Here is a 144179-nt window from a genome sequence, read left to right as displayed (position 1 = left end):
AGCTATACTAGCTATACTCACCTATGTAAGGAGACATCTTATAATAAGAAATTACACAGCAGCTTGTAACCAGATTTGCTCTGATATCAATCTATTTTTATTAATAACACATTTGACTGACAAGTAGAGCTATTTTTACAGGCAAGAATAATACATTAAATAAATATTAATTCCAATTCCCTTTCTATTCTCTGACATTTGCATTATTAGTCTTTTTTTTTTTTTTTTTTTTTTTTTTTTTTAAATTACTAATCACAAAACCATTATTTTTTTTAAGTTTCCTGATTTCAGGTTTATAATCGAAACCCAAAGCTGTATATTTGAGCCTGATGTAACCGTGAGCTATCGTTTTGCTCTGTAGTATATGGAGAAGATCTCCATGCTGGCTTTCCACCCGGTGAAAATGCAGTGCTGCTATGAGAAGGTCGAGCAGCTGAGTCTGGAGGGCCTGCAGCAGCGCTTCGACGTCACCAGTCCGTCCGTGTTCGTCCAGAGAGCCCAGATCCTCATGAGAGAGGTGAGTCTCGTCCTGTTTCACTGTGATCCTGTAGTTACAGCTCCATGGGAAAAATTCACTCATGCATCCAGAGCAGCATGGAAAAAAAGTGCTGTTATAATTAATAATTAATCAGCAATGAATTCAAGCTATTCTGGATATGTGATCATTTTATTTCTCTGAAAGACTGAATAGTCCGAAGAACATCTTTAACGCGTCTCATGAATCGTACGTAGATGGTTGTAAATTGTCCGGTGATTTATGATATGCCGTGTCTTATTTACTTTTTATTATGGTTTTGTTAATGTGAAGAGAAATGGAAGAATGTGATGTTTAAGTGTCTTTCTCTGCCATCACTGAACCATTTTGCAGTCATAGACCACTTTAACTGGAAAACAACTCCAACTGAACCCAATTTATTTATTTCATTATTTCATGAACATTATATAAATGTGTTCATTAAGCTAAAATAAATGCACAAAGGTTGGTGTACTTATTCCTTACATCATAACGCCCGAGTCTGTCTTTTTTAAAAAAAATTGAGATTTGGATTAAAGTCTTTTGGGCAAATGACTTTTTCTTCTTTTTTCTTTTTTTAAGACAGTATTTTCTTTTGGGTTGAACTGGTGTAGTAAACAATAAACAGCTATGCAAATATCCACTTTTTAGTTCTAACATCTCTAATTTCAACTTTTATAGATAAATTAAATAATATTTTTGCTTATGCAAAAAAAAAAATTGCAAAATGCGTACCTTTTTAAGAAATATTTTACCTCAGCGTTGCTGTTTTCTCAAACCTGATTGGTCAGTAGGTGTTGATTAATCGTCTACAACAGAATCTCCGCCAATAATCGATGAACCCTTTACACAAGAACTTGATTGGAAAAACATGATTTCTTTATCAAAATAAAATTTTACATTTTATGAAAGGATTCAACAGTTTCAGCACTTTTTTTTTTTTTCCTCACAGTTTTCATGAAGTTTTTCTTATATAATCTTCAACATGTACTTGGTAACAGTAGCTAACTTGTTTTGTGGACGTTACACATCTATTATACTATAACTATAAAAAGATTCAAAAAAGTACAATGTGCTGTTCATTAATAATATTTATTATGAAACACAAATGATAAATTGCTGCTTTGGTGTAACAAGACTGAAGCACTATTATGGGGAAAATGGTCAACCTTGTTTTGGGCGACTTCACACCCTACTGTGGATTATTTCTTTCTTCTAATATAGTGTCTTATTCTCTGAGGTATCATCGTAGCACTGACGTCTGACTTCGTTGCTAGCGTATTTCAGTTGTATTTATGTTGAGAGAGTTGAATTCTAAATATCCTGCACATTTCTACTCTAGTGGATTGATAATAGATTAGTATTATACACGAGCAGCCGTAATAACAGCAGATTCTTGATTCGTATCTGACTTATTTACATGGTGTTCGAGAGGAAAATGTAACAGGGAGAAGATTTTTGAGAGCTTGGTGTTAAAGCATGGGAGCGGTGACACAAGACTGAACATGCAGAGTGTATTTTTATCAGCACTGGATCACAAGTTTCTCACAAGAATCCCAACTGTTGCAGCCTTTGTGTGAGGGCGCCCCCTGTTGGCTAACGTGGGAAATCCTTTGTGTTGCTTTAAAGGCGAAATAAATAAATCTCGTGTTTTCTCAGGGTTCAATAAATGATCTATCCATTTGTCCGTCCGTCAGTCTGTCTGTCGATATATCTTCCCGTAAACTCTGATTAATGCAGATTATAGTGGATCATCAGCCAGATTTCAGGTTTACACTTTGAATTTACAAAATAGCAATAAATTCTAAAGGTAAACTGCAGAAATTGAATGTCGTCTGAAAGAAATAATGTGTGTGAGTTAATGGAGTTGCAGTAAATCATGGACTGCATCATAATGCAGCAATGAATTGATTTTTAATTTTTAATTCATTTAATTAATCATTTTTAAACAAGGGGGGCACGGTGGCTTAGTGGTTAGCACGTTCGCCTCACACCTCCAGGGTCGGGGTTCGATTCCCGCCTCCACCTTGTGTGTGTGGAGTTTGCATGTTCTCCCCGTGCCTCGGGGGTTTCCTCCGGGTACTCCGGTTTCCTCCCCCGGTCCAAAGACATGCATGGTAGGTTGATTGGCATCTCTGGAAAATTGTCCATAGTGTGTGATTGTGTGAGTGAATGAGAGTGTGTGTGTGTGCCCTGCGATGGGTTGGCACTCCGTCCAGGGTGTATCCTGCCTTGATGCCCGATGACGCCAGGCACAGGCTCCCCGTGACCTGAGGTAGTTCGGATAAGCGGTAGAAGATGAATGAATGAATGAATTTTTAAACAAACTGATCCATTAAAGCTCAAATAAAAATAAAATGCAAATAATTATTTAGGCCCTAAACACTTAATGCAGCTTTCACTTGGATGATGATGATGATGATAATAATAATAATAATAATAACAACTCTTCCAGACATGTCATCTCATGTGTGTCACTGTTCATCTTTTTTTTGCAGCAAATGGATGATGCCGTGTACACGTTCGAGCAGCTGCTCCATCAGAGTCTGGAGGGTCATGAGGAGGAAGATCTCTGTAAAACAATCCAGCGGTGCCAGGACCGAGTCATCAAGGTGCCGCAAATGAGGATATCTGTCTGTCAGAGTTTAGCTGTTCAAGAATTATTGGCACCTTTTATCCAAAATGAATCATATGTTGATGTTTAGAGTTTAAACACATGATTTGAATAAGATTGAAAACTACACTCCTAAAAGTAAGTTCAGTGGAGGATCTCAGACTCTGAGATCTGTTTTTTTTTTTTTTTTTCTTAGGATGCCAGTTTTTAAAAGTTACTTTAAATATATTTTGAGTACAAATAAATATCTTTCTCCTCATGGGAAAAAAAAAAGACTAAAAGAGACAAAAAGATGCTTTGTGATTCTGAAACTGTTCACCTGATTTGGAAGTAAATATCCTAAAATTCAATCATGCTCATTATTGAATTTCAGCTCTGATTTACTGTAAAAATAACAACAACTTAATCAACTTACCCCAATATCCATCAACCAGAATGTATTTATTTTTTGGTCTCCTAATGTCCACGTCGTCTAGTGAAAATGTAGTTTTTTGATTTATAGTTATTTGATTTAGTTATTTGAGGGTTTAATCTTTCAATTTTTTAGTAGTAGAAATAAAACGGAGACCATTTAAGGATAAGAAGATAAAAATATATATATTTATATATCGTTATTGCATCATACTTTTTATCCGTTTATACTTGCATTTAAAACGACCTCGTTTCTGTCATCACTTATGTTATATCTTATATATAAGTGATGGGCGCTGACACTGGAGTCTCCTTCCATACATATTTAATTTGTCTTATTATATAAATTGTTTTATTCATATTTAATCATATTAATTTGTTTATCATGTTCTTTTTTTTATTCTGGAGTCGGAATATAGGCGCCAGTAAAGGTGCCAATAATTCTGCACACATCATTGTATTTCATTTCAATGTTTCTTTTTTTCCTTTTTTCATATTCCACAGAAATATGACTATGACAGCAGCACTGTACGTAAGAGGTTCTTCAGAGAGGCTCTACTACAGATCTTTATCCCCTACATGCTGAAACAGCTCTCTCCGTCCTGCTCTGCAGTAAGAACACACACACACACACACACACACTTAATACTTTCTCTACACATACATTTTATTGCATTAGCCTAAGGATGAATCTAATATCTGCCTGTAGGAATTGCCTCGTTTCCAGGAACTGATCTTTGAAGATTTCTCCCGTTTCATTTTGGTCGAGAACATATTTGAGGAGGTGGTGCTTCAGACAGTCATGAAGGACATCATGATGGGTGAGACATGACTCCGGTCGCACAATTCGACAGCGCTGTGGTATAAGAGAAAATATATGTGTACTGTAAACTTTTTTTTTACAATACTTGATCTAGGTTTGCGAACATTGGCATGTTATTAAACATCTGAATAGATGAAGTAATGATAATAAAGAACAGTTGATACAAAGAAATAAAAAATAAAAAAGGTTGATACTGACTTCATTTATTCTGGTGTTGCATCATATTATATTGACGTATTAACCAGTCCTAGAATCGATGTTACTCTGCAGTAAAATCTACAAGAAACAGACGTAATACACTGCGTACACTGTTATCAGTGCAAAACCAAGTATCGAGGCTTAGTAAGGTTTCTTTCTGGAATCTACATCCAGTTAGAAAACGCATCTTTTTGTAAAAGTAGTTTTTAGGACAACTTATTACCAGACATCGGCAAGAGTTTTCAAACTTTCTAACTCTTACTTTTTATTTGCAGCTGTAAAGGAGGCTGCCGTTCAGAGAAAACACAACCTGTACAGGGACAGCATCGTTCTGACCAACAGCGACCCCAACCTCCACCTGCTGGGCGAGAACCCGTCCATCGACTGGGCAGGAGAGTACGGAGACAAACTGGAAGTGGACGGAGAGCATGATGGAGATACAGCGGCCCAGAAGAGACGCAGGATGAAACAAGTGGTGTCCATGATCCAGGTGGATGGACATAACACAACGCTTCTCAACGAGTCCTGCTTGGAGGTCCCCAGCGTTCATGACATCCCTGAAGAACAGGGTGAGGGAGATTCTGATGCTCAGCCCTCTTGTGCATCTGAAAAGGCAGCACCTGTCAAAGAGGAGGTTAGTGGGTCATCACCTAAGGAAACGGCACCCGATTTACCCAATGGGACTGCGGCAAAGCTTGATAAAATGGAAGCTGCACCAAAGTCTCCACAGGACTCTGAGAGCAAGCTGGCCATAGAGAGCGCCATCCAGCAGATCGAGGACGCAGTCCAAGGAGAAGATGGCGAGCAAAGTCCAGATAGAATCGCTCTGGAGAAAACAGAAGAAACTTTAAGCGCTAAAGCGGAAACAAATAGCGCACTTAAAAAAGACGACCAGTTGGCAGCGCCAGCGAACCAGGAGGTTCAATCTACACCATTAAACACAGAGAAACCTGCAAAAGATCAAGAAACCATTACAAAGCCCAAGAAAGAAGAGCAAACAGATGCTGCAGAGAACTTCTCAGATTCGCACACAGAACCTCAGCAGCTCAGCACCGACACAGACAGCGGCTTCCAGTCGCCAGCCAATGAGACAGCCGAGGAGGAAGAGCTGAAAGCTGGCACGGCAACCATGGAGGCGGGACAAGAGAAACACAATGACTCTGAAAAGGAAGGCGAGGATGCTAGGAAAGGAGCTGACACACTGACAACGCAGACATAGACATCATTAATTATACAATTGTGTTTATTTTTTATGGAAAACGCTAGAAACACCAGCCCACTGATCACAGAAGTGATGGTTTTACAGAGGGTTTTTACGGTGGTTGGTTTGTTTACACAGAAATCACCTCTCACATTTCCTTTACAGTTAAGCGTCTGTTTTTGATTCTTAAAATAAAAATCAGATCTTATCTTTTAAACATTTCACCTTTTCTTTTTGCACATATTTGAATTGCTGTCACTCAGATGGGCTTCAATATTAAAACAAAACCAAACATCATGTCATAAATATCATTTGCTGATTATTGTGCTGTTACAGAGTGCTGAGAAATGGGAAGCTTTTGCCAATAAGACTGCTTAACACTATATAATTGACTTCATGCCTTATACAGTAATTGTCTCCTATTGTATCTTCTGCAATTTTATTTTTTATTTTTTTTTTATTTTTTATTATTTTTTTTTTACAAGTCTATAAAAGTCCAAACTGAAAACACTGAATTTTATTTTTGCTATTCCTTTTTATATAGTTTTATTTCTGTTGGACCTAACAGATTTGTGAATATCCAGAGATTTCCTGTACTCTAAATAGTTAAATATTAAACATAAATCCTTATTTAGTATTAAGTGAAACGGTTTCCTTCCTTTATACTCAAACTAAACTCTATTACTGTCTGTTGTCATATGTAGCACGCGTCTGGTCCAGTACGACTTTCAGACTGGCTGCATTCATGCTGTGAGATCGGTATGATTCAACCAGAACATTATACACTATAAGCATGAACTATAGTAATAGGAAACCTGCAAGTGTTACCTGGGGGGTTGGTTTTAAAACTGAAATGACAATCAAAATTGTTAAAAGGCGAATATGTAATTATTGCATCAATCTATCGTTCAAAATGTTTATTTATTATCTGATGCAGTTCATTGCCTTCTTTGTTTCATTGAAAATGATCAACAATAAATCAATTAGATATGACATTGTAATTGTGCTTGTATTTTCTAGTCATTATTATCGTCACAGTCTGTGCTTTATATCCAATATATCCAACACTTAAGTACTGCTACTGACCTAATATCCACTGGGACTTCTGTTCTATATATTTGTGTCCTCCAATGTTACTTTCTTCATTTTATATTTAAATAAATGTTTCTACCCTTAAATGCAAACAGAAATGTGGAGGTACAAGTACAAACTTTGGATCCCAAAGTGATTTTGTGAAAATGATCCGAATGCAGTTTGAATTCTTTATTGAGTTTATTGTCGTAGGCTAGAACATTAAAGGTGGGGTGCACGATGTTTGAAAACTGCTTCAGAAAACTAAGTCGGGCCGACAAACAAAACAAACGTGTAGCCAATGAGCAGAAAGGGGCGTGTCTTGTCAGTATGCGGCGGAGAGAGTGTTCAGTGCGCATGTGTGACATTAGCAGAAAGTGAGTGATACAGTACATTGACATGGCGGATACCTGCCGTTACCTCTGCCTCGGGTTCTATGGTGTTGAACATAGTCTTCCGTGTGAAACGGAGCTAAACCTTTCACGGTACAACAATGTACTACAAAAACACATTTGTATTACCATAATATTACTCATTGAGTTCATTTATTTATTTATTTATTTATGCTGCGATCCCTCCACTGGCTTCCGGTAGCTGCACGCATCAGATTCAAAACACTAATGCTGGCCTACAAAGCCAATAATGGACCAGCTCCCTCTTACCTCAAAGCCCTCATCACTCCACGCACTGCACCCCGCACCCTCCTATTTATCAGCACTGCGCGACTGGTTCCACCATCTCTCACGGTAAGAGGCAAGTATACTACAAGACTCTTCTCTGTACTGGCACCAAGGTGGTGGAACGAACTTCCCCTAGAGGTCCGGACAGCTGAGTCACTGGCTATTTTCAAGCGGCGGTTGAAGACCTACTTATTCAGGAAACACTTCAACTAGCACTTCTTTCATTATCTTTTGCATTTTGAAAAAAAAAAAAAAACAAAACACACCTTTTGACACTTTCATTGTAACTTTGAACAAATGTTTTAAATTCATGGTATCTTAAGTATGTAACTTAGTGAGCCAGCATTAATGTATTCAATGTTAGAGATTTAAGCACTTATGTACGTCGCTCTGGATAAGGGCGTCTGCCAAATGCTGTAAATGTAAATGTAAATGTAAATTTATTGATAAAAAATCTCCCCTCGGCCAGCTGCCCCAGCAGGTTCCGCCATAATAGTTGCCTAGGTTGTGTATGTACTGCATGTGTGGGGCGGAGCTATCAAAACAGGGGTGACATCCTTTTTAGGTTAGGGGCGTGTTTGTTTTGGTGATTTCAAATGTCAACATTGGCTTTCAAACATCGTGCACCCCACCTTTAAATCATAGAATTTGTGACAAACACCAGACAATGTTTGGATGAACCTGTTGGCACTGTAGCCTCAGATTCCTGTTGCCAAAGTGGAACCTGATGCAGTCTTGTGTCTCTTGTAGCCCTCAAGATCTGAGATGCTTTTCTACTCAGCATTGTACGTAAATTAGTTATTCAAGTAACCCTAGCCTTCCTGACCTTACTAGTCTTTTTTTTTTTCTGAAAACTCTCATCCGAAAGGTGTTTCCACCTACAGAACTCCTGCTCACTGGATGAATCCATATAAACTTTTTTTTTTTCTTCAAGAAGCTGCTCATCTCCACAGCTACATGACTTTATATACTTCATGCCGCCACATGATTGGCTGACTTTTGATCATCTTACGAATGAGGAATGGTATTAGAAAGAAAGTGGGAGCATAGAAGCCTTTATTATCGCCACATATACATTACAGCACAGTGGAATTCTTTTCTTCACATATCCCAACTGAGGAGGTTGGGGTCGGAGCGCAGGGGCAGCTATGATACATCACCCCTGAAGCAGGTAGGGTTGAGGGCCTTGCTCAAGGGCCCAACAGAGGCATCTTGGCAGTGCTGGGGCTTGAACCCTGATCCTCCAATCCACAACCCAGAGCCTTAGCCACCACTGCCCTTTAGCATTATTAAATGAAACAATGAGTAAGTAGACTTGTTTTTCTTTAAAAACTGCATTAATTATGCATCCTTATTAGGGCTAAATCCTAAACAGCCTGTTTATTATACAACAGTCTGGTACCTAGACCACATCCAGCGCACGTGCATTCGAACCCATCGTTTATTCCTTAATAGTGCACTTAAACTTAGGGCTGTTGGTGTTTAGGACGCGGCCCTTGTGTGATGTGACGTGGCCCGGGTTGTGACGTAGGAGCAGGAGGTTTTTCCCCGCAGAGGGATGCAGCAGGAGGAGGAGGCTGAAGAACAACACGAGCTGAGCATCATTTTTCGGAGATGCTGAACTGATCGCGCATGTTTGTGGACGTCAAAAGAGCCTGTGCGTGTCTCCGTTATTATTCCTCCTCCTCGGTACGGAGGGGGGATGCTAAAGCCGTTAATACCCCTAAAGCCTTTAGAGCTCTCTGTGCTACTTCTAGAGGGATGCCTTCATCCAGGACAGGAGAGGAAAGAAGAGTGTGGGCCGCGCTTTTTCTTCTAGCCAACATCAGCATCAGCATCAGCACCACCATGGCAGGTAAAACATCATGGACAGTTTAGCGCATCAAACATACCATGATCTGAGTTCTTATTTGTGCCAAACACTATACGAGCAATGCATGTATGTGCTGCATAGACTACTGCAAGTCTTATGTATGATATAAATACTACTGGAAATCCTATTGTGGTGTACAGTTACTTTGAATCCTGTAGGTTAGATACATAGCCTACTGATAAATGTATCTATAATATATGTATTGTGATATATATAGACTACTGGAGATCTGATATTGTAGATACATGTTGTGATACTGCGAGTCTTAACTGTTGTTGTGTTACACAGTTTACTGCACACACTATCTGTAAGAGACATACTGATTTACATGTAAATCCTGGCTTTGAGATATGTGTTGTGTTACAAAGACTACTGCAAGTTCTGTCTGTTGTGGCACAGTTTAGTAGAAAAAAATATCTGATATACACATTATATACTGTAAATATATATATATATATATATATATATATATATATATATATATATATAGACTACTATGAATCTTACCATATGGATACATGTTGTGATACATAGGCTAGTCCAACTCCTGGATGTTGTTGATCTACACAGTTTACTGCATATATCGTACACATCTGTAAGACAGCTGTTGTGTTACACAGGCTACTGTGAATCCTATCTGTTGTGTTACATACTGTAGCTTACCGCAAAAACTATCTATAAGATACATGTGTTACATAGACAACTGTCCAGTCTTGTCTCTTTGATACATCTTGTGTTTCATAAATATAGCAAATCCTGTCTGTAAGTTACACGCTGTTATACGAACTGCTAGAGCTCTCTGTGAGATACATGATATCTTACATAGACTAGTTTTAGTCTGATCTATAAGATGGGTGTCATGTACATGATGTGTTACATGGACAAGTCCTATCTTTTAAAATCTGCAATCTCTTCTCTCTGCTTTTCTGGAGCATTAGTTTAAATTAGATTGTATGGACATGTTAGGACAAGTGTATGCAGGCCAGATCCATCTGGCCATGGGGAAAACTGATTATCAAGTCATGTGTGACGCAAGTGTGGGAGATATGGACCCTCTGATCTGTCATCACTAAAAACCCATAGCAACCATTATTGCTAACACACACACACACACACACACACACACTATATTGCTTTCAGTACATCACTTTAACAATTCCTACAGTTTCTCAGAACTCAAAGCAATATTGTTATAATGTGCACTTCCTGGTATCCGTTTAGTGATACCGAATTAAATTGCTTCCTGAGAACATGATAACACAACCCTATAAACATCCAGCACCCAGCAAACACCCTGCAGTGTTGCTCTTTTAATCTTTGCCAGATGAAAGTCAGCCACCCTTTAGCACCACATTTTCGCTGTCACTCAGGCATGCTCGGGAGATAGCACCAGAAAGCACATTACATGTAGTCACCCATCAGCTATGCACCACTAAAGCACACACACGTCTACGTTCCACAGAGGAATGACTTTTACTGACATTTATTCTACATCTGTTGTTACCATAGTTTGTGTAATCAGCTAATTCGGTTTTATCGTCTCTTACGCTGCCGCTGATAATCAGGTGTAAGCAGTGTTTGAGTTTCCATGGCGCAGGTCCTGAGAGGGTGTTCCCACAACCACCATGTTGACTTGCCTATCAGGAGATATTTACTCAACTCAAGAATTGTATATATTCTTCTGTGGTTTGCTCTGCATCTGTTAATTCATTGATAAAACTGGGACCATTAGAGGAAGTAATATCAGTACAGATGTTCTGACCAGTGTTCTCCAATATACACATACAGTTAGACTTGGTAAATCATTAACATATAAGTCTTAGTGATTAAAAGTGTGTTGAAAACCTTCACATCAAATTGCAACACTTAAAATCCTGAAGCTTGTGGCCAGAAAAGTGTAAACAATATTTTACCCATTGCCTGTAAAGCATGAGACTTTAAGCTTACTAAATCCTCATGCCAATTTGTGATGGTAATTTTTTGGGTCCATATTAATATATCCCAAAAACAGGAAACTGGAAATCCTGCTGGTTTTCATTTTTATACTGTAAGACCCAAGACCTGACAGACCGAAAAGCTATCAGTGCTTATCTTAGATGCTCAAACATTGTGTCTGTCCTGGTTTTAGTTCATGACTGCTGCGTATTAAACCCAGCAGCATGGAAAGCAGGTCACGATCAAAGCAGGAGCTCTGTAATTTGGATGTTGCAGAATGAAATGCGTGGAATAATGGTAAATAGACTGATCCACTTTGATCAGCTGCCAGTTTGGAACTCAACCATTGTGCGGAGGGCTGGCAGATGACTCTTCTGCCGCTGTAAGAAAACTGTGAAGTTAGTGATTAAGCCAGGTTTGGATAACCACTTTACACCCATTTTATGTCAGAGGATGTTATATGCAACCACAAGAAGATATCGATTTGATATCATTTGGTTGGATTCAGGGGGTGGAGGGTCGCGGTATTGATTTTGCAGAGGAAGATGAAACCTAACTGGTATAATAGGACTGTTTTGGATATCTCCTGTAGCTTAGAGGCTAAAATATCTTTAGAAGATGAACATAGTGTACTTATTTGGAAAAAAGCAGTGAGTGAGTCAGGACTTTAAATATGTACTAGGTAGCATTTGCCCTTCAGTGGTTAGAAGGTGAATTACAGAAACATACACTGTACAGAAGCTCATGTAAACGTAGCCGAACCTTCCTCAATCATCCGATTACATGATTTCATTCTACTTGGCCAGATAACCTGAGATCCAGACACAGTACAATCTGGAAGGGTTCAGCATGCCTAGAAATTTGGATTTTACCCAATTCATTGTTCATATTCCAGTCTTGCTAACTAGCTAATAATAGCACTGTTCAATCCCCATTCAGTTTTTAACAATCACAAAGCAGCTGTACGTCAATACACAACTTCAGGATATAAATGAAACATTTTAAATGGAAATATATTCTTAATGACCACAGTTTATCTCGTTCTATCTGACTGACTTCCTAACTTTGAAACTCTGAAAGCTACCTAACTTTAATGGTAACACACACTGTATTCTGTCACGTTGCTGTACTCTTCATTAAACACGGAAGGATGTGAAAGGGCACTTGACAAATAGAGGTGAAACAGTATTTTTTTTTCCTATGTGACAAACAAAATATATATATTTGACCTACAAAATAAATATTTTTCAAACAAAATATATGAAATTATAATGTTCAAAGGCTGAAGTTGGTGTCACTGTTACTGTTTTATAGAATTTCCCCTTCTTTATGCTATTTTCTAAGCCTTTTTCACAGCAACAGATGTAAAATGTCCTGCGGTGTGACACCACCCTACAGTAAAGAGAAAATATACAGATATTACTGATTTCAACTGCAAATCACATATGTTAAAGTTTAAGAAGCCTTTTCTAAAAATCATCATTGAAATTCAACATACAGTTGTTGTTTATTTTTTTTTCAAAAAAACTGTACAGTATGTTGTTTTCACAACTGTTTTTCAGTTCCACTCCTTACTTGCACCTTCTTTTCTCACTCACTCGAATAGAAATATTTCATAAAATGAGAAAAAGTCTTACTGCACTGTTTATTTTTTGTGATAGTTAAATTATGCAGTGCTACATGATGATAAAAATCGAATTAACTTAATTAAGGCATTTAGTTGGATTTAAAGTGACGTCACACCACATGACTTCCATGTCACGCCACAGGACGGCATTTATGTTACAAAATTTTGCTTGTTGTAAATATTCCTGTATATTGTTTTTTTATGTAAAAACCTTTTTTTTTATTAAGTTAATATTTGTAAAATAATGCCAAAGCTCTTATGAATTATTCCAAATGTTGCTGGTTTATTTTATAGCTGTTTATATTTCATGTCTCATTTATGTTACAGTCACACCGCAGGACATTTGGCATAAAAGCCTTTAAATAAATAGGAACAAAAAATATTTTTTTTATCCAAAAATAAAACTACAACATAAAATACAGTAATTTGCTTCATTTACATATGATTTTTGTAAGAAATAACACATTTTAGTGAGTATTTACACTATGTTACAGTAAAATCACATGTCACGTCAACCACCCGAAAACAAACAAGCAACCAATGTATAGACCTTTTTATCCCTTTAATTACACCATCTGGTGAACCCCCTTATGTAGTGAGACTTACATACACTGTATTTTTACACAACTGAGCAGTTGAGGGTTAAGGGCCTTGTTTAAGTTGTGAGATTTGAACACACAACCTTCTGAACACTCATCAATTGTTTTTTATCATATCTTTTAAAGTAAAGTATACGGATGAGTTAGCCTTAAGGCCTTAAGGTTGGATTCACACCTCCGCCCTGTGTGGGTGAAATTGCAAGTTCTTCAGGGGTTTCCTTTGGGTACTCTGGTTTCCTCTCCTGTCCAAAACACAGGTTGCATCTCTATATTCTGTTAGTGTGTGTGTGTGTGATTGTGTCCTGTGATGTGTTGGCACCCCATCCAATGTGTATCCAGCCATGTGCCCTGAGTTCCCTGTGATAGTCTCCAGGCTCTCTGTGGCCCTGTGAAGGACAAGTGTTACAGAAAATGGATGGATAAAGGGGTATTCCAAGATGTTTGGAACAGTAAGAATAATTAACATATTAACTAATTTTACCTGATTAAAAAATGATAACATTAACAATAATAAAACATTTCAGTCACAATTGCTATATGAATATTCGATTCTTTTTTTCTGTATATGAGGATATGTATATAAAGAAGTCATAATTATTCACCATAACAGCTACGATACAATCAATCTGTACGGTCTGCACTCCGTCACGAGCAGCTCAAATTTCAAAATACTCGACTGAACAAGAGTGATGAAGGCAAGCGTATAAGGTCTCATTCAGGAAGCACTTAGGCTTAAGGATTAATTAAACCCTGAAGGAAAGCCTGACTAAAAATATGAAGGCACGTCATTCACAACCCGCAAAGCTCACATGCCATGTGGAATGAGGCTATTTTTTGCAACAGCACCCAAAGAAGATAAAAAAAAAAAAAAACAATATCCGTCACACTGCACTTATGTGATGAACCTTGTATACGTCTCCTCTGTACTCGGGTGCTGTGTACTGTGTGTGTTAATACACCTGTAAGCTTCTTTAAAAAGAGATGCTGGCATTTAGTCTGTGCCAAGCCGAGGTGTCAAGGTTAGACGGTAAGCTGCGTACATGCATGCGATTATCTTTCTTTTTTTCTTTCTGTCAGGAAACTTTTTTCTTTCTTTCTTTCTTTTTTCTTTCTGTTTTCTTTTGGTAACTCTGAATCTGTTTCTAGAGTTTCGGCTAATCCGTAATGACTCGTATGCTGCTGCACGTAATCAGACCGGTTGTTATTTATGAAAGAAGAAGGAACCGTTTATTTAACAATTATGGAAGGAGTCCTCAGTGTCAGCACTTTGTAATAGTCAGTAAGTTACCAGTACAACCACAGGAAAGTCTTTTTGTGTTATTAATTTGAGGCAGGAAACAGAGATGGGGGACTCGAGTCATATGACTTGATTCGAGTCAGACTTAAGTCGCAAATTTGAGACTTGAGACTTGCTTGACAAAGTTTAAAAAAAGACTCGACTTGACTTTGAATTGACATTCATGACTTGAGACTTGTCTCGGACTTGAGTTAGATGACTCAGAGATGGTGGACTCGACTTGACTCGAGTCAGACTTAAGTCGCAAAGTTGAGACTTGATACTTGCTTGACAAATATTAAAAAAAGCCTCGACTTGACTGACTTGACATTCATGACTTGAGACTTGACTCGGACTTGAGTTAAATGACTCAGAGATGGGGGACTCGACTTGACTCGAGTCAGACTTAAGTCGCAAAGTTGAGACGTGATACTTTCTTGACAAATATTAAAAAAGCCTCGACTTGACTGACTTGACATTCATGACTTGAGACTTGACTCGGACTTGAGTTAAATGACTCAGAGATGGGGGACTCGACTTGACTCGAGTCAGACTTAAGTCGCAAAGTTGAGACATGATACTTTCTTGACAAATATTAAAAAAGACTCGACTTGACTTTGACTTGACATTAATGACTTGAGACTTACTTGTGACTTGCACATGTGTGACTTACTCCCACCTCTGGCAGGACATAAAGAGACGCTGGTGACTGACTGTTTATAGCTGCTCTATAAATGTGACTAGAAACAGATAACTATCTGAACTGCCATTGTGTCGGTCAGCTTTGTGGTCAGATCTTCATCAGTGAACAGTTGAAAACTTCGTCAGGAAGGAATTATTGTTAAATCTGGAAAGAGCTCATAAATTGTGCTCTCAATTCTTCTCGAATATAAACTGTTGTAGAAAGGACATTATCTACATTTACATTATTTCCTGTCCAGTGTCATCCAAATGAGGATGAGGTTCTGGTTTCTTCTGAGGGAGTTTTTCGTCACCATCCGTCACCTCAGGCTTGCTCATTAGGGATAGATTATAGAGATAAATAGTAACTTAATTATAAACTGTACAATTTTTATTCTGTTTGTATTCTTCAGTGGTTAAAACGTCAGTGGTTAAAATCGCTAAACAAATAAACTGAATTTAAATTGAACGACAAGCAGGATGTTCATTAATAAATTAAATATCATAGGATAGCTCTTGTGGTGTAAGACGAAGAGGAAGAACTCTGTAGGACCTTGAAAATAAGGATGCTGCACATCGCGCTATTGGTTATTTTTAATTAACAGTCAATCCCATTACGATCTAATCCCTTACACGGTGTACATGTGACGTGCAGATCATTTCACCTATACAGTATATAAAGAGAACTGTTTACTCAGAGAGAAAATGTTTGTCGTTTCATTTCCACTTTAGTCACAAGGCTGTTAGTTCTCTATTAAAACAAGACAAAAGTGCGACGCTGACTGAGATGCAGCATTTCTGTGAAAAGGTTACAGCTGCCACTCATATGATGCTTGATGCAAATGAATCATCTCAAACACTCTCAAGTTCTCTCTCTCTCTCTCTCTCTCTCTTTCTGTTTTCCGCTCGTCCTCTTTTTTCTTCCACACGTTATGCAAGTCATTATGATGCTGGCTACAAATTAGCACCATTATTTTTCTGTCAGTCTTTGTTCAAGTAAGTCCAAGTAAAATACTTCTTTTTTTTGTTGTTGTTGTTTTTATTAATTTCTTTCTTAGAAGTGAGACTTATTTGTGCAGTAGTTTGCCAGCTTTTGCATCGCATCACAAACTGCACTAAGAAACACAGAACAGTAAGAAAATCTACTTAAAAATTGGGGTGCCAATACTTCTGCACTGTATATCACAACATATTTAAAAAAGTTCAGGGAAAATCTATTTACATTAACATGGAAAAGTAATTACATTGCACAGTATTTTCTGTTTCTGTTGCTTTTTATATGAATATATTATTATTAGGGCCTGAGCACCGAATGTTGCGAAGCCCTATTGTTTTTCCTCGGGAGTATTATTATTATTATTATATTTTATTTTATTTTATTTATTTATTTTATTTATTTATTTTTTCCCACACATTGCCCAATTGGGGTCCCTTAATATGCTCTTGAAATTTGGCACACACGTCAGAGTCGTGCGACGCCAGGCTCGGGCAAAGGCTGGAATACGGGCGTGGCGGGGGGCTCTGTAGCGCCCCCTGTAACGCAAAAACAAACATTGGTGCACAGATCGGGCAATTATGTACGCACATGTACGAGAGTTGGTACACATATAGATCTCATCGACCCGAACAACTTTCGCGCTATAAACTATGAGCTCCGCCCAACAGGAAGTCGCCCATTTTGGATTGTTTTTTAAGTGCATGCGGTGAACTTTTAAATACTCCTCCTAGGGAATTAATGCGATTGACATCAAACGTGGTGAACATGATGCCGAGACATTGCACTTGCTAAATTGCTAATTTGACACATACATCACATTTGTCGGCTGTTAAGTGTGGACATAAAGGTCAGACAAAGGTGTGTCTCTTAAGTGGCTCACTAGCGCCCCCGTTTGTCTAAAATGTGGGGTTTCATTTACCTACAGTCCCCAAATGGGTCAGTAACAACATAAAATAGTCCACTGATATTTACCCACTTGATGCACTTGCCCACCGTGCATTGTTTTCTGGGAGGCACCGTATAGCGATAAAAAAGGTGCGAAGGCCCGCCATCGCTGCTTGTAGCTATATTTTTACTATGAAATTCTGCAGAACAAAGCCTCTGTTGTTTAATGGTTAAGATTTTTGGATCTAACGTTATTGCATCTATGTTTATATGTAGAGGGATTAAGTAATAGTGCTGTGCCTTCAGAATTCAATGATTCATTCATGTATTGCACTTTCTCCCTACGAATTTTAGGAGGATTAAAGTTTCTGCCCAGTGATAATGGGTTGTCATGACTCATCTTAAGTCCTCAGAATTCTTCATGAGGAGGCGACTCCTTTCTATAAATAATATTATATGATAGTGTGTTATATCACTGTATTGTGCACATGGCAGCTGGATGAACACACTATGTGTTGTGATTACATGCGTGTGATTGATTTTTACAAAAGATTCTTCCTCATATCGTCTCCGGGAGATTTTCCTTGCCACCGTCGCCTCCGGCTTGCTCATTAGGGATAAATTTTAAAGACAAATAGTAACTTTATTTAAAACTCACTCTCTCACACACTCATTTTCTACCGCTTATCCGAACTACCTCGGGTCACGGGGAGCCTGTGCCTATCTCAGGCGTCATCGGGCATCAAGGCAGGATACACCCTGGACGGAGTGCCAACCCATCACGGGGCACACACACAATCACACACTACGGACAATTTTTCCAGAGATGCCAATCAACCTACCATGCATGTCTTTGGACCGGGGGAGGAAACCAGAGTACCCGGAGGAAACCACTGAGGCACGGGGAGAACATGCAAACTCCACACACACAAGGTGGAGACGGGAATCGAACCCCCAACCCTGGAGGTGTGAGGCAAACGTGCTAACCACTAACCCCCCCTTATTTAAAACTTTTATTCTGGTCCTATGCTTCTGTAAAGCTGCTTCAAGACAATGCTAACGGTAAAAAGTGCTATACAGATCAATTGAATTGAAAAAATTGAATTGATTCCAAAAAGTTGGTTTTATCTTTTCCCAGTAATTGTAGATTTGTAGTCTTCTATGCGTTACGTATCCTAAAATAGTCCAACAATTTGCAGCGCTGCAGTTTAGTTGATCACAAAAGCTCTCACAAACAATGATCTATGCTGACTGATTGGAAAAGAGTTAAAACATATATGTGTTTAAAAACAAGACTCAACTGAACACTATATAATATATGCCAATACTTCTGCACGCTATTATATATTATGCTAGTACAATATTTACTCTCATATAGGATTTGAATAAGGAACAGTGCCTTTCTGGATGTTTTTTGTGTCCCTGTACATGTACTACTCAGTGCTAGACCAATACACCTTCTGAGACATTCAAAAAAATCATAATAATTACGGTGGCAAACGTTAGGTCAAATCAGAAGCCCTGATTCCCTGATTTTAAGATCCGTTTCTTTATAAGAAAGCACTTGACGGAGTCAGCTCCTGGCTAAATTGGAAACCTGACAGACTATTCACTCCTATAGTGATTAACAAGATAAATGGGTTCGTGCATCGCAAAATACCGAGCAGATCAGGAAGCAGACACAAATACGAGCGGATGACGAGACTGAAATAGTCTTCAATTTTTCACGTTGATCGATATTCCTGGTGACAGCCCCTGCTCTGGGCTCGCTATTTTAGGCTTGTGAATTTTTATTAGACGTTTTTTTTATCTTCTATGGGAGGAATATAGTGGATGAATGTGTACACTCATCCTAAAGGAATTTGTAGACTTTGTTTGTAAAGCAAATACTGACTCGACTGACTCGATGATTAGTGGCTTTATTAGAACAGACTAAAGATAATTAGGTAGCTGACAGGTATTCTTCACCAAGGGGATGAGCTTTTATACACTGACCCACATTATGATTCATAGCTCCTTTCCCATTACTGAAAAAGCGGTGATTTATATTGAGCTATGACCTGATGCACTCATTTATTTTTCAGACATAATTTCTTTTAGCATAATTAAGATATTGATTGTATCACATGGATTCTATTTCATATTAAACCACGTCATTTTTAGCAATCAGTGAATCAGCAAAAAAAAAGAATCACTTCTTTTACCACATTTCCCTTTTTTTTTTTTTTTTAACTTTTTCTCTGTTTATTAAGCACATAAACCATTTGTGTTCAGTCATATGCAGGAAGACTGAACAGAGAAACAAACATTCATCTCTATTACATAGAATTTATTTTGATAAAATTACACATCTTTAGAAAGTGACTCAAAAGATAATAATAAATGGGACTGTTTCTTCTTTATTCATGCTTTATTTATTTCACCTCTTTTGCTATGTAGACATGCTGATCTTCCACTCCTTCACAAAACCTAATGCAGAAAATAAGCTACGTAAATATAAGGCTTTGGATGGAGTCAGCTGTAGAGGAGATGATTCCTTTTCCTTTGATCACAGATAATCCAAGGTTTTATGAGGTCACTTGTCTCTTGTGGAAAATAAGTGCAGGCCTTATGTGAGTAGATCAGAGTGAATGGGTGGACAAAGTGAAGTAATAATGACTCATGGGAACAGAAAGTCCATTGTTTGTCCTCCTTCTGCTCCTTTAAAGAGAGGTTTATACTTGCTTTGAACTACACAAGATGGTAGCCATGTTTATTCTGCGTTTGTTAGCCATGCTAAAAAATGTAGCATTCGAACCCACCAGAGAACCTGTTTTGTCTATGAACCTTCAGACCAGTTTCTTTTGATTTTGTGATAACAATCACAGTGACAGCAGAAGATTTGAAAATGGAAGCTAACGGACCTCATTGATGCGTTTATCATCGCCATTTTGCGAAATAACTATGGCATGAAATTGCTACCCTGTCAGACAGAGATGTTTTGGCTCTGGTGTGCCATCTAGAGAACATCACTTTTAACTCAGATGTACATAAGGTACACATCATGGCTAAAAGTTTGTGGATGCCTGACTATCACACCCCTGTGGGTCTTCCTTAAACTGTTGTCACAAATAATTGTATCGGTTGTGTTCAAGTACAACAATGTTCGTGTGGAAGAACCCGACTCTGGCTCAACCCCACTGAACACCTTTGGGATGAACTGGAACACTGACTGAAAACATGTTTCTCCCTAACATCAGTGTCTGATCTCACTAATGCTCTTGTGGCTGAATAAATACCAACCCCCATAGCCATGCTCCAATACTGTATCTACTGAAACGCCTTCTCATAAGAGGAGAGTTTATTATTTTTATTATATATAACAGCAAAGAGGGACTAAATCTGGAATGGGTAAGCACATGAGTGTTATGTATGTAAGCAATTGTATGAATAATAGAGCTAGTGTTGCTACATATGGACACATAGGATATAACAGAATTAATAAATCGAGTGGTCAGATCTGAACAGATGGTAATTGCTAGTCAAGCAGCTTGACCCAATGTAGGGGTTTAATTATGTGACTTTATTCACTAACAGATAATAAAATATATGTTTGGACACATACACATACTGAACCTTCCTGTATTTTCCAGCCTTATTTTCAGGCACATCGCTAAATTGTTTTATTTTCTCAAAACAACTTGTCAGCAGTGTTTTATTAGCACTCAATCTACCGACACTAACTGTGAAATAGGCTAAAAATATCTACCAAATGAACCAACTCAACCTGAGATCTGGTATCTGATCAGACCAAGTGGAAAGTTCATACTTTCTATTAGTGTGTTTCAGTGAATACCTGAGAAAATCTCACAAATGGTCCTTGGCTCTGACTCAGATAATGTGCATGCTGTGACCACCATTGTTAGGTCACCTTGAGTTTCGACTGAACCTTGGCCAGGCAGAGACCGTTTCTGGCTCATCTGTCCTTTTCTGGAGCTAATGTGTGTGTAGGTGGCTAGCTGCATGTGTGGAACAGAGTGTTAGGCTTAGGAACTGTCGCCTTCAATCGTCCGACCTGTTCTGTCAACAGGAAGTTACATTAGAGCCATTATTTAGCATTACAGTTTGGTTTGGCATGGATCTTTGTAGTTATATAAACATCTATAAACTTCCTTTGTTTAACTGAAAGAATTTCTGCATTCTTGTGTAAAGTGAAAACACTCATCATTCTCAATACGAGCGTTAAGTTTGAAGTATTATTTAAACTACAGATTTTACCTCAGCTTATCTAATGTCAGTTAAATGATGCTAATTATGGAAGGCCATATTTTCACTGCCTCAACAGTTAATGGAAATGATGGAATATGAAAAATCACACATGAACTCATTGCACAGTTACATAGCTACTAACCTAATTACTTAGAGTTGTAAAGGAATTCTATGAGGAATTTATATCACTTAATTAGCTTGAATTCTCATGTTGCTAAGTCTCTGTCAACAGCATTGGTCATTTACTTCAACTTCACTTAGCAATGATGAGAAAAATTGCTCACAAGCTGATGTGATGATGTCAGTGTTCCTTGAGGAACATTACTGACCCGTGGGTATTGTGGAAACTATTTTAATCCTTTAAAAAATAGGAAACTACAACTAGGTGTCAGCAGACCATTAAATAAGCTAGCTAGCATTGAAACATATTAGCTATTTATAGGATTTGAAATAAAGTGAAATAAACAGCTAAATAGCTAACTAGTTAGCTTGGTTGCTTGTAACGCTCTAACTAATTTAGCATTAACAGAAATAAATTATTCATTACGATGACATTATTTTCAGAAGCTGTAACAATACCTGCATAGTCAATAGATAATAAGGAAGTAATTCATTGGTTTTCTTTTCTCCACAGCTCATTTTACAGTCTGAATTTATTTATTTAGTTTTGGCCAGGCTAAATTTGCTAAGTTTTTGTGAAAAGAGAACTTTTGTAATTTTGTAATGTTTTTTTATGTTAAGCCATCAGTGCCTGTACCTCTGTTTAGCTTGTACATCCTGAATATTTTATTGTGTGCACGGTCACATAATTCATTTTGCTCAGCACGGGCCTTTGTATTAATTCACATATTGAATATAGTATTTAATATAAACATTAATATATACATTATCTGTGTATTATCATCCATAATAATTATAACTGATTGACTAAACTGTCATATGTAATAAATGCTAAAAAATAAAATAATAATAAATTAAAACAGTTTTTCTTCTCCATTACAAACTAAAAAAAGGGAAGATTTTGTCTTTTGTCCTTGTTTAATGCCAATCTGTCCCAAAAAACATCTGCACCCTTAGCACCCTGGTGACTCACACCTGATGATGTCACATGCTCTCAGTTGCCATGGCAGTTGTTATGGCAACTGCAGCCAAGGCACTGGAGGTGAAAGCCATTCACAGGTGCAAGTCAAGGGTTAATATCGACAGATCGGGGTAATGCTAATTATGTGCTTCGCTCTGCACGCAAGCAGCAGTGTTTACTGCATGTTCAACTTTCACACACTCCTCCACACTGCGTGCACCGTCTTGGTTAGATGTTTGCTCGGTAAAAAAGTGTAAGAAAAACACTGAGCTCGTGGCTCGGAGATCGCACGCCAGCTGGTTGTTGGCAGATCTCTCCCTCCCACTTGCCCAGCGTGGAGACTCTAGCCCTGTTTCTGTCCCTGAGACATGATATTTCATCAGAGGGTGTTTATTCGCACTGGCCTGCTGTGTTATCTGCACTCCCACCTGTTCACACACGGTGCATGGTGGCGAAGTGACATCACCGTGACCGCTGTTACAGATCGCTGCTTTGATGCTAAGATGACTCAGGGCCTTGGTGTGTCCTTCAGAAAGATGTTAGGATTTGTCAGGAAAATTAGCCATGACTGGAGGACGACCTTGACTTTATAATAACAAAATATGAACATTTAAATAAAATATATTTTTATCTTACCTTTGGGGTTGGGTCTTCTTCCCATGTGATCAGTCATGAAGTCACCTAGAAGTGAATCAGTGATGATGGATAAACGAAAGTCTGGTTTTTGAAACCTTTAGTAGATGTGAGCCAATAAAAGAATAATGTTAGCTTACTGTAGCTGGATAAATACTGGGTTGAAACCCTGCATTTGGACCTCAACCTCCAAAATTGGGATATGTGAAGAAATAATTTGCACCGTGCTTTAATGTATATAACACAAATAAAGTATATATATTTTTCTGTTTTCTTTTTACCATTTTATGCACCATAAGGACTGACACTTAATTTTGTTGTACCCCGTGCAATGCCAATATCTATCTATCTATCTATCTATCTATCTATCTATCTATCTATCTATCTATCTATCTATCTATCTATCTTTCTAACTAACTATCCATCCATCCATCCATCCACCAACCTAAATTGGAGCCACTGTAGCTTTAAATGCTCTTGAAAGCCAGTCTAAATGAAACCTTTACACAATTCATAGAACATGTTCTAGACAGTTAGTGCAAACAAATTTAATTATTGATGCACTGCACAGCAGTGAAGCACAGCTGGCTTGTTTTCATGTTTCCATCTGCTCCTGAATTGTACTGAATTGAAAATAAGGCCTTTCTTTACCAAAACAGCTGCTCTGCATTGTACCAGCTCAGTCTGATCTAAATGTACTTGTAATATTTTTTATTTTCCTACTGTACACTACTAGTGAGCAATCTTGCTGCATCATGCATTTGTTCCCTTGGGACTTTTGTATTTATTCATCTTAATGACGTAAAATGTTCGGTCATTTACAGTCGATGTTTATTTTATTCAGACTTACGGGAACGATGTTGTAGAAGCTTTAAAAATGTTTTACATCACAGAACAGATGTAGTAAGCTTACATCTACTCAATAAAGTCGATTGATTTTTTTGTCTCTTTTTATTGCGTAATAAATAGGCTGTATACTCTTACGTGCTTAAGGATACTATGCAGTTTGTCTTGTTGTTTTGCTACATTGACTGACAGCTAAAAACTTTACTTATATGGATCTGTGTCTGTGTGTGTCTGTGTGTGTATTAGCAATGGGTCAGTGCCCCCGCAGCCTGGACTGTGCCCGTGAAAGACGTCATTTTTGCCAGCCTGGCTCGTCCCACTGCGGCCCATGTCTGTCTCCGTTCATAGAGAACAAGAGAGGGAGGTGTGTGGTCAGGAGACGGAACCACATCAGTAAGTAACCGTGAAAGTCCACATCAGTGTGTTTTCATTCATCCGGGTCAATTTAAGGCCTTGTGGTTTAACCATGAAGATATTTCCCATCTCGGGAACTGATGAAGCCACTGGGAGAAGTTTATCTATTTGCATTAACGTGCTACAACTGTTACCACAAGTAGACATGTCTGAGAGATCAGTGACCAGGAGATTATCTTACAGGAGCAGTTTGTCCAGATTGGATATAACCATAACCTGCTTAGAGTTTAAATGCCTTCAGAACACAGATGTAAAGAAAAATACTTGTGCGTGCATTCAGACAGGAAATGTAGTTACTGTAAGTGGTTATTTTTAAAAAAATCACTTCTCAAAGTGTTTTATTCCTCTATAGTGCATCTATTTGTCAAATTTATTTGTTATATACATAACCATGCACAGTACGACGTGTACCGAAATGCTTTCTGACTGTCCGTGACATAAAAAATAGAAGAAAAAATGTAATAGAATAAAAATAGAACAAAACGGATCGCAATCGAATAAAACTAAAAAAAAAAAAATAATAATTACAATAAAAGTAAAATAAACTTATTTCAGTAATAAAAAATAGTTTGGAAATGGAAATTAAAATAGAATTATCTGTACAAGATATATGCAATATTAACATATTACAATGAGTATGTTGATGGAAACCTTGTAGCTGTATTTACACTTAAAAATTAAAGGTTCTTTAATGGTTCCTTTTCAGGGAGTCTGGTTCTATAAAGAACCTGTAACAGCCATGTAACATTTCTATAGTATAGAAGGTTCTGCGTAGTTTAAAAAGGATCTTTAGGCTATAAAAATGTCACTGTCAAAAGCCCCTTTTTAGTTCTTCCTGGCACCTTTATTTGTAGCGTCAAAGACGCAAAATGAATCAAACCTTCTAACCAATCAGAATCGAGAATTTAAAGCGTCATGGTGTTAAAAGGATGATGAAGACTAATATGTTTTTACAGTTAATTAATTTTTTAGAAAAAATCCCAACTTTTAGAGAAATTTCCTGTAACAAGAGTGAGTTTGTCATTACCAGCATCATCATCATCTTTATTACCGTCATCCTCCTGATGATCCGTGTCTCAGTCATGTCCAATAGTCGTTGTCATTATTGTAACCGCATGCTTTTAGATCTGACTCATTTTTCTGTGGCTTAAACAGCGTATCGAGCTGAGCAGCTGCGCAGACATCCGAGCCTCCACTTTAGGTAAAATTGGGATGTCTCACTAACACCGATTTCATTTCTCGTCCAGTCCGCGTGATTGCGTGTCTGAAGTACACTCTGGTATTAGGGGCAATCTAGCTGCGATTTTGGAGAGAATGCAATGACGAACATTTGACTCAGAGTAGAGATGATGATTGCGGGTGGGGGCAATAGTTCTGGGGTCAGTAATTTGCTCTCTATATTTCAAGTGGAACATCAGCATTGCATCCCACTCTAGTCATGATCCTCGTCATTAACGTTCAAACATAGCAGCGTATTCTCCATATTTCTCTTTCCTTCCCTATTCCTCCCTTTTTTTTTTAAGTCTTCCTCGCTTTTGCCTCGTCTCGCATCTTTACCTCCCCCTTGCCTTCTTCTTCCTCCTCCTCCTCCTCCTTCTCCTCTCTCACCCACGCAGCGTTCACGATGCAACAGGAGATGTGAGAGAGAGGAGGAATAAATCAAACACAGCTCTCTGTGCTCGGCGCTGCAGTGCCGAGCGATTCAGAAGGAAAACGCTTTCATCAAACGCGCCTGGTTGTAAACCCTTGCTCTCTTTCATCATCATAAAAAAAAATTTATAATAATAATAATACAATTTACTGATGTGTGGGGTAAATAAATAAAAAACAGATCTTTGCTCTAATCGAGCTCGGATAGAGGAGAAGTTCAGGCTGTCCATAACGCCGTGAGTTAGAGCACGAGAGATCGTGACGATCAATACGAAGCAGCAGGTGGAGCTAATAAACACTGCAGTAGTAAAGATCCGGTGATCCGTCCGTCTCCTCTTCTCAGTCCGTCTCACACGTTCAGTTAAGGTTCTCACACGTCGAGGATTGACGGACAGATCCTCGGACACGTTCTCTGATTGTTCTGTAAGGTAACCAGCTGGAGTTCAAGGCTTTCAGTTACGAGCTTGAGATAAAAATGTTGATGGTGCAGTTTGGTGTGAAAGAGCACGTGCTCAGGAGGATGCTGAGGAAAAGTTTTTTTAATTCTTTGAATGGTGCAATTTAATGTTAACTTCTCGCTTCTAACAGCTGAAAAAGATGATCAAATTCTGAGAATCAGTGAGGATCAACCAGTTGTCAGTTCAGTGTGCTTCACTGTGACTGTGACTGACTCAAAGCTTTCTCATTCTGAAAAATGTCATTTGGAAATAAGAAAAGTCATTTGGGGAAAAACAGCATTCAGGAACTCATCTTTAAAATAAAGAGTAAATTAAACCGGGGGGGCACGGTGGCTTAGTGGTTAGCACGTTCGCCTCACACCTCCAGGGTTGGGGGTTCGATTCCCGCCTCCGCCTTGTGTGTGTGTGGAGTTTGCATGTTCTCCCCGTGCCTCGGGGGTTTCCTCCGGGTACTCCGGTTTCCTCCCCCGGTCCAAAGACATGCATGGTAGGTTGATTGGCATCTCTGGAAAAATTGTCCGTAGTGTGTGATTGCGTGAGTGAATGAGAGTGTGTGTGTGCCCTGCGATGGGTTGGCACTCCGTCCAGGGTGTATCCTGCCTTGATGCCCGATGACGCCTGAGATAGGCACAGGCTCCCCGTGACCCGAGGTAGTTCGGATAAGCTGTAGAAGATGAATGAGAGAGAGAGAGAGTATTACAAACACAAACAATCATATAATTGCATACAGGATCAATAGGCCAGTCAGTATCTTTCTTGAGCATGCAGAATTTCTTGTCTGATTGTTGAGCAAGAAAAAGATGATGTCCACTGGGGTGTCGTCTGAAGTCTTGAAATTATTTCCAATATCAAGCGTCATCGCTGGTAGTCCTGGTCCTTCTTCTTGTGCATAAGCAGAGGTGTGTAAGTGCACATCTTCTTGCTGGAACGTTCAGTGTGAACACACATCACTCACACTGTGTAAACTACACAGCCGTGTAGAATAGTGTATAGGTATATGATTTGGGACGCACCTTAAGACCTTGGGTTTCTCATAGCCTGGAATTGATTTACATCTTTCAGTCTGCCTGCTGCGTCACTGCTGAGTATTTATTCCCCTGTCCGTCAGTTGCCATGGCGATGGTTTTCATTCATGACTTTGATGAGGCTCCTCCCACAGTACCAAACTCTCACGTAGACAGAGTAGCACTGCGGGGCTGGCATGCTGCTTTATCCACCCACACACACAGTGCATACATCGGGTCAGAAAACACCCAGATACACACATAGTGCATACATCAGCACACAACAACACACACAGACACACATAGTGCATACATCAGCACACGACAACACACACAGACACACATAGTGCATACATCAGCACACGACAACACACACAGACACACACAGTGCATACATCAGCACACGGCAACACACACACAGTGCATACATCAGCACACGACAACACACACACAGTGCATACATCAGCACACGACAACACACACAGTGCATACATCAGCACACGACAACACACAGACACACAGTGCAAACATCAGCACACGACAACACACACAGACACACACAGTGCATACATCAGCACACGACAACACACACAGTGCATACATCAGCACACGACGACACACACAGTGCATACATCAGGTCACAGCAACACACACAGACACACACACACACAGTGCATACATCAGCACACGACAACACACACACAGTGCATACATCAGCACACGACAACACACACAGACACAGACACACTGCATATATCAGCACACGACAACACACACAGTGCATACATCAGCACACAACAACACACACAGACACACAGTGCATACATCAGCACACGACAACACACACAGTGCATACATCAGCACACAACAACACACACAGTGCACACATCAGCACACGACAACATGCACAGACACATATACACACAGACACACAGTGCATACATCAGTACACAACACACACACACACCATTTTATTTATTCCCTCTCTTAAGCTCTAAGCTCTCGACACATTACATGCTGTGTAGCTGGGTTTATTCCATGGCAGTGAAGCACTTCAGCTAATCATTCTTCCTTATAGTGGTGTTTATGGAGGTGTAACTTAAACTGAGGGCACGTCACGTCCTCACCACATAAAGATATACCCAGTTTAGTCTCAGTACATTTTGAAAGTTTGCTCAGTTAGAAATTTACACTGTATATAAAACGGTTTACACACCCCTCTTAAAATGGCAGGCTTTTGTGACGTATATATATATGGTATATATATATACCACTCACTCACTCATTTTCTACCACTTATACGAACTACCTCGGGTCACAGCATCTCAGGCGTCATCGGGCATCAAGGCAGGATACACCCTGGACGGAGTGCCAACCCATCGCAGGGCGCACACACACACACTCTCATTCACTCACATAATCACACACTACGGACAATTTTTCCAGAGATGCCAATCAGCCAACCTACCTACCTCCCTACCTACCTGTCTTTGGACATGGGGAGGAAACCGGAGTACCAGGAGGAAACCCCCAAAGCACGGGGAGAACATGTGAACTCCACACACACAAGGCAGAGGCCAGAATCGAACCCCGACCCTGGAGGTGTGAGGCGAACGTGCTAACCACTAAGCCACCATGCCCCCGTAAAATCAACACTTCTTTTCTATGTTTCTGCGCTTAAAATATTTCAGATTGTTTTTCACTTAATGTTTCACTCAATGTATGTATTAAGCTTGCAGTATTTTGTATCAATAATCTGTGATTTCAAAATGCTTGAGAGAAAAATAACAAGAAATAAAAAGACAACAAAAGACTTTTGGACCCTCGGTAACTCCATGCGGATGCAGCTAACTTTATACAGAACTAAAATAAGCAATATTGTGTTGTTTAGAAATCCTCTGATATACTCAATAGCATTCAAATAACCTATTTCGAACATATTAGCGTATTTATATCTTATATAAATAATCCCAGTCTGCATATAATCCTGGCACTCATCATGAATAAAATGGCAGCGAGTAGAGAAGGTTGTGAAAGCACTACAACATTTTATACACAAGGCATCACCTTTTTGTTCAAGAAAAAGAAAAACAAAACAACTTTTCTCTCATATGTACAGAAGAAGTGGAGGTGCGTCCCGAGCTAGACGAAGAGATCGACTTCCTCTCTTCAATCATAACCAAAAACAGAGAGACTGAGATGAAACACACAGGTAACACATTCATCATTTCTATTTATTTACCTGATCTAATAAATCCTCGATCCTACATAAGCCCGTTCCCAAACGTGTATAAGTGTATATAAGTTTTATTGTCTTGAAGGTTGACATCCACACGTCCAGGCACCTTTTTAACGGGAGAACAGAAATAAACTTTGTGAAATAATAATCCTTTAAGATAAAGTTGCTGTACCCCGTGTCTTAAAACGTCACGAACGAGGCTTGCTTGATTCGGTGAATGAGAGAATGTTTGAATGAGTGAATGACGTTTTCCTGTTTGTTAGTCAGTAATAAGATTGCGTCTTTCTGCCAAATGACATGATTCTTGACTACATTTAGTCCATAGACTATTTCAGTAGAGACACCACTTTTTAAATCAGGAACTGTTTTAATACAGATCAGAGTGGCGTAAAGAGAAATCACACACAATTACACTTGCTTCAGTAATATATTTTAGCTATGGTATAACAGATATGCAATAGAATTAATAAATACTTTATATCATTTAAGGCAGTCAGTGTAACTGTTGAATTCATTCCACAAATCCCTTTCGAACAGGTTTATTTATGGATTATTATTATTTTATAATCCAAATGCGTCATTTTTAAAATTTGAAATGCTAAGAAGTAAATATAATAACTTTAAAATGATTACGTAACAAAATTACACAATCATGAGTTTGTCAGTAGAGTTTGTCATAACACCTTTGCTTTGCTCTTCAGCGCCCTCTCAGGTTGCCCCTCACCTCAAAGATGACTCTGCAAGGCCAAGGAGTCACAACAGAGTGGAATTCTCACCCAGTTATGATGCAGCTCTACAGCCTGTAACACACACACTCACCACATCGTCCACTACCACCAGCTCCAGCCCCAACACCATCAATCCTCTGATATCAGCCATGCAGAGCGCCCCGATTATTGTACCCTTCCCGTCTGAGGACCACTCTTATATCGGTATGAATTCTGTGCACACTTTATTGTACGTTGGTGTGAGGATAGTCGAACATTCTAATAAAAGTTTACAGATTTAGTTTATATAGTAGCTGTTAGCTCTACTATTTGATGTTAGTAATATTTGTTCTCCACGAGTTTGGATTTGCGTCATTTTTATAAGTCACTGATAATGCAGAAGGGGGCACGGTGGCTTAGTGGTTAGCACGTTCGCCTCACACCTCCAGGGTCGGGGTTCGATTCCCGCCTCCACCTTGTGTGTGTGGAGTTTGCGTGTTCTCCCCGTGCCTTGGGGGTTTCCTCCGGGTACTCCGGTTTCCTCCCCCGGTCCAAAGACATGCATGGTAGGTTGATTGGCATCTCTGGAAAATTGTCCGTAGTGTGTGATTGCGTGAGTGAATGAGTGTGTGTGTGCCCTGTGATGGGTTGGCACTCCGTCCAGGGTGTATCCTGCCTTGATGCCCGATGACGCCTGAGATAGGCACAGGCTCCCCGTGACCCGAGGTAGTTCGGATAAGCGGTAGAAGATGAATGAATGAATGAATGATAATGCAGATCATGTGACGGCTAAACACCTTACTCAAGTAAAGGCAACTTTTGGTAACAGAAGTGGATTGCAAAAGATATATATCTTGGTCTGTCTTTTCCTCAGCTGAAACGCCATCTGATTTTATTTGTAAGCCTTCTGAAAAGAATCATTTTATACATACTTATATGCTTGTCTTGGTTAAGTGTAGCCTCCTAAATGCTTTCTTGTCTTTATCACAGCATAACAGCATAAATTAGGGCATGTTGCAAATGTTGTAAATGAGATGTTTATAAGGCTAACATAATGGTAGCATAATGTGTATTAGTGGGCAAGATCTAGAGGGCAGGATATGCAGATTTCTACTGGTTTTGATATGCGGCGGTGTAATGAGTTAGACGCAGATTTGTTCCTACATTGTGACTTGCGCTCAATTCTGTCCTCATTTCTACGCATGTTGAACTAAAATCAGTGCTTATGTCACTAATCATGCATTAAGGTTTGTATTATAAGGATGCTTTCGCATGTAATTAACCAGTGGACGATTTCTGTCTCTCTTGTGCTTTTTCTCTCCCTCAGTTACAGCAGGAGTTTGTCTTATGGTGGCTTCGGTGGCACTGGTTTTGGTTGGAGTGTGCTGGGTGAGGTAAGAACTTAATCCTCATGATAATCTCATGTGCAGTGATCACAAACAAACTGATCATCACAAATTGCGTCGCTTGTTTGTCGGGGCCAAGCGTGACTGATTAGATCAGTCGGAACTGTAATTAAACACATCCGACTGAACGGGCGGCTTATGTTGTGTTTCCTGTGACAGGATGCAGAGAGGAACTCGTTTGGCACAGAAAGTGGACTACCCGGCCTTCGGGGTGATGAACCCCCACTCTTACGACAGCGCAGCTGTGAGTGAAACACACACACACATATACATGACACATCTGAACATATTTATTGTTTTCTTATTGTCATTTTTTGTTTTAGTCTGGAGATAAAAACTTGGCCCAGAGTGCTCAGATGTACCATTATCAGCACCAGAAACAGCAGATGTTGTCACTTAAGTGAGTAGCTCTACATCACCAGACCAGCTGCACTACCTCATACAGACATTGTCATATCTAATCATAACCTTAATGATATTTATGGCTGCTACCGTTGATTAATCCTCCATTGTAGATAAGCATATGAGGAATAAAACTCTGTAGGTCATGCTGCTATACGGTAATAATACATGTAGAGGTGGTTTGATGCCAAGTGTCTGTCCTTTCCGCCTCAGTGTGTGTTATTTTTGTATTACAGCATGGTCAAAAGTGTGATATTCCACTTATTCATTATTTTATTCATGAACAAAATGATGTTCTTTTTAATGATTTATAGTTAATGAATTATGGAATTGTGAGACAAGTTAGTTCCTGTCCTCACTCGGCAGATACAGAAGAAATAATACGTTATTGCGGGAACTACTGTCCAGTAACGAACAACTTCTGTCCGGTCGGATTTGTGAATTCAAACGCTCTGTGGTATAAACAGAAAATTGTTGATTCATCATAGAAGACACACATTAAACAAAACGCTTTGTGTGAAAGGGTTTCCATTACCTTAATACACAAATTGTAACAGTACTACTACTACTACTACTACTAATAATAATAATAATAATAATAATAATAATAATAATAATAATAATAATTAAAAATAAATAAATACATAATAATAATAACCTGTTGTTCCTTGTATTTAGACAAAGAGATGAACCCAAGATCCCTGAATCAGCAGCTACCTCGGATGAGGAGAATGAGGATGGAGACTTCACTGTGTACGAATGCCCTGGACTCGCCCCAGTAAGCAGCAGTTCTCTGTGTCTGTGTGTGTGTGTGTGTGTGTGTGTGTGTGTGTGTGTGAGCTCTCAGAGAGATCTCTCAGGGTGGTCTAAGATAGGTCAATTCCCTGTAGGTCAGAATCAAGGGTATTATCTGCCACATACAGAGTTATATCCAGTGTGTATTAGTGTTGTTTTGTCATGTCTGGTGTTTGAATCACACTCTCTCTCTCGCTCTCTCTCTCTCTCTCTGTCTCTCTCTGTCTCTCTCTCTCTTGCTCTCTCTCTCTCTCTCTCTCTCTCTCTCTAGACTGGTGAGATGGAGGTGAAGAACCCTTTGTTTGACGACTCCACCCTTCATCTTCATCTTGACCTGCAAAAAAGCTACAACTGAACCCGGACTGTAAATGCGCAATCACGTTCAATACACATCCACAGTCTTACACCGAGGTCGAATCCCATCTGTGATCCATCACGAAGACGGCATAAAGTAGAGGAAGGCAGCTGGGAAATTGAAAAAGGTGAAGAGGATACGGACTGCATGGAATCGAATTCACAAGGGTCAACAAGGGCAGCTCTGGTGTTCCTAGTCATTTTCCGTTTTCCACATTCGGCTCCCTCCGTTCATCAGTTATTGACTGTTACATTGTGTGTAGAAACTGGAAAGTTAACATATCTGCCTAAACAAATGATTTGCCTTCAAACTTACATGTGTGTACACTCTCCTGCATGGATTGAGCATTTCCTCTAATACTCACAACCCTTCCTTTGGAGGAACAATACATTGGCAACCATGAGCAAAAAGAGTTTGTTTTTATTTATTTATTTATATTTATTTATTTATTTATTTATTCAATCATTATGATGTATCTCATGTTTAAATCTTTTGCACATGAGTTCCTGCTCTCCCTAGTCTTGCTGAAATTGTCCACTTTCAGAAGTAGGCAGTGTACCATGGCCTTTACAGTATATGCACGCATCAGTATAAAACATGTCCGCGCATGTCAGTTCCTGTTTTCCACACTGCTTTCTTTCACGGCAAAACGAAGCTTCTAGTATCCGATCTGACCCGGGATTTTTAACTTTAGCAGGAAGGCTTTATATTTTGCATGTTCATGATTTGTTAGTGCCCTCCAGGCGCTAGATGGGGTTTATTGGCACCAGCTCTGGGCTCATAAGTTTCTTATATTCAGTTATGCAACAGAAAAGAAAAGCATAAGCACAGCACAATGAAGAAGCTGATAGTGTTGCTGCGGGGGGGGGTCACGGTGGCTTAGTGGTTAGCACGTTCGCCTCACACCTCCAGGGTCGGGGTTCGATTCCCGCCTCCACCTTGTGTGTGTGGAGTTTGCATGTTCTCCCCGTGCCTCGGGGGTTTCCTCCCCCGGTCCAAAGACATGCATGGTAGGTTAATTGGCATCTCTGGAAAATTGTCCCTGGTGTGTGATTGCGTGAGTGAATGAGAGTGTGTGTGTTTGTGCCCTGCGATGGGTTGGCACTCCGTCCAGGGTGTATCCTGCCTTGATGCCCAATGACGCCTGAGATAGGCACAGGCTCCCCGTGACCCGATGTAGTTCGGATAATCGGTAGAAGATGAATGAATGAATGAATAGTGTTGCTGCTTGATGGTCCCCGGTTCAATCCTGAGCTTTTGTTACTGTGTAGAGTTTCAAATATTCTTCTTGTACCTTTCTGACTGTTTCCACCTGCCTCCCGAAAACATTCCATTGGGTGGATTGGATACACTAAATTATCCTTACTGTAGGTGTGAATGTATGTCATTTTCAGGAAATATTTCCAGTTTGCACCTAGTGTTCATGGGAAAGGCTCCGGATCCATCACTACCCTAGCCAAGCTGAGTACATTAATTGGTTAAACTGGTTAAAAACTATGGTGGCTCAATGGTCAGGGCTCTGGACTGCTGTGGTTAGATGGCATATTCTCTCTCCCCGTCACTCAGAGCAACACTAGGAAATCAATGGGTATCTTTGATGGGGGGAGCAGGTCAGGACCGGTGGTTCTTCATGCATATGATCCCAGAGCTCAGGTCCAATATCGGGTCACTACTCAGCCATCGGATCTTAACTTTTCATTTGTACAATATTGTGAATACTGTGCACTGGGAAATGAGCTCGAGCATAAAATTACTTGATGCTTAAACATATCAAACCTGTCATTGGATTTCAACAGCTAGATTGTAAAATACAACCTACTGTCCGCTCACACCACCTGTGAATTTACTGTACGTACCGACAAGCCACACTATATGATTTATAGACGTCATGATGTTCCTTTCTACCAAAGTAGAGTCAGTGATGGTATTTTCTAAAACTAGTTGTGGTTTTAATATTTTCATAATTGTGCACATATGAATAAGCCTAAATGATATAATGTAGCCTTTGTATAGTCTGTATTGGTCTTACTATGCATGAGCCGAAGCTATGGAATGATAAAAGGGAGTCTGTATGCATTTTCAACACTGCTTCATGACCCTAAACGTACTTACCCTGCTGAAACGTCCCGTTTTATGTTTTGGTCTAAACAAACCTGAGAAAACTGACACAGCAACTGTGAAAACTGGCAATTACGTATTGAATGTGAGCTGACCGCTGCTCGTCCTGACGATCTGTGATGTGCCCTGTTCAATATAACTGCAACTCTGTATAAAAAAAAAGACTTGAGGCCTGCCTGCTCAGTTTGCTGTATTTGTACAAACCCCTGTCATCTCTGCAGTAGACCTCGCATTGCCCCTGGCGATTTGATGGCATGCTCGGTTGAAGTATTTTATTTTTTTATTTATTTATTTTTGCTGCTGGTTCTCAGGAAAACTGCCAACAGTAGCAAGATCTTCATTAACCCTCATCTCCTTTCAACTCGTAAATATTCCCCAGGACGGTCTTGGAGCGACTGTCTATTAAAATGGCTTCATCCTGAAGTATGTTGTCTTATTTTTATTCTTGCAGATACAGAAACTTGATCTGGCCCTTCTTTTAAAGAAGCTTCTTAAACGTGTCACCTGGAAATCACAATAGAAGCTATTACACAGCTTTCAGTAAATGATATTCGATGATAAATAGCTCTGAATATAAAAAGCAAATAAATAAATAAATAAATAAATAAATAAACACTCCCCAACAACTACTGCCTACTCTCTGTAATCGAATGAGTAGGCTGATATACGTTAAGAAAAGCTGCGTAAAACAATGTCCTTCCCGTACACGTCTCGCTGTGTATGTTGGTCTTGAATATACTGAACACTTTTTCACCTAATTAAATTGTTTATCATGCATGTAAAGATAGGATATTATATAAAGAGGAATAAAATAAATATTTCTATTATATCAAACTCTTGTGACGTGTATTTCTAAGCTAAATCTTGGTGCCTGAAACACTCACCTATGTACTGTAGGTGTATTAATAATGAGATATGTGATGGTTGCACCTCTGAGAGATTGTGACCTGCAATTCAAGGCATCCTCTCCTCGTGCCCCAAGTCTTCTGGGAAAGCTTTCAGGTTCCTTGTGTAGGTGTAGGATAAGCAGAACAGAAAACAGAAGGATGGAGAGATTTACATTTTTATACATTTATGAAATATATGTAAAGACCTTCACTAATGAAGTTTAATAAAGAGCAAGGAACAACTGCAGCTTTACATAATACACAACTAACAGCTAATATACAGTGGCTTGCAAAAATATTCATACCCACTGAACTTTTTCACATTTTGACACGTTACAACCACAAAAAATGTAACAAAAATGTATTTTATTATGATTTTATGAAATAGACCGAAAGAAAGTGGCACATCATTGTGAAATGGAATGAAAATTATAAATGGTGTCCAAATTTTTTTATTTTTTTTTCTTACAAATAAATATCTGAAAGGTGTGGTGTGCATTTTTATTCAGCCCCCTTTACTCTGATACCCCTAACTTTGGTTGTAACATGTCAAAATGTGGAAAAGTTCAGTGGGTATGAATACTTTTGCAAGGCACTGTAATTATTATAATTTATTTGTTTGTTTGTTTGTTTGTTTGTTTTTAATGTAAACTCACTGCCATCTGCTGGCAAAAAAAGGACAAGCCACAAACATAAATGACTTAGGACCAAAAATTTTAAACCCGTTTCTGTTCTGATTTACTAAACCAACAAAAACCTTTAAAACCTATAAAACCTTTGGGTTTAATAAACTGAACATGTGTGGATTTACTACAAGTTAGGGATTTATTTTTAAGTACTTAATTTTCTAAAATAACTTTAATCCCCTGTGAACAGGATATTTCCTGAACAGACAGCACAATCTTCCTCAACAATTTGTTGTTATTTAAACAACAATGCATGGAGATATTTCATTTTCATTATAAAAAGCTTTTTGTAAAAGGTTTCTGTCCCTTTTTTGAGCTGGACATGCACAATATACACAACTAAAGCTATATTCCATAGCAAATAAGTAACCATGCAGAAAACTACTGTGTAAATAAGCAATATTTATAAATTGGTGGCATTTGAGGTGAGGCCTAACCAAAATATGTTAGCTACTGCATGCTAGCCTAACCATGCATTAGCAAACAAACATAGCTGGCTAAGTATGTTTTAAAGACAGTGCTTTTTTTTTTTTAACACCGATGATTTCAGTTGGATAAATTGCACTTTAAAAGCAACCACTACTTTGAAGGTAGAAATAAATGTGTTAAAGATAATAAAATTCAGTTAAGGTTCCCGTTGTTTTCTCTGACGCCACTTCAACCTCCAACCGTCGCGATTATCTACGACACCTTTTTATTCCTTTGCAGCCATTTTGATTGACTAGCTACAAATACCTTAATATTACTAATAGATTGTGCTGTGTGCTAATGAATTATGTAACTAATTATGTAAATACGTGGATATCACATACAGTATTAATGTTGTTATGAAATATTTTAGTAATCTAATGAAAAAATAAATTTGTTTCAGTTCATTTCTTGGGGTCACGGTGGCTTAGTGGTTAGCACGTTCGCCTCACACCTCCAGGGTTGGGGGTTCGATTCCCGGCTCCGCCTTGTGTGTGTGGAGTTTGCATGTTCTCCCCGTGCCTCGGGGGTTTCCTCCGGGTACTCCGGTTTCCTCCCCCGGTCCAAAGACATGCATGGTAGGTTGATTGGCATCTCTGGAAAATTATCCGTAGTGTGTGATTGCGTGAGTGAATGAGAGTGTGTGTGTGCCCTGCGATGGGTTGGCACTCCGTCTAGGGTGTATCCTGCCTTGATGCCCCGATGACGCCTGAGATAGGCACAGGCTCCCCGTGACCCGAGGTAGTTCGGATAAGCGGTAGAAGATGAGAGAGAGAGAGTTCATTTCTTTATTTCTTTATTTAGTTTTGCAGTCAGACTCCCATCCCAAAACACACCAGCCCGTACCATCACATCTCTACCCTCCATCACTTCAGTCCTGTATGCGACATAAGACAAGACACATTTATCTTTTTGTTTATTACTGATGGACATCAGAATTTGCAGGATTTACAATTTTCCCCATAAAGAGGATGTTGTTTGTTTTTTGGTCAACTATGAAGGTCATAAATGGCCTATCAAATTTAATTGTTTTAAAGAAGCGCCCAGAAAGAGGCATGAAGCCAATTCCAGTCACTGCTGTTGCTGTGGCTCCAGCTTCATCCACATCTAGAGTGGCTTTATGTACAGCCTGTGGACAAAAAAGGACAAATTACCAATTAATTGCATATAATGTATAATTCAATCATCTTTTTTCCATGCAGGGTAGTGGGCCTAATCTTCATATTAACTGCCTGTAGTTTCAAAACAATTTTGTACACAAACTTTTCTTACCTCAGAAACTAACAGGTTTTCATCAGAAATCCTAGAGAAGTTAGCTTTAGCTGTAAACATATCCATAAATCCCATTTCAGACAGAATGCTGTTCAGAGAATATGAGGTTTTTAGGGACAGTTTAGGGAGGAAGATGCCATACCCACTGGAGAAAGAGAAATGCAGATGTAATTAACAAACTAATCCTGTAGGTTTATAAGATTATCATAAATTATCTGATCCAGTTGTATTTGATTAGAATTAGATAGATGCAAATATTTTTTCACTCCTTGCACTGCACCACACTCCTCTACAAGAGCTGCTCGACTGATCTAACCATCTCTCAGGGTTAGAGGAAGGTAGTATACTGTACATCAAGACTCTTCTCTGCTCTGGAATAAAGTTCCCCTAGATGTTCAGCTGCGTCACTGCTTATCTTCAAAGGACGGGTGAAGACCTACCGCTTCCTGAAACACTAAAACTAGCACTTAATTTTCCCTGTTTGTTATATATGTTATTTTTGTTTTGTTTTTTTCACAATTCCAGATTCATATTATCATATTCATAAAACAAGAAATATCATAAATAAAATCCCCTTAGGGTTTGCTTCAAGATACATAGAAAAGAAGTTACAAATAATTCATCTGTATTTGGTGAAGTGCTATAAATTCATTCAATAATTACCGTTTTGACATCCACTTTTGCCATCTGGTTATGTGGTGTGGACGTAAAACCTCTTCCAAAATTGTAATATTATTGACAGGCAGAGCCAGTATCATGGAGAAGGAATCTTTGTAGTTCAAGTGAAGGACTGTGACAGACAGTTGTTGATCATAGTAGCTGTAAAAGTCATCCCTCACATACATCATTTGAATTGGAACGGTTATTCCTTCATCCACATGGAATTGATCTGCTCGAGTGTGTTTAGGTTCAAATGGGATTGTCCATTTACCTTGAGGAAAAAAAAGCTCTGTGGTTATGGAAAGCATAAGCTGTGCCAATGGAGAAACCATGACTCATCACTGAATGAGGTTACCTTTAAAATATATATAGCTGAGCAGATACATGATGGTACGTGCATCCAAGTTTTCAATAAACTTCCTGATTTTACCATGTGTCTTTTCACTCACATAGTTATTGATTTGATCTGAGGTCTCTGAAGTCTTCTTAAAATCGACGGAGAAGCCTTCGGAAAGATAGAAACGCTTAAGATCCTCCAGAAATTCCGTACGTGGTTTAAAGGTGTTGTTAAAGTAGACGGCACTGCCGACGTTCAGATCTACCCCTGTTCTCTGATTGAGGTTTTGGAGGAGATCGAGGAAGGCTTGGTGCATTTCTTCACTGGTGAATAGAGAGCTGTTGAATCCAAGGCCAGTGAGAAGCTGTTGATGAGTCTCACCACCTGCTCCTAAAGACACTGCAGCCAGAGCCGTGGACACGCTCAGTGGAGAGAAGAACACGTTCTGGGACTGAGCACCAGACACAATGCTTTTGTACAGACGGAAAGCAAAATCATTGTTCATCTCGCTCAGTGCTTTCATGTGGTTTTCAAGATCATCAGAGTCGGAATGTTGTTGTGGATCTCCGTGTACGCTGGTGTAAATCAATACAAAGGAAAAGCAACACCACAACACACGCAGGACACATCGCGCCATGACACTTCTTCCTAGTAGAGCAAATAAATAAATATATAAATGTTATGACATATTATGGTATAATAAATGTTATTATATTTCAAAACAAATCTTTTTTCATAGCAGGCACCCAAACAACAGCTGAGGGATTTAAAATTGTACAGCAAATTTCATAAGATGTAATGTTTTTGTTTCTTTGCTTCCAGTCTTTAACACATTTATTCACTTCTCACTTCCGTAGATCTATTCAGCTATCAGAACTATTAAACTTTAGCAAACACAACTTAACCAAATCTAGCAGTCTTCCCCAAACTGTTGTATCGTCCTGCTTCGTTAATCGTGTATAGCTGCAATCCTCAACCCTATTTGTCTTTAGCCCTAGTTAAAATTAAGGCTATAATCATTAACAGACCTGTAACAGACATGAAAGTAAATATATTGATTATGAGAATGTTTAGCAGTTCTGGGCCAGGTGTTCTTGACACACTCAATGGAAAAAAGAACACGTTCTGGGACTGAGCACCAAACCCAATGCTTTCGTACAGACGGAAAGCAAAAATATTGTTCATCTTGCTCAGGGCTTGTATTTCATTTGATCAGTTTCTGTGTACGCTGGTGAAAAGTAACAACAAGGAAAGGCAACACCACAAACTCTGGACACTCCATGCCATGACACTTCTAAGAAGATGACAAGTAACAGATCATATGGCATTAGCAAACTTATGGACAATGTAATTAAGGATTGATTAGCAAGCATTACTTAAGCAGTTAAGATTCTTACTATTTAACTACAGAATTATAAACTACAGCTCTTTCAGTTGGGGTTTTTATGGCAGGAATCTGCACAAACTTCATTCGTGCTGTTAGTTATTTCATTCAACATCAACAAATTCTCCCAACTGGTCAACAGTTTTGAGTTACGTGTCCTCAACCTGGATGGATGGTACGCAAGTAGTTTCTGGTTAATAGTCAATTATTTAATTAGTCAAGTATATTAGAATTATTTCAGAAATTTTGCACACACATGCACAAGAAATTGCTCACTTTTGCATTTGAATCTGATAAAGTCTCATACCCTCATTCTCATTTTGCAAAGACACTAAATGCAGGCAAAAATAAATAAATAAATACTCACCCAATCGTAACCACCTTCAGCAAAGTCTCTGTTGAAGATGTGCAAGTGTTGTTCTTTGTTAAATGTGCATAGACACCAACCTTTACCCTGTTTATTTTATGATTAGCCTAAATATCTTAATCATTAACTACTTACAAACAGACACTCAGGAGTGGACATTGTAGGCATATCGATTATTTGAATGATCTGCGTTTTGCAATTCAAAAGCTAGTTTGCTAACAGACTTCTCAAGCTTTAAAAGCACATGATTATGATATCTTAATCACTGTTGTCCTATTATTAAGAGAAAGAAACGGTTAAATGTGTATTTTATCTTTCACCTTCTGACCAGGACTTAAGATTAAGTGTCATCAAATCAACTCTATGGCTGAATCCACCCAGTTGGTGTTTCCTCATAAGACCTCATATCCTGTACTGTACAAAGGATGAAAGTTAAGGCTGTTGCTAATGGCTTCCTGAGCCCCAGCCTCCCTGTCAACTAGTCATGTTTTTTAATGTAAGTAATGAATTCTGAACTTTTCAGGCGTTTCTTGGACATACATGCTGCACGCCAAATAATTATAATGGATTTAGGATTAAAGTAGTTCCTGGCAATTAAAGCATGCAGTGCAGGGTTTGCACTGCCTTTGCTGCTGGCCTTCTACAGGGTATATGTTCAGACCCTGCAACAGATGAGATCCCACCTTTCCTACTCTTGTGGATTGTTCTTCAGAAGCCGCACATGACAATAATGTGAAGAAAACATTTAAACATTTAGACTGTGGTTTGTAGCTTTAATGCGGAGCTGCTGATTGGTCAGCTGTGAAGTGCACTGTGACATCATAGGAAGCTGGTGGATTTCAAACTTACAGATTCCATCAATGTATTTCAATTGAAAATCTAAGATTTCAAACTAAAATCTTCTAAAGCAAGTTTCAGGCTTGATCAAGTCTCAAAAATTGTTTGGAGTGTGAATATGGAGATGTGTGTTGAATAACAAGCACCATAAAACTCTACAAAAGCTAAAAAGCAAAAAAAGATAATTCTTCTAAGTCTCATTTTATAGATTTAAAAACATTTGATTATTTTTCAGTTATGCATTTGTTCACTGGTGAAGACATTTTATTCCTTTGCAGCCATTTTGATTTGACTAGCTATAAATACCTTAATATTACTAATAGATTGTGCTGTGTGCTAATGAATTATACAGGGCTCTCAAGTATCACACATTGAGCGTGACAGTCACGCATTTGGGTCTTTTGTCACACAGAAAAACTTACTATTTATCATATATTTAATACGCCGCAGGGATCAAAATGTATCTGTCCGCACCTGTTTCTATGGAACTGGGCAGGAATCAAGCGCGTCTCCCCTGGTGTTCTTAGTCGAGCCTGACACTTATCAGCCAATCAAAAAAAAGGAGGCTACACAATAGCCAATCAGAAAATAGCACTATTGTATCTGGGTAAGATTTAACGCAACAACCAATGAAAAAAAGCATATCCTGTAATGGTTTATTTAAAATATCTTGTCACTCTTGCCTGTCTTCAAAACTTGAGAGCACTGATTATGTAACTAATTATGTAAATACGTGGATATGACATACAGTATTAATGTATGTTGTAATGAAATATTTTATTTATCTAATGAAAAAATAGATGTGTTTCGGTTTATGTGGGGTTTATTTTGTGACGGTCGTCAATGATTTGTGCTTTTCCTATTCCGTACTGGGGGTGGCGCTGTTAAGCGTATATACGGGGAACGTGGTAGGAAGTTATGTAAAGAAGTGTGATTGCGTCTCTCTCTCTCTCTCTCTGAGTATTGCCCGCGTTGCGTTAATGTGTTAATGCTATGTTTAATGCTGCGTCTTTTTCTGCTTTTAATGCTTACGATTCATATTTTGAGGAATATGTTTCCCTCATTGAATTTCGTAAAGCATTGGAAAGTTTGGAGCGTTTGAGAGAGTTTTTTCCAGTCCGGTTATGTTGTAGTTTAGACGCTAATTCAGGGCATCATTATATCGTCGCTGTCGGGCGGAATCCTCGTATCTCCAAAACCATTATTTTTCAGGAAATTAAAAAAACGCCGTATTTTTTGAGTTATTAAACATTGTATCGTTAAAGTTGTTATTATACCTTATATTGCTATCATATACTGTTGTGTACCAACATTAACACAACATTTTCCCAAAGTCACGTTTTATCGGAGATACAAGCTTTATGACTTGTGAGCAGGGAGATGCGAGATTATGATGTCATTGATAAGAACGGACACAGACGTCGCTGCTGCCAGCTGTGTTTAATAAAGTCTGCGGTCACGTTGAGCCTTTTGACAAGAGACAAGGCTTCAATAGTTAACCAAAGCTAATGACTGTAGTTACATACATCTTCCTAAACTCTATTTTAAAGGTTTAAGAGCTATAAGTGATGCAATACAAAACACGATAAGCTGATTAGGCTGTCTAATAGGTGGAAATTAGTCTAATCTGCTCACAAACTTACCTTCGTGGCTCACGGGTTTCTTTCTGCACAGAAGCATTACAGCTATGGATTTTTAACAAAACAGACCTACTCAAATGTATCTAACATAACTGTTTTCACTTGTTAGTGTCCAAAAAACAGTGTTTCACATGCACAGTGCCAAGAGAGGCATTGTCTATAAGTAGGCTGACTTAAAGTCAGTACAATTATAATAAAAACAATAATTTAATGGTGGTACCCAAAACATTCCATTTAATTCAAATACTATATTATAAAAAAAACATTTTAAAACATCAATGAACATGTATAATAAGCAATAATAAATAGATATTTAAAATACATCAATAACACAGATAAACATGATAAAATCATAGTTAAAGGGATAGTTCACCCAAAAAATAAAATTAATAAAGTTCAAATTATCGTTTCACTACGTTATATGGCATGTATACGTATAATAACGAGGCAAAAAGCCAGCCAGCTTGCTTAAAGCGATGAGCATGACGGATGAACATAACGGTTTGCCTTGACATTGTAAGATACAATCCTATCTTATCTGCAGTGCACAGGGTTTAGTCCGCGTTGCAGTGGATTGTCTCGCGCTAAATTCCTGTCGTCAGACGAGCACCAGAACTAGCGGGGGTCAAGATTTTTTTTTTCTTTGAGCCCCACGAAAATCACTTTAGATATCACTTTAAGACGTGTTGATTCGTTGGGACTCTTAATCTTGTGGAGAAATATGCCGCGCAGCTCTCCCATGGAGTGAAGAAGAGGTGGAGTTACGAGATTTCTCAGAAAGTTGAAGTGTCCAATGGAGTTAAGAGATTTGCGTTCAAGCTATTTTCAAGACTTTAGATTGGTTAATAACTTGTAAAAATAACAGACCCACGTGGGGACTGACCAATAGCATCGATATGTGAAAAAATATGAAATTGACCAAATTTGGACATACGAGGTTTCCGCCCGACAGCGACGAAATGTAACATTAGTATGTTTTGAGGAGGGTTTTCTCTGTAGGGTTTTTTTTTTTCCTAGTGGTGTTTATTTTGGCGCTCGAGTTGCCAGATTATGTTGTAAATATTGTGTGTGTGATGTTACGAATTATGTTTCAGGCCCAGTAGTTTAATAAGTGACATGATAAGCAAATTTATTTAATTTTTTTTCTTCTTTTGTTGAACTTTGGATCCAGATGATTTTTTTTTTCTTATGCCTGTTTTTCTCTTACAGTATGTGGCTGCCCTGTTGCATTCTGATTCATTTTTGTTCCTACATAAGATTTATTTCATTGCATTTAATTATCTGTGTTATTTAAATATTTGTTGATTTATTTGTCACTCATTTATTGTTTTTTTTTATTGATGTTTATTTGACAGGGACAAATGCATAAAACATTGCTTTATAAAATACAAAGTAGATGCCATGCATACAGGTTTATAGCCATGACTAATTTGCAACCCCTGTCCCTGGTTAGGCTTGTAAAGTTAAAACAGAAATTACAGAATATTAAATCAAGAATTTATAGCTATTAAAATACATGCAATAAATACATTCCATCCATAAGCTAAAATGGGCTTAAATAAATATAGCAATCACTATAAAACAGAGTCTAGACATATTTAACAATACAAAACACAAAAAAGTATGCATATGTCTGTGCATGCTGACATATGCAACCTTGTGTTTGCATACATTGCGTTGTATCCTATACAGTCAATGTTCACAGAGTTGTTTCAGTTTCAGCCACTGCTTTAAATGTGTATTAAAAACCTTGAGTCTTGTTAATGTTTTAATTTCTGGTAGAAATCGTTCAATAAATTTATGCCTCTTACTAAAAATGACGTCTGACCAAATGTTGTTCCACGTTTTGCGGCTATACAGTTTCCACTAGTTGTGCCTCTATTTCTTATTCCGCTCTTTTGTTTTACTACTAATTGACAGAGTATTTCTGGTGCAAGGTTGTCCATACACTTAGAAATTAGTTTTAAAAATGAATAATTTACAAAACTATCAAAACTCAATATATTATGCTTCCTTAGAATGATGCAATGGTGCCATCTTATAGGTTTTTGGTCCATTACTTTTAATGCCTGTTTATATAATGACCTAATAGGTGTAATTGTTGTTTGATTGGCCTGACCCCAAACAGTGATGCAATATGATGGATGAGAAAATATCATAGAATTCATAAATTGCTGTGCTGCCTTAATGGGTATATATTGTCTTATCAATCGAAAGCAGTTTAAATTAGTCTTGGCAGTTCTACACAGCCTCTTTACATGACTATCAAACTTAAGATGAGAATCTAATGTAACCCCTAGAAATTTAAATTCATGTACCTCAACTATCTCCTTATCATCAATCTTTATTCTAAAATTTGTATTAATCTTTCTTTTTATTGAAAAGCACATAGAGACTGTCTTATCATAGTTCAGGGTCAGATGATTGTTTCAGAGCCACTGTGATACACCATACAATTCTTTTGAAAGCATTTCAGCTGCAATCTGAGGGGTTTTTGCTGAAACATATATAATTGTGTCATCTGCATACATTTGGCTTTCTTGCAACTGTATGGAAGATCATTTATATATAAACTAAAAAGCAAAGGGCCTAAAACTGAGCCTTGTGGAATTCCGATTCGACAAGTTTGAAAAGATGACTGGGTGGAATCTGTTCTAACACACTGCTGTCTATGTTCAAGATATGATCTAAACCAAGTTATTGCATCATGTGACAAGTTACAATTTTCTAATTTATTTAAAAGAATTTTGTGGTTCACAGTATCAAAGGCATCATTTCATGTCCAGAAATACTGCTCCCTCTACATTACAGTACCTTCATCTAATGACTGTTTTATTGTTTCACTGATGTAACAGTTTGCCAGCTCTGTTGAGTACCGTGGTCTAAACCCAAATTGTTTGGTGTATAGAAGATGGTTACTTTCAATATAATCAACAAGTTGTTTGGCTACTGTTTTTTCAACCTTTGAGAGTACAGGTAAAATTGAGATCGGTCTATAATTCGAGACCTGATCAGGTGCTCCAGACTTAAAGATTACTACATGTGTAACTGGTAGTAAAAGGAGAGAACTATGTTTTTTTTATAAAAGCAGTATCCAAGCCAAAGTTGTCCTTGGCCTTAGATTGCCGTAACTGTCTAAAAACTTCAGCAATTTCACTCTGGTCTACATCTTTTATACAAAAATATCTTGTTTGGTCTCTCAGTATGTGTTTTAATTGGACTGGTTATCCAAAATAATTGTTAGCCAAATCCTCAGATGATTGGATAAAGAATCTATTAAATTGATTTGCAATTTCAGTCCTTTCATTAGTAACGATTCCATTTATATTTAATTCCGCTATTAATTTTTGTTGTTTAGGCACTCGATTAGTTAAAATATTTAGATGTTTCCAAAGTTCTGAACTGTTCCCTCCTGAGTCAGCCATCAATTTCATAAAGTAGTTTGTTTTTGCTTTGCATAACTCCCTAACTACTTTATTTCTTAATCCCTTAAAAACAAGTATATCTGTGTTTGTTTTTGTAAATAATGAATGTTTGAGCGCAAGGTCTCTTTTTTATCATCAGCTGGAGAATATCCTTATTCAGCCATGGTAAAGCCCTTCTACGTTTTGGATACTTCAATAACTGAGTATGTTTCTGAATCACATCTGTTAGTGTTTTCATCATTGTAGTACAGCAGGTATCTAAATCATGAGTTTGCTTAACATTATTCCAATTTATGTTCTGCAATTCATCTTCAAGTTGAGTTCTTTTATTCTTGGGAATACCTATAAATTCTAATTTACGCCGAATATTACAAAAGGAATATAGACGATTTTTGGAAAGCTTTCTAACAATTAAAATCATATTGTGATCAGAAAGACCTGTGATTAAGTTGTACGTTTTACTCACTCGCTCAGTTCTATTTGTGAAAATCAAATCAATAAGTTTTACAGCTTTTTGTTAATCTTGTCGGTTCTTTGATTATTTGGTTGAAATTATGTTTTAAGTAAAAAAAAAAAAAAAAAAGTTTTAGCTTTTGCCTATTACCATTACTTAACCAATTTATCTTAAAATCTTCTTGGAAGATAGTCTCACAGCGACAATTTAACTGTTTAAGTGAGTCATGTAGATCATTATATAATGATACACCATGTGAGGGGGGATTATATAAAGTAACAATATTAAACTTCATTTTTCTCGACAACACTACAGTGACACATTCTAAAAGTGTGTTCAAATTAATTTGGACACATTTAAATGTTTCTTTAATATAAATCAACACACCGCCACCCCTGCCAGTTAGTCTATCTTTTCTAAAACAAATATAACCAGGTACATCAATCATATGTGTTGGAGTATTGTTATTTAGCCAGGTTTCACTTAAACATAGATAATCCAAATTAGAATCTATCAGTAAATGTTGAATCTGATCTATTTTTGATGTAATACTTCGAATGTTCAAATGCCCTCCAACAATGCCACTTGGTTATATGGGACCCTTAGTCTTCGGGTCCCATATAACCTTTGCATGATTCACAATCTGAAAGAATCTAAATTGTCTTTGTTTACATACCGCATGACCGGTAGCCCTGGTGGTAACTACACTGCAGCAGTTACAAGGCCCGGAATTGTGCCCGTAGTCTGGTCTGGTGGTAACTGGACTGCTGCTGCTGAGGCCTAGTAGTTGCTGGGCTATTGCTACTACTGCCGCTGCTGAGGCCTGAGCCTATCCTGCTGGTAGCTTTGCTGCCGCTGCTGAGGTGCCGAGCCTGGCCCGGTTCAATGGCAGTTGGGCTGCTGCCACTGAGGCCTGAGGCTGGCCTGGTGGTTGTAGATCTTCCGCTGCTGAGGCCTAGGCCTGGCCTGGTAGTTACAGACAGTTTGCTTCTTACATCCACTGGTTCATGTTCATATTGGTGAAGAGTAAGACCATTAATACACATTTGCTGTTTAGTAGCCATCAGTCCCAGAGGAAATGTATCTGTTGGTTCTTTCCTTCCAGTTGAATCGCTCCAAACCAACACTGCATTCTGTAAACAGTGTTTGGACAAGTCACTGTTTTGGTCTGGGTTAAAATTTACCGATGGGCCAGGATTTAATTGTATATCCCCGCTTAGTAGCAGCAAAACCAGTAGAATCTTGTAATCATGCCATTTACTTCTCTTTGTATATTGTGTTCTGTCTTTAGTAGCAATTCCAGTATAAGGAGCTTTCTGACAAAAAAAATAGTATAAGCAATATAATGTCCATATCCAAAAACATTTTTGTCTTGATATATCATTTAAAGGTACAGAATGTGCAGGAGCAACTAAGTGATTTCTAGCCGAAAAAAGGCCTTGAGCTGGTGAAACAAGCAGGAACCACATACAAAGCAGCATTGTCCAAATACATCCATTTTCTCTGTACCTTTTGGTTAGTTCTCGTCTTTGATGCATGCATTTCTTTGAGTTGAGGTATCTTTGTTGAAAAGCATCGGCTAAAACTGTTACGATCTGATGTAAAATGCTGAATTAAAGGATAGGTGGGGAGCCTAAAAACCCACACCTGTCCTCGGCGGCCATCTTGTTGTGAGTTAACTAAAATACCCAGTAAATGTTTCTGGGCTTGAAATTAATAGTTGTGATTTATTTATTTATTTTTTCGCTCTGTTTTTCTTTTTCTTTCATTTTTTTTGAGTTGAATATGATGTACTGAATTGTAATGTAATATGATTGGAATTGAACTTGACTAGAAAACTTTTGAATCAACTTTCTTGTGGTTTCTTGTGGTTTCTAATTTGATTAATATAATAGAATTGATAAGGCCATTCCTATGTATAGTGTCTCTGATGAATTTAATTATGTTGGCTTTGTAGAAGCCAACATTCTGATTTCCTTTATAAGCTTATTATTATTATTATTATTATTATTATTATTATTCTTAGCCACAAATTTATCAAGAGTAACTCGTCCTAGGGCTTTCGAGCCACATGCACCAAATTCGGATATGTTGTAGACCCTGGTCTGAAGTTTGTTGCTACTACTTTTCTAAGCGATCGGAATTCCGGCATTCCCGGTACGGAAGCTCAAAGTGGCCTTTTTTCGTATCCACTTCCATTATAAATTTTGGAGGTTTATAACTCGGCAAGTTTTCGAGCGATTTACACCAAACTCGGACAGGTTCTTTAGGACGTTACTCCGGACAAAGTTCCGGACTCGGCGTTCCGACGGAACTTTCGGTTTTCCCGTAGTCGACGATGGAACGTCCCATAGACTTGAATGGGGAATTCCTAAAATTCCTCTAAGCTTTCACACACGCAGCGTGCGCAGAGCTCAGGCACGGCTTCTCTCCTGTGTTCTATGCAGTATAATAATAAGTAGAATCCCATAATGACTGCAGTATTGACATGAAATGTCCAAACCCTCAGTAGCCACTTTTTGCCAAAAGTATTGGCACCCCACCGGGTATACTGGTGACATCACGTGACGTCACGTGTAGCCCCGCCCCCAGAATAAGCGAAATCAAAAATGAGCACAATATGGACATGTCATATATCAAAACACTCAGCCCAATGAGGGGAACTGCCCCACATGTATTTTGGTCACGTCACGTGACGTCACGTGTATAGCCCCGCCCCCAAAATAAGCGAAATCAAAAATTTGCACAACATGGACATGTGACATATCAAAACACTCAGCCCAATGAGGGGAAGTGCCTCACGTGTGTTATGGTCACGTCACGTCACGTGTCGTCACGTGTCATCACGTGAAAATAAAAAATTTGCACAACATGGACATGTGACATATCAAAACACTCAACACAATGAGGGGAACTGCCCCACGTGTATTTTGGTAACGTCACGTGACGTCACGTGTAGCCCCGCCCCCAAAATAAGCGAAATCAAAAATTTGCACAACATGGACATGTGACATATCAAAACACTCAGCACAATGAGGGGAACTGCCCCACGTGTATTTTGGTCACGTGACGTCACGTGTAGCCCCGCCCCCAAAATAAGCGAAATCAAAAATTAGCACAACATGGACATGTCATATATCAAAACACTCAGCCCAATGAAGGGAAGTGCCTCACGTGTGTTATGGTCACGTCACGTCACGTGTCGTCACGTGTCATCACGTGAAAATAAAAAATTTGCACAACACGGACATGTGACATATCAAAACACTCAGCCCAATGAGGGGAAGTGCCTCACGTGTGTTATGGTCACGTCACGTCACGTGTCGTCACGTGTCATCACGTGAAAATAAAAAATTTGCACAACATGGACATGTGACATATCAAGACACTCAGCACAATGAGGGGAACTGCCTCATGGGTATTCGGATCATGTCACATGCTCATGTCCGCTCGCCTCCAAAAGTATTGGCACCCTAGCGGTCCAGTAGCTTTCACAATCTTTCTGTCCACTTGCCTCCAAAAGTAACACTAACCCTTATGTCCACTCGCCTCCAAAAAGCACTGGCCTTTGCGAATACTTGCACCGTCAAAGCCAACATCAAAGTTTGTCTCGACGAACTTTACAAATCTAGTTATTATTATTATTATTATTCTTAGCCACAAATTTATCAAGAGTAACTCGTCCTAGGGCTTTCGAGCCACATGCACCAAATTCGGATATGTTGTAGACCCTGGTCTGAAGTTTGTTGCTACTACTTTTCTAAGCGATCGGAATTCCGGCATTCCCGGTACGGAAGCTCAAAGTGGCCTTTTTTCGTATCCACTTCCATTATAAATTTTGGAGGTTTATAACTCGGCAAGTTTTCGAGCGATTTACACCAAACTCGGACAGGTTCTTTAGGACGTTACTCCGGACAAAGTTCCGGACTCGGCGTTCCGACGGAACTTTCGGTTTTCCCGTAGTCGACGATGGAACGTCCCATAGACTTGAATGGGGAATTCCTAAAATTCCTCTAAGCTTTCACACACGCAGCGTGCGCAGAGCTCAGGCACGGCTTCTCTCCTGTGTTCTATGCAGTATAATAATAAGTAGAATCCCATAATGACTGCAGTATTGACATGAAATGTCCAAACCCTCAGTAGCCACTTTTTGCCAAAAGTATTGGCACCCCACCGGGTATACTGGTGACATCACGTGACGTCACGTGTAGCCCCGCCCCCAGAATAAGCGAAATCAAAAATGAGCACAATATGGACATGTCATATATCAAAACACTCAGCCCAATGAGGGGAACTGCCCCACATGTATTTTGGTCACGTCACGTGACGTCACGTGTATAGCCCCGCCCCCAAAATAAGCGAAATCAAAAATTTGCACAACATGGACATGTGACATATCAAAACACTCAGCCCAATGAGGGGAAGTGCCTCACGTGTGTTATGGTCACGTCACGTCACGTGTCGTCACGTGTCATCACGTGAAAATAAAAAATTTGCACAACATGGACATGTGACATATCAAAACACTCAACACAATGAGGGGAACTGCCCCACGTGTATTTTGGTAACGTCACGTGACGTCACGTGTAGCCCCGCCCCCAAAATAAGCGAAATCAAAAATTTGCACAACATGGACATGTGACATATCAAAACACTCAGCACAATGAGGGGAACTGCCCCACGTGTATTTTGGTCACGTGACGTCACGTGTAGCCCCGCCCCCAAAATAAGCGAAATCAAAAATTAGCACAACATGGACATGTCATATATCAAAACACTCAGCCCAATGAAGGGAAGTGCCTCACTTGTGTTATGGTCACGTCACGTCACGTGTCGTCACGTGTCATCACGTGAAAATAAAAAATTTGCACAACACGGACATGTGACATATCAAAACACTCAGCCCAATGAGGGGAAGTGCCTCACGTGTGTTATGGTCACGTCACGTCACGTGTCGTCACGTGTCTTCACGTGAAAATAAAAAATTTGCACAACATGGACATGTGACATATCAAGACACTCAGCACAATGAGGGGAACTGCCTCATGGGTATTCGGATCATGTCACATGCTCATGTCCGCTCGCCTCCAAAAGTATTGGCACCCTAGCGGTCCAGTAGCTTTCACAATCTTTCTGTCCACTTGCCTCCAAAAGTAACACTAACCCTTATGTCCACTCGCCTCCAAAAAGCACTGGCCTTTGCGAATACTTGCACCGTCAAAGCCAACATCAAAGTTTGTCTCGACGAACTTTACAAATCTAGTTATTATTATTATTATTATTCTTAGCCACAAATTTATCAAGAGTAACTCGTCCTAGGGCTTTCGAGCCACATGCACCAAATTCGGATATGTTGTAGACCCTGGTCTGAAGTTTGTTGCTACTACTTTTCTAAGCGATCGGAATTCCGGCATTCCCGGTACGGAAGCTCAAAGTGGCCTTTTTTCGTATCCACTTCCATTATAAATTTTGGAGGTTTATAACTCGGCAAGTTTTCGAGCGATTTACACCAAACTCGGACAGGTTCTTTAGGACGTTACTCCGGACAAAGTTCCGGACTCGGCGTTCCGACGGAACTTTCGGTTTTCCCGTAGTCGACGATGGAACGTCCCATAGACTTGAATGGGGAATTCCTAAAATTCCTCTAAGCTTTCACACACGCAGCGTGCGCAGAGCTCAGGCACGGCTTCTCTCCTGTGTTCTATGCAGTATAATAATAAGTAGAATCCCATAATGACTGCAGTATTGACATGAAATGTCCAAACCCTCAGTAGCCACTTTTTGCCAAATGTATTGGCACCCCACCGGGTATACTGGTGACATCACGTGACGTCACGTGTAGCCCCGCCCCCAGAATAAGCGAAATCAAAAATGAGCACAATATGGACATGTCATATATCAAAACACTCAGCCCAATGAGGGGAACTGCCCCACATGTATTTTGGTCACGTCACGTGACGTCACGTGTATAGCCCCGCCCCCAAAATAAGCGAAATCAAAAATTTGCACAACATGGACATGTGACATATCAAAACACTCAGCCCAATGAGGGGAAGTGCCTCACGTGTGTTATGGTCACGTCACGTCACGTGTCGTCACGTGTCATCACGTGAAAATAAAAAATTTGCACAACATGGACATGTGACATATCAAAACACTCAACACAATGAGGGGAACTGCCCCACGTGTATTTTGGTAACGTCACGTGACGTCACGTGTAGCCCCGCCCCCAAAATAAGCGAAATCAAAAATTTGCACAACATGGACATGTGACATATCAAAACACTCAGCACAATGAGGGGAACTGCCCCACGTGTATTTTGGTCACGTGACGTCACGTGTAGCCCCGCCCCCAAAATAAGCGAAATCAAAAATTAGCACAACATGGACATGTCATATATCAAAACACTCAGCCCAATGAAGGGAAGTGCCTCACGTGTGTTATGGTCACGTCACGTCACGTGTCGTCACGTGTCATCACGTGAAAATAAAAAATTTGCACAACACGGACATGTGACATATCAAAACACTCAGCCCAATGAGGGGAAGTGCCTCACGTGTGTTATGGTCACGTCACGTCACGTGTCGTCACGTGTCATCACGTGAAAATAAAAAATTTGCACAACATGGACATGTGACATATCAAGACACTCAGCACAATGAGGGGAACTGCCTCATGGGTATTCGGATCATGTCACATGCTCATGTCCGCTCGCCTCCAAAAGTATTGGCACCCTAGCGGTCCAGTAGCTTTCACAATCTTTCTGTCCACTTGCCTCCAAAAGTAACACTAACCCTTATGTCCACTCGCCTCCAAAAAGCACTGGCCTTTGCGAATACTTGCACCGTCAAAGCCAACATCAAAGTTTGTCTCGACGAACTTTACAAATCTAGTTATTATTATTATTATTATTCTTAGCCACAAATTTATCAAGAGTAACTCGTCCTAGGGCTTTCGAGCCACATGCACCAAATTCGGATATGTTGTAGACCCTGGTCTGAAGTTTGTTGCTACTACTTTTCTAAGCGATCGGAATTCCGGCATTCCCGGTACGGAAGCTCAAAGTGGCCTTTTTTCGTATCCACTTCCATTATAAATTTTGGAGGTTTATAACTCGGCAAGTTTTCGAGCGATTTACACCAAACTCGGACAGGTTCTTTAGGACGTTACTCCGGACAAAGTTCCGGACTCGGCGTTCCGACGGAACTTTCGGTTTTCCCGTAGTCGACGATGGAACGTCCCATAGACTTGAATGGGGAATTCCTAAAATTCCTCTAAGCTTTCACACACGCAGCGTGCGCAGAGCTCAGGCACGGCTTCTCTCCTGTGTTCTATGCAGTATAATAATAAGTAGAATCCCATAATGACTGCAGTATTGACATGAAATGTCCAAACCCTCAGTAGCCACTTTTTGCCAAAAGTATTGGCACCCCACCGGGTATACTGGTGACATCACGTGACGTCACGTGTAGCCCCGCCCCCAGAATAAGCGAAATCAAAAATGAGCACAATATGGACATGTCATATATCAAAACACTCAGCCCAATGAGGGGAACTGCCCCACCGTGTATTTTGGTCACGTCACGTGACGTCACGTGTATAGCCCCGCCCCCAAAATAAGCGAAATCAAAAATTTGCACAACATGGACATGTGACATATCAAAACACTCAGCCCAATGAGGGGAAGTGCCTCACGTGTGTTATGGTCACGTCACGTCACGTGTCGTCACGTGTCATCACGTGAAAATAAAAAATTTGCACAACATGGACATGTGACATATCAAAACACTCAACACAATGAGGGGAACTGCCCCACGTGTATTTTGGTAACGTCACGTGACGTCACGTGTAGCCCCGCCCCCAAAATAAGCGAAATCAAAAATTTGCACAACATGGACATGTGACATATCAAAACACTCAGCACAATGAGGGGAACTGCCCCACGTGTATTTTGGTCACGTGACGTCACGTGTAGCCCCGCCCCCAAAATAAGCGAAATCAAAAATTAGCACAACATGGACATGTCATATATCAAAACACTCAGCCCAATGAAGGGAAGTGCCTCACTTGTGTTATGGTCACGTCACGTCACGTGTCGTCACGTGTCATCACGTGAAAATAAAAAATTTGCACAACACGGACATGTGACATATCAAAACACTCAGCCCAATGAGGGGAAGTGCCTCACGTGTGTTATGGTCACGTCACGTCACGTGTCGTCACGTGTCTTCACGTGAAAATAAAAAATTTGCACAACATGGACATGTGACATATCAAGACACTCAGCACAATGAGGGGAACTGCCTCATGGGTATTCGGATCATGTCACATGCTCATGTCCGCTCGCCTCCAAAAGTATTGGCACCCTAGCGGTCCAGTAGCTTTCACAATCTTTCTGTCCACTTGCCTCCAAAAGTAACACTAACCCTTATGTCCACTCGCCTCCAAAAAGCACTGGCCTTTGCGAATACTTGCACCGTCAAAGCCAACATCAAAGTTTGTCTCGACGAACTTTACAAATCTAGTTATTATTATTATTATTATTCTTAGCCACAAATTTATCAAGAGTAACTCGTCCTAGGGCTTTCGAGCCACATGCACCAAATTCGGATATGTTGTAGACCCTGGTCTGAAGTTTGTTGCTACTACTTTTCTAAGCGATCGGAATTCCGGCATTCCCGGTACGGAAGCTCAAAGTGGCCTTTTTTCGTATCCACTTCCATTATAAATTTTGGAGGTTTATAACTCGGCAAGTTTTCGAGCGATTTACACCAAACTCGGACAGGTTCTTTAGGACGTTACTCCGGACAAAGTTCCGGACTCGGCGTTCCGACGGAACTTTCGGTTTTCCCGTAGTCGACGATGGAACGTCCCATAGACTTGAATGGGGAATTCCTAAAATTCCTCTAAGCTTTCACACACGCAGCGTGCGCAGAGCTCAGGCACGGCTTCTCTCCTGTGTTCTATGCAGTATAATAATAAGTAGAATCCCATAATGACTGCAGTATTGACATGAAATGTCCAAACCCTCAGTAGCCACTTTTTGCCAAATGTATTGGCACCCCACCGGGTATACTGGTGACATCACGTGACGTCACGTGTAGCCCCGCCCCCAGAATAAGCGAAATCAAAAATGAGCACAATATGGACATGTCATATATCAAAACACTCAGCCCAATGAGGGGAACTGCCCCACATGTATTTTGGTCACGTCACGTGACGTCACGTGTATAGCCCCGCCCCCAAAATAAGCGAAATCAAAAATTTGCACAACATGGACATGTGACATATCAAAACACTCAGCCCAATGAGGGGAAGTGCCTCACGTGTGTTATGGTCACGTCACGTCACGTGTCGTCACGTGTCATCACGTGAAAATAAAAAATTTGCACAACATGGACATGTGACATATCAAAACACTCAACACAATGAGGGGAACTGCCCCACGTGTATTTTGGTAACGTCACGTGACGTCACGTGTAGCCCCGCCCCCAAAATAAGCGAAATCAAAAATTTGCACAACATGGACATGTGACATATCAAAACACTCAGCACAATGAGGGGAACTGCCCCACGTGTATTTTGGTCACGTGACGTCACGTGTAGCCCCGCCCCCAAAATAAGCGAAATCAAAAATTAGCACAACATGGACATGTCATATATCAAAACACTCAGCCCAATGAAGGGAAGTGCCTCACGTGTGTTATGGTCACGTCACGTCACGTGTCGTCACGTGTCATCACGTGAAAATAAAAAATTTGCACAACACGGACATGTGACATATCAAAACACTCAGCCCAATGAGGGGAAGTGCCTCACGTGTGTTATGGTCACGTCACGTCACGTGTCGTCACGTGTCATCACGTGAAAATAAAAAATTTGCACAACATGGACATGTGACATATCAAGACACTCAGCACAATGAGGGGAACTGCCTCATGGGTATTCGGATCATGTCACATGCTCATGTCCGCTCGCCTCCAAAAGTATTGGCACCCTAGCGGTCCAGTAGCTTTCACAATCTTTCTGTCCACTTGCCTCCAAAAGTAACACTAACCCTTATGTCCACTCGCCTCCAAAAAGCACTGGCCTTTGCGAATACTTGCACCGTCAAAGCCAACATCAAAGTTTGTCTCGACGAACTTTACAAATCTAGTTATTATTATTATTATTATTCTTAGCCACAAATTTATCAAGAGTAACTCGTCCTAGGGCTTTCGAGCCACATGCACCAAATTCGGATATGTTGTAGACCCTGGTCTGAGGTTTGTTGCTACTACTTTTCTAAGCGATCGGAATTCCGGCATTCCCGGTACGGAAGCTCAAAGTGGCCTTTTTTCGTATCCACTTCCATTATAAATTTTGGAGGTTTATAACTCGGCAAGTTTTCGAGCGATTTACACCAAACTCGGACAGGTTCTTTAGGACGTTACTCCGGACAAAGTTCCGGACTCGGCGTTCCGACGGAACTTTCGGTTTTCCCGTAGTCGACGATGGAACGTCCCATAGACTTGAATGGGGAATTCCTAAAATTCCTCTAAGCTTTCACACACGCAGCGTGCGCAGAGCTCAGGCACGGCTTCTCTCCTGTGTTCTATGCAGTATAATAATAAGTAGAATCCCATAATGACTGCAGTATTGACATGAAATGTCCAAACCCTCAGTAGCCACTTTTTGCCAAAAGTATTGGCACCCCACCGGGTATACTGGTGACGTCACGTGTAGCCCCGCCCCCAGAATAAGCGAAATCAAAAATGAGCACAATATGGACATGTTATATATCAAAACACTCAGCCCAATGAGGGGAACTGCCCCACGTGTATTTTGGTCACGTCACGTGTATAGCCCCGCCCCCAAAATAAGCGAAATCAAAAATTTGCACAACATGGACATGTGACATATCAAAACACTCAGCCCAATGAGGGGAAGTGCCTCACGTGTGTTATGGTCACGTCACGTCACGTGTCGTCACGTGTCATCACGTGAAAATAAAAAATTTGCACAACATGGACATGTGACATATCAAAACACTCAACACAATGAGGGGAACTGCCCCACGTGTATTTTGGTAACGTCACGTGACGTCACGTGTAGCCCCGCCCCCAAAATAAGCGAAATCAAAAATTTGCACAACATGGACATGTGACATATCAAAACACTCAGCACAATGAGGGGAACTGCCCCACGTGTATTTTGGTCACGTCACGTGACGTCACGTGTAGCCCCGCCCCCAAAATAAGCGAAATCAAAAATTTGCACAACATGGACATGTGACATATCAAAACACTCAGCACAATGAGGGGAACTGCCCCACGTGTATTTTGGTCACGTCACGTGACGTCACGTGTAGCCCCGCCCCCAAAATAAGCGAAATCAAAAATTAGCACAACATGGACATGTCATATATCAAAACACTCAGCCCAATGAAGGGAAGTGCCTCACGTGTGTTATGGTCACGTCACGTCACGTGTCGTCACGTGTCATCACGTGAAAATAAAAAATTTGCACAACACGGACATGTGACATATCAAAACACTCAGCCCAATGAGGGGAAGTGCCTCACGTGTGTTATGGTCACGTCACGTCACGTGTCGTCACGTGTCATCACGTGAAAATAAAAAATTTGCACAACATGGACATGTGACATATCAAGACACTCAGCACAATGAGGGGAACTGCCTCATGGGTATTCGGATCATGTCACATGCTCATGTCTGCTCGCCTCCAAAAGTATTGGCACCCTAGCGGTCCAGTAGCTTTCACAATCTTTCTGTCCACTTGCCTCCAAAAGTAACACTAACCCTTATGTCCACTCGCCTCCAAAAAGCACCGGCCTTTGCGAATACTTGCACCGTCAAAGCCAACATCAAAGTTTGTCTCGACGAACTTTACAAATCTAGTTTAATAATTGTGGTGGTTTTTGCCCCTGGTGCCCGAACCCAAACTTTTAAGGCCAAATACCATCACAATTTCTTTATTTCTTTAGTTTTGCAGTCAGACTCCCATCCCATCACACACCAACCCATCTCATCACATCTCTACCCTCCATCACTTCAGTCCTGTATGCGACATAGGACAAGACACATTTATCTGTTTGTTTATTACTGATGGACATCAGAATTTGCAGGATTTACAATTTTCCCCATAAAGAGGATGTTGTTTGTTTTTTGGTCAACTATGAAGATCATAAATGGCCGATCAAATTTAATCGTTGAATAATAGGTCCTAGAATAGCGCATGAAGCCAGTCACTGCTGTTCCTGTGTGTACAGCTTCATCCACATCTATATCTAGTGTGGCTTTATGTACAGCCTGTGGACAAAAAAGGACGAATCACCAATTAATTGCATATAATGTATAATTCAGTCATCTTTTTTCTATGCAGGGTAGAGGGCCTAATCTTCATATTAACTGCCTGTAGTTCCAAAACAATCTACATCACCATTTTGTACACAAACTTTTCTTACCTCAGAAACTAACAAGTTTTCATCAGAAATCCCAGAGAAGTTAGCTTTAGCTGTAAACATATCCATAAATCCCATTTCAGACAGAATGCTGTTCAGAGAATAGGAGGTTTTTAGGGACAGTTTAGGGACGAAGATGTTAATATCACTGGAGAAAGAGAAATGCAGGTGTAATTAATAATCCTGTAGGTTTATAAGATTAGCATAAAATATCTGAGCCAGTTGTATTAGATTAGATTTAGATAATGGTCAGATGCAAATATTTTTTCACTCCTTGCACTGCACCACACTCCTCTACAAGAGCTGCTCGACTGATCTAACCATCTCTCATGGTTAGAGGAAGGTAGTACAGTATATTGTACATCAAGACTCTTCTCGGCTCTGCAATAAAGTTCCCTTAGATGTTTAGCTGCATCACTGCTTATCTTCAAACGATGGGTGAAGACCTACCTCTTCCTGAAACTAGCACTTCATTTTCCCTGTTTGCTTTATGTATTTGTTTTTTTTGTTTGTTTTTTTTAAAGTGTGCAGTAATTCCAATCAGAGTTTTTAGGCTGATGCTATGCTAAGTCTGTAACCGAGGGTATCAGTGTTGATGTATGCATTGATACAGACTTCAAAGCACTTTTGTACATAGATCTGGATAAAGGCCGTCTGCCAAATGCAGTGAATGTACATTTTTTCTGTGGATTTCTAAATTAATTAATTCATTTGTTTCTCTACATTTACAATAAAAAAGTAGCACACTGAGTACTTTTTCATAACAGTTTGTCTTCAATACAGAACCGCAAAGAATATTAGTTCCCAACACATTCCCAAAGAAGAAATATAGCACTCTGCATAATATGATGAATGTCACAAGTCCGGATTCGTATTATCATATTCATAAAATAAATATGTAATAAAATCCCCTTAGGTTTTGAATAAATAATATCCCCTTAGGTTTTGCTTCAAGATAAATAGAAAAGAAGTTTCAAGTAATTCATCTGTATTTGGTGAAGTGCTATAAATTAATTCAATAATTACCGTTCTGACATCCATTTTTGCCACTTGGTTATGTGGTGTGGACGTAAACCCTCTTCCAAAATTGTAATATTTGTGTAAGGCAGAGCCAGTATCATGGAGAAGGAATCTATGTAGTTCAAACGAAGGACTCTGACAGACAGTTGTTGATCATAGTAAACGCGTCCATAGATCATATACATCATTTGAACTGGAACAGTTGTTTTTTCATCCACATGGAATTGATCCGCTCGAGTGTTGGGGTGAAATGATAACCCTTTACCTTAAGGAAAAAAAGCCCTGTAGTTATGAAAAGCATAAGCTGTGCCAATGGAGAAACCATGACTCATCACTGAATGAGGTTACCTTTAAAATATATATAGCTGAGGAGATACATGATGGTACGTGCATCCAAGTTTTCAATAACATTGCTGATTTTACCATGTGTCTTTTCACTCACATAGTTGTTTATTTGATCTGAGGTATCTGAAGTATTCTTAAAATCGACGGAGAAGCCTTTGGAAAGATAGAAATGCTTAAGATTCTCCAGAAATTCCGGACGTGGTTTAAAGCTGTTGTTAAAGTAGACGGCACTGCCCATGTTCAGATCTACCCCTGTTCTCTGATTGAGGTTTTGGAGGACATTGAGGAAGGCCTGGTGCATTTCTTCACTGGTGAAGAGAGAGCTGTTGAATCCGAGGCCACTGAGAAGCTGTTGATGAGTCTCACCACCTGCTCCTAAAGACAATGCAGCCAGAGCCGTGGACACGCTCAGTGGAGAGAAGAACACGTTCTGGGACTGAGCACCAGACATGATGCTTTTGTACAGACGGAAAGCAAAATCATTGTTCATCTCGCTCAGTGCTTTTATGAGGTTTTCACAATAATCAGAGTACGGATGTTTTTGTGGAGCTCTGTGTACGCTGGTGTAAATCAATACAAAGGAAAAGCAACACCACAACACACACAGGACACATCGCGCCATGACACTTCTTCCTAGTAGAGCAAATAAATAAATATATAAATGTTATGGCATCTTATATTATGTTATAATAAATGTTATTACATTTCAAAACAAATCTTTTTTTATAGCAGGGACCCAAACAATAGCTGAGGGATTTAAAATTGTACAGTAAATTTCATAAGATGTAATGTTTTTGTTTCTTTGCTTCCAGTCTTTAACACATTTACTCACTTCTCACTTCCCTAGATCTATTCAGCTATCAGCACTATAAAGTTCAAGTTCACTTTATTTATATAGCACCTTTAAAACAGCCATAGGACTGACCAAAGTGCTGTACAATAAAAGAGAGTTAGTAAAATACACAGAAAAAATGATACTAAGACAAGAGATAATGAAGCAAAATAGAATTAAACAATATAATAATACACACTAAAACAGTAAAACAAGAATAAGAAGAACAATTAAAGAACAATAAGAAGAATTCAAATGAAAGGGAAAACTATAGATATGCCAAGGAAAACAGATACGTTTTTAAAAGGGACTTAAAAATGGACAGAGAGGGTGCTAATCTTAACTCTATGGGCAAATTATTCCAAAACTGTGGCCCAATCGCTGAAAAAGCTCGATCCCCTCTACGCTTAAGTCTTGAAAAGGGAACAGTGACGAGGTTCTGGTTGCCTGATCTTAGGCTTCTGGAAGGAGAGCAAGGATTTCAGATAAATAAATAGGAGCTTGATTATGCAAGGACTTAAAAACAAATAAAAGTATTTTAGAACGAATTCTGTATTCAATAGGCAACCAGAGAAGAGTCCTCAGAAGTGGGGTAATGTGATCGCTTTTATTTATTTATTTATTTATTTTTTAAAATAAATCTGGCAGCAGCATTTTGAACTATTTGTAAACGGTTAATTTGAGTTTTGGCGACACCACAGTATAGAGAGTTACAATAGTCTAGACGAGAGGTGATTAGAGCATGTACTGCCATCTCTAAGGTTTTGTCAGTTAAAAAGTGCTTAATTTTTGATAAAATGCGTAGCTGATAAAAACTCAATCCAATGACAGCGGAAACTTGTTTATCAAGTTTTAAGGACTCGTCTAAGAGGACACCCAGATTATGTACCTGCGGAGACCTAAAGACAGATAGACATCCTAAGTCAAGTTTGGTGGCCTTTGTATTTTCTGTGGGTCTGAACACAATCACCTCAGTTTTATCTTCACTTAAAAACAGAAAGTTTTGGGCTAGCCAAGCTTTAACTTCATCTAAACACAATAAAAGGGATGTGATATATTAGGGGTCATTTTTCTAAAAAGGTCAATAGATTTGGGTATCGTCCGCTTAAAAGTTAAACAACACTCCGTATTTCCTCAGAATGGAGCCCAGTGGTAAAGCTTTTGCAAACACAACTTACCCAAATAGCAGTTTTCCCCAACCTGTTGTATAGTCCTGCTTCGTTAATCGTGTATAGCTGCAATCCTCGACCCTATTTGTTTGTTAAATGAGCATAGACACCAACCTTTACCCTGTTTATTTTTATGTTTATTAGCCAAAATACTTCCTAATCATTAACTACTTACAAACAGACACTCAGGAGTGGACATTGCGAGCATATCGATTATTTGAATGATCTGCGTTTTGCATTTCAAAAGCTAGTTTCCTAACAGACGTCTCAAGCTTTATAAGAACATGATGATGTTATCTAAGTCACTGTTGTCCTATTATTAAGAGAAAGAAACGGTTAAATGTGTATTTTATCTTTATGATTTAAATAATGCACCTTCTGACCAGGACTTCAGATTAAGTGTCACCAAATCAACTCTATGGCTGAATCCACCCAGTTGGTGCAAGACCTTATATCCTGTACTGTACAAAGTTAAGGCTGTTGCTAATGGCTTCCTGAGCCCCAGCCTCCCTGCCAACTAGTCATGTTTTTTAATGTAGGTAATGAATTCTGAACTTTTCAGGCATTTCTTGGACATGCATGCTGCATGCCAAATAATTATAATGGATTTAGGATTAAAGTAGTTCCTGGCAATTAAAGCATGCAGTGCAGGGTTTGCAACAGATGAGATCCCACCTTTTCTACTCTTGTGAATTGTTCTTCAGAAGCCTCACATGACAATAATGTGAAGAAAACATTTAAACAGGTTGCATTCATTGACGGGAGAGATGTGAAAGCCGGGACAGCTTAAATAATGGCATGTCCTACTTTTTTAATTAATTTATAATCCTACAGACCGTTGCCAGAAGCGTGTGTAGCATGAAAAGTCATTGCTACGGTGGCCGAGAAGTGCAAAACACATTAACAAATCCGAGAACACATTAACAAATCTGAAAACACATTAACAAATCCGAAAACAAAACAACAAATGCAAAAACAAAACAACAAATCCGAATACACATTAACAAATCCGAAAACAAAACAACAAATGCAAAAACAAAACAACAAATCCGAATAAATCATTAACAAATCCGAATACACATATAGTTTGTGATTGGAAACTTACCGATCATTAGACAAGACATCTGTCATTCAAGATATACAGGTGAATGACAGGTGTCTCGTCCGATGATTGATAAATTTCCATTCGCAAACGATACCTACCTTTTCTGGGTTGTCTGACTTGTCGTTGTGTTTTCGGATTTGTTAATGTGTATTCGGATTTGTTATTGTGTATTCAGATTTGTTATTGTGTATTCAGATTTGTTATTGTGTATTCGGATTTGTTAATGTGTATTCGGATTTGTTAATGATTATTCGGATTTGTTATTGTATATTCAGATTTGTTAATGTGTATTCGGATTTGTTATTGTGTATTCGGATTTGTTAATGTGTATTCGGATTTGTTAATGATTATTCGGATTTGTTGATGTGTATTCGGATTTGTTATTGTGTATTCAGATTTGTTATTGTGTATTCGAATTTGTTAATGATCATTCGGATTTGTTGTTTTGCTTTTGCATTTGTTGTTTTGTTTTCGGATTTGTTAACGTCTTTTGCACTTCTCGGCCACCGTACATTGCACATGACTCATCTCAGCTACACTGCAGGTGTATCTTTAATGCGGAGCTGCTGATTGGTCAGCTGTGAAGTGCACTGTGACATCACAGGAAGCTGGCGGATTTCAAATTTACAGATTCCATCAATGTATTTCAATTGAAAATCTAAGATATCAAACTAAAACATTAAAAATTAGATCTTCTAAACCAAGTTTCAGGCTTAATCAAGTCTCAAAAAAGTGTTTGGAGTACGAGTATGGAGATGTGTGTTGAATAACAAGCACTATAAAACTCTACAAAAGCTACAAAAGCAAAAAAAAAAATAATTAATTCTTCTGAGTCTCATTTTATAGATTTAAAAACATTACATTATTTTTCAATTATCTCAGAATTTTCTGGATTGACAATTTTTCCCATAAACAAGATGTTCTTTGTTTTCTGGTCAATGATAAAGATCATAAACGGTTGATTAAATTCCAGAGATGATGGTCGTGAACGTGCTCCAAAATTGATTCTAGTCACAGCTGTTGCAGTAGTTCCGGTTTCGTCCACATCTAACGTAGCTTTATGCACAGCCTGGGGACAACAACACACATGACTTTAAAAACTGGAATTTCCATTCATCTTTAATAAAAGTGACATAAGTGGCATGACATAGATGGCAGTTAGCTTCCTTACCTCAGAAACGTACACTTGTTCGTCAGTAATCCCAGTAAAGTTAGCCTTCTCTGTGAACAAATCCTTCATGCCAATTTGAGCCAGAATGTTATTCAGGAAATATGAAGTTTTCAGGGACAGTTTAGGAAGGAAGAGCGCATATTTTCTGCAAAAAAAGTATAGTGATTAAATTTTATGAAAAATTTAATTTATTACCTTTCCCTCTATGGTAAACTTGTATTCAGATTTCAAGACAGAACTCACTCTTCAGTAAATATGCATAGTACAGGTAAAAAAAAATGCGTAATCTAAATGACTGCATCTGAAGGTAGCAGTTCTAACACGGACTAATTCCTAAAGTGAAGCATGGTGGCGGTAGCGTCATGCTGTGAGGAAGTTTTTCAGAAGCAGGGACTGTCAGAATACTGCTCAAGCACACTCAGGACTTTGGATTAATAGTACGTTGGGGTTCCCCATGTTCTTCAGAGTAAAACAGGAGAAGATCCCTGAGAAAAATGGGCTCAACAGAATTGTAGCCTCTTATAAATTGTGCGATTACGTCTAACAGGCTGTCTCAGCGAGGTGGAGTTATGGGTCATTTGACAGAATTATAAAATGAAACAAATAAATGACTATTTTTACATTCACTAATTATTCATTAAACAAAGACAAGTTCTGAACTGGGGGGGGCACGGTGGCTTAGTGGTTAGCATGTTCGCCTCACACCTCCAGGGTTGGGGGTTTGATTCCCGCCTCCACCTTGAGAGTGTGGAGTTTGCATGTTCTACTCGTGCCTCGGGGGTTTCCTCAGGGTACTCCGGTTTCCTCCCCCGGTCCAAAGACATGCATGGTAGGTTGATTGGCATCTCTGGAAAATTGTCCGTAGTGTGTGTGTGTGTGAGTGAATGAGTGTGTGTGTGTGTACCCTGCGATGGGTTGGCACTCCGTCCAGGGTGTATCCTGCCTTGATGCCCGATGACGCCTGAGATAGGCACAGGCTCCCCGTGACCCGAGGTAGTTTGGATAAGCGGTAGAAAATGAATGAATGAATGAATGAAAAAGTTCTGAACTAACCTTTTACTCATTTGTCTGTTCCAGTTGGCTATATGGTGTGGATGTAAAGCCTCTTGCAGAACATTGAGATCATCAGGTAGAGCCAGTATCATGGAGAACGAGTCATTATAATCCAGACGAACAGCAATGGTGGAGAGTTCAGGATCAAAGTAGCTGTTAAAATGATTCCTCTCGTACATCATTTCAACTTGAACAGTCGTTTCTTTATCCACATAAAATGCTTCCTTTCTAGTATTTTGGGGACGAAATGGGATGGACCATTTGCCTTGAGGAAAAAGCGAAGGTGTTGTTATAGAAAACAAAATTATGCCTTATGGAGAGACCATGAAACAAATAAAATCAACCATATTTTATGAGATTACCTTTAAAATATATATAGCTGATCAGACACATGAGGGTACGTGTATCCAAGACTTTGATGAACTTCCTAATTTTCCCGTGTGTCTTTTCAATGACGTATTTGTTTATCTGTTTAGAGGTTTCTTTTTGCTTGGTGAAATCGACGGAGAAGCCTTCGGAAAGATAGAAATGCTTAAGATTCTCCAGAAATTCCGGACGTGGTTTAAAGGTGTTGTTAACGTAGACGGCACTGCCGACGTTCAGATCTACCCCTGTTCTTTGATTGAGGTTTTGGAGGAGATCGAGGAAGGCTTGGTGCATTTCTTCACTGGTGAAGAGAGAACTGTTGAATCCGAGGCCAGTGAGAAGCTGTTGATGAGTCTCACCACCTGCTCCTAAAGACAGTGCAGCCAGAGCCATGGACACGCTCAGTGGAGAGAAGAACACGTTCTGGGACTGAGCACCAGACACGATGCTTTTGTACAGACGGAAAGCAAAATCATTGTTCATCTCGCTCAGCGCTTTCATGTGGTTTTCACGATCATCAGAGTCGGAATGTTGTTGTGGATCTCCGTGTACGCTTGTGTAAATCAATACAAAGGAAAAGCAACACCACAACACACGCAGGACACATCGCGCCATGACACTTCTTCCTAGTAGAGCAAATAAATAAATAAATAAACAAATGTTAAGACATCTTAGCACATCTATCCTGTAAAAAGTAACAAGTTTCAATACAAATCTTTTTTCATAGCAGGGACCCAAACAACAGCTGAGGGATTTAAAATTGTACAGCAAATTTCATAAGATGTAATGTTTTTGTTTCTTTGCTTCCAGTCTTTAACACATTTACTCACTTCCCTAGATCTATTCAGCTATCAGAACTATTAAACATTAGCAAACACAACTTACCCAAATCTAGCAAGTCTTCCCCAAACTGTTGTATCGTCCTGTTCTTTTATTGTGTATACTGTAGATGCAATCCTCGACCCTATTCGTTTTTTAGCCCTAGTCTGAATCAAGGGTATAATCATTAACAGACCTGTAACAGTGCAAGCAGACGACACGAGAGTAAATATATCGATTATGTGAATGTTAATAGTTCACAGTGTTTAGCAGTTCTGGGCCTGGAGTTCTGGACCCATTGAACCACTCAGGCTACTTTTTTTGGCTTGCACATGCTTGACGCATAAACAAGCTGAATGACGTCTTCGTCTCTCCAGCGAACACTGATTCACAGTCCGGTCCACCAATTTTATGAATCACTTAGAACAGTAGTGTAATGCTATAGTTGTGCTATAGTTGTGCAAGGACATATGTGACCTTTTACACCATGTTGATCAGTGTGCACTAGCATACTTTTTTGTTGGCTGGAATGTAAAGTGGGAAGTATTTGTGCTTTTTAAAATATAATTACCTGCTTAGATTTAGCTAAGTGTTACATGCTAAAAAGGCAAAAAAAAAACCTTGTTTCTTTATTATAAAATAACTCTTAAATCTGTTTTATTTTAGTTATATAGCACTTTTAACACCGGACATGATCACAAGCAGTTTTACCAGAAATCAAACTTTTTTGTATTCTATGCTATTCTGTTCTATTCTATTTTAGCCAGTCAGGAACAACAGTGCTGAGGAAAAACTCCCTGGGACAACATAAGTAGGCCCACCATCATCATTTGGACAACATCACTGTAGCGCTATTAGAAATCACTGTTTTCTTTAACTATATACTATAGAGTTAAATGTACACACTACAGATAAACATGCCAAGACTGTAGATGGCCTAGATTAGCATGCTAACTAAGGGAATTAAAGCATAAGATGTACAATCAATCAATGCAAACTGATCAAATGTGTTTTTTATATACATAGAACACACGCAGTAAGACCGAAACCAAAGCCACGACTCACTCGCTATCTCCGGATCGAATTTGAGTTTTAACAGCATGAAGTCCAGCTGTTAGCCCACCTATATTAGCATGCAAGCAAAAATGATTCAGATGATATACATGATGTACAGAGATGGCGGAAAATTAAACCCACAGAACGCAAACAGACCTACATGTACCAGGAAACTTACTCTTGTCCGATATGTAGAAATTTTTCTCTACGCTGTTTTTTTTTATCTCAATTTACACAATATCGCACAACTGGGACTTTAGTTTCTATTAACCACATCAGGGTTCCCACTCTTTTTCAGAGATCCTTTTCCAGGACTTTTCCAGGACATTTCAAATTTAGCAAAAAAAGAGACAAGGCTCAGATTCACGGCCTAAAGTAATATGTTCTTCTCTCCAGAAGTCTCAAAAACAACGTACACTTTATGGCTATTACTTAACTATACTTTTAAAGACAATTTGTCATGTGAATGAAATTTCAACATTTATAAAATAAAAAGGGGGGCACGGTGGCTTAGTGGTTAGCACATTCTCCTCACACCTCCAGGGTCGGGGTTCGATTCCCACCTCCACCTTGTGTGTGTGGAGTTTGCATGTTCTCCCCGTGCCTTGGGGGTTTCCTCCAGGTACTCCGGTTTCCTCCCCCGGTCCAAAGACATGCATGGTAGGTTGATTGGCATCTCTGGAAAAATTGTCCGTAGTGTGTGATTGCGTGAGTGAATGAGAGTGTGTGTGTGCCCTGCGATGGGTTGGCACTCCGTCCAGGGTGTATCCTGCCTTGATGCCCGATGACGCCTGAGATAGGCACAGGCTCCCTGTGACCCGAGGTAGTTCGGATAAGCGGTAGAAGATGAGTGAATGAATGAATAAAATAAAAAGACCCTTATTAATACCCTTTCCTTTCTCAGGCCAATGCCGTCATGCATGCTTTAGTTTGCTGTGCATTCCCCTTGCACATGATATTCAGATTAACAAGGTTAATATAACCTGGTTACCCGTCACCATTTGCTGAAAACATTCGAGCACTTAAACCATTCCTAGCACCTGAAACCGCCAACACAAGACAGCATCATCCGTCACAGCGAGATTAAACAGCATAACAAAAAAACCCGTCAAAACTCAGCGTCCCTGAACAGAGCGCTTTCTGTTACTAACATTAATTGTTTCGACCAGTTGGAAACTGTTCTTTAAATGATCAAGAACATTTAAAAATAATAATTTTCCAGGACAACAAGATTTTTTCAGGACAGTTTATGTTTTCTCTCATTTTCCATGTGTTTTCCAGGACTGGAACATTGGTCATTAATTTTCCAGGATTTCCAGGTTTTCCAGGACGCGTGGGAACCCTGCACATGTTAGTATGTCACAATTACCACTTCTAATTATTTAATTACTGAATATAGTGACTACGTGCAACACTTTTAATATATTAATACGTGCATATGCAGCCGTGTCTAAACAGGGACTATAAACCACCTAAAGTATACGTTTCAAAATCTGCTCAATAATTTCTCACATGTAGAGAAAACCAGCTTTCATGTCAACCTTAACAACAAAGTTATCAGAAAGACAAAAACTCATCACACACACACACACACACCCTGTTCATATGCTGCCACGAGCGAAAACACATTATTGGCTCATTTCGGGCATATTAGGGGCACATATTAGGGGCCTAATGGTTAGAGAGTTTGTCTCCTAACCCTAAGGTTGTGGGTTCGAGTCTCGGGCCGGCAATACCACGACTGAGGTGCCCTTGAGCAAGGCACCGAACCCACCCCAACTGCTCCCCGGGCGCCGCAGCATAAATGGCTGCCCACTGCTCCGGGTGTGTGTTCACAGTGTGTGTGTGTTCACTGCTGTGTGTGTGCACTTTCGATGGGTTAAATTCAGAGAACAAATTCTGAGCATGGGTCACCGTACTTAGCTGTATGTCACGTCACTTCCCTTCCCTTCACATTAAGGGCATAATAAGGGCCCATTTGGAGCATATTATGGGGCATATTAGGAGCACATTAAGGGCAGTATTGGCTTAAGCGGTTAATGCTCTGGGTTGTTAATCAGGGTTCAAACCCCTGCACTGCCAAGCTGCCACTGTTAACTCTAAACCCTCACTGCTCCAGGGTCGCTGTATCATAACTGACCCTGTGCTATGACCACACCCTCCATAGCTGGGATATGTAAAGAAAGAATTTCACTGTGCTGTAACGTAACAAAGTCTTCTATTCTATTCTCGTGTATCTGATCTTGTTTCAGGTGGATCGTGACACTGTTGGATCAAACCGAGTTTAATTTCTAGACAAATCTGACCACATTTCTTTGAGATGAGACTAAGAATGATTGTTACAGGTTTTGTAGTTCAGATCACCTCAAGACAATGAATTGCCCTGAACTCTTAACTCTTACACTGTCACTGTACTGGACAGTAACGTGCAACGTCGACTAATAGCATAGACTGTGTATATATCACACAGCTTATAACCTTCTGCATCACTTGGAAACAACAACAACAAAAAAAAAGTATCAGTGTCATTCATTCATTCATTCATTTTCTACCGCTTATCTGAAGTACCTCGGGTCATGGGGAGCCTGTGCCTATCTCAGGCGTCATCGGGCATCAAGGCAGGATACACCCTGGACGGAGTGCCAACCCATCGCAGAGCACACACACACTCTCATTCACTCACGCAATCACACACTACGGACAATTTTCCAGAGATGCCAATTAACCTACCATGCATGTCTTTGGACCAGGGGAGGAAACCGGAGTACCCGGAGGAAACCCCCGAGGCACGGGGAGAACATGCAAACTCCACACACACAAGGTGGAGGCGGGAATCGAACCCCGACCCTGGAGGTGTGAGGCGAACGTGCTAACCATTAAGCCACCGTGCCCCCACTATCAGTGTCAGTGAATAAAAAAAGATATAAGACCAAATATATTTTTTAAAAAAAAAACAGGCTCGGTTTATCCAAACTCGTACAGTTACACAAGAACATGACAAACTAGGATGGAGGCTTTTTTTTATTATATGCCTATACAGCATTTTTCAAAAGAATATGAAAACTTTACATAAGTCGATTGCCTCAGCTTGGATTGATCCTGGACGTTGTATAATGGAACGTATTGTTATACATAAAATGCAAAATAAAGAACAGAATTTAGCATAATGTGAATGTATTGTCACAGATATTTTAAGAAAATATAAAAAGCTATAACCTCCTTCAAGTCCTGATGGACTTTAAAATATTAAAGGAGCTAAAAGATATAGAAAAATACTGAAAGAACATACAGTACATACAGGGACGTGGAAGAGAAAAACAAATCCCAAAGGACACTTTAAATGTAGTGCAACAAAAGCAAGTAGTTTAGAAGAAGATACTAGAAAACATTTTTGGACACAGACAACAAAAACATACAGTACACACAGGTATGCACACACACACACACGATCACACAGCATCTCAACAAGAGTTAATCGAAGCCATCTCTTTTTCCTCCTACTCTTCCTCCTTTTCTTTTTCTGTGTTCTGCTTCTTAGACACCTGGATGTGGAATCAGGCATTTTATTCATTATAGAGTATCAACAATATGGAGTAAAAGATCAAATAATTCATTTTTAAAGCTAAAAGCCACCTTGAATTAACTTGGGCATTGGCACTTAAAATCAATACACAACAATTTACAGGAATTTTTATATAAAGGAATTTTCTAATAGAAAAAAAAAAACGTATATTAAACATATTTAAAATATTTCTTTCATTTCGCTAAAAAGGTTTCTTTACAAAAATTTGCAAATTTTTTGCAAAACGAGCACATGACATACATTACTATAAACATTTCTGTTAATAATTTCTTTATTCTGGCTTAGTTTAAAACAGTACCTTTGACATCGCTGTGTTCTTTTGGCAGCGGCGACCCTCTGCTTGGTCTCGGGATTGAGTCCTGTCAAGGGAAAATATCGGAAAATATTTTGATAGAAGCAAACATTGGAAAAATGTGAAGATTTAAATATGTACAGGTGTTTTTGTACATTTGGGTTGTTCCGTTGAACCAGACCAATTAAACGGAGGTCCCAATAAACACTAGCGATAAACTTTCTTTTAAACAAACTGCTTTAAAACCACAGACTGTTTTAGAAGGAACTGATTGTTTGAGGTTTTGTTTCTACACCTTTCTAATTCTATGAATATGCAGAAACATCAATCGTGTATAAAGTAACTGCTCCAGGATTTATGATGCAATAATTATATGTGATTTGAGCAAAATGCATTAATACAGCTGCTGTGACATTTTTCCTGTTTTTCCCACTCTGTAGTTTTCCTCTGAAATGATTAACCATAAAAACAATGAAACTCTAAGGCCCAACATTTGTCCTCATCTCGATTATGTGTACTTACCCAGAAGACCCTGCAATGCTGGAACTGTAGCTTCTGCTGAAAGGATCTAAGTGAGATGAGTGGGTCTCTGTGTCTTTTCCGCTCGGACCCCTGCTCTTTCCTTGCAGCTCTGCATTGGTGTTCTTGCCGGAGTTGGAAAGACTTCTGAAGGCGGACGGCTTCCGCGGGTCCGTAGGAAACTTGCAGCTCTGCCAGCCGTGAAGATCTGGCATGACGGCAACAGGATCTGCTGCATGGAACAAAACAAAAACAAAAGAGGTACAAACTAGTCAGTCTGTGTGTGTGATCGCTTTCCCAATAGACCAGGTGTTTCCATACAGGAGCATTAGATTAATTATACGATTCTATACACAACTTCTCCAATGTATATAGTTGTTCTTGCAGGATTCCATTATACACTTTCTAGCAAAGTATAATTCATGTTATTCTTTTAAATTTATTCATGATTTGTTTTCTAACAGTTTTAGCACTTTTAGTTGAAGCGGCTCACTTGTAAAATTGATTCCATTTATGTCATGAAGGAGTTTTTCCTTTTTTTCATGCTCGTGTGATTTATAAACACGAAAAAGGCATGCATGGTGACGGGAACGTTTAAACAAACACATTGGTTAAAGCTTGTATCATGTGTACTGTAAATGTGAGTCATGGCTGTTCTGTAAACGCTCTGAGCAAATGTCCTCAGGGGCAAAAACGAAACGCACGAGTAGTGCCTCACCCTGGTGTTTCACTCTCCTGTGTCTCTCCAGAGAACTCCTCTCACACCTCTCATTGGTTGATTGGATGGGTTTCCAAGGAGATGGCGACGCTCCGTCAGGTCGATAAGCCGTGGCAGGACGGAGGTCACACTTATCCTAAACGTCGTTAAACAAACAGCATGGACACAGAACGAGACTGAAAAGCCATCCAGCGATCTGTACACGCTTTTTATAGCGACAAAATATACAAAATAAACATTATCTAGATAATGCTCAAGGAACACTTTGGAAATACCTGGTGGTGAAATACGACATTTTCCTCCAGAGTAACTCCACAGAACTCACAGGGAATGAGCACATCACCAGCTATTGGGCTTGACGGAGGGCTGTAGGAAAGAGGGGAGACTGAATGGGGGAGGTTGGGTGGACTCGGGGTGCGAGGAGGGATGATGTCGTTGTCAGGAAAAGGCTCTTCGGGGTACAGAGACGAAGGCTGCTTGCTAAACGAGGCGATGGCAGAGGCAGGGCTGCAACCGGTCTAGGGAACAATAACAAACAAGAAACTAAACGTCACTGGATTTTTTGTGTAGGGGAAACTGGATTATTTAACAAGCTGAACAACTCCAAATGCTGTATTATTGTCAGACCAACAATAACAGTTTTATACCAGAGCGAGTGAGAAACATGAAGAAAATGTGCGTGATAGTATTTTTTAGCGCTAATATTTACATGCACAACTTTATAATTATAAACTAGGGCAACAACAAAGTTCCCAGAAACTGACGGCAAAAGAAATCTAAATATTTCTAAGCAGTGTCAATAATTCTGGCACGTATATATTTAAAAGGAAAACAATATCATTTTAAAATGTAGCTCGTGAGAATGATTTTTATTAGAATGACGATAAACAGCTTCTGTTGTTTGTGCTGATTGTTTGAGCTATTGTGTGTTTATATAAATACGTGTTTTAAAAAAAGAACAGACTCTGGTTTATATTTATCATACAGACTGAAAATAAAAAAAAAATACGTTCAACTTTTCAGCATTCTTCCCTCACCCAAAAGTCTGAACTCTCGTCAGTCTTAAGGCATGATTCGATAAAATGAACAAATTCTTTTCAAAACATTAGAGAACCTTGTTTATGTCTTGTAGCTGATGTTTAATGCCCCTTTTCCACCGAGGCAGTTTGAGTGCTGGTTCGGAGCCTAATTTAGAACCAGTTCTTTCTTTTTCGACAGCCAAAGCACCGGATCTGAACCAGGAAAAGTGGTTCTTAAGTAGCACCAAAATGTTGCTGGTCTAGACTTAAGAACCGCTTGTGTCCGGGGCTGTGGGCGGGGCTACTGTTAGCGCATTTGATAATGTACCTTAAGTATACTAATGTTTAATACACTTTTACTTTACCGCAATATGATACATTATCAGCACACATGATAGTAGGTAGCTACATGCTAAGGCTAACTTTTTTCTGTGTTAATGATAAAATAACGTTATGTACTTTTTCGATAACAACCTCCGTTTATACAGATTACATGGAGCTGCACGTACATGTTTTATTCGCCACGTTTGGATGCCAATGTAGGTTCACAAAGCCATGAGCATTAACAGTAAAGCAACATGCTTTACTTTGTAGATGTGTTTGTGTTCGCCGCTGCTGCACTAACGTTGCCGGGACACGTGACACGTATACAGTGACGTCAGACTCGGCTCTGTGACGGCTCTCTAACCGGTGGAAAGGCAAACTAGTTCTTAGAAGGTTCACCAGTGGAACCAACTTTGAACCAGCACCAGTGCTAGCTCTGAACCAGCACCCGGTTCTTTTTGGTGGAAAAGGGACATAAGACCACTGATGTTTAACTGGCAGATGGAAATGGGTTTTTTTTTTTTTTTTTTACACTAATTTCCCTTGTGGATTAATCCTGCAGCTATCTGCCACAGCGTATCGTTAAAGGCTCGAGTCTGACCTGGTGTAAAATGAGGTCTTCTTCTGGAAAGAGTTCTTCGCAGAACTCACAAGGGAGCATGATCTCAGAGGACGTGTTAGTGCTAACTGGAGTGTTGTTATTATTGCCAGAAGAGATCTGGGAGCTGAAGGTGCCTGGAGCAGGCGCTCTGCCATAACGTCGATCCCAGACGTCGGTCCACAAACCCTGCTGAACGTCTGGCTCCTCTGTATCTCCGTCGCTCTGCAGACTCAGAGCGAGCAGGTAGTCCAGGCCGGAGGAGTCCGAATCTGGCAGCTGGTTCAGAGGCCACAGCAGGCTGTTGTTGTTGTTCTCCAGCTCTGTGTCCTGATCTAACACTAAGGAAACAATCACATTCAAATAAATATTAGAACATTCATTTATTTAATTTATTTATTTTTTTTTAGTGTTAACTACATTTTTAATGTCTAAAAGAAAATGTAGTTAACACTTAAAAAATATAATTAATTAACTAATTAAATAAATAAATAAAAATAAGTCAGTATAATGGTGATAAAAACAAAAAAAATACAATGAAAGGTAACGATTTCCGTAAAGCACGTATTTATTTAACATTTATGGAAGGAGTCTCCAGAATCAGTTTCACATTTCTCTCCGAGTCTGTTGATAGGACATGTTTTAACTTGTTCCCTAGATGTTGCATAACATTAGATGTAATGGCACATAAAAATGTATGAGGCTGAAAAGTGTGACATGGTGATTAATAGATTCTGAGATAGAAACACTTCAGGATGTGCTGTTATCGGAGAGTAACTGACATCAGGCAACATCTGTTGAGAGGAAATTCAGGGCTATCCAAACAGATCCAAGGCTACAGCACATACGTAGAAAATTAGAAAACTTCAAATATCTTTACTGTGAACAATTTTGTGTGCTTTAAATGAACACAATCTAACTTTTCTTGTGCTTACAGTGAGAAAATTCGTTGTTTCTCTGTGCCACGTTTCTTCCTGCCCCACTTCCAACTGCTCCTCTGGTGCTGTTGTGCAGTCTGCTCTCTAGTGGCCGTGGCAGGCCCCTGCGCTCTGTTAACCCAGCACTGCTGTTATAATTGTTGCTCCTTTCTTGTCCTCTCAATAAGTTGTGGATGGACTGTGTCTCAAACCATGCTCCAGGAGACTGGGAGGTCATCCTCCTGTCCTGGGGAGGTGTGAGGCTTCCACACAGGGCCGGATGGATGGCTTTCTCCCTCAGCATGATGTTGCACTTGCACACGGGGCAGGGCTCGGTGCGCGTCCCGCAGTACTCCTCATGCTCTACGGCTTGGCTAAAGACCAGCTCCAGCTCACAGTACTGACACGGGACCAGACGCTGACTGCACTCCAAACTCTGCAAATACAACACTATGTGAACGTCAACGCCAATGACACGGGTGACAAGGCAGTCAACGGGAAGCCAGTCTACATGAGACTGTAGACGTCACTGTCTAAATTAGGGAATTTCAAGATACTACTACTACTGGAGATTCCAAGATGACTAGTATAATATATATGCACAGACGAATCAGGAGTGCAATACCTGATGAGTCTCCAGAAGCCTCTTTTCAATCTTCAGGCCACATTTACAAAGTTCCTAAAATAAAAAATAAAAAAATCAATATGCAAACTAATTACCACATTCTTTTATAAATGAGCTTGTTGTAGTGTTTAGCTCTGCCACTACAAAATTGGCACTACAACAAAAACAATGTGCCTCAAAAATTTGGGTGGAGCAAATTTCTGAGCTGGAAAAATTTTGAACCTAACCAGATCCAGTACAGTGCCAAATTGTGAAACCTCATACGGTAAATAAAAAAAAAAAACATTGAGTAAATGATTATTCCAGGTCTAGATAAAGGTTTAAACATGAATAAATACACCTTTATAGCATTCTTTGTAGCCTTATTTGTGAGGATTGTGGAATATTGTGACAACATATGAAGCCATACTACTTTAACCTATTTACGGTTATTATAAACCATCTGGTGCTTTAACTTCCCCTACCCAAAGCATGATTTGAAACCTATATTAAATTGCATAAAAAAGGACAAACCTTACAGTCCGGTTTTGTAATTCCTATAGCAGATGTGATATGTTACGCTGACATCACGCATATAATATGATTTTAAATCTCCTGCTTTCATGGCCACAGTGGTGTATTAATCATACCTGTGAATGCTCCTGCTCTTTATGTTGCAGCAGCTGAGCTCGGGGAACGGGCTCCTGGCACACGTCACACAGGGCGATATTACGGCGACAGTGGATCTCATGCGTGGTGAAGTTGGCTTCAGGAATGTCATGTTTGCTGCAAAGGTAAAAAGAAGAAAACCATAAACCGAGGACGGGCGAACTTTAGAGAATGTACACAAGACCGTACGGGAAGAACAGGGATACGGAAAATCCGTACCAGTTAGAGCAAAGGTGAGTGTTTTCATCAGCCATAACCGTCTTCCCTAATGAAAAAAGAGACAAGATAAGCTGTTAGTAAGCACAGTCGATCCATGACAACACAATTTTATACATGTGCTCAGCCTTATAATTGTGAAACCCCATGAAAATAAAATATAAAAGCCACACACCAAGTAACAAGCTTAAGCGTATGTGCACCAAGATTTTGGTTGCAGTGCAGGTTTTTCCTCAAAAACACCGGTTTCAAAAGTAATGGCACCCCATTCTCAGACTGCTTGATGGGACTCCTATATAAAGGTTTGTTAAAGAGAAAATACAACAATTTGAAAGGAAAGAAAAGTTTGCTTGTTTGTGTGTGTGTTGGGGGGTTTGTTTGTTGGGGGGTAATTTGTCCAAGGAAACGAAAGTAGTTAAGTAGTTTGCAGTTTGGACATTCTGAAAGTATATTTCATTCCTGTGGCCGGTTCTTTTAATGGGTGCGACAATCAGATCCTACACAATGTCTACTGTTCTGAGTAAGGATCAGATACGACTTGTAGCCCATTTCCACCCATAATAAACTTACCTTGTTTTTATAGAAGCTCACTGGAGAAACTGTTTCCTTAACCTTTCCAAAGAAACGAAACAAAAACGATTAATAGCTTTCACACAATCCGTCGTTTCCCGTGAAGTGGCTAGCTCGCTAATCAGACTCGGCTGACATCGGCCGCGTCCCAAATGGCTGCCCAAGAGACAACGAGTGCACTAGATAGTCTGTACAAACCACTATTTTATACCCCATAAAGTGCGCTGTTTAAGGGAGTGAGACGCTACATAGAATAAGGCCTTAGCTAACGAGCTAAGATACACAAATACCGATTCAGTTGTCAAGTCTTTGTTTATTTAAATGTTGTTTAAGAACATTTACGACACCGGTGTGACTGTTCAAGTGGAATATTAATAAAGATAAATACGTAAACAAAATTTTAAACAGGTGTCAGATTTACCAAAAAGAAAATGAGTAATAATACTACTACTAATGATAATTATAATAATAATCATAACAATAAAATACAAAATATCCAACTTTTTACATACGAGTCCTGGTTGTTTTCCTCTCGGAACAGGAACCATTCATAGCTGGGTCCAGAAAAACGGCTAATTTGGCTAAGAAACATTCATTAACAAGCTACTTTAATAGTCTGTATGTTTGCGTCAGCGCAAAAATATATGAATTTAAAAAATGTTTGCTTATATTTTAGTTTTATTCGCAGTTCTGAACAACTAAGTGAGCGTATTAAGTTTTTGGAACGGTGATAGATAGCAGTATCGACTTCCGGTCTGATGGGACTATATTTCAAAATAAAAGAAAAGAAGATACGACGGGAATGAAATAATTTAAAAATATGATATACGACATATGTAAAAATTGTATTTAATAATTTAGTAAATCGATACGTAAAAAGTATTGAACAACATAAAGGATCAATGTTATTAATAAATATGTACTCATTCATAGGCTTTTATATTATTAAAAAAGTTAAACAAACAACTCCGAGCGCTCCTGTTCTGAGTCTAATTCCGGGTATTGGGAATCGAGAACAATGAATCGATTCCAAGAGTCAATTCGAAACAATAATTTCGATTCTCGATTATAAAACTAAACGCACACAAAACAAAATAATGCAATGTTAATTAAGTAAATTATACCCTTTTGTAACTTAATGATGATAAGGGTTTTTTAAACATTTATTAACGGCTATGGTACCATCTGAATCACTTTTATGCTCTAATTCACTCTTTTAGGCATTTTTTTTTTTTTTTGCCATATTCTAGTTAATCCGAGAATATAATGCTGATGTCTTGTTATCAATCCCTTGTGTCTCGAAAGATTCACATTGCACTCGTTTCCTGTAGCTTTGTGGTCGACTCTGAATTCCCAATTCTTTGGAATAGGAGAACCGATTCTTTTTTTTTCGGAACCGACTCCTAGCTCAAGCGACAGCACAACGCGTACTTTTTTATTTACGAAGCTGCCCGTTACCGTTAAAAAATAAATAAATAAATAAATAAACGAACAACAACAACAAAAAAACATCACTTTGAGAAATAGTGATGTAGCGATGGTGGTTTTGGGATGCTCAGGCTTAATCGATAAATTATCAGAACGTATTATGGTAGGTTTATTTTTCCTTCAAAACGTTTCTAAAATGATAACCAACATGATCAGGAATACAAAACCTTAGCGAGAAAAATCTATGTAAAATAATGCTTGGGTTCGTATTTTGCACATTCGTCAATCTGGGAATGGAATGATCTGTAAGTAACCTTGGTAACAAAAAAAAGCCAAGCACGTGAGCAGGATGCAATGCGATCCGTAATAGGTTATAATGCAATAATGACTAAGCATTAGGGCTGTTTAAATAACGGATGTTCGATATAGCTCATGCTTTCTTTCATCCCAATGCACTGAGCTCGGTTTCATTTCCCGGCTCAGGTCACATGCTCGCTCGGGAATAATAATGGCTGCACAGGAACCGTCCCCTCCGTCTTCACTGGAAGGCAACAAGCCGGGCTTCCCGAGGAAAATCCTTGCCAACAAGCTGGAAGAAAAGCATCTGTGTAACATCTGTCAGAAAATCCTACGGAGGCCTTTTCAGGCGCAGTGCGGACACCGATTCTGTTCCTACTGCTTTAACAAAACAGTGAGGTAAGCGCTCAGTGCCATGGAGCAACATGCTAATGCTAAGCTAATGCTAAGCTACAATAAGCTCACACCTACCAAAAGTCTGCTAATATCTCATTATTATCACATGACACGCCTAATAAAACATTCATGGTCACTGCTGGGACGTTTAGCTCACGGTTTTTCTTCATGACGTTGTGAGTAAAAGGTGAGTTTTTGAGGCAAACCGAACAAAAGAAAGGGCTTGAGGTTAGCATAGTTAGTTAGTTAGCTCCTGTTCCGTTACATTCATTGTGTCCTGTTGTTGCCAGGCACATTATGACTCGATCGTTTATTCGGGCAGAAATGTGAAATAACACCACATCGCACGACATTTTTTTTCTCTCTAACACGTTTCTCTCTCTCTCTGTCTCTCTTTTTTTTGTTTTCAGTTCTGGTCCCCAAAAATGCAGTGCTTGTATAAAAGAAGATATATTTGAGGAGCCAACATCGATTCTGAAACAGGGCTGTGTAAGTGAAGCCTCATATACATACACACACACACACACACACACACACACAGAGGGAAAGATTTATAATATTTGTCATTTTTTTTTATATTTATTATAGTAAGCACTTACAGTCAATGTCTGATATGCTGAAATATAGTCTTTAAGAGAAAATAGTGTTGCTGGATGTGAATGGATTTATCCCCCAAATTAAATAAATAAATGAGAAAACAAACAAACAAATAAATAAATAAAGTTCCCTAACTATCAGAGGATGGAGGTAGTTAAAAGAAATGCATGCTTGTTTACTCTGGCTCTGTATTATTATTATTATTATTGTTGTTTTGTTGATGTTGTTGTTGATATTAGTAGTAGTAAAACATTAATTATAATAGTAATAATAATAATAATAATTACTAATAGTTATAAATCAAAAATTTCAAATTAGTAATAAAAATTACAAATTATATTATTATAAATAAAAAATAAAAAAAAGTACAAAGGCATCCCGTCCTGCGATGGGTTGGCACTCCGTCCAGAGTGTATCCTGCCTTGATGCCCGATGACGCCTGAGATAGGCACAGGCTGACCTGTGGTAGTTCGGATAAGCGGTAGAAAATGAGTGAGGGAGAGTGAGTACAATGGCATCCCAAGAAAAAATATTTTTAAGCGTAAATGTATGTTGAATGTCAGAAATAAGCGCTTTAGAAAGTGAAACTATTTACAAAACAAAATTATAAAAAAAAAAAAAAAACAAAACGAAACTGAAAGTTTTCTTCAAAATCAAGAATCATCTTCATTTTATATTGTTTGTAGTTATTCACATAATAGAGCTCATTCTTCTTTTTCTTCTTTAGAACAACAAGAACAATAATAGCATTATTCATAATTTACAACCTATTAAACAAGATCTTTTTTTAATGGTTAGTTCCTATATTTTTGTTTTTGTCATTAATAGTGAATTTTATGTTTTAATGACTTCATTTAAGTTCAATTTTATTTACAAAAAAAAATTTAAGATAAATGCATGCATTTGTAAAAATTTTTACTTTTTAATTCTTAAAATATTGTTGTTGTTGTTGTTGTGGTTGTTGTAATATTCAGAAATCAGGAACATCATCCAACGAGTTCTCAGCATGTGTGGGAAGAGCATCTTGAAAAATCCTTGCAGGCAGCTCCCTCATCATGCTGCTTGATATAATGCCAAGACTGTTAAAACACGACTTCTTTCAAGAGTTGAAACTATGAGAGTATTGGATTGATTAAAAGGAGTGTTTTCATTTCCTTCTTCTTCTTCTTCTTCTTCTTCTTCTTCTTCTTCTTCTTCTTCTTCTTCTTCTTCTCTTATCTGCCATGTTAGTAGTATATGTGTGATTAGCACACACTGGAAATCTGATACTTGTTAATGTACTGATGAGAGAGCAGAAAATCCTGTTAACCCCACCCTCATTGCTGTGGAAGTCTAGCTGCTGGTGAGGCAGTTAATAAAAGTTTTTCCAGAAAAGAGAAAGCAACATACACACACACACACATGCAGATACTCAGGAGATCCTGGATATTACCTATAAAAGATATCCATTTAAAAATATTGTCAAAGAACAAACAGTAAACGAGCAAATCTTTGAATTTTCCGTGATGAAATATCACAGATACAGCGGTTTAAGATTGTTTATATCTGGTGTTTGTGTCAGAACATTGGTTTGGAAGTCCAGTCTGCTCCTGATGCAGAAATTCAGGCAGGGTTTATCACACATACCAATATCTCAGTGACTCAGTATCAGCTTGGTCCATCTGTAATTTGTAGAACACGTTAATGAATTCATCAGTCACAGCTTATTGGAAATGAAAGTCTAAATCTGTATAATTAATTCCTATTCAGACTGAAAACGTAAAAGAAACATGTATGAAAGTTGAATAAAACACAACTTTAGAGCTTTGGGAAGATTTTCTCTTATCTGTCTGATCCTAAGAGTGTTTTTTTTTTTTTATCTGGGTGTAGTTTAGTAATTTATTTGAACACTTCTTGTATTTGAAATAGTTATTGTGTTCCTCCACTAAGCTTGGACCTATTAGATTTTTCAATGACACGTCATCTGTAAACTTCCCACAGGCTTTTCCTGACAACGCTGCTAAGAGAGAAGTCGAAGCCCTCGAAGCAGTTTGTATCAACGAAGGCTGCAGCTGGACAGGAACCATCAAGGAATATGAGGTGCGGTGGTGAGATTTTCATGCATCCCTTACATATATTTGAACCAGACAAATTGGAAGTATTATATATTTGAAAACAGCAAAAGATATTTGCGATCATCACAAACAGCATCACAAACAAGCAGTGACGGCTGAGTCACTATTGGTCTCCTTTTGTCCCATCCGCCAGAGTCAACACTTGTCTCACAAGTCAAAAATGTTTAAACCTCGTAGGTTTTACCACAGTGTTTGTTAAATCTGCACCAAAAAAATCCTGTTTTGTTTGTTTCATGTACAACGTTGAATGCCTTTGTCATGTCGCACTCCAGTGGTGGTTATCATGAAGGTCATATTAAAGTAGACACTCCGAGCATTCATACGTAAATGATGACATCAGACTGATTTTTTTTTTTCTCTCTCTCAGATGCCTCAAGTGCTTCTTCATAAGTACCTGAAATTTTTGACGGTGTTCTCTTCAACCTGTAATATTCTGTGTAAAACATCTCACGCCAAAAGCCAACAATTCAGTTTTCAATTCAGTTCATTTCTATAGCGCTTTTTAACAAGTGACTTTGTCTCAAAGCAGCTTTATAGAAGCATTGAAGCACAATAATTACAGAAAATTGTCAAATTTAAAATTAAGTTACTGTTTATCTCAAACATCTATCTCCAATAAGTAAGTCCGAGGTGATGGTGGCAAGGAAAGACTCCCTGAGATGACATTATTATGAACCTCATAATAATGTCCTTTCTACAACTGTTTATAGTCAAGTGGAACTGTGCAACCAAGAGCTCCTGAGAAACTAATAGGTCAGGGTCATTTCTGAGTTCATTACAGACTAAAACTAAGGGCCTTTTTACACCTGGTCACTTCATGTGTTTTCTCTGATCTGATAGCTATCTGATTTGTTAAAACTGGTCCATTTACATTAGGCCACATAAATGCGTCTCGGCGAATCGGGTATATCGAACCGATCTTTCTACTCCCGCCCAAAATGCAAATATATTTGACCTCATTTCCGGGGTAAATGAAATGGAACACACTTTGGTGTATGCGGCTTTCAGAACGCAATCAAAAAGAAGATGGAAAAACTTGTTACGAGGGTTATGCTACAAAAAACAGCATTTACTGTTTGCTGTGTTTTCGCTGGCGGCAGCAGCGCATTTTAAGACCCAACGAGACACCTGGGTGAAAGATCACCTGCGAGTGACGTACTTCCGTTTGGGAGGAGTATAGCGCTGACTAGAGGTCTTCTCGGGTCTAAAGAAATGTACTCGACCCGAAGTGACCCGAATTTGCAAGCGGTCTTGGCAAACAGAGGAGAGGTTGGAAAAGGACTCGAGTCGATACACACACACGAGATACAGTAGTTTGGGTCTTTAGACCCGAACTCGCTTGGGTCTCGGGTCGGACCTCGGGTTTTCGGATCTAAGTGGACCCGTGAAGACCTCTAGGGCTGACGTACGTGGTTTGAACAACCACATTCATTTACACCTGTCCAGTTTCATCTGAAATGCGTCCCAGACCACCTCCTGAAGTGGTTTGAACGATCGGATTTATATCCGTCTCGAAAACGTTTCGTAGGGCATTTAGACCTGGTCTTTTTACCATCGGATAGCTATCGGATCACAGAAAACGCATGAAGTGACCAGGTGTAAAAAGCCTCTAACACTTAACACTAATTTATTCCTGCCTAAGTCTTCAAATGTTCACTGAGAGAATCCTGATTCATTTACCTTTATGGCATTCGGCAGATGTCCTTATTCAGAGAGACTCATTTTGTACAACTGAGCAATTGAGGGTTAAGGGCATTGCTACCACTCGTTTGTGTCTAATGATTAAAAAGGGCTGATAAGATGATTTCCATTCTGCTGGTAAAAAGGGTTAAACTTGGGTCAGAGAATGTTCTAACCAGGATACAATTTGATGCCACACATGTACACTTCCAATTTTCAAACTAGAACATTTATTGTGAATTATACTGCTGAACAATTATCAGTGATCAATGCTGTGTTGTTCTGTCGCTCTTTTGCCCATCACGTTGTTCTTTCTTCACAATATTTCCATAATGATGCAACACGTCACGTCACGCGCTCTCCTGCTGACATTGTGGAAACATTCGGGTGAAAGGTTCAGATCATCCTCACATGTTTTTGTACACTTCTGTTTATTACCCCTCCAGGCTACCCACGAGGGACAGTGTGATTTTATGATCATCCCGTGTCCGTCCTGCAAAGAGCTCCTGAGAGCCAACGAACTTGAACGTCACAACGAGCGCGAATGCCCAGAGAGGACTCTGAACTGCAAATACTGCAAAGAACCTTTTCATTTTAAAAACATTAAGGTGAACACTTTAGTTTTTTTTTCTTACGGGATGAGTGTTTAGTGTGAGCACGATTGTGGAACAAAGCCAAGAGTGATTTTTCTTGATTTTTAGGCCCACGATGAGATTTGTCCAAAATACCCAATGATTTGTGAAGGCTGTGCGAAGAAGAAAATTCCCAGAGAAAAGGTGAATACACATCATATTATTATTATTATTATTATTATTATTATTATTATTACCTGCTGAACTGATTTGTTGTTCATGCTTGATGCTTTTTCTCTCTTTTTCTGTTTATGTAAGTACGTGGATCACATTAAGCTGTGTACCAAATTCCGCACCCCATGCAGATTTCACGTTGTTGGCTGCGACATGTCTGTGAGTACCCCGTTCTTACAGCATTACACTCTTTTATTTATTTTATTTATTTCTGTTTTTTTACTTTTAAGACACCATCCATGGTCAAGAGCAAATCTGCCAGTGCTTTCTGGTTCACCGTGTTTGGTTACGGTTGGTGGAGAAGCAAATTTGTGTGTGTGTGTGTGTGTGTGTGTGTGTGTGTGTACAAGAATAGAAGGGTTGAGTTCTGGAATTAAAAGCCCCAAGGCACTTTTTCTGTGTGTTATTCCAAAAGAATCTATAAGAATCTCACTTGCAGGTGGAGAAGGAGAAGATCCATGAGCACGAGCGGGCGTGCTCGTACGAGCACCTGAATCTGCTGCTGCACTTTATCATGGGCATCAAGGTGAGCGTGGAGAGCCTGCAGCCGCAGGGCCTGGAACTGGCCAGCCACAAGCTCAAGGAGCTGCAGCAGTCTCTGTGCGAGCTGGAAGTCAAGCTGGGTCAGCTGAGCGCTGGGGCTCCCGTGCAGGGGCCCTGCGTGCCGTGCGCGCCTGCGCCTAATCCTCCACCTCCTGCGCCACCCGCACCCACCCTGACCACCTCATTCACCCCATTGCCCAGCGCTGTCGGCGCCGCCCTCGAGCTGCAGCTGCACAGCGAGAAGACCAAGGTGGCCGAGCTGAGCCGTCGCTGCCAGGAGCTCGAGCTGAAGGCCAGCACCTTCGAGAACATTGTGTGCGTGCTGAATCGCGAGATGGAGCGCTCAGCCACCACCATGGAGGCTTACAACCGCCAGCACCGGCTCGACCAGGACAAGATCGAGATCCTCAACAACAAGGTGATGAAGTGCTTCGAGAAAAAAAAAGAACTTAAAATCGAGGAAACTTCTGAAAAGTTGAGTGCTTAATAAATATGGGTCAAAGACAAGTAACGTGCATTTGCCCAAAGCCTTTTTAATGTTTCTAAAATTATGGATCTATAAATGAACATATAATGTAATATTTAAATATTCTTTGGTTGTGTCTGTTGGCTGCCTGCCTTCATCAGCAAAATGATGACCAAACAGCACTCCAAAATAGTTGGCCAAAATTTGAGGATATGGTCTGACCCATTTGCCATTCAAACTACCGTTCTGTGTCCCAATTTAATTCTCCTGTATGCTTTATACAATACCAGCTTAGTGCGAAAGCCTGGAAGGCATTAAGTTATAGAATCAAATAGGGCTGGGTGATACGGCTGAAAACTGTATCACGATATCAGTGTTTCATATCGGTCGATATTCGATAATTATTGATATTTTTTATGACCCATTTAAAATAAGGACATTACATTAAACATGAAAAATATATTACATTTAAACATTATTATTTTAAACTTAACCTTCCTCTGATCATCATCCCCTCAGTTATTAAGACAGAAATGTCAACAAGCAGGAAAACTCAAATAAATAAAATGTAAACACAAGTCTAAAGTCACAATGAACACTTAATAATTATCTCTTAACATTTAAGGTGCAAAATGAAAGAAAATGTTAAGAAATGCTTAATAAAGTGTAATAAAATAGTGCAAAGTGTTAAATATAAACAGAGAAACCTGAGAATTTAGTGCAAGTTTAGTGCTAGGAAGTTCACTAGCTGTTCACCTTCTGGTGAATAAAGTGTTTTAAAATATCTACAGTGTTTTGTAAACATAAATAAAACTGAGGTAGGCTGAGATACATCTGTAATATAAAAAACAAACCTGATACAGTACAGTAACATTGTTTGAAATATAAAACCTGCAGAAATATAAAAAAGTAGCTGACATTTCCTCTTTTATTTACAATTTCCTCACTCGCTGCGGCTCATTTTCTGCTCATCAGTTGCCGGTTACTGAAGAGGAATCCAGCAGACCAGCACGAGACAACGATATGGCGCAACCAAACTCGATACTGTTACATGATTGGCTGTGTCACTCCCTACGTGGCTAGGTTACCAGAGAGTGAGTGCCTTTGTTAATGCAACCAAACTTGCTTCGCAACTTCTGTTTCCTTCCGACGAAGAATAAAGAATATCGAACGTTTTATCGAACACATTTTTTTATTGATATCGATCGCGTGTCTATCGCGATAGATATCGTTATCGTTTTATCGCCCAGCCCTAGAATCAAATCATTCAGCTTGATAAGTTTCACAGGCAACAAACCTTTACTGTAGTGTGTGAGCGTCTGTAGTACTTGACTGTACACCACTTACCTCTGCTTCCGCGATCCATCTTCAGGTACGTCAGCTGGAGAGGACGGTGGGGCTAAGGGATCTTTCCATCGTGGAGATGGAGAGCAAGATGAGAGAAATGTCAGCCGCCACCTATGACGGCGTGTTTGTGTGGAAGATCACAGACTTTGCCAAGAAGAGGCAAGACGCTGTAGCTGGAAGAGCCCCAGCCATGTTCTCACCTGGTACAGATGGGAGACTTCAGTTAAATCGTACTAGTATTGTTGTTAGTCTAAATGTTGTAATACATTCCTCTGTTTTGCAGCATTTTATACAAGCAAGTATGGCTACAAGATGTGTTTGCGCATCTACCTGAACGGGGATGGAACAGGGCGCGGCACTCACTTGTCTCTGTTCTTCGTGGTGATGAGGGGACACAGTGATGCCTTGCTTAAGTGGCCTTTTAACCAGAAGGTATTTCTCATCACACCTTCATTTTACTTAAAATGTCTCAAATGTGAAGATTAGGCACAGTTAACATTTCTGCTTTGTTCATGTAAAAACAGTATTTATTAGATAACACTGTGTGATGACGGGTCACATTCCACCCGCTGTCCCTGGTTAACGTCCTGCAACAGCACACCTTGGTGAGGAGTAAACCAGGATAAGGTGTGCTGTTTCAGGACCTTAAGGAACATCCAATGAACTTTAACACACTTTTTTTATTACTTTTTATTCACTTATAGTTTGTGTTATTATTTGTAATAGCAATAGCAAGATAATAGTTGTACCTTGGTGGAAGACTTTTTCTCAAAAAAGAATTATCAGCTTTGTGTGGCCAATTTAAAGATTGAAGTAAGCCTTATTGAGGCCATGCGACCCTGGTTGCGATCCGTTGAAGACGCCTGGTTGAAGACGCCTGGTTGACGACGCCCTGGTTGACGACGCCCTGGTTGACGACGCCCTGGTTGACGACGCCCTGGTTGACGACGCCCTGGTTGACGACGCCTGGTTGACGACGCCCTGGTTGACGAAGCCCTGGTTGACGAAGCCCTGGTTGATGACGCCTAGTTGAAGAAGCTCGGTTGAAGAATCCTGGCTGACGAATCCTGGTTAAACAAGATCAATTGAAGAATTGTGGCTGACAAAGCCTGGTTGAAGAAACCTGGTTGAAGAAGATCAGTGAAAGAACCCTGGTTGAAGAAGCCCTCATCAGGACACATGCATAGTGGTTTCGACTTAAATCATTGTCGGTGTAATAAAGCACATTACTGCATTTTGGGCATAAAACTATAACAAGTAAAACTTGTCCAATTCCACACTTGCAGGTCACCCTGATGCTGCTTGACCAGAATAACAGAGAGCACATCATTGACGCCTTCCGGCCCGACATCTCGTCCTCGTCGTTCCAGAGACCTGTCAGCGACATGAACATCGCCAGCGGATGCCCTCTCTTCTGCCCCCTCCCTAAGCTCGACTCCAAGAACTCCTACATCCGTGATGACACCATCTTCATCAAGGCCATTGTTGACCTCACTGGCCTTTAAGGCTGTTAGGCAGCTCTTTTCACTCCTCCAGCCTGCTGCGCTCGGTTTTCAGTGCCGTTCTTTCGGAGGCCTGAGACCTCTAGCAGATCTCTGATAGGGGCCCTACGCACCCCTGAATGACTCCCATTCCCAGGGCCGTGTTACTTTACATCGCTCTACATTAATGTTGCCAACCCAAATTGTGCCTGGAGTTTGTGCAGTTTTGCTGTAATATAGTTGGAAAGTTCTCTCCTTATTCCCCTTAGCGGGAATAGCGGTCAGCAGTGATTGTAATGTAACTATCGGTGCCCGTTTTGGCACTTCTGCCTTTTCTAGAGATCGAGAGAGGACTTTTCCTCACAGGATAGGGGTCATTTCACCTTCAGGAGCTTTGCTTGTGCTGTAGCCAATGTTTGAGGCTTGGCGTTTACTTTTCGGTGTTTGAACTACTTCCGTGTTTCTTTTGCATAGACAGACGTGGAGTTTCAATAACAATGAATGACGCTAACGAATTCTTTTGCTCCTATATAGTTCCTTAATCTTGCTTAATCTAATATCTAACCGCTCTGAGTGTATCACATCTTCTCGCCTCTCCTCTATGTACGTGGTGGTGAACATTGCTCGAATTCCATGAAATTCCGAAAGCGCAATTTGGGTTTTTTTTTTTTTTTCCCGAGCCTGCTTGTGTTTGAGGTATGTGTACGTGCAGGTCTCCGTTTCCTTCCTTACCATTTTTTGGTGTTCTTTGCTGTATTAGTTTGCATGTTGGATCTGTGGAAGATACATTCAAGTTAGCAAAAGTGCAGGTTTGCACCTTGAACCTGAGAAGCGAAGGCAGTTTCATTGTAACTCCCTGGCAGCGAAAAATAACGACACACCGCTGTTAGTTTAAACGCTCCGATTCTTTGCCTCTCATGCCTAAGTGTAGCCCATCATTTCACTAGGAGCAGATAGGATCATCCTGAGCACAAGGCAGCAAGGCATCTGGGATTTACACGAAACACACTAACTGGCAGCTTTTAGCCTAATCTGAGTGGAGACGTAGACTAGGACAGAAACTCGTGCTTTCTTGTGGCGTGAAAGGGCTGGTGTTGAATTGTACTTTGGTGTTTTCTCGTTCTGAGTGTTATCTTGATGTTGTGCTGCTTTGGGCAAAAGTGATTATTGGCCCTCCAACTATAACTTACTCTTTTAAACTAGAATTAGCCGAAAGGGACTATTCTTTAGTCACTCCTGTTTTGTCGCTATACTATAAAGGTTCTCTATGGGTTTAACACTTTGTGAACATACTAGAAACATGTGGTTGTTAACGGAGCTATGTGTCGTGTAAGTGGTAATCATAAACCGTTTAAAAGATTACAAGCATTAAACAAAAGTCACGGATTTACATTCGTTACCACAGCTCCTGTTGTCCCAGGCGACTTTGTGAGGGAGGGAAAAGAAAAAAAATTGCTCTCAGCATCGACGTTTGTCATTAAACGCCACGGCGCACGATCAGGCAGAAGAAGTCGGCTGAAATATTCGCACATTTGTACGGCGGACAACGGGGCTAACTCTGGAAGCAAAGGACTACTAATTATTAATTAGTAATTACACAACTGCTAATCCTACCTGTAGCACCTGTAAGCCATCATAAGATCAGATAGGTTCCATAAAATACACGCGATCACCTCAAGAGAAGCGGTAGTGTAGGTTTTCCTTTTGTTTCCTTTTGTTTTGTTTTTCTTTCTTTTTTTTTTTAGGAACCACAGTGAGCATCGCTACACCTATACAGTGTATGACTCTTCCATCCTAAGGGCTTACAGCATACAGTACGTCTTCCATACGAGGTTTCCGCTCCGACCCTTTTTCCTAGATGGAGTCTGAGATGCTTTTTATTTATCTATTTATTTATTTGTTTGTTTGTTTGTTTATTTTGTAAAACAAAACAAAAAAAAATCAGACAAAAAAAAAAGATGCCTTCATGCTACCCAAGCACCTAGACCCAGCCTATTTTCAAACCAGTTCCGACAGACGTTGAAACCTCTCTGTGCATGAGATGTTTCAATAAAGCAAAAAACAAAAAAAAACACAAAAAAAAAAACAAAACAACCAAACACACATATTGTAAAGTATCGGTTTACTTCGTAGACCAACATTTTATTTGTATTGCTTTTACTTTATTATCTGTTGAAATGCGGTATACGACGGTTATAAATGTGAATGTGTTATATTGCTTATTTAAGTATAAATAGATATACTATTATACAGTACACACAGTTGTCTGACTGTACGCTGTGCATATAATGAATATTTAATTATATATCTAATATAGATTCTATTGAGTAATAATATATGTACTATTTCCTGTTGGGATGGTTTAAAAATGTGTTCGGGCGCTTTTTTAATTTATTTATTTATTTCTATTTTGGGCTTTAGCAAGTTCTCCACTCATCACTAGTCATCATACGAGGAAACAAGTCTTTTCGAAAAGATCTGCTGGTTTTTTCACCATGATGTTAAATTGGCGCTTGCTCGTTTCGGCCCAGTGACATTTCAGCGCGTTTTATTTGACTTTTTTTGTAAATAGGTGACGTGCCTCTGTAGTATAGCTCATATGACGCATCCTATCTCTTTCTACACGCCAGCTTAAGCAACCACCGCATGCTGCAGGTGTGCCGTGTTCGTGAGCCATCCGTACGAGGTTCTAGCATATATTCCATTAAACACTTTGCCTTTTTTCAATCGACCTTGCATTATTTGTCGTAATGCGTACATTACAGTTCAGCTTGTGCAATTATACAAGTGACCTTCCTATAGTTTGAGTGGAATCTAGCGCGTTCATCCAGACAGTGGGTTGGATTTTTTTCTTTTCAATCCGAAAGCTAGGCTTTTGCTAGACACACTACATTTGCAGGAGTTTCGCCTGCAGCCGTTTAAATGTATATTAACTCTCATGTGCTATACTGAATTGACCGTATTTTCTTATGTTTTTACATTTGAAGCAAAAGCTCTAAAAGTCCTTTCTTAGATTACCAGTCTACTACTTGTACTTGTTATTTGTGTACATTTAATAAATTGTGTTGCCGGTTTATATCCTTGTAAGACATCCGTCTTGCAGCGCCATTAACATTTCCAGTGCAGTTTACTTTGGAAAACTTGTGATGACCTGCGACTATCGTGATTCTTTTCTCCCTTTACAATGATTTAACCCTCTGACATCTTCAATAAATGCTTTTCTGACCTCACCGTGATGAAAGTGTGCTGAATTATTTTTGCAGTCACCACATGATGGCACTAGTGTGACTCGGGAGTTCACATTGTATCCATTTTCCTCTCCAGCACTGATGCTGCACACACACACACACACACACACACACACACACACACACTGCTCTAAAAGAAAAGGCAAAGGAAGTTCAGTAAAATGGCCTCCTCTGTGCTGATGGGTTTCACAGAGTCCACTGAAGCACGCTCGATGTACTTCCTCCAGTTCAGCACTTTTTTTTTTCTTTCTTTCTCTTTCTGCTTCTCCGAGGTTTTGCTTCCGTTCAAACCATTTCATATTTTAAGCAAAAATCAAACCTTTTAATATTTCTCGATGAAATTTCTGCCAAAAAAAAAAGTGTGATTTTATTTACATTTTTTTTTTTTTTTTTTAATATAAATTCCCATTTTGTAGTGAGACCGTTATATCATAATAAAACAAATATTTTATTCAAACTTTTTTTCAGAAAATGTGCATCCTTTGCCTTCTGGAAATTTCAACTCCAATCTCCGTTCACATCTTTTAAGAGCTCGGTCTGTTATATTTCCATGATTTCCATCACCCAATCTTTATACAGTACATTCATTCATTTTCTACCGCTTATCCGAACTACCTCGGGGAGTTACTATTACCTCCACGGGGAGCCTGTGCCTATCTCAGGCATCATTGGGCATCAAGGCAGGATACACCCTGGATGGAGTGCCAACCCATCGCAGGGCACACACACACTCTCATTCACTCACGCACTCACACACTACGGACAATTTTCCAGAGATGCCAATCAACCTACCATGCATGTCTTTGGACCGGGGGAGGAACCCGGAGGAAACCCCCGAGGCACGGGGAGAACATGCAAACTACACCCACACACACAAGGTGGAGGCGGGAATTGAACTTCGACCCTGGAGGTGTGAGGCGAACGTGCTAACCACTAAGCCACTTATACAGTACAGTGAAGATGTTTTCTAAATGATTCCCTGGACTGAGAAAAGTAGAGAATGTTGTGAGGCAGATGCTGATTGGTTCAAATGCCTTTACACTTCCTGATAAACATCATTATAATGCTGCGGGCAGTTTGGCCGAACCTCTTCATTATTAAAAGCCATAGATTAACAATAGAGCCTTATTATTAATACTAGTATGTGACATTCATTTCGTACAAAGGAACAAATCAGTTAATCTGTGAGATCTTTATTAAGATTTTCATCTTGTTAAAAAAAGGCCAGTGGGAAGATAAACAGCAGGCTTTAAAATAGGAAATTTCACATCAATTACTGCTTACTTTAGTTCCAAAGAAATCAGTAGCCTGTGTCTGACATCACCTAAGAGAAAACCGAGACAAAATGTCAGCCAAAGTGTAACAATGATGTCATTTCCCTAAGTACATTCAAAAACATTTAAGCACTCATTAATTATACTGTCTAGTTAATTGAAAACTAAATGCCACACACGGTTATAATAAAGCAGGTCTTTTTGTCTCTCTTTGGAAACGTAGTGTTTATCCCATGGGAATATTGCTGAAAGTTTTCAGGAAGTGTCAGTAGACAAGTTTTGACAAGCTTAGGTAGCAGTTTTAAAAGGTGAGGTGATTATTACCTCATGGTTTTAGGAAGGCAGACTCGGGCTCTTTAATCTCTGCTCTTTATTTGAATGTTTACTTCATTAGTCATCTGTAAAAAAAGTCCTTTGTAATGTCATTCAGCTTGAATGAGGTTGATTTTAGTTACATATAATCGGTTTCCGACTAGAAAGATTCCAGATTCCATCGGATTTCACCGCAGGCGCTAATATAATAAGTGTTGTTTGGAAAGATGCTATTTATTCCCAAATTTGGCTTCAGACACAAGCTGTGAGACTGAGTCATATGGTAGATAACCTCCACAGCAGGAGGGTTTTAGTATTCATATTAAGATGGCTTATGGTGCCTGGCTTTTTTTTGTTTCTCCTGAGGGCAAATCTGCAGCTCTGTATCAGAGTGCACAGACAGTGTCTAATCTATGGATTAACATCGTGACAATGCTTCTATCGCAGTTTCTCTGTGTACCAGAAAGTGTGTCTTTACATAGGAGGAGCCTTTTGAAGAGACACACGAGTAGTGGTTGGCTTTTTAAGTGAGTAGTATACTGTATGTGGGATGTGTTTAACCTTCTGTACTGAAGAAGTGATTACTTCAAGGCTTAAAGTAAAGGTTAGTTTCCATTTTTAAAATATTTACAAGTCTACAGCAGATACGTTTATCCACAGTGACTTACAGATGTGCTTCGGTTTTGATCTCCGTCAAAAACACATCCTCATGTTAGTCAGGGTATGAGAATACCATTAAGGTACAAATGGTTAGTACAACAAGGAATTAGTACAGCAATGGAAAAAGTGAATATCATGTGAAGAGGTGGACCACCTGGGTGCCAGTACAGAGAAGAGTCTTGATCCCTGTATTTCTTGCAGATGGTACAGAGAATGCCATTTTTAAGTGCCTTCAGGTAGTAAGGTCTGTTTTGTGGCTTTGTACATAAGCATTGGTGTTTGACGTGGGTAGCTCCAGTGGAGAGATCAAGGCAATGGGCAAAGTGGGATAACTTTGGATGAAAGAAAACAAGTCATACAGCTGCATTCTTTATCAGTTTCATGGGTGGAATGTCAGGAAAGACTCGCATTAGCACAGTGATGAGTCGATAAGGGACTCGAGAGGGCTACATGGAAAGAAATGGCCAGATCCTTATAAAGGAGAAACCTACATGACAGAGTCATCTAGAAATATTAGCAGTGAAGTATAGTGGGTTCTCCAGATCTAAACCAAAGTTGCATGCATCGGTAGATGATTCTCATGGGGGATCACAAGAGCTTGAAACAGGGATACATGAGAAGCTAAACTCTGAATGTCTGAGGGAGGAAGAGCTTGCTTATAGATTGAGAATGGAAGAATACCAAGTGCTGAGCCTTGTGGGATATTAGTGGAGTCAGCATGGAGCAGATATGGATCTCTTCCATGTCACTTGATATAACCGTCACCCCAGTAAAAGGCAAACCACTGCTGGGATACTAATTCCTGGATTTGTGAGGATAGACAGCCATGTATTTTGATTGACCATGTTGTAGGCTGCTGAGAGGTCAAGATGGATCAAAATCAGTGATAGATTGGCTGCTATAGGGGTATGAACTTCTCTATAACAGCAACAAGGGCTGTGGAGACGTGAGCGGCTTTAAATACAGACTGGTTAGGTTCATGGCGAGGAGGTAGGATTGTTAGCCAAGAATCTTAGAAGCTGTGAAGAAATGTGATGAAGAGATAGAAAGGGGAGAGGGATATTGATGCATAGGTACTCAGGAAGTGGTAGCTTAATGGTTAAGACTTTGGACTAATGGAAGGTCATGTGTTCAAATCCCACCTCTGCCAAGCTGTTACTGTTGGGTCACAGAGCTTGGCCTTTGACCCACAACTGTTTGGTTGTATAAATGTAAGTAGTTCTGGTTAAAGTTGTCTGCCAAATGCCGTAAATGAAAGGAGATTGTTAGAACCTTGCATAGTTCAGATGCAGATACATCATATTTCCCTTACAGAGTGATATCATGGCCTCAGAGAAGAACTTCTCTATAAGAAAGCCTTATGAGCTGAGATCACCATCAAGTTTTCATTTTCTTCACTTTTGCTGTGCTGCCCTTACATCTCAACAGTTGCTCCTTGGAATATCTTGGAACGGCAGGGGGTGAATTGGGGGGCACGGTGGCTTAGTGGTTAGCATGTTCGCCTCACACCTCCAGGGTTGGGGGTTCGATTTCCACCTCCGCCTTGTGTGTGTGGAGTTTGCATGTTCTCCCCGTGCCTCGGGGGTTTCCTCCGGGTACTCCGGTTTCCTCCCCCGGTCCAAAGACATGCATGGTAGGTTGATTGACATCTCTGGAAAATTGTCCGTAGTGTGTGATTGTGTGAGTGAATGAGAGTGTGTGTGTGTGCCCTGCGATGGGTTGGCACTCCGTCCAGGGTGTATACTGCCTTGATGCCTGATGACGCCTGAGGCACAGGCTCCCCGTGACCCGAGGTAGTTCAGATAAGCGGTAGAAAATGAGTGAGAGTGAGTGAGGCAGGGGGTGCGGGTGAGGACACTTTCTTGGTCTGGAGGATAGAGGGCAGAGTAGGTCAGTAGATGAAGAAAGTGAGGAAGGTGTGTAGGGTGGTTGTAAAGAGAAAAAATTGTCAGGCTAAAGTAGAGTTATAAGGATGCTAGAAGTTAGGGGGGGAGGAGAGATGGAGAGGAGGTTACAGCAAGTGGGAGAGGGTTATAAATTGTTGAAAAGCCAGGCAGAAAAGATCAGAGTTTCCTCTCTTCTCTGTCACAGGAGGGTAATTGTTGCAGGTCAGGACAAAAGATTGCAAGAGAAGGAGGTGGCAGGAAGAGTGGGAATCAGGTGTAGTCAAAAGGCCAGAAACTTGACAGGATGCGTTGCACATTTATGCATTTTATTATGGGTCATGTAGGAGATAAATAACAAAAATATGAAGATTAATGGGATACATAAGAGCAACATCACAACAGAGAGGAAATGAGACATGGTAAGGGGCAAGAGGTGTGAAGCTCCATTTCTGGGGCAGAAGCAAGCGAGTGTGAGAGACAGCATGGATGGAGCAGCCTGTATCTCTGGAGTAAATCCGGGTCCTACAGTCAGTGTTTAACTGTAAATCATTTTGAAAGGGGACATTTTAAATAACGGTTACCCTCCAGAAATACCTGATGGATGCCAAAATCTAGTTCTGCTGAACCAGGTACTCACACAATAGATCAATTATTGTCACATAGTCATATACACACATATCTGATGACACTGCATTACAAACGGCACTATAAAAAGTCTGCTTTGTCTGTTCCAACTTGTCGAAACTTGTTATTGTGTATTATAACGGCTAATAGAAAAGGCATAGAAATTGGGCGTTTACAAAGAATATACCTTTTAGGAAAGTTAAGGTCAGACAATACAAGGAAACGTAGTGTGATAACTTTCAGAGAGCAACGAAAACATTGAATCATAACACTCAAAGAAATATAAGTTTATGCTCTAATTAAACATAAAAATATGTACAAGCTTGCACATACTGTACATGTAATGCCTTCTCACTCACTCATCTTCTACCGCTTATCCGAACTACCTCGGGTCACGGGGAGCCTGTGCCTATCCCAGGCGTCATCGGGCATCAAGGCAGGATACACCCAGGACGGAGTGCCAACCCATCGCAGGGCACACACACACACTCTCATTCACTCACGCAATCACACACTACGGACAATTTTCCAGAGATGCCAATCAACCTACCATGCATGTCTTTGGACCGGGGAGGAAACCGGAGTACCCGGAGGAAACCCCCGAGGCACGGGGAGAACATGCAAACTCCACACACACAAGGGGGAGGCGGGAATCAAACCCCCAACCCTGGAGGTGTGAGGCGAACGTGCTAACCACTAAGCCACCGTGTCCCCCCATGTAATGCCTTGATCAATGTAAATGTATATTGAGGTGTATATATTGCATATAGTGCAAAATTTTAGCTTTCCCTTATTCTCAAATTGAGCCTTAAATGAAAAGCATTTTTTGCCATAGCTTTATAAAAGCAATTCTCAATTTACTTAATATAAAAAGTGATACTAAAACAGCACATCTCCTACTACAAATGGACACCCTTTCTTCATCTGTACCTCAACTCTCTTGAGAGAAACAGTCATAAAACTAATTTCTCTCCTCATTCTCCTGCAGTCTGATCTCATTTTAGGCCAACTGTTTCCTGGAGGCTTTCATTCTTCCCTCATGTTCCCATTTCCCATAAGTTCCTCAGCCCTGAGGATGGCTGCTGAGCCTCCGCTCTGGTTCTCTGTAAGTAAACAGTCTCAGATCCCTTGGTAACACAACAGTGTTGATTTATGATAGTGTTTACCACAGGTGAAGATCTGCTTTCATATCTGAATGGCATTTTAACTTCAAAAAAACATCTTTGTTTAATATAAAACTTAATATATATTTCCTAACCCTAACCATAACCCTTCGTCTAATAATTTAATTAAACTCAGCGTTCGATTGTGTTGTGTGTTTGTTTGTTTGTCTGAATGTGTATATGTTTATGCTTAAAACCTTTCTCTCTCTTGCATCACAAAGGGTGGCCCAAAATCTCTGGGCCAAAATCTCCTTCTGTCTTGACACAGTCTGCTTTATCTACCTCACTGTTGAGCTGCATGTAAAAATGTTTCGCTCCCTTGCGTCATTGTGGCGGGATCCTGCTGGTATGTGTGCTTAGTTTATGGATCCTGGTGAGAGATGTTTGAGCACTGTGTTAGAGGAAGGTGGTTTTAGGCCAAATGGATCTACCTGCTGAGAGCTGGTACTCAAAGCGAAAGGCGCCATGCTGAGAGAGACTAAACTCTTTATCCCTTGTCTGTTTCCATTCCTTTGATCATAGTTTTTAATGTGTTTGTAACTAGGAGCTCACATATGCCATGTGGAAAATTCAGCTTTTTCTATTCATGAACTATTGGCTAATGTAATGGCAAAAAAAAGTTGCTTCTTAGTAGGGTTGCAAAATTCTGGGAATTTTCAAAGCTGGAAACTTTCCATGGGAATTAACGGGAATATATGGGAATTAACGGGAATATATGGGAATTAATGGGAATATATGGAAATAAACTGGGAATTTTAAACAAATGCAGAATTGCTTATAACAAGGAACTTAAATGTAGTTAAAAAATCTTGCAGCACAACTGTGTTTAAAACAATAAGATTTAATGCAGTTTAAGTTGATTTTGTACCCTGCATTCCTCGGTCACTTGCACACAGCACACTGCTTACTGGAGGGCCATTGAGGCCAAACCCCCCTGCATGTACTTGCATTCTTCTATAACATGCACAGTAACACTTTATTTTAGGGACATTTAACTAGTTGCTTATTAGCATGAATATTAATATAATATTGGCTATTTATTAGTACGTATTAAGCACATATTAATGCCTTATTCTGCATTACCTTATTCTATGGAACCCAATACCTAACCTTACTAACTCTTAATAAGCAGTAAATTAGGAGTGTTACCACATGCACAGATAATTTGATGACCCTCTCACACACTCACTCCCCCCCTGAAATAAAATAAAATCCTCCATATATCACTTAAGGGGGGTTCACCTCCATTTTTCAGGCCTTGACTACCACAGAAGCAGAGACCTAATAAGCTTGAGGAAAAATGCTTCATTTTACATTTTGATTGGGACTTTTTTAGAAGGGCAAAGGTGGGGGATGCTTTCATTTTACAGCAATCATAGGGAAATATGTTTATTACAATTATTAAGTTTATTATGTTTATTGCAAAGCTCTACTTACAATTAAATCAGTCAAGAGGTCATTTTTAAAATTTGTATTACCTTGCATGAATGTCTGCTTATGACCAAACAAAAATGTTTATTTATGGTTGTAATATATTTCCAAAGAATTCCCATAAATTCCTGTAAATTCCCTTAAATTCCCGTAAATTCCCATAAATTCCGGTAAAGTTTCCAATTTGGAATATTCCCAAAATTCCCCAGTTTAAGTTCCCGTGGAAAGTTTCCGGAAATTTACCGGAAATTTACCGGAAACTTTCCACCCCTTTGCAACCCTACTTCTTAGCCATTTAGACCCATTTAGCTATTACAATTTGATAAAGGTCATGTGTAGTGGATTTTATAGATCTAATAATCTAGAATCTGGGTTGAGTATAATAATGTTTACAGCATTATACATTATGAAAAAGCATTTGATAGAGACATCATTAAAAAATTTTCAAAGTAGACAATTAATGAAAAGAACCTTCAGGCAGTTCTGGTGGAACAAATCGTACACTGGAGCTGAAATGATGCGCTACAACTTTACACTGTTTGTTTTAGTTGTCTTCTACACTATATTGGTGTTGAAATGAATGAACTGAATTAATGGATATGAGCTCAAAGTGCAGACTTTAATTTTCAGCTTTAATTTAATTTGGGGTTATTTAAATAACCCTAAATTAAATTGAGATGTTTAGATATTTGGTTGCAAATCCTTTACACTCAATGACTCACTGGAGCCTGGAACCTGACAGAAGTTGCTAGAAGCTGGGTTTCTTCTGGATTTCGGTCTGCAGTTCCTGCTTAATGGTTCCTGCTAAGGTATTTTGTCTTCTGGTTTCAGTAAGAGAAATTCATGCACTTTATTTAAATTAAAACTCCAGTAATCTGTGATAAACAGCTGAAATAGCAATAAATTTGTCCAGATCTTGTCCTGTCTTTAATGTCTCCATAATTTCTTTTCTTTTTTTCTGACCCAAAAAAGATTGGTTCTGTTCTTCCTCTTCTTCTTGGAATTTAATTTTACTGATGGATTAACTTAAAATTTTGGTAGAAGTTAATTTCCTGCCTTTTTAACCAAGAAACCTTTGCACTTATCTGTATATGTTGAACTAAAATAAATAAATAAATAAATACGACAGTAAATGCTGTATGTTAAACCTGGATTTGTTCATAGAAGACACGAAGTCATGGTTTCTTAGTTTCCATCTAAAATAGTGTAATTAGTGTAGGAGGCTGACTCTAGAGGAAAGAACTAAAAATCTTTCATGTGGTGTTCCTCAAAGTCCATCACATTCCACTGGACTGATTTCATTTCTATGGTCACCCTCAGGTCCCATGGGCTATCTTGTGGTTTATGTGGAGAAGTTCAGAGACACAAACCCATTGGTACTGTTGAAGTGTGTTATACTGCAGCCTCCAGTGAATCGGTTACATCATGGTGGTCTGGGCTGCTGGTAAATCTTCCGCAATTAACAGAAGACTTTGCAATCTGGCCACATTATTCACCAGATAAACAAACAAAGCAGTGAGATCAGACACAGTCACCATTCTCAACATCAATGAACGTAAAGTTTCATTTTAACAAACCAATAAGATTAAATCAGACTTTTAATAAGAAGAGATACAGTAAATTCTTGCATGTTTCTTTTTACCATATCTTATAGTACTCATAGTACTCATCACTCATAGTACTGACACGAGAGATTTAGCTTTTATGGGCTTATATTACATCCGTTCCTGTAAGAATGATTAAGAAGCAATGCGTCTTGGATCCTCTGAAAGTAACTTTGGCTGCATTTTCTGCTGTCTCATGTGGGTCCACTTTTATGGATCCACATGTTCCATTAAACCAGGCTCCCACAGAATGAGCCTAACTGGAAAGGATGGAAAAAATGTTAAACATAGGAACCAAAAGTATGGTTTGAACCTTTCAGTGAGTCACACAGTCCTAGCGAATGGAATGACCCTACTTCTAACTGCAGTTTGTCTGAGGAGTAAGCGCCAATATCAACTAGAAAAACCTGTTAGTTTGGGGAAATGATATATCTCAAATATATGATTGCGCAATTTGTCACTAATATATCTAATAGAACTAATAGAACTAATAGTCGCTGTAGCGACCATAGCAAAACTTGGGAAGCCTAACTGTATTATTTTCCCACCTGCATTTGGAATTTTGTTTTTTAATATTAAGCTTTTTCCCTTTAGATCTGGTTTCTGGCTTCATAATTGTTCCATCTTCAGACTAGCTATGAATAAACTATCCAAATACTAGTCAATCTCAGCCAATCCTAGTTTTCCAGAGATCTGCCTGTGGTTACTGTGAGGTTTTATTTAGGTTTGGACTAAACCCATTCAATTCATGAGACCAGGCAAAGATTCTAATAACTATAAGAACTCAATATTACATATAATAACTTGGATAATGGTAGGTTGCATTTTCCACCACTCTAGCTAAACAAACACAGTGCTTCGTAACGTCCCCCCAAGGCCCCACCCCCTCGCCTGTGCATTAAAGATCCCTGGGGTAGACTTAGCTGCAGTTCCCCGGCAAAGTCAAATAAGTCACAGAGAAATGACCCAACATATTTAAACAAACGAAATAAGTCAGAGGATTTCCAACTGGTAGTGGCTCATTAAAAAAGCCTGGTGGATGGGGTAATTGCTCACTGAGAGAGCGAGGTCTGATGGGATTTCTCAGTAAGGCTTGAGGTGAATTAATTGCTCAGGGTGATTTTAAGGCACTCAGAGTTGTAGCACTTATAGGGTACTATAGATATATCATTTTACCCTGGGCACTGTGTAGCTTCATTAAAAACAGTGGTCATGAATTGGAATTTGAAACACTTTGGGTTTGATGGTAGCCCCCTGCAGGAAACTGCAAAACCTGGAGGAATCAAGAACCCATAAGCACACTGGTAGAATGTGCAGAAACCCCTCACAGACAGTAAGCTCCAGGATCTCAGGGGTCAAACCTCAGACCCTGGAGCTGCCACAGTGCCACTCATGAATAAAACATCAGTCTTCATTTGCTGCATGACCAGACCTCATTGACACTAGTGACAGAACCTTGCTTCTCTTCTTTATATCTCCATGATTCAGTCTTGAGTCAGAAAGAATTTTATGACTCATTTTGTTTAAAAAAGACACCTTTCTTCTTCCATGAAGGAACATTTATTAAAATGATTGGTCAAGCATGTGTTTATAGTAATTCTTCCATCGAAAGGGGAGGAAAAAGCTCAATTATGACATTTACTCCTGTCTGGCGTTACCTACAGTAGGATGTGCCAAACGCTACAGCAAATCTCAGATGATTTGCTCAAGGATAGGAACAATTTGGAAAGAAAAAAACATAGTATGCTTACATGGTGAAAAGTCAAATAGGACTGTGGTGTATTTGAAGTCATCGTTGAGGATGTGTGGCTTGGATATTTGTAGGAAAATAATAATGCTTTGAGTCTGGATGAATCTTAGACACTACATCTGTAAGCTGGTTGTAACTTCTTTATATACTTATATACTTCTTTATATTACTTGTTTGTCCTGCAAACTTGTCATATGCCTTCTATGGTGTTGGTCTTGAAGCGCACCTCTGTTAAATCCTGTCAATGTATGCGTGTTCAGTTACATCCTAACATACCATGCATCCACAGCATCTCTGTTCTTCTTATACTGCCGACATAGACGATAAGCATAGAAACCAATTCCAGGTGACTCGGGGTAAAACAGTCCATCACAGGGGACTGCTGCATATATATTCACACAACCATTTAAATCAATACCATTTATGTATTTGGAGTGGGGGAGTAAACTGGAGGTAGAAATGGAGGCAGAGAAACAGGACAGAGTAACAGAAAACCTTAGCCTGCGGGGTGTGAGGCAAACCTGCTAACCACTACGACCCCAAACTGTCTTTTGAATCCTACTGTATGCAAAACAGGGGGGGCACGGTGGCTTAGTGGTTAGAACGTTCGCCTCACACCTCCAGGGTTGGGGGTTCGAGTCCCGCCACCGCCTTGTGTGTGGAGTTTGCATGTTCTCCCCGTGCCTCGGGGGTTTCCTCCGGGTACTTCGGTTTCCTTCCCCGGTCCATGGTAGGTTGATTGGCATCTCTGGAAAATTGTCTGTAGTGTGTGATTGCGTGAGTGAATGAGAGTGTGTGTATGCCCTGCGATGGGTTGGCACTCCGTCCAGGGTGTATCCTGCCTTGATGCCCGATGACGCCTGAGATAGGCACAGGCTCCCCGTGACCCGAGGTAGTTCGGATAAGCAGTAGAAAATGAGTGAGTGAGAGAGTGTATGCAAAACAACTTCTAATGTTCTTCTACAGGTAGAAACTTTTTTTTTAACTTTATTTTGGACCAGAGGTCAAGTTTGTTTTGGTTGTGTTCATGTTTAACATCGTTGTCAAGTCACATTCCAGATTGGTGCTAAATGGCTCATATGAATGTACACACTCAGGGATTTATTCCTTTGCAGTTTTTATAAGTATGTTTGTTTTTACCTAGCTTACTGGGGGAACATTTTCATAGAAAAGTTCCAAAAAAATAAACTGTGATATCAACCCAATTTCTGCTCTCTGAGATGCCCCAAGGTGTTTATCTTCAACCGCTAAAATTCTGTGTAAGGTTATCAACAGGGGGCAAAAAACACACATCTCACGCTGAAAGCCGACAGAGTCCTGAATAAAATAATTCAGTTGTTTGTACTGATTGAAAATGTCCCGTAAGTCGATGTCCGTTCCACAAGTGTATTGGTAAAAAGGTTAAACAAATAAGAACTTAACAATTTTTTAAAGAGTATCAGATAACCCAACACTTTTCTAAAAGCACTTAACATGATGTATGGTGCTTCATAAATGATTTACAACCAACCAAAAAAGTTCCCCTGCAGAAGAAGGGTGTTTTAATGTACTACAGCCCCTACACAAAAGTGACACATACTTCACTGCTAAATTTTACACAAGTGGTTTATGGGCATGTCTCACACATTTCTCACCTTTCACATCTAGTGCCTGTGTTTTTACTTTCACGTGTAACCTTTACACGTGATTTATGGATTATTTGCCCATATGAAGAATTCCTTGTCACTTGCTTACATAAGAAGTTGTGTATTTTACTTCGCCACATTACTGAGCACATATTATGTTAAATGTACAGATTATTTCCATCTCAGTATATTTCCAATAAATCTGGCGAACGTAATGGTTCATTATAGACTCTAAAAGAGGGAAAAAAATACTTGTAGGACCTTTAATGTTCCTCGAGGAAGTTCTTTGTGGCAGGATTTCAAGGAAGGTTCCAGATTCCAGGAATCATTACATGCACAGAGAAACAAATATGTAAACAAACACATTTCACAAGAAGAACCTTGTTGAAATTTGCCAAGTTATTGATGTGTCTCGCTGTTCCGTTGTGAGATTTGTTTATTCCAGTGATGTTGCAAAACCACATTAAATATAATTTCGATGTTCGCTTTCTTAGCATAAAAATAATTAAAAAGCACAGTCTGACCACAGATCATTCCTCAGACATTCTGCAGAACAGTGAAAAGTTCACCCAGGCCACTGAGAGCTTTATGGATCTGCCCATTACAGCGTTTCATCTATAAAATAATTTATTTTATTTTGATAAGTAAAGGTCTGAAGAAAACCTTCCAACGTCCCGACGGTTTCTTAACCAACCTCTGATTTCAGTCCTTGAGTTTCGAAGTAATTCTTCAACCTCAGAAAAATCAGTTCCTGCTTGGAAGATGTTCTTGTGTTCCTCTGCGTCTATAATAAACCCTTAATTCTGTGGTTATAACGTGGTTTTGTAACCTCAGGAACATTAGTCTCTTTTTGAAATGTTTGCTCCCTTTAGATGTGGAGGAGTGTATGTATTTCAGATGCCTCGACACACAGGCGTTATTTTCCTTTCTTGAGGCGGCAGTTCCTCTGGGTTTTGAGGTAGTAACCGGTTGTGTTTTTCTTGTCAGCGGCTACTGTTTTTGTTCGAGGTTCTACATTCTTGCTGATCAAGCATTTGGACACACATGGTGCTAAGCTTCTGTCTTCCACATTTGCAGACGATTTCACACGTGCGCCCTGGAAGACGTGAGGAAACCATCAGCCGAGGAAGAGGTCAAGTTTGCCTTTCATTAGGAAATGTCTTAAAGTCTGGGTTTATGGCGGGCCTGCTCGACGCTCATACTGCAAGGAGAAGGCTGCAACACAGATGTTGGTGCTTTGTCGCAAATCACAGCCGGTTGACTGAGACACGGTGTGGCGTTTGTGATCTTTTATGGCTGAAATCGAGTAGCGTGTACCGTCTCGATGGCTGTCCTTCGTCAGGGAAAAAAAGCTCGCATTTAAAGCCTGACACATGTCTTGGCTTCAGAGGCACTTGACAAGATAATGAAAAACATGACAAACTAGCAAAGTGGGTCAGCTCAGGAATAGCAGACGCACCTTAAAGAAAGAGAAAGTATAGGTTCTGTCATGGATCTGAAGATATAATAAAGAAAAGAACAGAAAGGTTCTTGTCCCAGGAGACAGCTAAGGACAAAAATGGAGAAAGATGACCCACAGAATGAATGAAAAACATAGCATTGTTTTAGTGTCTGGCTTTTATCTGTGTGATTACAGAAGTCTGTTAACCTTATTACATGTCACACTGTACGACATGATCCCAATAAAAGCGGATTCTGTAATAAACTCTGGGATAAAGCGTTCTCCATGTCAGATTAAATGACGAAAACCCTCTAACAATAGACCTGCATTTAAACCACATTATTATGTCCTGCCCAGATCATCAATTAGAGTGATCTGGGCTTGTGCTGAAGATGGGCTCGCGTAAACAGAAACATTCTCCAAAGTGATCTGAAGGTAATAAGGATGTGTTCATTTCATCCCTTAGCACGTCTTATGAATGTTTTGCCATTACTGTGCTCATTGCTCTCCACTGAGTTTTGTGTAGACGTCTTAGAGTTGTTTTTTCCATGCTTTAGTCATCGTAGTCATCTTAGACTCTATGAAGGCTCTAGGACAATTCCAAGATGAAACAACTCTGAAACAACTCTAAGACCACTAAAAGAAAATCTAAAAGAACTCTTAGATGATGCTGACACGACTCTCAGATGATTCTGAGACGATTATAAGATGACTCTAAGAACAATCAAAATGTGACTCTAGGATGGTTCTAAGATGAATAAAACAACGCTAAGATGATTCTATGATGATTCTAAAATGACTTTAAGACGGTTCTAACAAGACTCTTTTTTCTTCGTTCTCTTTGGCTACTGGCAGTAAATCAGCACATCACAATATATCACACATTCATGATGCCTGATTTTTGAGAATGACAACAAACTGGGGCCAGAAACCATATAGTGAAAGTGAAAAGTAAAAGTGACGTGACATACGGCTAAGAATGGGCCCCATACTCAGAATTTGTTCTCTGTATTTAACCCATCCAAAGTGCGCACACACACAGCAGTGAACACACACACACCGTGAACACACACCCGGAGCAGTGGACAGCCATTTATGCTGCAGCACCCGGGGAGCAGTTGGGGGGTACGGTGCCTTGCTCAAGGGCACCTCAGTCGTGGCTGGCCCGAGACTCAAACCCACAACCTTAGGGTTAAGGAAACATGAAAATCTAACCAGTAACATTCACCTTCAGGTAAGTGATGAATTATTACTAGGAACCTGCAGCGCCATTAACTATCTACTAAGCATTTACATTTACCAGACACCTTTATCCAGAGCGACTTATATTTTATCTCACTTTATACAACTGGCCTTGCTCGGGGGCCCAGTAGTGCTTCGTGCTCCTGGGATTCGAGTTTCAACCTTCTGATTGGTAGTCCAACACCTTAGACACAAGGTTACCACATCCCCCACATGTTACTAAGCAACTTCTTGGTGTAACATGGTGAACTCCATGGTGATATGATCACTTACATGTGAACTCCTCAAACATGCCTACAAGTCACATATTGATTATAAACATGTTAATTGATGGCAAATGGACGTCGGTTTTATTCTAACCCTAACCCTAACCCTAGGGATAAATAAGTACTCCAAATCGAGTCGTGCAGTCGAGTCGTTGTTTTTTCTGTGAGATAATTACACGTCTTTACACATCAGCAGAGAGATTTATAGTTTAAAAAAAAAAAAAATAGATTTCTTTTGTACTTTTGCATGGGTGAGCATTCAGTGCAGAGATAATGACAGTTATCGGTAGGAAGCACTTCTGCTCAGCAGTAGGTGTGGACGTATTTGGGCAGTCACACTATTTTACAACAGATGGATCCAGAGAAGGAAAAATGCTACTGTCTCATGATGGTCCTGCAGAGAAATAGAGAAAGGCAGAGAAGTGGACATTTCTGACATGTGGTGAACTCAACATGCCCTCCTGGAGCATGCTGTAATAAACCGGGGAATTCTCAAGCACAAGACAACACTGTTTCTTTTAATATTTGACCATGTTATGACTCGTGCAATGCTACTATTTGCCTTTTCTGACGTCTGCCTAAAAAGTGAAAAGCATAACATTAAAGCACATTGCTGCTTGTTTCTAAGACATAAATTGAGAAGTATTGACTGTTCAGTCACTGACCTGTGCAGCGCTGATGTATTTACAGGCCTTGGGATACACAAAGCTAGGAGAGTGGTGAAGAATGTGGCATGCCTAAAGGTGTCGTTAAGACCTAACGGCATGGTGCGTTGCTTTGTACAAATACACATTAATGAACGTGGGTCAGCGACATGACAGCTGCGCAGGGTAATGGGAAATCCTAAATACTAGAGAATTTCTACTGTAACTACTGATACCATTATAAAACTATAAGCCAGCTCATCTAAGATTTTGCGATCATGGAAATGAACACAAAAACAAGCAGAAAAGATTACAATTTTTTAGAACTATATTACAAATATGTTTTTTTTTTTTTTTTAGCAGATTTGGGCCAAGACACATTGTGCAACATCATCACAACACAAAGCCATTTGGCAGACACCCTCATCCATAGCAACCTACATTTATCTCTATCATACAGCTGAGCAATTAAGAGTTAAGGACCTTGCTCAGGGGCCCAGGAGAGGCAGCTCGGTGATCCTGTGGTTCGAGCTCATGATGTTCCAAACAGTCAAACACCTTAACCAACATGGTACCACATCCTGTCCCTGAGCGCAGCTATCACAGAAAAAAATTACACTTATGTCTTCACTGGTATGAATTTTGTTCTGGCAAAAAAACCCTGGATGAAGAAATGTGAAAAAACTCCTGGAGGGACTGATTAGGGAGCCTTATTGCATATAATACGGATTAAACTATTACACACAAACACACACACACACACACACACACACACACACACACACACACACACACACACACTGCACACTGTCTCCTAAGATGTCAGATTCACAATACAACTTCTTAGTATACCAAACATATAAAACAGAAAAACAGCAAAATACATTAACTAGCTTTTTCATTCCAAACACAAAACTAACAACTCCTGAGTTGTACAATTTTTATTTAGTTTAACTTTTTCCTCAAAAGACATTTAGAAATTGTCAATGAAGTGTTATGGCTGTGTCAATAAAGTGAGCTTAAATAAATTGCCCTCACTGGGCATTTGACTCTGTGTAATCACTTGACCTGACGTTTACTAATAGACTGTGAATCTACACACAGGGCTAGAAAGAAATCAGCCCCAGCCTCCACTTTATATGCATTTTTTTTTTTCATGGTGCTGCTGTAGTTCCTAAAAAAAAATAAATAAATATAAATATATAATAATTTTATATATATATATATAATAAAATCAATTAAAAAAATCAGCAAGAACTAAAAACTAATCATGTGGAAGACAAAAATTATATTATATTTTTTACTGTATTAATAATAGTTGTAATACTGTAATAATATTTACTGTATTTTTATTTATTTATTTATAACTTTTTGGTGTCAAATTTATAGTCTAACAGCTGGTCCTGTATTCAAATGTCTGGCCCATGACCTAGGAGTAAAAAAAAAAGGACAAGCTGTTTCTTTGAATTTCATTTTATATCTTTGTCAAATCAGAGTTTTATCACTGTGATGTACTTAGATGGGTCTAAATATGCTAATTATACTTCTGAACAAAAATCATCAAAGGAAATTTTCATTCATTAATACAAAGAAATGAAACAGGTACAAAACATTTATAATTAATGAACGTAAAAATAGTGAAAATAACAGATATATTCACTCGATAAAATGGTAAACATAAGATGCTAGGTTACTGTAGTAGTCAATGTAAATACAAGAAATGTGAAAAAAAAATAAAAAAATTAACCTGGTGTGTTCAGTCATCCTGCTGACCTCATAACTGCTGCCATGCTCACTGACCCATGCTGTATGCTTGTTTTTTTTTTAAGCTGGAATGACTCTCTGCAGAAAGACAAACACAGAGCGATGTGATGGATTTCCCCCTCTGACTCAGTGTTTCAACCTCCACATTTCTTCCAGTAGCCGGAGAACTCTAAAGGGAATGAATGTATCTGCTCCACTGAGAGTGACGAAAGGAATGACCTCACTCTGGTCTGTAGCCCTCGCTGCTAATGGTGTACTTCCCGGAGTCGTATACAAACGAAAAGCACATTGCAACTGAATGATTAACCACACACTCCTGGAGAATTACTTTGCCTATTTTGGACATTCACAAAATGAGGTGTTTATGTCACGCAATTCCTTCTGAATACTTGCACGATGGAGCTGATACGGCTTTATAAATACACATAAGTCATTGATGTCATATTTTGAATGTTCTCAAGGATGAGATTTTGAAATTGAATAATGGTTCTTAAGAAGTCATTTATTCTGAAGATCTTATTTCTGAGTCCATTAGGGGTCCAAGCACATAGCGGAGCAGTTCCAGATTAAGGGATTCGCTTACTAGCGCCTGTCTGGCAGTCACACGATTTGGACTTTCAGTCACCACTATAAAGAATTATTCTCTCTAAACATGTTCAGAAAGACTTTAAGTCATTGCTGATACATGTCTGATTAGCGCTCGGTGCTTTCTAACAAGAAAGCAAACATCTGAACATTATGACAAAACAAGATTTCCAAAATATTATCAGTTAAATAATAAAATTCAAATATCTGGGCTCGTATCCATAAAATTTCTCAGTAATGAATTCTCCTATTGATGATATTCTAACAGTGATATTCTAAGAACATGCTTAGAAATGTGGGCGTTCCCCTTAAAATGAAAGAGAAGATAGCATTAAAGATAAAAGTTCTTCATAAAGCATCTTAACCCTTAAAGGAGCTCATAAGGTCAAAAAGTGAGGAAGACTTTTAAGAGGATTAAGAGTTTCTTTATCAGAGGAAATAAATGGCGGAAAGGTGAAGATGGATAAGAAATGTGTTGTATATGATATTTAATAATGATAGTGAGTTAATAAGATGATACGGATTAGATAGTGTATGGATTATTTTATTGAACAATCATATTAGAGAAAACATCTCAGACACAGCACAGAAATGTCATAGCGCCAAATTATATCATTTCTGCCACTGTGGCATTTAGAGATACGCTAACATCTCAGAAACAGAGCTGAAATGCCATAGTGGCGGTAATGATATAATTTGTCTCTATGACATTTCTGTGCTGTGTTGGAAATGTTTACATTTACATTACATTACATTAGTAACATTCATTCATTCATTCATTCATTCATCTTCTACCGCTTATCCGAACTACCTCGGGTCACGGGGAGCCTGTGACTATCTCAGGCGTCATCGGGCATCAAGGCAGGATACGCCCTGGACGGAGTGCCAACCCATCGCAGGGCACACACACACACTCATTCACTCACGCAATCACACACTAGGGACAATTTTCCAGAGATGTCAATCAACCTACCATGCATGTCTTTGGACCGGGGGAGGAAACCGGAGTACCCGGAGGAAACCCCCGAGGCACGGGGAGAACATGCAAACTCCACACACACAAGGCGGAGGCGGGAATCGAACCCCGACCCTGGAGGTGTGAGGCGAACGTGCTAACCACTAAGCCACCGTGCCCCCCATTAGTAACATATAGATCTCTAATATTTTCAGTCACGAACGCAATCCCTACACAATATAGTCTCAAATATATTAACACAGAGACAAAGTGAAGGCTTATAATAGACCAGATTTTAAAAGAGCTCCTTTTTTTATTGGACAACCAATAACAGTCTTCAGAAAAATGTGTCATACCTAGTAACAGGTTAAGCCCCGCCTCCTCCATAAAATTAAAGTTGCTGTATTCTCCTTGTTTAGAGCTGCTCTTAGATTGGTCCTGAATCACTCTTAAGATACGATTCCTACTTAGAAGCTAAATTAGGAGTTCTCTGAGATCATTCTTGGTGTCTTTATGAATAAGATCCCTGGTCTATAAAATTTAAATTTAAACCACATCAGTGATGAAGGCTCAATTCTGATTGGTCAGAAGATGCTGGTTAATGATCTAACATCTTATTTATCTGTCTCCAGTGTCAGCACTTCTAAATAGTCAGAGGCGAAGCTGTAAATCTTCTGACATGGAAAAGTCCTCAGGATGGATCGAGCTATGCAAACCACACATTATAGTTTCTATAGCAACGGCACATTCAAACTTCAAACTTACTTAATACTATAAAAACACAGAAATGTACAATGTGTACTTCTTTAATACGTAAAAATGTAGGTGCTGAAAAACTCTGCTTCAGGCAAGCAGCATCACACCACCTTGTTATAGAATATTTTCACAGCAGACCACCGAGTGTTTTATTCCTTACTTTTGTAAGGAGAATTTTGTTTAAAACAGTTAGGGGTAAGTGAATGTGGTTTAATATCAACAACTCTAGTAAACGTGGTAGAACAGAAACACCCTCATGCTGTGAAAGTTGACTTGAGCTTCTTTAAGTTGCTAGACACTAGTGAAATTTAACATCTTGCAAGATTAACAGCAACTTATTGCCACCGGGGACCACAGCGGTGGCTTTGTACTGCTGCTGCCACGGTTGTTTTTGCTCTCCGGTAAGGATCAGCCAGAGGAAATTTATGTTAAAACTGTAACGAATATAAAAATTACACTGATGCTCATACTCATAAGTTGCCCAAAGGCTCCTGGTTACACAATTGTATTTGACTATATATATATATATATATATATATATATATATATATATATATATATATATATATATATATATATATATATATATATTTATATATAAAATATATATCTATATCTGCGATGGGTTGGCACTCAGTCCAGGGTGTATCCTGCCTTGATGCCCGATGACGCCTGAGATAGGCACAGGCTCCCCTATATATATATATATATGTATATATGCATACTCACTATATATATATCCGAGGTAGTTCGGATAAGCGGTAGAAAATGAGTGAGAGAGTGAGTGAGTATATATATATATATATATATATATATATATATATATATATATATATATATATATATATATATATTCATTCATTCATTCATCTTCTACCGATTATCCAAACTACCTCGGGTCACGGGGAGCCTGTGCCTATCTCAGGCGTCATCGGGCATCAATGCAGGATACACCCTGGACAGAGTGCCAACCCATCGCAGATATATATATATATATATATATATATATATATATATATATATATATATTTATATATATATGTATGTATATATATATATATATATATATATATGTTTGTATATATATATATATATAATTTTAAATAAGTAAATGGTTTATAATCACACCCTCCGGTGTCACCCAGGTAAGCATAGGTTCCATTTTGAGTCTGCTTTCTCTTACGATATTCATGTTGTCTCAGTGAGTTTTTCATCACCTCCGTTACCTCTGGCTTGCTCATTAGGGATAAGTATAAATTAGAATTTTAAATGTCGTAATTGTTAATTTGAATCTGTATATTTATGTCAAGAAGCTACTTGTCCGTTGGTAAAAGTGCAATACAAATAAAATTAAATTGAATTTAACTACTAAATTTCAATTATCAAAACATTTCTAAACTAAATTTTCATATCCTGAACTTTTACTGACCCTAAGCACAATTACTCATGGCCTTTTCTCTTAACCAACTTTCATAGAATTTGGAAATTGTTTATGTTGCAACCCAAAATTTTGTGCAGTGGTTAGGAAACACTTTCCATATGGAATCAGATGCAAGGAGATTTTTTTTTTAAATCTGGGATGAAGCGACAAGGTTTCCAAATCTATGTGGAAACAGAGGTGCAGGACTAGATGTCCATCAGATTCCGGTATCATTGCATGTAAAACGGATAATGAAATGAACCCTAAATGTAAACCATGAAAACAGGTCCAGGCTCCACTACAGGCAGCAGACTAAACGTCTTGATTACCACTCAGACCATTAATGCATAGGCGCCAGTATATTTCCGCAAATGGATCTTCAGGTAAATTTATTTTATCTAACGTCGATTAGGACATGTTTTACAGAACTGTGTTATGTTCTGACCGTCTGCGATGCACACCTGAATCCCATTACCTTACATGACGTCCCATTACTTAAGTCGGTGGAAATAGTTTCCATTTTTTTCCCCAGACATCCAGAGTCTGAAATGCTTTTTGATTACTACCAGATGCTGTATGGCCACCAACAGACTGTGATGGAAATCAGGTACGATGACTTTCTTCAATTTTGTTTTCAGGGTGCAATGTCTTGGATGTTTTGTTGTTTTTAACTTTCATGTTGTTATTTCGAAATTTGAACTATCTGTGATTTTTGGTGGGGGGCACGGTGGCTTAGTGGTTAGCACGTTCGCCTCACAGCTCCAGGGTTGGGGGTTCGATTCCCGCCTCCGCCTTGTGTGTGTGGAGTTTGCATGTTCTCCCCGTGCCTCGGGGGTTTCCTCCGGGTACTCCGGTTTCCTCCCCTGGGCCAAAGACATGCATGGTAGGTTGACTGGCATCTCTGGAAAATTGTCCGTAGTGTGTGATTGCGTGAATGAGAGTGTGTGTGTGCCCTGTGATGGGTTGGCACTCCGTCCAGGGTGTATCCTGCCTTGATGCCCTATGACGCCTGAGATAGGCACAGGCTCCCCATGACCCGAGGTAGTTCGGATAAGCGGTAGAAGATGAATGAATGAATGAATGATTTTTGGTAGCTGCTAACAAACTTTTGTTGTTTTTTTTTTTTTGCCAATTAATATCCTCTACTGTACCTCATGTTTAAAGCCTGTTCATCAAACAATGTTTTCTTTCATTTCTTTGGGTTTCAAAACTCGACATTTCGCTGGTCTGGGATATAATATGGATCAGTGTAGAGTTATTGTGATTCTGCAGAAGACCTCATTAGAGCGTGTTTGCCATCTGTGTTTGCTCCCTGAAAGCCGAGTCCTAGGTCCTAAGCAGAAAACACTATTGATTAACCTTCACACGGTTCCTTCACTGCATCCCATTACGCAACTGCATCACTTCTTCACATTCACAGTCCGCCGACTTCTTTCGTTATTCGTCCCAGAGTGCTGTGCTTTTATACAGTTTCAGATCTGAAGCGAGACTACTCCAGACGAAATCGCTTTACTGTCGCCGTCCTACCCACCTTTATTTTTTTTTTCTTTTGCGAAATAGCAGCACAGGAGGCTTCGGTGACGGGAATCATAAAACATTTTTAACACTTACTAAGTTTGAAGACTGGTTTGCTTGAAGCCTTAAGGTAGCAGCCATATTGTAGCGATTATACAAAACCTAATCACCATTTATTACAGTCTCCTCCGAACCTCCTGGAGAGCTGACCTGCAATAATTCAATTTAAACTGATTTTAGAGGCTTAATCCTGGGCCCAGGCCAGGAGACCTGAGAGAAACCTTTTTTTTTATATATATTTATATACTGTATGTGTGTATTTGTAACCCTGGAGCTGTAGGGCAACAGCATTACCTGCTGTACCACACCATGCTGCTCATACTAAATAAAAAGTACTCTAGCTCATATGGGAGAGTTTTATGAGGTTTGAGATACTGCCAGCAGCTGACTGGAGTAACAGGATCAATATCTGAACTTTATAACAAATTTTCTCCACAGATCCTGTATAAATAGTGAGCTGCAAACCTGTCATGCCAAGCAAGTTGGTGCCAATTTATTTACTCACTTATTAACTGTCTCTCTATGGATATATTTTCGTTCCAAATTCAGCCTTATGTGCTAGACTTATCCTCAGCACCTGTGCTAGGATTGGGATTGTGATTTACACAGCCTTTGAGGTCAGAAGGTGGTTATTGTTTCATAAACCATGACCACATATTAATATACTGATTTAATATTTCAAGTAGACATCTCATGAATAATTTCATGTGAATTATTTCATGGCCTTCGAGATATCGAAGCAAATTCGGGTTTGTGCTTAGAGCACAGTTCTCACACCTAGATGACACGAAAACAATCCATTCCCAGGAAGAAGTGGAACACCAGTCTCTGGGGCGAATACTTTTCTGTTCGAGCTTACTCATATGCAGCCTGCTGATTGGACAGAATTGACCAAAGCTAGGAATGTCCAATGCCCAAGAAAAGCGATTTGAACAGAATTTGTTTGTAAGGAGGAGAGAAATGAATGCTAAATCATATTCTCTCAAGTTCGATTGTTCAGCAGTCATATTGTAGTATTTAATTTGATAGTATGAATGTTTCTCGAGTGTGAAAACAATATCCTCTGTCTGTCGATATGGAATTTTATTTCCTCCGACTGTGATTGAACACACGCTTTTAAAATGGTTGATTGTTTCTGTTCATTAGATAAATCCTCTGCAATTCTAATCTAAGATTGGTAAAGTCTTGTCTAATTAAGTATGACCGTAGTACCTGGAATGGAATATAATGTCTCGAAAATAGATGTAGCAAAGAAAATAACAGTACATTTCAAGAATTTCAAGTACATTTTTATTTTAGAATAATTCACTTTTTAAAATGTTACTCTGCATAGATGAGCAGTAAATTTGCTTGGTCTAATCCATTTAAGTTACGTTTAATCTCTGAAATGGTCTCCGCCTCGGACAGCACATGCTGACAATCCTACATAACACAGTGAATGACATGGTGGAGGGGAAATCCTTTGTTCCTGATACAGAATAATGGAAACTGGACCATCAGCTGACCAGTGATGTCATTGGGGAAGCCCTGACCTCAGCCATGCTGAACAAAGCCAAGCTGGAATAAGTGTAGCAGCTGCAAACAGAGTTCAGTGGTGTCCCAGGCGTTGATCCCTAACACACACACACACACACACACACACACACAAACACACAAAGTGCATGCAGACACTATTATTAAGGAGGGAAGGACCATAATATCTTTTGAAAGTATTCCCCGTTGCATGAGACTGAATGAACGATTTCTGCAGTGAGTCAGCGGTAAGGATTTTTCACTTCAAATAATTCCCTTTGTTGTGTAGTTGATCTTCACAAAATTAAACACTCCTGGGACTTTAGTGTATTGTCATGCAACAGTCATTCTACTGCAAGTGTAAATGTTTGCATTTATCCGTATCTGTATCTGTATTCAGAACCTAAAGTGGACGTATCCTAAACTAGAAGACATTTTTTGATTTTAGTTATTATTTTTTATTTCTTTTTTTATCTTCAATACACTATTAAAACCAACCATTGTCCCTGGAATCACTAGATAAAACCCCAGCATGCTGTAGTGCAATAATGTCTATGCGTGTAGCAAATCGGTTAAATTGGTCATTTTAAAACTCAATGAAAACATGACGTTTTTGTACTGGCGTGAGATTTTAATTGGCTGATAATTTGTCAATTAACTGTTGATGTCGGGGGTACGGTGGCTTAGTGGTTAGCACGTTCGCCTCACACCTCCAGGGTTGGGGGTTCGATTCCCGCCTCCGCCTTGTGTGTGTGGAGTTTGCATGTTCTCCCCGTGCCTCGGGGGTTTCCTCCGGGTACTCCGGTTTCCTCCCCCGGTCCAAAGACATGCATGGTAGGTTGATTGGCATCACTGGAAAAATTGTCCGTAGTGTGTGATTGTGTGAGTGAATGAGAGTGTGTGTGTGTGCCCTGCGATGGGTTGGCACTCCGTCCAGGGTGTATCCTGCCTTGATGCCCGATGACGCCTGAGATAGGCACAGGCTCCCCGTGACCCGAGGTAGTTCGGATAAGCGGTAGAAAATGAATGAATGAATGAATGAATGAACTGTTGATGTCAAATTTACCTGAGCTCCCGTGCAAAGACTTAATGGAAATGTAAACCATTTGTAATAATTCAATGAATAATTAAAAAACAACAAATGCATTACGTACTTACTACTTTAATTAATTAACGATTCCCCAACCTATAAGTAACCTAACTTCTTGCTATTCTTTTATTATATCGAGTTGTTCCAAGGCACCAACTAGATCTAGTCTTAGTCTTCTTACAGTAGGTCTGTTTAATGTGAATGTATTTGCATTAAATGTCATAGATACAAACAGGCTGTTACTAAATGCACACAACTAGAAACCTAGCTGGACAATTAACTAGCTATATACTTGCTAATCAGATTCTCATTTAAATAAAAATAACATCTGAGTGATGGCCTGATATTTATGGCCAATCATCTATTAGCTGGCAATTTCCTTACGGAGAAAGGAAGCTAGCTTTACTGCAGTCGAGTTATCTGGTATTAGGTTCGTTTTAATTACGTAAATTTCGTCTAAATTTCAATGATGTCACTCTAAACTCTTCAGAACCATATGACCTAAACAGTATAGTTGTATAGTTTCAAGACAATAGTTTCTACAGTATTTAAGTCGTGGCTTAATGGTTAGAGAGTTTGACTCCTAACCCTAAGGTTGTGGGTTCGAGTCTCGGGCTGGCAATACCACGACTGAGGTGTCCTTGAGCAAGGCACCGAACCCCCCCAACAACACATGTGTTCACGGTGTGTGTGTATTCACAGTGTGTGTGTGTTCACTGCTGTGTGTGTGCATTTGGATGGGTTAAATGCAGAGAACGAATTCTGAGTATGGGTCACCGTACTTAGCTGTATGTCACGTCACTAACCCCTGTTTAATGGCTATTCTGTCCGACAGCTCCATTTCTCTCTAAGATCTAAGGAATCAAATGATTGCAAATTGATTTTCCAATCACAGGCAGAATGACAGAGACAGAGCTACGGAAAGCCTTGAAATATACCGCTGAGTGTCTTCCTACCTTCAGTAGGGACTGGATCGTCTCCCTCGTGAGTTCTGCTACTGTAATCAGTGCCGGATGTATGAAGCAGGATGTCCAGCTCCTTATAAATCATCCTCCCTGCTGCTGAATCTCAGAACCACACTGTCAACACTACGCTCCTGCTTACGTGCATCCGGACCACAAGCATAAACTCCACTTTATGTATAAAAGGATTTGGTTTCTTTAAAATTATTATTAAAATTATCCCAAGAAATCAAAAATTATTTTAAAAAAATGCATTTTTTGTTTTAGATTTCTTTGGTGGCTGCATTTTGCTTTTAAAATAAAGAAATAAAAGAACTAGAGATCATTTCTTCCCATGATTTTTAGGAAATTTGGGTGATGCAACTTCCTTTTGTGAATTATTATAACATTTTTCCTGAAAGTGGAGTGAATGTGTTCAGGGTTGAGTGAATATAGCAATACACTAAATTGTACAGTTTTAGCCTGTAACGGGATCGATGTCTCATAATAAAGGATATTTCAGATATAAGAGTTTAAAAAGGATTCACACAGTAATGCAAAAATCATATGATTTGTGAAGTGAAAGTGTATTTATAGCAGAATTGGCAAAGTATTGTGTTCTAAGTACTGTAGATGGATTTACGTTGATTTTTTTAACATTTGCATTTATGTTGTGGCGAAAGATTGAGATGAACCTGTAGTTGTGGTTAATAAATACAGCAATTCTTTCTTTTATTTCATGAAACCAATTTCAACCTCCTAACCATTTCAAATTGGTCCTCATTCAAAGTCATAGGACGCTAAACAGGACTGGAGGAGAGCATTAAATGCCATTTCTGTATACGTGAGCTCACAGATCGTTGTTACTGGCTAGTGTCACTCTGGTCCACAGGGAAGAGAGAGTAATGCCAATAATAAGAACCAATTATGCTCTCTCGGACTGCCAGACATGGACAGCTTTGGCACTGTGATGATTCAAAGGTCTTAAGGTCTGAGCAAATGCTTTACAAGTGCACCAAAAATAAATCATTCCTGTGAAAAGGAGTAATTGAAAGGAGCATACAGAAATACCTGGAGATAATGTTTGTGAAGAGGTGGTATGTCGGTATACCATTACTACCATTACATGGTTCAATCCTCAGCTTGGGTTATTGTCTGTGTGATGTTTCGGATTTGGGGGTGGGGTGTTGGGGCGGGGGTGGTTAGCATGGTTGCCTTAAAACTCCAGGGATAGGGTTCAATTTCCACCTTTTCCACCATTTGCATGTTTTCCCGTGCCTCGGGGAGACTTCCCTGGGTACTCTGGTTTTCTCCCCAGTTTAATGATGCTGTAGGTTGATTGGCATCTCTAAATGTTCTGTAGTGTAATAGACCGGCATCCTATCCAGGGTGTACCCTGCCTTGTGCCCTGAGTCCAAATGGATAGGCTTCAGGTTCCCCTCAACTCTAGTAGCATAAGTGGTGTAGAGAATAGATAGTTGGATCAATGAGATGTTTTAGGTTGTCCTGTAGGTTTCTTCCAGCTTGTCTGGTTTCCTCTTGCCTTCCAAAACATAAATGATAAATTGCTCCAAGGCATGAACGTGTAAGCATGTGTGGTACCATGTGATGGACTAGTATCCCACCCAGACGGTATTCCTACCTCACGCCATCTTTCCAAGGATAAGTGCCGGATAGACTGAGAAGGATATTGATGTATTGATGAATGAATTATATTTCTGAAATCTGGTGACAACAAAGGAACCTTTGGCATTGTTTAGCCCTTAACATGATACATAACATGATACATGTTTTTAAGACTACATCGAACCAAATATAGGAAGTTATTTTATATGAGCTAAAGCCGTGACATATTTACTTAGGTTGGGGGGTTTTGACCAAAGAGTGGATAATGTCACAGCCAGTGCAGCAGAGGGCAGTAAGATCTGCAGAACAATGACAAGGACAGACACAAAGCCCCATCAGGCGTGGGAGGGGAAAAAACATGACCCCTCTAATTATCAGTCTATCGACCCGTGTCTAATAGGATTTGAACTATCCAAGTCTCCCATTTATAATCGCACTTTCAGTGTGTAATGAATGTCTTTTCTGCTTTGTCCATTAAATATCCCCCTCATTCCTACTACACAAACTGTAGCAGTTTTCCTGGCATTCGCTGGTGGAAAACTGGCCGTGGAATGATGTGTTGAAATGAAGAAGCAAGAGACTTGTCTAATCAAACAAGAGGCTCAATGTGCTGTTTTATTGGATAACAATGATGAATTGCCTTATTAAATGATGAAGTATGCTTGTGTGTGTTATTCTCTCGCTGCTAAAGTGAGCTGCTGTGATGAATCTAAACATGGTTGTTGCCTGCTGTGAAAAGACAGCAAACTGCTACACCAACCCCCTCATCGCCTCACATCCAGATCCCACGCACTCAATTCTCTCCCACACACTAATCCATTCATATGATGGATTAATTTTGACGAAAGCCTGGAGTCTGAAGCTTTCCATATGCCCTGCACAGCTTGTGGCCTGTGATTGCCATCTTCACTCACTGATATCATTGCCCTTGCTAACAAGCCATGGTGTGCCCACGATATTCACTTCTCTTCCTGTTTTTTTTTTTTCCAAAAGAAGTTTCTTTGTAAATGGAGACACTTTTTTATTATGATGTGATGACTACAAATTTCTTTTAATAAGGAGAAGGCCATTACATTAGCAGCACTGAATCTTAATGGTTTGGGAGATTATTGGGTTTCATTTGAAAGAATAAATCTGCTTTAAAGGGTAAAGAGCTATAAAATATCTTTATATTACAGTCAACCAAATTGGATTTTTATTTTTTTATTTTTTGCTTCAGTGAAAGACAGATCTAAATTGATCTTTTAGCTGTGTGAACACAAAATTTAAGATTTTTCCAAATCAGATATAAACCTTCATATGCGAGCATTGGTTATTGGTAATAAGGATTCTGGTCAACTCACATGAACTCACATATTTTAGACTTATTTACATTACCAAAGACAAATCAGATTTTCTACCTTAATGTAGTGCAGATCTGATTTTTTCAGTACTGTGTGGACACAGAAATCTGATCTGGATCCATAACCAATAAATGACCAAGCACATGCATGAGAGCGCTCAGACAAAAACTCACTCTGACTCACTCACTCATTTTCTACCGCTTATCCAAACTACCTCGGGTCACGGGAGCCTGTGCCTATCTCAGGCATCATCGGGCATCAAGGCAGGATACATCCTGGACAGAGTGGCAACCCATCACAGGGCACACACACTCATTCACTCACGCAATCACACACTACGGACAATTTTCCAGAGATGCCAATCAACCTACCATGCATGTCTTTGGACCGGGGGAGGAAACCGGAGTACCCGGAGGAAACCCCCGAGGCATGGGGAGAACATGCAAACTCCACACACACAAGGTGGAGGCGGGAATCGAACCCCGACCCTGGCAGTGTGAGGCGAACGTGCTAACCACTAAGCCACCGTGCCCCCCTCAGACAAAAACTCATGTTTCTTTTTCCTGACAGAAGTCAATAAAGACAGCGAGAAAAATAAATGATTTGTATAATATTTGCGGAATTGTCCAGTTCAAACTCAACTGGAAGGAACCTACTATAAGACCTGCTGAAGAAAAAAAATTGAGCAAGAAATTGTGCACATGTGTTACCTTTCCAAAAATGAAGGCATTCACATTAAAGACAGAAGGTTATGATTGTGAATTTTCATGATCCACAGATCTATTCTGAATAAAGAAACCGAACCGGGCGGAGAAGCTTGTAAAAGGAATGTAGCATCGTATATCACATCTGATAACAATGAGCGCTCAGCCAACCTTCAGAGCTTTTCCGTGAAAACTTTTCCTCTTGTTAAAGCTCACTTTTCCACTACTGTGATCTATTATCTCACAAATTAACATTTTTTGTTGTTTATACTGCATGTCAAACTACACATGATGTTAGTGAATGTTAAAATCAACAATCCAGGGTTTTTCTAAACTAACAACAGATACTTAACTTACATCAGTATAGCAAGTGACGGCATGACAGATGATTATTCACTTACTATGTACATGTGTGTGCGACAGACTTAGAATTACATCAATAAAGAGACAGAAGGACAAGCAAGATTTAAGCAGATTTATTTCCTTACTTCTTTGCAAATTAGTTATGACAGAATAAAATCCAAACATTGGGTTGCAGTTAGCATGTTTTACTAATCTGCCTATAAAGCTAGTTATATGCCTGCCATGTAAAATAACTATATAAACCCAAAACTAAAGTGAGGGGTGTAAATCGCATAGTGTGCTGTAGGGTATAATTGTTAGCTGCTTTTATTTTCCATAAACTCTGGAGTGCACTCCAAAAAGCGACAAACTACAAGTGACACAAACACACGGGAACAGCAAAGTCTGTAAACTCAATACACTAGCTGTGTAAACAGTGAATCAGGACAAGTTAGACATAAAGTGCACCCCATATCGCATACTGTACTTAGGCACTGTGCTTTGCGACATAACACATAGTTCATAACACATAGTGTAAGTGCACAGTACATCATTTGGGACACATAGCGGTTCACAGAGTTTGAGTTGAGTTACTCTCTGAAACAGGTGGCCATGGTCTTTATATCCAGTCTGAGACTCAATCAGTGAAAGAACTCCACCTGTGTTCCATTCACACTGCCGGAATTAGGAGCTGGTCTAATTAGGTGGAAGTCTCTTGTCTGGCTCTTCAGCACTAATAAATGCCTCTTGAGCAATCTTTATGGCTTTTGAAGTATTCTCAATGATTAATTTATTAGCAAAAGTGTATAGAATGCACACTGACACACAGTGTTGACTTTAAACTAGATTCACTTGGAAACATCGGTTTAAAAATGCCTTTTTGTGTCTCTTTTTCTAAGCAGGTCATGCTTACCGGCTCCAGTATTTCATACAACTCAGGCTGTACTCCTGATTTATGGCCGTCACTAGTAGTTAACGCAGCTTGTGCCGTTAAACACAGAACTGAAGGTGATTAGGGAACAGGTCAGGCTCTGAGATAGTGGGCTTTATACAGAAACTGGGTTATTCCCTGGAGATTATCCAATACATAATTATGCAGAAATGGCTCCATCTGGTTAGTGTCCTCTCTGTGTGTACTGCACGTCCTGTAATGGACACTTAGCACAAAGTCTAGTCCGTGAGTTCAGATTATTCCCTCAGCTAACTGGAGAGTGATTGTGGACGTGCCAAAGTTTGGAGAATTAATGGGTAGACAGATTTGGGAAAAGAGACAGATTGGAAATTAAATCGCAGTGCTTTTACTCAACGTTCCCCAATTACATTAGTTCCTACCTGCAGTTAGCTCCGATTTCCTGTTTGACATACAAATCTTGTTAATATGATCCTGTCATATGCGATGTCTATTAAAAATAAAGCGATATTACAAAGAAAAATAAAGCTAGGAAGTAAGTAATAATGCAACATCATTGATGAGCTAGGTTAGTATATGTTGCTGGTACAGTTAGCATGCTTTGCTAATCTAGCAATACAGCTATTTATAAGCCTAGCATGTAACATAACTATGTAAACCAAAAACGAGAATAAGGGATTTAAATCAAAGACATAAATAGAAGACATCACTAATAGAGAAGGAGACAGATGGGAATTTATATGTTATAATTTGAATTTATATTTATAAGTTATACTTTTCTAGAGCAGCAGCTCTGACAGTGACAGTGCCAGATATAAAGTTTGTAGCTCAACTAGCTCAAGTTTTATATTAATATGCTCTTTCTATGTTATAGTTTCCACAGTAATAATTTATTTATATTGATCATGTAATCTAAAAATAAATAATAAATCGGGTAAAGTATTTTCCTTAATTTATCAACATCATAAACAGTATGGTGTGCCAGGGTGTATCCTGCCTTGATGCCCAATGACGCTTGAGCCCGTGACCCGAGGTAGTTCGGATAAGCGGTAGAAGATGAATGAATGAATGAATGAATGAATAAACAGTATGGTCATTAATTTTTGTAAGTTTTATGGAAGGAGCCTCCAATGTCAGTGCTTTCTAACAGTTTTCTGTCACAGGAAAGTCACCAGGATGGAAAAACGTTCTGCTTTCTTAGTAACCTGTTGCTTATTATTTTCCTACTGCTGCATTTCCTCTATCAAGTTTTATTCCTTATTTAACAAGGATGAAGGTGGAGCTTCAGTTATAACTACTCTATTTTTAAATATTTTCTTGATTAGGAGCCATAAACTCCAATTCTGTTAATGTTAATGTACTTCTAGAAGATCAAAGTGGTCATGTTTCACAGTTCTCACCAAAAATGGTCCCATTTCCTTTAACACACAGCAGGCAGGAGAAGGTTTTTTTTGTAATTGCCAAGCTACCTACTGCTTAAAAAGATCTTGACGTCATGTTCCTTAGTAAAATATACTCAGAACAACTTCTTGTCGCTGGGAATGAACACGTTTGCAGCAGCAGCTCGTCCTTGGCAACGTAACACAGACAGACCTCCTGATAATATTTTCCACCTGGAAAGTGTGAGACATGTCGGTCCATCTGGTTTGAGGGTTTCTTTGTGCTTTGAGCTTTACTGCAATCTGGAGGCTGGCATTACGAAGCACTTAAACCCTCTTCCACTTCAATTTACTATTAAAAAAACAAATAGTAAAAAGCTTAAAAAAAGCTTTTATGTTAGCATACATGTAACACTTTATGTTGAGTAACCAAAATTCCCTATTCTCTTCTCTCTTCTGTCTTTTTTTTTGCAAACGAGGCTGCAAACGTTTATCTAATGCACGTGTGCCTCTGGGGATGCTTATCTTAATACTCAATAATACAAAGCGTACTCCTGTAGTGCGAGAGGCTTCTGAATGTGATGTTTTATCGCTTGTGCATGTGTGAATGAAAAGTCCAACAAAACACTTTTTTTGCCTAGCTTGATAAACGGAAGACTTCATCCTGTGCATATAGCTGTCTAGATGAACATGAAAAACAATATAATGAGTAGAATATCAAGTCTAGGCATGAAGCATTCGGATTCTTGATGAATGACTATCTGTACTGGTCTCTAAGAAAAAAACAAAACACTTTATCTCCCAGGCTTGTGCTTGTTTCAACAAATTATCACACAGATACTGTAGTTTTTGACCTATGAACTACTGCTGTACTCATAAAGACGGTTTTGTGTTAATCCCAGGACTTGTTCCAGCACTCTTAGTACCGTTCGCCTTGTTACATAATACAGTTTTTTGATGATTTATAATCTGGTGTCACCCAGAAGAAGATAGGGTTCTCTTTTGGGTCTGGTTGCTCTCAAAGTTTCTTCTTTTTGTCATCTCAGAGAGATTTTCCTTTCCATGTTGTCTCTGGTTTGCTCATGAGAACATTAATTCTACCTCCACATTTCTGTAAAGCTGCTCTGTCCCTGTGTATGTGTACAGTATGTAAATAAAACTGGATTGAATTAAAATTTTGCTGGCAAGAATGATCATTGATTAAAGGACACAAGACTTTAATGTAGTTTGAATGTAGTCTCATGGCTCTGCTTCATCCCAGCTAGATTACTCAGGAGTGTTTGCTGCAGTCAGGACATTTGATTTTCAATGATAATATATTTTTACATTTATGGCATTTGGCACATGACCTTATCCACTTACAGAAGAGTTTTTGAAGTTTCTATCAATAAATACATCAATACTGGTTCACTGGGTCACACACTAAGAATACCATCAGTCATACCACTTGTTTGAAGATAGCCATTGAGTCAGTTGATTGGACATCTAGGGGAAGTTCATTTCACCACCTCAGTGCCAGGACAGAGAATAATAAATCTTGGGAGAAAACCTTTGGCAAGGTTTGACACACTAATTCACATCCAAGAGAAATAGCTTCACAACTATTATATATATTTTTTTGTTCTCTGAACACACAGTTCTTTCTGTTTCAGTGCAGAATATCCAAAATGGAGGACGTGCTAGCTTTCTTCTTCTTCTTCTTCTTCTTCTTCTTCTTCTTCTTCTTCTCCTCCTCCATTTTCTGTAGTGCTTATCCTCCACAGGTTTGCAGCCAACCAGGAGTCTATCCCAGTGGACTCGGAGCACAAGCTGGTATGAACACCCTGGACATCACAGGACACAGTCACACACTACAGACAATATGGAGATACTGATCAGCCTACAACACTGTCTTGGACTGGAGAGAAACCTGGAGTGCCAGGAGGAAACCCCCAAAGCACTGGGAGAAAATGCAAACTCCACATAGAGCAGGAATCAAACACCTGACCCTGGAGGTGCCAGGCAGATGTGTTACCAGATGTGTCAGCTTTTTTTTCATTGGCTATGATCAATGCATTAGCAAGCAGCCATAGAATATTTTCCTCATTCTTACTTAATATTGCTAGCTACAGCTATACTGCTAATTTAAATGTATTTTTTTTTCCAAAAGCTTATTTCCTTATCCCATCTTAGTCAAGCCACAACTCCACAAGGAGACACAATATATTATTAGACACATGTAAAAAAAGTAGTAAAACTTCTTAAATCAAGTATTTAAGTGCACTTATTTAAAGAAATATTTAGACTACAATTTCAAATTATAGATACAAATTCTTTAAAGTTAAAGGAGAAACGTATAAAATCTTACATTCCTGTCTTGATTTGGTAAAATATTCTAGTTTACATTTATTTAAAATAAAAGTACAAGAAAGATTCCCAGAAGAAAAAGAATTTAGAAAGAGTTTAGTTTTACTAAAGAACCAAGGAATTTATATAAACATTAGCCAAGGCTAACTAACAACAGCTTTATTCCTCTCAAATGTTAGCTAGCATGATGACTCAGCATAACATAATAGCTAGCTGACACGGAACAAACTGCTTCGGTAAAAACAAAGTGTACATAGCAACAGAGAGGTTGCAGTGATAGGTATTCGGTCTCATTCTCACTGTTAGGTGTTAAGGTTTAGATTAAACCTGAAGCTGTCTGATGTTAAAAGTGTACTTACGGGTATTGAATTGTATGATTATAAAGTAATGTGTTTGAAAATGTAGTGAGAGTGTATGGGGGTAGAGTTTGTTTTTTATTCCTTTTGCAATGAGTTAAAAATACTTAAAGATAAAGAAAATTGCTGTAACACATTCTTTGAAATTTGAAGAGTGAAAGCATGGAAGCATGAACTAATAGAAAAGAAGAGGATGGGCTTTAATAACTTTATACCTAAAAAAAACCTGCAAATTATTAACTAGCAGTCAAACCAGATTTTGTCTGGCTAGCTAGCTAGAGTTCACAACATTCCATACTAAATCCTATTCATCCAAATTAAATTCAGTGAAATGAAAACAATGCCTTTATCAATGTGATCGGAGTGCTGAGCTTTAGCTATTTGCACAGACCTAAGTCTCAAAAGAGATGCGTATGGCATTTGTGGTCATTAAAATCCTTCTATAATGTGTCACAGACTTGATAAGATCTTTGCAGAGCGTGAGGTGTGAAGTCTGGAAGTGAGCACAGATTGGTGGTCCACTGGGAGCTTCAGTTTCCACATGTGTGTGTGCTGCTGATTAAGACTACAGTGGCTCCATTGAGCCCTAACATCTCCACTTACCTCAAGCCAACAGCTCCTGACAGCACGCTGCAGTTCTAGAGGGACGCTGATTAGGACAAAAGACGGATCAAGATGCTACATGGTCTAAATGACTTTATGCTCAGTCAAAGTAGAACGGAAATTTGATGGGAATTAATATATTGTAATTGTACTGTAAAGAGACTGGATAATCTGGAAAGGGATTTTTTTCAGGGGCAGTTTGTTATTTAAACTTAAGTCTTTAAGGTGTCAGGTTCAATCCTGAGCTCAGGTTACTGTGTGTAACACCTGAGTTTAACGTGTTCTCACATCTGCCCGGGTTTAGTCAAAGTTCTTTGGGTTTTCTCATATCTACTAAAAACATGCTGGTAGGTGGATTGAAACCTTCCCTAGAGTGGAAACTGGAATTGGAAATGATTTCTAGGTTAAATGTTTGTGGGTGGATGATACCCTACGATGGTCCTATCAAGGGTGTGTTCCCAAGTCATGCTCAACATTTCCAGAATAGGTTTCTGATCCACAGGATCTTGAGCAGCTACTGAAGTTGAACGAATGAATGAATAAATACACAATAATGAATTTAACTTTTTTCTCCAGAAGCCAAAAATTTCATTTCTGTTTCTGACTGTTTCGTTGTGTCCATGTTCAGCATTGAATGCCCCAATCCACAGTGGTGCTTAATATGAAGCTTATATGAAAGTAGATCCTCAGTGGTTTAACAATTTTCCTAAGTGTTTCTGTTTTTACCTAATCTACTAGCGGCATTGTTGGATTTGGTAGCTTAAGCCGCGTTCGCACTGAAAGTCTTAATGCTCAATTCGGATATTTTGCTCAGATCTGATTTTTTTGTTTGGTTGTTCACATTACCTTTTAAAATGTGGCCTATATCAGATACCAGTGTGAACTGTTTGCTGTTTCGAACTGACCCGCATGCGCAAACGAACAATAACAATGACGTCACACGCAGCACGCTGTTGCGCTAAAGTTGGCGAGGTTATGGAGCATTCTTTCTTTCTAAATGTTTGTGTAATGGCAGCACAGAGAAGCAGTGTTTTGCAAATTTTTGAATGTCGAGGGCAACTTTTGATTATTTGATCCATTTTGTAGGCGTAGTCACGTTTGTGTCCGTACTCGCCGGCGCATAATTGTGACGAATGTCGATGTAGATTGACGTAAAAGTCGCATCAAATCCGCCTTGGTTGTTCACACTGCGGCCACATTGGAAAAAAATCAGATTTGGGTCTGATTCAGGACCACATATGGAAGTGGTCTGAATCTGATTTGAAAAAATCAGATCTTGGCTAGATTTGAGTGTTCACACTACTCCTGAAGAAGTCTGACCTGGTCACTTGACCCCAAAAAAGTCAGATTTGGGCCACTTTTACCTGTAGTGTGAACGTGGCCTTAGTGTTTAAAATGTTAGACTATTGATCAGAAGGTTGTGAGTTCAACTCACATGTCCACCAAGCTGCTATTGCTGGGCCCCTGAGCAAGGCCCTCAACCCACAGTTGTTTAAAATGAGATTAAATGTAAGTCGCTCTGGATATGGGTGGCTGGAAATGCAATGCAATATATTTATAGAAAATTTCCAAAAGTTGTTTTTTCACACAAAGCTTTTTATCTTCAAAGTAAATGGTGACATCAAACCCATTTCTGCTCTCTGAGATGCTCCAAGTGCTTGTTCTAAAACATCTCAAGTTTTATTTTCATCCACTAAAATTCTGTGTAAGATTATCCAACAGAGGGAAGAACACATATCTCACACTGAAAGTCCTGACTCATTTTATATCAGACTTAAAACAAGAAAACGACAAAAAATGTGCTTATACTGATTGAAAGTAACTGAAAAGTCAATTTCACGCCAGTGTGCTCCAGGAAAGGGTTAATCCTAGTAGCAATATAATATATATTAGTTGTGGTTACAGTTGAGTGTGAAAATGTTTGCCCCTATTGGTTCATGGTGAAATAACCCCAACAGAACAGGCAAATAACTAATAGAACCGTTGCTTGTAATGATGAAGGAAAATGTATTATTTATATTAGATTTTTTTTTTCAAAGTGAATGCAATTGTCATATACATGTCTTTAAAAAGCAATGAGGATTACAGCTTATGTCATAATGCATATGGGAAACATTTTAAAGTACTTCTTTAGATGTCCGCTTAAGCACCTGTTGCATTTATCCAAAAAGGATCAAGTGATAGAGTGATTTGTATCCGAAGAAAATATGGTATCCTCTTCTTCAGGATTGTGGTATATTTCTATTTATCTTGTGCATAGTGGAAATCCCAGATAAAGGATCTTCCTTCCTCCCTTGGGAAATCTGCTCTGAGTTTGGTGGCTAAAATCTCTTTGTTTGTTCTCTCTCTGCTTGTCTGCTGATGAGAAAACCGCCTGACATCTAAGCGCTGGTGAAGGAAGTTTAACAGATGTTAGACAAGCTTCCATGTCATCAATGAACGATTATTTATCGGGGCATTTCAAATGTGTAGCTCTTAGTCATATTTTGATGAATTGTTATACTGGAAGTGACTGGGGTTTCCTGAGCTTTATTATTTTCAGAAAACAGAACAAATTCACATGGAATAAAGTAAGTGTTCCATGACTGGACGTGCAGAGACGTTCAGACATCCGGACCCTTTACATAAGGGTCATTTCCTGCCATGATAAATGGAGTCTACTGAATAATAATGGATTCTGTCTATATGCTTCCTGTGCAATCCCAAACACATGCCACAGGCTGTCGAGACCATTTTAGCATGGCTGCTTTCCATATGGAACAGGTTACCTGATACGTAACATAGGTGTTATAACTGAGAATTACTTTTCTATCCCTCACACCCTGGTCCCTTCTCTCTCTGTCTCTCTCTCTGTCTCTCTCTTTCTCTCTCTGTCTCTCTGACTACTGTGGATACAGTACATTAGTTGTTACTAGATGAAAGACAGATGAAATCGCCATGGAGCCGCCATCAAGACTGCGAAATAGCCGTTCCTGTTAAGATCTGCTCTGCTCTGTTCAATGTCATCGACATTGCAATGGCAAAATACGTTCTGTGAAAAATTAGAGTGGAATCGTGTTTTACCACCGTGTTAAAAAGCTGTCAGAAAAAATAATAACCGAAGGATGTTAAAGCAGTTCTGAAAAACCGTAACATCTTTTATGTAAAGAACAATAGAAAAATAATCAACAACGTGTTGGTGTGACGAGAAGCCAGATTTAGTTACAGATTTAATTTATTAAAGAACAACAAATGTAATGCTGTGGAACATCTGAAATCAGTTACTGTTATCCCTTATGTTGTAACTGCTATAAAAATGCTTCTCTTTTCTCCCTTTCTCTTAAAGTTAATGAGCCAAAATGAGTTAAAAACAAATAGAAAAAAAATCTGGTTTGAAATAACTAAAGGAACTGCTTTTATTTTCTGCTCACTACGGTTGTAAAGAGTGATTATTCGAGTTACCATAGCAACCTGCCTTTCAGCTCATCAACAGGATCAACAGTCGACATCAACATCAACGCTTGCTGGATATTTTTGGGCAGCAAATGTAATCTATGTAATCTCTAGAGACTGCTGTGTATTTCTGAAATACTAAACCCCCAGCCAAGCTGCCACTAAGAACTAAACAGATCATAGTTTTTATCGATTCTGATGTTGAAATATGTTTTGCATTAAAAAGAAAGAAGCGTTTAAATTCTCAATTAAAAAGAAAGAGGTAGAGAGAGAGAGAGAGAGAGAGAGAGAAATGTACAGTAAGTGGTGTTATGAAGAAGTAAAATTCTAATCAAATACAAATGTTATTTGTTGCATACATATATCATATACAGTATGAGATGCAGTGAAATGCCGTTTACAACTGTGTTTTATTAAAAAAAAAAAATCTAATAAAATTGGGAATTCATTTTGTTTTAAATAGAAAACAATAGTATACAATGAAATAAAATAAAATAAAAAAGTCATGCTGTACAAAGTAGAGTAGCAAATGAAATTAATTGGTATTAGCTGTACAGTGGAAAAAAAAATAAATAAAAAAATGCAGTATAAGAAATGATAGTTTCTATGAAATATTGTGGTATGAATAAAAGATGAGTATGAATAAATGTGAGGTGTCATAATTCAGACAAAGGCTTTTTCATGACCCAAGTCAACCTCAATCTCAGACAAAGAAAAGCCATTGACAAAGAGCACAATAATAAAGCTCAGCTCTATGTTCTCCTTTCTGCAACACCGTTGTAGAATTAGATCTGGCAGAATCTTAATGAAAGCCTGAAATTGGACTGATCGAATTACATGTCCTCCTTTCATCATGATAAAACATGAGTATGAAGAACAGGCTGCACATTTGACTTGAGGAGGAGGAGGAGGAGGAGGATGGTCCAATACAAAGTGTCTTATTGTCTCTTATGGTCTGTCAGCTTTCGGGTCTTAATGACCCTCAATCAATTTCCACAGCCACCGCTCAGCAGATAAACAGCAGATAAACACATCTTAGGTGTTCGTTCATGTTCATGAAGTCAACTTCACCTGTCACTCTTGATTCGTTCACCTCTCAACACTCCAGCAGCCATATGTGATATGGACTTCTTATTTGATGATCAAGATTTTCTCAATTTACAGAATATTGTAATTTATATTTAAGGCATTTGGCAGACACCTTTATCCAGAGCCACTGAGCAATTGATGGTTGAGGGCCTTGCTCAGGAGCCCAGCAGTGGCACCTTGCTGGACCTGAGATTGGAATTTACTGCCTTCCAATTGGTAGACCAACACCTAAACCACTAGACTACCACATCCCAATACAATGCAGTTCAATTCAATTTAATTCATTCATTCATTCATTTTCTACCGCTTATCCGAATTACCTCGGGTCACGGGGAGCCTGTGCCTATCTCAGGCGTCATTGGGCATCAAGGCAGGATACATCCTGGACGGAGTGCCAACCCATCGCAGGGCACACACACTCTCATTCACTCACACAATCACACACTAGGGACAATTTTCCAGAGATGCCAATCAACCTACCATGCATGTCTTTGGACCGGGGGAGGAAACCGGAGTACCCGGAGGAAACCCCCGAGGCACGGGGAGAACATGCAAACTCCACACACACAAGGTGTGTGGAGGTGTGAGGCAAACGTGCTAACCACTAAGCCACCGTGCCCCCCCAATTTAATTCAATTCAGTTTTATTTGTTTTAACAATGGACATCATCCCAAAGCAGCTTTACAGAACATGAGAAATATAGTACAAAAAGTTCAAGATTCATATTATACAAAAGTCAATGAACAAGTCTGAGGTGACTGAGGCGACTGTGGTGAGGAAAAACTCCATTAGATGGAAGAGGAAAAAACCTTGAGAGGAACCAGCCTCAAAAGTGAACCTCATCCTCATTGGGGTGACACTGGAGGGGTGATTATAAACTGTTATAAACACCAGAGAGTGTTATTCTGAATAATGTCCTTTCTACAGTCAGGTACAGTCCGACAATCGTGTAGGACAAAAGTCGAACCTCTAGAACTATACAAATATGTGTCTGCTTCGAGAAACATACACTGTGCTGCACATTAGGAATTTTGAATAGATGCACACTTCAACAGAAAAATACAATACATTTTTGAATGATTTTTTTTTTTTGTTGGCCTTGTGTTAATATGAGCTGGTCTGGCTCAGATAAGGAGCTCGCTCTGGGGATTACTGATAGCAGGTTATTAGACTTCATCCCTGCTCCTCTGAGCTGTTAGGCTTTGGGTAAATGAATAAAGGACTGATTGAAGACTGATAGGACAGACTAGGAAACATATAGAGAATTAATTGTTATCATCATGTCATCGCTGTTAATTAAAGAAGCAAGATCAGAAACTAGGGATCGGCACCATCCCAAGGCCACCATCACGCTTTAAAAAGAAGCTTTTATCTAAAAAGAAAAAGTGAGCTTGGTTGATTTGATTTTATTCTGACTTTTGTGTTTTCATTAAAGATGATATCAATAAAAGTTGATATTAAAATGCAAATACATAACACTATACCGCCGGAGGGCTCATCTGAAATATACAGCAACATTACTAGTTCTGTCTCATGTCCAGGGATATGCTACCAGGATAAAGCATTTACTGTACATGTGAGCGAATGAAGGAATGAATAAATGAACGAATGAATGAATGAATGAATGAATGAATGAATGAATGAACGACACACATTAGCTCATTTGATTGATTCTTACAGTTTGCAATCAAACAGTCAAGGGTTTTGTTCCAAAACCAAACTATGGTACCTCGACAGTGCTGGGATTTGAAATCATAACCTTCCATTCAGTGAGCACTAAGCCTCCCAATTATCTGTTGAATAACATCAATAAACTTTCAACTCTCTAAGGAAATAAGAGCAGTTTCCTCAAAAATACAACACAACCTTTCTACCAGTGGCAGTTGTTTCCAAGTCCAAGAATAACGCTATTGTGGTGTAGTGTGTTCATTCCTTCATTCATTCATTCATTCATTCATTTTCTATGAATTCACACACACTCTCATTCACTCACGCAATCACACACTACGGACAATTTTCCAGAGATGCCAATCAACCTACCATGCATGTCTTTGGACCGGGGGAGGAAACCGGAGTACCCGGAGGAAACCCCAGAGGCACGGGGAGAACATGCAAACTCCACACACACAAGGTGGAGGCAGGAATCGAACCCCCAACCCTGGAGGTGTGAGGCGGATGTGCTAACCACTAAGCCACCATGCTAACCACAAACAAATTAATTATAAAAATAATACAGTTCATCTAGTCTTATTTCCGATAAGATTACACTAGATCAAATATATGATTATTAAACCCATTTCAGACATTTTTACTTGCTTCAAATTTTCTTGTATTATTGGCAGAAAAAAATCATTTTAAGCATTTATTTTCAAATGTTACTTTCATTTAATTAAAAAAATTGACTCGAACATTTCACCTAGAAATTTCTATCACTATTGTCTATAAGTTTACGCCAGACTGAATATAAATCTAATTATTAAACCTATTTTTTTTTTTAGATATTTATTAAAATTATAAAATTGTCCTGTTTTATTTATAGAAAATAAAGTCATTCATTTTATACATTTAATCTACAACATGTTCCAAAAGTCTCTCAAATTTATTTAAGCAAACCAAAATTTTATTAACAAAACATCTTTTTCATGATGTAAACACACATGGAATCATCTCTCCAACTCCCGATGAACTCATGTTAACACATCCGGTGGTTTTGTCATGTAGTTGCACATTTCCATCTCTAGCTCGTGACTGCTTCCTGATCCAGCCATAACAATTCAATACGTTCTGCTTTTGTCAAAAAATATATATCTAGATAAATCTATTTGAATAAATATATATAATGTAAACTAAAAAGTGTTCCATTCATCTATGTAGAATTTTTTTTAAATTTTGATCTGATAATAGAATAAGAAAAGGTACAAAACCTTATAACAATAGAATGATTCATGTTATAATTGAATTATTGCAATAATTTCCCCTAAAAGAAAATATTGGAGATATTGAGGATAATTTCAGTTGCTAAGAAAATGTTTTTTTTCCTCTGTTAATTATCCACATAAGAGCTGGAAGGGTTGTCTGAAAGGTTGTGTCCCAAATCAATTAATAAACAACATACCACTAAATTGTCAATTTACACTTCCTCAGAGACAGGGTTAGGGTTAGGGCTCTTTATGCCCTTGTGACTGTTCAGATGTAGACACGAAAGGTTGGGAATCCATAAAAAAACTCCAAGCTATGAGAAGATATGAGAGATGCACAAAGCCTTGTAAGTCTCATCTCTTGACTTTATACTGACTTGTGTTTACAGCTCCATTTCCCTTCTTTATCCTGACAGAGTGTGGGTTTGAGAGATAAAACCGTTGCCATCCGTCACACTTCGAGAGACCTGATACCAAACCTTGAGTTAAATCTTTACTTGCTTTTGTAGGGCAAGTTGGAAATTGCATAACATTTTCCCGTGGCCACTTCCTCCCACTTTCCTCCCCAACATGATGAGGGGACACAGCAGGTTATTTATTTTTACAAATAGCCATCTGCTGTGGCAGATTGTCAGATGGCTGCTTGCTAAATAACCTACCTGACCTGAACCTTGGGAACCTAGCCTAGTAAAACTGCTCATGGAGGTAGTGAGTTCTTGTTCTAAAGTAAGACGTGCAAATCCTGGGGGTAAGACATTGAGTAATGCGTTGATATTTCCATTACGCTTTAACTAAAAAAGAAAAAGTGTCAATATTTTATTTTGTCACATTGTTAAAGGTTCAGTGTGCTCCAGGTTTATCTCAGAGAAGCAGAACTAAAAAACCCTGTGAAAGAAATTATTTACTTTATCGTCTCTTGGAACACAGCCGCACAGCCTGCCTAGTTCCCCTATCGCAACTTCACAGAACAGCTCCAGAGATGTGATTTAGATGGAATACCCTTAAATAACGTCCTTGAAGTCGCAACTATGGCATATTTCCACTCCATATCGTTCGACAAATGCAAATGATGACCCTCCCAACTCCCAGAGTACCCATCTGTTGTTTGGTGAGTCCAGAGGGAGTGGCAGAAAGACAGAGAGAGCAGCAGGTAGCGGGTGAATTAGCTCTGAACCATGACCCTTGCTTGCAGCGAGGAGCCACAGGTGTGCTGGAGAGGAACCATGCCAAACCTGCTGTGTCCTCTGTAGCAGATTGCAAACTGGACGTTTATTTCTCAGGCCTGATGAGACGGGATGCAGCTTAGAGTCAAGTCAAGTCAAGAAGTCAAGAAGCTTTTAGTGCCATTTTTCAACCAGATACCGCTGGTGCAAGACACAGTGAAATGAAACAGATTTCCTCCAGGAATGTGGAGCTACAGAACAGAAACACTACATAGAACTAGTACTACATAAAGTGCAAACAGTGCAAGACAATGCAGTATAATAATCGACAAGGGACACACAATGGTACTGGTAAGGAAATGAATTACTGTAAGTCATTCATTATTTCTTTCTTCTAGACCGTGCAATACTTCATCCTGGATTCGATGCCAGTCCATTGCAATGCACCGTGCATACACACGTTCACTTGGAAAACTGAAGAAACCCAAAAAAGAAAAAGCAAAACAAGCAGAGAACCTGGCAAACTCCAGTCAGACAGTAACCCGAGCTTAGAGCGAATTTGAGTCCCTGGAGATGTTAGGTGGCAATGCTACCTGCTGTTAAAGAAATAAATAATAAATACGGGTAGATGAAGAAAATGTATGCTGACAACCTCCAATGTTATTATAGCCTCTGCATCTAGACAACGATTTACTACAATTACAGATAAGCACCACCATTTTGGTCGTTCAGTCAGCTACACATCATGATGTGCTAGTGGGCCTGTTGGTGGAGATTGTGTAAATTAGATGAAATTAATATTTCAGTGAGGTTTGGCATATGATGATAGTTCTCAATAGCTGTAGCAAGCTCGGAATGGTGAAGTACAGACATACTGTTCTGTATGTATAAATATGCAGTAAGATGTTGAGAACAATGCAGTTTAAAGGTGGAACATGAATAAGAAATAAAAAATGGACCAATCTTTAGAAATAAAGGATTTAGACAAGCGTATTTAAGTATTTAGGGTGCGTATTGTGTTAATAACATTTAGTGTGTGTGTAGGTATAATAATTCACATCAGCCTCAAACAGGATTTCAGTGGCTGCCCATTGGCTGCCTTCTTTTACACATACAATCACTGTTCCTGAAGTGGTGCTTCTAGACTTAAATAAAATACATTGCAAGTGCCAAATGAATCAGTTTGCATTAACACCTTTGTCATTTTTTTTGAACGTTCAGGATTAAATAACCCAAAGTGATAATAGTTATGGTAAAATAGGCTGAAAAACTGTAATCCAGTATGAACTATTAAATAAATCATTGTCAAAATTGACAATCTTTTGATTTTATTCTTGTTTTATTGAATCAGATGTTAAAGTGAAGAACTAATAATATTTGTTGAAATGCGTCAAGAGGATGTCTGGACCACAGAGAAGAAGGAGCCAGGACTGGATTAAAAAACTGTCAATCAAACCAGGATGTGAAGATGAAACATCCAAACAGATGGCTTGCCATGGTATCTTGAGAACGAAACCTCCACACCCTCCCCCAGCACCAATCCAGACGAGAATAAACCATTGGATGTGTAGCACTCCTATCCCACCCTTTACGATAAGAGCGCTCTGGGTTCATTAACTAGATCAAAAAACAACTTAAGCAAGTCACCAATCACAGTGTATGTATTGAATTTAAACAAAGAAAATTAGCCGTGTAACCAACAACACTTAAATAGTCATTTAGTAAATAAATCGCATGACAGAAGACAAATAAAACAATATTTTTCCCTTTATTATTTAACAAAAACCACTTAGAATTCACAATGAGCTTTCTATCTTTAACCTTACTAATGTTTTTCACTGAAACATGTTATGGTCATGACCAAATTAGCAAAACAAAGAGAGAAAAAAAAACGTTGCAGGCCTGTACGATGCTTGTGAGCGTTGTGGCGACAAGCTACTTCACCCCTTCTTTTTTTTTATCGATAGAACAACGGAAAAAAAAAACTTACTCACAGTCCTTCGTAGTCTTGACTCCAGGGTCAAAGGAAAAATAAATATATATTCCACTTAGGTTACTCGGAAATAGCCTTTGTGATCCACGAACAAACGCATGAGCACTTTTCCCTCAGTGGCAAAAGGAAAGTTCGGGAACAACACCTATAATCCGCAGCAAACTTTGGCAAAATGCTCCAAAAACAAAAAAAATAGCTCCACGAAAGTCGCTATTTATTTCAAAGTGTCCATTGAACACTGTATACTGCCACACTGACAGTACCAACTGGTGGAAAGAAACAAACAAACAAAAAAAATGTCCTCGGAAGATCCGTTTAATGAGCGACACCTCCACGTGTCTCTCCAGCACACACAACAAACAAAAAAAAAAATGTCCGACTCTCTCTTCTCGTCGTCAATTCCTCACGACAAAGACCCGCCCCCCATCCAATCACACTTATCCAAATTAACAGATCAAGCCTTGAGCCAATGAGCTTAAGACATCCATTAACTATGCTTGAGGATAGGGTGCAACTTAAAGGGCCATAACAATACATTCATCCATCAAAATATATATCACATACGAACAATGTTGTGTTATAAAACATAATATCCAAGCAGGCTACATCCTCCCCCTTCTAGAATGTCCTCATGTCCTCATGAGACTTAAATATAGGCCTAACATCTGTGTTAACGGCAAAATTGAATAAGAAAGGATGGCTTTGTTCCAGACTACAAGAAAATTACTATAATAAACTTAGGTGTTTCTGATTTCTTACTGATAAGAAATTTGAATCGTCATACCTCTGTGTACTATTTTAACTGGCTGATTTATTGGCTTTCCTGGCTCATCATAACTAAGACGAATAACAGGCTTTACTTCTCTTTTCGGTCTGATATCAGGGACAGGTTCTACCTCCTCATCCGAGGCACTAGAAGAAAGGACGTCTCCCCCCTCTAGTTCAGTGTCCACCACCGGTTCCTGGACAGGTGGTAGAGGGTGTGCTGTCTCTAGCATACCTTCATCATCGGTTACCAATTCATCTCTGTTTTCAGTCTCAGCCACTTTTGGGACACTAGTCTTATCCCTAGCACCAGCATCAGTCAGCACAGTTAAGAAATCATCAACTTTAGGAGAGGTCTCTAACCACTGTGGCTGAGGAAAGCTAAATTGCATCAAAGGATACCCATCCTCTTCTTCAGATTCAGAAGTCCACTCTTCGTGCAAGTCCTTTGACTCACTTTTAGGCTCGCCCTGTTTATTAATCTCTTCCAACAGGGTAGCCCGTTGGGCTCTTGTCCTTGGCTGCTGGACATTTGGCGGTTCCTGCTTGTCCACAGGCATTCTTACCAAGTACCCAATCGGCAGAAGGTGATCACGGTGTACTGTCTTTGCAACACCAAACCCTCGTTCAGGCTTAATTCGGTAGACAGGTATATTAGGAAGCTTCTCCACTACAATGTAAGGGAATGGATTCCATTTATATTGCAACTTATGCTTCCCGGGGAGACCCAAGTTACGCATTAGTACTCGATCACCTTCTTCAAGAATCTGATTTCTGACTCTGGTGTCATAGAGTCTTTTGTTTCTCTCATGGTTTTTGTAAGCAGCTTTTGCAGCTAGCTCATACGCACTTTTCAGTTCATGCCTCATCGTGTCTACATACTGACGATACTTCATTTCGTTTTCACCATCAGGAGATATTCCAAAGCACAAATCAATAGGCAATCTTGCTTCCCTGCCAAACATTAGAAAATATGGAGAAAACCCAGTGGCATCATTTCTAGTACAGTTGTATGCGTGCACAAGCTGGCTCACTTGTTGACTCCATCTCGCTTTCTTTTTAGGGTCGAGAGTTCCCAGCATAGACAGCAAGGTACGATTGAATCTCTCAGGTTGTGCATCTCCTTGAGGGTGATATGGGGAGGTTCGTGATTTTTTGATTCCAAGTATTCCTAGCAACTCCTTAATGAGTTGACTCTCAAAGTCACGTCCTTGATCGGAATGAATCCGAGCTGGTAGTCCATAATGAACAAAAAATTTCTGAAACAGTACTTTTGCAACTGTCAGTGCCTTTTGATTTAGTGTCGGGAATGCCTGGGCATATCGAGTGAAATGATCAGTCACAATCAACACATTGCCAATTCCTGTTGAGTCAGGCTCAATGGACAAAAAATCTATACACACTAAATCTAGGGGACCAGTACTAGTGATCCGATGTAGTGGTGCAGATCTCTGGGGCACTGTTTTACGCGCAACACACCTGCCACAATTCTTGATGTATTGAGTGATGTCAAAAGCCATTCGAGGCCAGTAAAATCTGTCCTTAATGAGCTCTATGGTGCGTTCTGTTCCAAAATGACCCATGTCATCATGCATAGCTTTTAGGACCATTGGTCGGAACTCAGCAGGCAGTATCAACTGATACACTTCTTTTCCATGCCTCTGAATGAGGCGAGACAGTAAACCTTTCTTCAAAAGGATTTTAGAATTCTCTCTTTGGAGTATCACAATTTCTCTGTCTTGCGAACTTAATTCTAGAATGGATTTTCCATCCTCTAACTGCTTTAATACTACTCCGAGGGCTGCATCTGCTCTTTGAGCTTGAACTAATTCTATTTGACTCAACCGCTCAAGAGGGCTTATTTCAAGTTTTGTAGGAAATGAGAAAACATCAGGGAGGGCATCTGGAGGGACCCCAAGCTGATCCACACGTCGGGGAACAACATCGGTCTTGCCAGTGCAGACCTGTCGACACAGGTTTAACGCCAAAGGGGGAATGACCTCCCATTCTTCCGATCCGTCCAGCGCATTCCTGGACAAGAGGTCAGCATCAACATTGTTTTTTCCTGGTTTATATTGTACATTGAAGTCATATGTCGTCAATGCAGCTAACCATCGGTGGCCCGTAGCATTGAGTTTGGCAGTGGTGGTCACATAAGTAAGTGGGTTATTGTCTGTCCTCACAGTGAATTTAGCACCATACAAATAATCATGAAACTTATCCACTATGGCCCATTTCAAAGCAAGAAATTCCAGCTGATGAATTGGGTAGTTACGTTCCGATTGACTCAATTTTCGACTGGCAAAAGCAACTGGACGCAGGCCTTCAGGATATTGTTGGTTGAGTACCGCTCCCAAACCATCAAGACTCGCATCCACATGCAAGATGTAAGGCTTACTGGTGTCAGCAAAGGCTAACACTGGGGCATTGGTAAGGCAATGTATGATTTTCTTAAATGAAGAGTCACATGCTTCATCCCATCTTTCAGCAAAAGGCTCACGCACCTTAAAGTAATGCTGTCTTCTATGATTGTTTACTTTCCATTTCTTTTGAGCCGGTGGGTAGCCCTTCGTTAACTCAGTGAGTGGTCTGACAATAATGGAATAATTTGCAATGAAGCGACGATAATATCCACAAAAGCCTAAAAAGGACCGAAGGGACTTTAAATCGGTGGGCTTCTTCCAGTTTAGTACAGCCCTC

The 144179-nt window shown here is 39.4% G+C and overlaps 7 protein-coding genes across 15 annotated transcripts in view; 3 read left to right on the top strand and 4 right to left on the bottom strand.

Moving 5' to 3' along the window:
- Positions 1-6754, top strand: part of niban2b (niban apoptosis regulator 2b) — a 42734-nt gene extending 35980 nt beyond the window's left edge. Inside the window, exons 10-14 of the mRNA XM_060883246.1 lie at positions 362-517; positions 3013-3126; positions 4044-4151; positions 4249-4360; positions 4836-6754. Of these exons, the coding sequence (XP_060739229.1) occupies positions 362-517; positions 3013-3126; positions 4044-4151; positions 4249-4360; positions 4836-5779 (1434 nt within the window). The 3' untranslated portion in view covers positions 5780-6754. The remainder of the gene's footprint in view (positions 1-361; positions 518-3012; positions 3127-4043; positions 4152-4248; positions 4361-4835) is intronic.
- Positions 6755-9055: 2301 nt separating this feature from the next.
- On the top strand, positions 9056-36201 carry npdc1b (neural proliferation, differentiation and control, 1b). 2 transcript variants are annotated; one of them, XM_060884288.1, is made up of 9 exons: positions 9056-9367; positions 24440-24586; positions 29842-29931; positions 30660-30890; positions 31993-32059; positions 32231-32315; positions 32395-32471; positions 33152-33251; positions 33540-36201. In XM_060884288.1, the coding sequence occupies exons 1-9, from the start codon at positions 9145-9147 to the stop codon at positions 33621-33623; spliced, it is 1104 nt and encodes a 367-aa protein (XP_060740271.1). In that variant the 5' UTR covers positions 9056-9144; the 3' UTR covers positions 33624-36201. The 2 variants fall into 2 exon arrangements, with proteins under 2 accessions (XP_060740271.1, XP_060740270.1); XM_060884287.1 differs by having other exon boundaries at positions 29839-29931.
- A 2360-nt stretch (positions 36202-38561) lies between these two features.
- LOC132855384 (serine protease inhibitor A3L-like) lies at positions 38562-41939 on the bottom strand. The gene is made up of 5 exons (XM_060884284.1): positions 41803-41939; positions 40070-40699; positions 39718-39985; positions 39055-39199; positions 38562-38911 (listed from the first exon to the last, which is right to left on the bottom strand). The coding sequence occupies exons 2-5, from the start codon at positions 40686-40688 to the stop codon at positions 38702-38704; spliced, it is 1242 nt and encodes a 413-aa protein (XP_060740267.1). The 5' UTR covers positions 40689-40699; positions 41803-41939; the 3' UTR covers positions 38562-38701.
- A 17780-nt stretch (positions 41940-59719) lies between these two features.
- On the bottom strand, positions 59720-65272 carry LOC132855386 (serine protease inhibitor A3L-like). Its single transcript, XM_060884286.1, has 5 exons — positions 63998-65272; positions 61991-62620; positions 61649-61907; positions 60626-60770; positions 59720-60470 (listed from the first exon to the last, which is right to left on the bottom strand). The coding sequence occupies exons 2-5, from the start codon at positions 62607-62609 to the stop codon at positions 60261-60263; spliced, it is 1233 nt and encodes a 410-aa protein (XP_060740269.1). The 5' UTR covers positions 62610-62620; positions 63998-65272; the 3' UTR covers positions 59720-60260.
- Positions 65273-65912: 640 nt separating this feature from the next.
- Positions 65913-68697, bottom strand: LOC132855385 (serine protease inhibitor 2.1-like). The gene is made up of 5 exons (XM_060884285.1): positions 68569-68697; positions 67680-68309; positions 67318-67582; positions 66265-66409; positions 65913-66162 (listed from the first exon to the last, which is right to left on the bottom strand). The coding sequence occupies exons 2-5, from the start codon at positions 68296-68298 to the stop codon at positions 65956-65958; spliced, it is 1236 nt and encodes a 411-aa protein (XP_060740268.1). The 5' UTR covers positions 68299-68309; positions 68569-68697; the 3' UTR covers positions 65913-65955.
- A 3864-nt stretch (positions 68698-72561) lies between these two features.
- On the bottom strand, positions 72562-80359 carry trafd1 (TRAF-type zinc finger domain containing 1). 4 transcript variants are annotated; one of them, XM_060884055.1, is made up of 13 exons: positions 80100-80358; positions 79588-79629; positions 79193-79309; positions 79021-79066; positions 78783-78918; positions 78154-78207; positions 77547-77964; positions 76615-76952; positions 74946-75188; positions 74671-74806; positions 73956-74184; positions 73440-73500; positions 72562-73100 (listed from the first exon to the last, which is right to left on the bottom strand). In XM_060884055.1, exons 4-13 carry the CDS (start codon positions 79053-79055, stop codon positions 73056-73058), a joined length of 1695 nt encoding a protein of 564 aa, XP_060740038.1. In that variant the 5' UTR covers positions 79056-79066; positions 79193-79309; positions 79588-79629; positions 80100-80358; the 3' UTR covers positions 72562-73055. The 4 variants fall into 4 exon arrangements, with proteins under 4 accessions (XP_060740038.1, XP_060740039.1, XP_060740036.1 ...); XM_060884056.1 differs by lacking the exon at positions 79193-79309 and having other exon boundaries at positions 73956-74181; positions 80089-80359; XM_060884053.1 differs by lacking the exon at positions 79193-79309 and having other exon boundaries at positions 80089-80357.
- Positions 80360-81307: 948 nt separating this feature from the next.
- traf2a (Tnf receptor-associated factor 2a) lies at positions 81308-128727 on the top strand. Of its 5 annotated transcripts, XR_009649302.1 has the most exons (11): positions 81309-81711; positions 82119-82197; positions 84286-84384; positions 86546-86707; positions 86801-86875; positions 86990-87064; positions 87345-87866; positions 89287-89464; positions 89545-89693; positions 90048-90468; positions 90548-90687. XR_009649302.1 is itself a non-coding variant. In XM_060884050.1 (10 exons), the coding sequence occupies exons 1-10, from the start codon at positions 81524-81526 to the stop codon at positions 128686-128688; spliced, it is 1638 nt and encodes a 545-aa protein (XP_060740033.1). In that variant the 5' UTR covers positions 81308-81523; the 3' UTR covers positions 128689-128727. The 5 variants fall into 5 exon arrangements, 4 of the variants coding, with proteins under 4 accessions (XP_060740033.1, XP_060740034.1, XP_060740035.1 ...); XM_060884050.1 differs by lacking the exons at positions 90048-90468; positions 90548-90687 and adding an exon at positions 128578-128727 and having other exon boundaries at positions 81308-81711; XM_060884051.1 differs by having other exon boundaries at positions 90048-90691.
- The last annotated feature ends 15452 nt before the right edge of the window (positions 128728-144179 follow it).

Source organism: Tachysurus vachellii, chromosome 12, assembly GCF_030014155.1.
Source record: "Tachysurus vachellii isolate PV-2020 chromosome 12, HZAU_Pvac_v1, whole genome shotgun sequence".
Taxonomy (NCBI): Eukaryota; Metazoa; Chordata; class Actinopteri; order Siluriformes; family Bagridae; genus Tachysurus; species Tachysurus vachellii.
Note: the sequence above shows the minus strand (reverse complement) of the source record. Positions and strands in the feature narration are given on the sequence as shown.

Coding starts and splice junctions, on each gene's coding strand:
- npdc1b (XM_060884287.1), top strand. CDS start 9,145: ATGTTTGTGGACGTCAAAAGAGCCTGTGCGTGTCTCCGTTATTATTCC. Junction 32,472..33,151: donor CAGCAGATGTTGTCACTTAA/GTGAGTAGCTCT, acceptor CCTTGTATTTAG/ACAAAGAGATGAACCCAAGA. Junction 33,252..33,539: donor AATGCCCTGGACTCGCCCCA/GTAAGCAGCAGT, acceptor CTCTCTCTCTAG/ACTGGTGAGATGGAGGTGAA.
- LOC132855385 (XM_060884285.1), bottom strand. CDS start 68,298: ATGGCGCGATGTGTCCTGCGTGTGTTGTGGTGTTGCTTTTCCTTTGTA. Junction 67,583..67,679: donor CAGCTATATATATTTTAAAG/GTAATCTCATAA, acceptor TTTTTCCTCAAG/GCAAATGGTCCATCCCATTT. Junction 66,163..66,264: donor AACAAGTGTACGTTTCTGAG/GTAAGGAAGCTA, acceptor TGTTGTCCCCAG/GCTGTGCATAAAGCTACGTT.
- LOC132855384 (XM_060884284.1), bottom strand. CDS start 40,688: ATGGCGCGATGTGTCCTGCGTGTGTTGTGGTGTTGCTTTTCCTTTGTA. Junction 39,986..40,069: donor CAGCTATATATATTTTAAAG/GTAACCTCATTC, acceptor TTTTTCCTCAAG/GTAAATGGACAATCCCATTT. Junction 39,200..39,717: donor CAAAAGTGGATGTCAAAACG/GTAATTATTGAA, acceptor CTCTTTCTCCAG/TGGGTATGGCATCTTCCTCC.
- LOC132855386 (XM_060884286.1), bottom strand. CDS start 62,609: ATGGCGCGATGTGTCCTGTGTGTGTTGTGGTGTTGCTTTTCCTTTGTA. Junction 61,908..61,990: donor CAGCTATATATATTTTAAAG/GTAACCTCATTC, acceptor TTTTTCCTTAAG/GTAAAGGGTTATCATTTCAC. Junction 60,771..61,648: donor CAAAAATGGATGTCAGAACG/GTAATTATTGAA, acceptor CTCTTTCTCCAG/TGATATTAACATCTTCGTCC.
- traf2a (XM_060884048.1), top strand. CDS start 81,524: ATGGCTGCACAGGAACCGTCCCCTCCGTCTTCACTGGAAGGCAACAAG. Junction 84,385..86,545: donor GAACCATCAAGGAATATGAG/GTGCGGTGGTGA, acceptor TTACCCCTCCAG/GCTACCCACGAGGGACAGTG. Junction 89,694..90,547: donor AGTGGCCTTTTAACCAGAAG/GTATTTCTCATC, acceptor CCACACTTGCAG/GTCACCCTGATGCTGCTTGA.
- trafd1 (XM_060884055.1), bottom strand. CDS start 79,055: ATGGCTGATGAAAACACTCACCTTTGCTCTAACTG. Junction 74,185..74,670: donor CAGGAGAGTGAAACACCAGG/GTGAGGCACTAC, acceptor TGTTCCATGCAG/CAGATCCTGTTGCCGTCATG. Junction 73,501..73,955: donor AGCATTGCAGGGTCTTCTGG/GTAAGTACACAT, acceptor TTCCCTTGACAG/GACTCAATCCCGAGACCAAG.